We start from the raw sequence: 144179 nt of genomic DNA on the forward strand, positions 1-144179 counted from the left end.
GAGTTTTCTGCTGCTCTGGGTCAGTAGCTCCCCTTCTCCTCTACAGCTCTCCCTCCCTCTTCACCTACCCCCTCTCTCCCTCTCCCCAGACTTGCTAGTAACAAGTCTCTTCCCAAACCCCCGCTTCCTCTACAGTTCCCCAAACGCCTTTGAACCTTTGTGATGGAAGCCCATCAGAGAGAACCGCTTTCCTATTTTATGCAGTGGTCTAGTATTTCCCATGGTTTCAAAGTGCTTGTCTTGCCTGTTGGACTTGCCACGGCTCTTCTGTCACACTGCTAGGATGATGGCTCAGGGAGATCAAGTTGACTGAGGGCAAAACCCTCAGAGTGTGTGGGTGCAGATTAATCCAGAACTCTGGTCACTCTAAGGCTCTTTGTGGGTCTCCCTGGAAGATGGTGTGTGTGCTCCTACCTGTGTGCTAGTGATGTTTTTGAGAGGATGGGGGTGTGTGGCATACACAAGTGGGGCCTGGGGCAGGATGTGTTTCATGGAGTAATACAACTCTCAAAAGTGCCACCTCTTCTCATACCTGTAGCAACAAGCGAGTTTGCTCAAACGCAGCTGGAAAGAATCAGCTCTCTCCCCAGAAGGCCACACTGACTCTTGACCCTGACTCTGACTGAGGTCAGAAGCAGGAATACTGTGGCTGCACCTCCGTCCTGTTTACCTCCCATCAAGTCTAGCTCAGCAACAAGCCTGTTTGTAAACACAGATACCCACCCCCATTTCTGGGTACTTCCCTGCCCAGCTGTGATTGTTAATTTTATGTGTCAACTTGGCTAGGCCATGGTATCTAGTTTTTGGACAAACAGGAAGCTAGATATTGCTGTGAAGGCATTTTTAGATGAGATTATCATTCACAAGTGTAGACTCTGAGTAAAGCAGATTACCTTCCATAATGGGTGTGGACCTCATCCAGTCCTGGATGTCCTGGAGGTCCTCCAGGAAGAGGGAATTCTGCCAGATGACAGCTTTCAAATTTAAACAGCAACACCAGCTCTTCCCCTAGGTCTCCAGCTAGCCAGGCTGCCCTGCAGAATTTGGACCTGGCCAGGCTCCACAATCGTGTGAGCCAATTTCTGAAATCTCTCTTTCCCCTACTATCCATCCATCTATCCATTCATCCATCCATCATCTACAGAGAGATAATAGTACACACACACACACGCACACACACCCTATTGGTTCTGTTTCTCTTGGGAACCTGACAGATATGCCATTTGAGGTGACCACAGAGTCCTGAGGGATAACCCAGAGGCAGAACCAATGGCAAACTGATGAGCATTACTCTCTTCATCTGTCTGAGGTGTGACTGGACACTGGTGGTTTAAATTCTGGACAGACTGGCACAGGGTGCATCCCTAGCATCCTAATAACATTTTGCTGCATCTAAGGGCTATTGGGGTGGGACTGTACTCTCATAAATTCCCAACTGGGTGTATATCCTAGGTGTCATTTTTCACATCAAGCTTAAAGACTTAATTTATCTTAAAAGGGGTAATTTATTACTTTACTTTTCCTTCAGAGGAGACCATCAGTATCTCTCCCAGGGTTCTGAAGAATCACACCAAGTCAGTGCAATATGGGTGTTGCTCTTTGTTAAACGAGGTCTCCAGGTCTGCACGAGGAGGTGAGGGTAAGCATCTGTAAGTCCTTGTTTCTCCATTTGTAAAATGGACACAGTGATGACCGCCATCGTCGTCATTGTCATCATCATCGTCATCATCATCATCATCACCCACTGGACTACTAGGAAGCCATCTATGGAGAGAGAGAAATTGATCACAGAAATGGTCTCCCTCCTCCTCATTCTTTATTCCTTCTTCCTCCCTTTTCATTGTTTGCTTCTCAAGGGATGAATAAAGCTCCCCCAGGACTAAGCCAGGAGTTAAAAACCAATGGAGTACATCAGTTTAAGTAAAAGTGTGACACTTGTAGGCCAGTAGGTTTGAATACGCTTGTATCCATTCCCTTCCCCTCCAACTTCGCCAATGCCCCTTACAGGCTTTAGAAGAGACAGAGTGATTGTGCTAATACTGCAGCAGAGACCAAGGGAGACTAACAGGAGGTTTGGGCACTGCAGCAAGCCCAAGGTGGGGGTGGCTCTAAGGGGAATGGGGGCTCTTTGCATTTCTCAGATCACATCTTTTAGGTCAAGGGTCAAGAGACTTGAATACCTACCCCAGCTCTGAAATTAAACTTCTGTGTGAACTTGCACATGCCAGTAAACAGATCTAAGGCTTAGAGCCTTAGTTTCCTTTTTATACAACAGAGGTAATGTTACTGTTCTACACACACACACACACACACACACACAATTTTTTGATACCAACACTAAAATATCTTTTCCAGTTTTATTGATAAATAATTGACATATATCTCTGTATAAACTTAAGGCCGATAGCAGGATGGTTTGATTGACATATATTGTGAAATGATTATCACAACAGGTTTAGCTAACATCTGTCTTCTCCTATAGATTCAATGAAAAGAAAAGGAAGAAGAATAAAGGAAAACATTTTTCTATTATGATGAGAACTCTGAGGATCTACTCCCTTAACAACTTTCTTATATATCATACAGCGGTGTTTGCTACAGTCATCATGTCCTATATTGAATCCCTAGTACTTATTTATCTTATACCTAGAAGTTTGTACCTTTGACCACCTTCTTGCAATTCCCCCTCCTCCTGGTCCTCACCTCCAGTAACCACAAGTCTGATCTTGTTTTCTATGTGTTTGATTTTTTCGTGATTTTTTTTTGTTGTTGTTGTTTTTTTTAACATTCCACATAAAAGTGAGATCATACCGTATTTGTCTCTCTGACATATGTCACTTAGCACAATGCCCTCTAGGTCCAACCATATTATCAGAATTGGTAGGATTTCCTTGTGGGTTTTTTTTTTTTTTTATGGCTGAAGATAATTCCATTGTACATATATACCACATCTTCTCTGTCTATCTATTGAGGGACACTTAGGTTGTTTCCATGTCTCGGCTGTTGCAAATAATGCTGCTATGAACGTGGGACACCAACATTTTTCAAAGTGAGGTTATTAGAATCACCTGCACCAAGTTCCCTGAGGAGACTGCTAACATGCAGACTCTTGGACCTTATTCTGGGCTTTGATGAATTAGATTTTCTGGGGCCAGGAATCTACATTTTAACAAGGGACCAAGTGTCATATTTTGTTCCCATTATTCACGTTTATGTTATTCTGCTGAGAGACTGGAATTCCATCAAATTCTAGTCTCACTAGTATAGTGAACTATCGACACAGGCCACCTTTTTTTTTTTTTAATTTAAAAAATATATATCTTTATTATGTCCATGAGGGAAAAACACGTTTTAGATAATTTACTCTTTTGAGCAGAAGAATGTTGTGGTAGAGGGGCTAGGCAATGTCTCTATTTCCCCACTGTTCTTTCTATCCCCATCACTTGCAATGTGACATTGCTGTACTTTCCATCAATATGTAGTCTATTTCTTTCTCCCACAAACCTGGGCTGCTCTGTGACTTGTTTCAGCCAATAGAGGGCGGGGAAAGTGATGTGTGTTCCTTCCATTGGAGGCTGGAAGAGGTCCTGCCCCTTTCTACTCTAATAGATCCTGCCACTGCCCTGTGACCCTCCCAGGCCCACCTGAAGGGGAATGAGAGTGCACAGGAGGGAGAGTCCGGCTGCCCAGTCGTGTGGACATATGACAAGTTCATAGTTATAAAGCAGACTGCCCCCAAACAAATGAGGCAGCACAGTGAAGACCAACAGAGCTGCCTGCTGGATCCATAGGTGACCACAGAATCTCTAAGTCCAGAAGAGCTGCCTGGCTGACTTGTAGACTGTAGCCTTAAAATATGGGTCTTGGAGTGCCTGGGTGGCTCACTGGGTTGAAGCCTCTGCCATCGGCTCAGGTCATGATCCCAGGGTCCTGGGATCGAGCCCGGCTTCCAGCCCTCTGCGCAGCGGGGAGCCTGCTTTTCCCTCTCTCTGCCCACCTCTCTGACTACTTGTGATCTCTGTCTGTCAAATAAATAAATAAAATCTTTTTTAAAAATGTGGTAATTTTAGCAGGCTCTGGGGCATAAAGACTGTCCCTAGTTGTCTAATCCTGGTTCTGGCATGATTGGGGTGGTGGAAAGGGGTCCAAGTGTGAAAGCCAGGGAGGTGAAGGAGGAGGTTAAGGTGTGGGTTCTGGACTAGTCAGTTTGCATGAGAAAGGTGTAATCCTAGCTGAGACATTTTCTCTGTCTAGGAAACAGCTAACCTGGGAACGAGCAGTCCCTCCAGACTCAGCAAGGTCCCAAGATGTCCAAGCATCGGAAAAGACATGATTAGTTCAACTGTGGGTAATAGTTAAATAGACATTGTTTTAAGCCACTGAGTCTGGAGTGAGTTAGTGATGCAGCAACAGCTGATTCTTACGAATGTCCATGAGGAACAATGACAATGAGAAGGTTGCTATGAACACATTTAATAAGGACATATTTTCCAAAATTGAAACTCAGACAGGAGGAAGCAGTAGGACAGGCTGCAGTGACCACTGGCCATGGGTAACTTACTCTTGTTCTGATACAACAATTTGCTGATGATTTTCCTAATTTGATTTTTCCAGGCAATTCTGGATGGAGCTGTCTTGGCTACTTCCCCATGTGGAGCCCTACTGTCTCCTAGCCCTTTTTTCTCCCTGCAGAACGTGGAGGTAGCTTAGGCTTAAGGTTTTGTAAAACCAGTAATAAAAACACTAAGCAGTTTGCTTTCCAGAAGTTACTTCTTAGAACAATGATTGTCTAGAAGGTGGGATCTACCAACATATGTCACCCCCAATCAGGGAGTCACATGCAATAGGAAAAAAAAAAAAAAAAAGAAGCATATTTAACAATACAGAAACATTTAGCACTTTATAGTGAGAAAAAGATATTAGTTTTTGTTTTGCTGTACAACTACCCAAAGTAAAGTTCAAAAGTAATTTTTTGGCCAAAGGAAACATGCAAAAGATACAGTGATTTTCAGATGGGACCTTTCTGGACTTGAGAGTGAGGTGGGAACAGTGTGAGATTTGTGCTTTCACAAGAAGGGTTCTGGTTAATAAAAGTTTAGATGCTTCATCTTAGAGTGCTAAATGGTGCCCAGTGTCCCCATCATGGTAAGGCTTGAGTGGCCTTCCAGTGAGAACACTGGAAGTAATGGAAATACACTTAGTAATGGAAATAACCGCTTTATATGCAGCATGTGGTTTCTGTGAACCCCAGCTCTTGCCTTAGTAATATCACTGAAATGCACTGAAATCCATTGAAAATCCCTTCTGCAGATTCCTAACTAAGAACATTTCTTTCAAGGCAGGAGATTTAATGGAACATAAAGCAAATACCAAACTTGGTCAAAATTAATCAAGTCCTTTGAACATCACTGGCAGAGCTCTCTGAAAATGATGCAAATGACAAACACGTCTCTAAAGGCAAAACTCAGTTCAGTCCCTAAGTAGGGAAAAACCCAGTCCTCCACCTCCTTCTGTGTTTCTCTTTCCTGTGTGTCTCCTTTTCTACTCATGCAGAACACTCACAATACCGCTAATGCCAGATGTGTAGGGGTTTTCCTGCACATCAAGCAATTCTCTGGGACACCAGCAGGGGATCCTACAATGTGACTGGCACAATTCTGACACCATTTACATGGAGGTAGCATCACATCCTGCAGACTAAGAGCTCAATCCCACAAGACTGCTCCCACTGTGTTTCAGATGCCAATTGTAAGTAATATGTCCCCAGGTTACCCACAACTTCCATCATATTTGGTTATAAATTGGGGGTTCCCATGCATGGCCCTTCCTCAGACTTGATTAATTTGTTCACAGAGCTCAGGAAAACACTCACTTGTATCTGCCAGTTTATTAAAGGATGTAGTAAAGTATATAGCTGTACAGCCAGATGAAGAGGTACAGAGTCAGTTCTGGAAGTGTCCCCCGCATACTGCTTCTATCCCCATGGATATGGGTGTGTCATCCTCCTGGTGTGGGTATGTCCATTCACCTGGAGGCTCTCTGAACCTCCTAATATTAGGATTTTATAGAGGCTTCCTCATGTGGGCATGATCAATATTAGCTGTATTTACAGCCCTTTTCCCCTCTCTGAAAGTTTGGGGGTGAGGCTGAAAAGTCCAAGCTTCTAATCAGATCTTTCTGGTGACCAGCCTCCATCTAGGAGCCCACCCAGAGTCATCTCAGTAGAACAAAAGACACTCCTAGTGTTCCTATCACTTAGACATTTACAAGGGTTTTGGGAGCTCTGTCTGGGGAACAGAGTGGCAGGACAAGCATACGTTTAGTGTTATCCAATAGCATCTCACTCAGCTCCTAACTACTACTCTGGGACAAGAGTTAACACTGCTTCCCAACTTTTCTGCACTAGGGACTGCAGTGGCTCAGGCAGTAAAAAGTTTGTCTCTAGTTTTCTGCAACCAGCTGGGAAAGCAATGCCTAGTAGCTGCAGAGCTTCCCATTATTTACCAAAGGTTGCAGTTGAAATCCATCCCATGAACCACTGCTGAACAAGTGGCAAGGAGGTGATGAAGAGGGTATCAGGAGAAGGAAAAATAATTGCTGGAGCACAGAAGGAAAGTGTAAATGAGTTAAACTACTCTCTTGAGAGGGCGAGAGCTAGGAAGGCAGCTATCCTGTGCCTATGATTCCTGGTAGGTGTTTCCACTGACAAAAATGCCACATGCCCAAGGATGCAGCCACTGTGCTGGGTGGAGGAGGGTTGTGGGGACAGGGATGGGGCTGCTGAAACACAGAAGATATGCATATGGCACTGAGAGTCCTTGAGTCAATCAGCTGATCCTAGGGGAGCACGGTTCGTTGGGGCCTGACTGTGCTGCTATGGAAAAATCCAATTCCATGGCAATGCCTAGGGACAAAGTAGCTATGTTCCATACCAGCAGCCCTGGGGCCCCTCCCTTCTTCCTCAGCACAGCACCTCCCTTCCCTGGGCTCAGTCAGTCCAGACCCTACAGTGACGTTCAAGTGGTGTGTTTGGAGAAGCAGTGAATGAGCATCTGGTCATGAGAAAGTGAGTGTGTAAAAGTAAAAAACACATGGTGTGGCCCACTCTCCATGTCTTGCTACAGGTCAGGAGCCGACAATCTCCCTCTTCAGCACTTTCTAAACAGTTTGCCCTCTATGTTGAGTCCATTGTAAAAGTGACATCTTCCTAAACCCACATTGGTCGGGCTATTTCTAATATCTGCCAATGTCCCTTGAGTAAACTTGATACAGTTGTTTTTCTGATAGAGGGAAGAGTTGGGAGTGTTTTCCAGTCACTCCCATGAGGCCTCCTTAAGGTTGCTGACAGCCTTCTTCGAGGTGGCAAAAATGGGTGGGTGGGGAAGTGTATGGAAACTACATGAAAAAAATCTGACCTTTTGGGGCAGGCTTTTCAAAGAGTCAATTACAGTTGAAATTAGGAGATGGAAGGAAGTTAAAAGACTAGAAGCAATAGCAAGGCATGACATTCATCCAGCCTCGAGATATATATTGAGCACCACCTCGAGCCAAGCACTATTCTAGGTCTTGAGATTACAGAATCTAAATTGGAATTTGAAACTGGATTCAATGTACATAAAAACGGGCCAACGTAGATAATTGGTGTAGGGACCGAAGATATTTCCGCAGACTTTGAAGACCTCACGGGTGGGGGGCAGGGGTGGTGGTGGCTGTGGAGGTGGGGCTGGCAGTCTTTAATATGGATTTTGCCTTTGTCACTAGGGACACCCCCTCTGCCCTTGTCCTGAAGTGCCCAGAGAAAGACCTGTGCCATCTATTTTCAGAACACGAGGACATTTGGTGGGCTGCTCTGACGAATTTCCTCTGCTGTAGAAGGAGAGGGGCTGTTTATGGATTTCTGGAGGAGGGACTGTTGCCTGATTCTCTTTGCTTGCCCTACTCAGAAAAATGTTCAGATTTCTTTTTAAGGCGATACATGCAGGATCATTCTATTGCAAGCTATGCATATGTATCTGTTTAATTTTAACTCAAGCTCTTTACCAAAAAGCAAGTTCATTTACTCAGAGCCTAGACAGAAGGCTTTCCCAGTCCTGACACCTTGCTTATTTGCTACTTAAAGTCTTTTGGAAGAAAAGAACAGATTTTTGCATTTTGTTCCCTTTCTTACTTCAGAATTTTTTTTTTTTTTAAACCCACACAACTGTCCTAATTGGAAAGGATTCTTGATCTATTTCATTGCAGTCTGTTTATTTCTGGTAAGTGTCCAGAACACTTGGCCCCTACCCCTGCCAAAGCTGCTCTCCAACAACATTTCAACTTTGTTCCAGAGCAGTTGGAGTTTCACAGCAGCCCAGAACTCTCAACAGAGAGCCCCAGGTGATATGCTGGGGCATAGGTCTCCCCTCTGGGTCCTATCCTCAGCTTCCCTTTAGGCCCACCCAAGTTGCTTGTCACAATGGCATTCCTGTCTTCTCCCTTCTGCTCACCTTTCCACATAGGGAAAGGTGCTGCTGCCACACTCCGGATGCAAGCATGGAAACTGGGGGGGTTGTGGAAATCAAAATCTAATTCCGAAATCAACTAGAATCCTTGGCATATTGCACAAGCCTAGGACAATTCCAGCCTGCACAGATCTGCATTGGGTTAAGGCTGTACATGGTAAGGAGGTATCTATTAAAGGCAAGAGATCAGATTGGAACAGGGCAAAAGGTGGGGTTGTAGGAAACAGGCAAAAAAAACAAGGCATCTCCATAAACACATGTGACACAAATGAAGTCATCATCAGGAATAGCCTTAGGGATTGGTGGAGGGCTGGAAAATCCACCAAGATAATAAGCAGTTGTGATGGGGATCCTTACTATAAAGCACCAGAGAAGGACCGTAGAGCTGATTTAGAGAGGAGGTGGTGCACCAGGAGCCTGCAGATATGCTCTATTTGACCCACAAAGTGTGTGTGTACATGTACATTTGCACGTGTGTGTGTGTGTTTTCCCTTTAGTTGATGTAGCATGTTTTTGGTTGACATGTACTCTCTACTTCTCTTCACTAATGTCTATTACCATATTTCCTGCTGGAACAGTCACACAGGGGCCAGAGAGGGGGATGGAAATTGATTCAGGAAGAATGTACCTCCATCATGCCTCAAACTGCACCCTGCTGAAAGTCTCTCGGAGGACAGCACAGAAGCTTAGTATTAATTCCTCCAAATTATCCGACTTGGCAATGAGCGTAGTGGTAGTGCTTCCTTCTCCTCATGGGGATCATAGCTTCAAGGAGTTTCATATGCTATAGACTCCAAAACATATGTATGAGTTGTCAGGAGGAGAACCCTCACAGGAAGAAATACATGTGTGTCTAGGGGCCAGTGGCAGCGGGGCTTAGAAAATGCAAAAAAAAAAAAAAGAAAGAAAGAAATTGCACTTCTTGAAGGTGATCTGCTCACCTGCCCCTTGTTGCACTGGCTGGTGAAGGAACTAGAGGTTCAAGGGTTGGCCACAGAAGCCCTGTGAACCCAGCTTGATTCAGAGAAGTCGAGGAGGCAGAGTTCTATAAAGAATCACACTATTTTCAGGAAGCAGTCCGTCTCTGTGGAAACAGAGAAAGAGAAAGGTCCTTTGGGATCAAGAATTTTAGAAAGCTGCTCCTGCCCCACTCTTATTTAGAGCCTCCTGCAGAAAGCTTTTTTTGGGAAAGTCCCACCCATATACTCTATAAGTAACAAAAAAGAGAATAGAATACCTTCCACGCAAGTGTGCTGTAAGATGCAAAGAACAGAAAATTCTGTCAACAGAAGAACATGCACCAGAAAACTGCCTGGAAGAGATGAAATTATGATCAAACATTCCTCCATGAATTAGAGACAAAGCACAACCAAAAAAACCTTAGCAAAAAATGTGATCTCTAAAGGGAAACCACAAAGCACAAATGTCAGAACTCAAATACAAGAAGACAAAGCAGGGAGAGGTGATGAGATAGGAGCAGAAGAATCAGGAAAGATAGAAAAAATAAATCCATCTTCACATGACTGAAGACAAAATTGGTTGGGGCTCAGAAGGAGTGACGTCCCGGCAGCAGATGCTGTACAGGAATCAAAGGGTAGAAATATGAAATGCAACTACATGAAATAGAGACAGAAGTTTAAGACAATTAAAGGGGGCATGGCAGTGATAGCAGGAAGTCAAAAGAAAGCCAACATATGCAAAACTGGGGTCCCTGAAGAAACCAAATGATACAAGGTAACAAGTATTTTAAAATATAATTCAAAGCAGTTCTTAAAATGAAACAAGACTTCGATCTACTTATTGGGTGTCCACACCACTTCCCAGGGAAACCTGATCCAGGATAGTCACTGTATGAGACATAGCCTAGTCTAATTATTGACTTAGGGAGAGTATCGTTTGTAAAGCATAAAAAAATCAAGTTATTTACAAAGAGAAAAAAAAAAACAAACAGATGGAACTCAGACTTCACCCAATAGTATTTAACATTAGAAGAGAATGGAGAGGGGTGCCTGGGGGTCTCAGCTGGTTAAGCATCTGACTCTCGGTTTCAGCTTAGGTCATGATCTCAGGGTCCTCAGATTGAGCCCCACAAGGCTCTCCACTGGGCTTGAGCCTGCTGGAGATTATCTCCCTCTGCTCCTCCTTTTGTTTGTATGCTCTCTCTCTCTCTCTCTCTCAAATAAATAAATAAATAAAATCTCTATACAAGATAGAGAGAATGGAGAAACACTCAGAAGATATTTAAGGAAAGTGCAAACCAAGAATTTTCTATCATCCAAGCTGTTCGAGAATTATAAAGCCTATTGCAAACCATTTAAATATGCAGAAACTCCGAAAGTATTGTTTCTACGAACCTTTCTTGAGGAAACAACCAGAAAATGAACTTCATCCAACTGAGACTCAACTGCAGAAACTTTAGCCAAGAGTGTGACTGTAAGCCTTAATTATATTTAGGTTGGATCTAAAAGTAAATGTGAAGTGGGGATTGGAGTAACAAAATAGAATGTAAGTGTCGTATGCTCTGACAATGTAGAAATAATACAACTGGCAAACACCGGGAATAGGAAAGGGTAAAGATGTCATTTGGAAGCTCAGTGATGGCTTTATCAATAGAATGAAGGACACAGGGAAAAGAATTTAAAGACTCAAATAGTAGAACATACATTTTTAAGAGCCCAAAATAAAAACTAATCAAAATAATATTACTTAGTAAAGTAGGAAGTGGAGAAGAGACAGAAGGGAAGAAAATAAATATGAATTTAATTATTGTTCAAAGCAGTTTAAAAAGCAAATGACTGAGGATTTTGTCTGATAATTATATCATTAAAACAATATTATAATTCCTCTTACGTCTCACAACTTGTTTCTCTTCCCTTCTCTTGAAATCTTCTCTTCTCTTCCCCTTCCCTCCTTTCCTCTCACCTCTATTTCCCACCCTGTTCTCCCAACCCAAGGAGAAAACAAACGGACCTTATACTGAAAGATTTTAAAATACTGTATGCAGAGAGCAAAATATAGACCTTCTAACGCATATTGTTAGAATGTCTATTCTACTCAAGGCAACCTACACATTTAATGCAATCCCTATCTAAATACCAACAGCATTTTTCACAGAGCTAGAACAATCCTAAAATTTGTATGGAACCATAAAAGACCCCAAATAGGCAAAGCAATCTTAAAAAAGAAAAACAAAGCCGGAGGCATCACAATTTCAGACTTCAAGTTATATTACAAAGCTGTAGTGATCAAAACAGTTCAGTACTGACACAAAATAGACACACAGATTAATGGAACAATAGAAAACCCAGAAATGAACACACAATTATATGGTCAATTAATCTTCAAAAAAGCAGGAATGAATATCCTATGGGAAAAGGAATGTCTCTTCAACAAATGGTATTGAGAAAACTGGACAGCAACATGCATAAGAATGAAACTAGACCACTTTCTTATACCATACACAAAAATCAATGAAAAATTAAAGACTTAAATGTGAGACTTGAAAACATAAAAGTCCTAGAAAAGAACACAGTAGTAATTTCTTGGACATTGGCAATAGCAATTTATTTCTTGATATGTCTCCTGAGACAAGGGAAACAAAACCACAAAAATTCCCTACTTGAACTATATCAAAATACAAAGTTTCTGCAGAGCAAAGAAACAATCAATGAAACTAAAAACCAATCTACAGAAGATATTTGCAAATGACATATCTGATAAAGGGTTAGTATCCAAAATACATAAAGAATGTATAAAACTCAATACCCCCAAAATGAATAATCCAATTAAAAATGGGCAAAAGATGTGAAAAGGCAAATGAAGACATGCCAATGGCCAACAGACACATGAAAAGTTGTTCAGCATCACTGATCATCAGGGAAATGCAAATCAAACTTAACAATGGGCTATCACCTCACACCTGTCAGAATGGCTAAAATCAACAGCTGTTGGCCAGGATGTGGAGAAAGTGGAACAATCTTGCCATTGTTGGTGAGAATGCAAATTGAGGCAGCCACTCTGGAAAACAGTATGGAGTTTCCTCAAAAAGTTAAAAATAGAACTACCTACAATCCAGCAATCACACTACTAGGTATTTACCCCAAAATACAAAAATGTTGATTCAAAGGGATACATGCACCTTGATGTTTACAGCAGCATTTCTAGACAAAAATCCATAATAGCCAAATTATGGAAACAGCCCATATGTCCACTAGCTAATGAATTGATAAAGAAGAGGTGGAGTGTGTGTGTGTGTGTGTGTGTGTGTGTGTGTGTGTATGTATGTACCATATCTCCACTGGCTGATGAATTGATAAAGAAGAGGTGGTGTGTATGTATGTGTGTGTATATGTATGTATATTTATGCATGTATATGTATATGTATATAAATGCATGTGATACACAGATACATTCCACATATGTGTGGAATATTACTCAGCCATAAAAAGAATGAAATCTTGCCATTTGCAACAGCATGGATGGAACTAGACAGTATTACGCTAAACAAAATAAATCAGCTGGAGAAAGACAAATACCATATGATTTTAGTCATATGTAGAATTTAAGAAATAAAACAAACAAGTGAAGGGGGGGGAGAGAAAGAGGCAAACCAAGATACAGACTCTTAATCACAGGGAATGGACAGACGGTTACCAGAGGGAGGTGGGTGGGGGAAGGGCCAGATAGGTGATGGGGATTAAGGAGGGCACTTGTTTGATGAGCTTGTTATGGAAGTGTTGAATCACTACATTGTGTACCTAAAACTAATATTACACTGTATGTTAACTAGCTGGAATTTAAATAAAAACTTTAAAAAAATACAGACCTTCTACAACTTACTATAGTGCTACATCCCAATAAACCCATCATAAATTGAAAGTAATGTAAGTTGAAAATGTATTCAATGCACCTAACCTCCCAAAAATCACAGTTTAGCCCAACCTTAACATGTTTAGAAAAATTCCATCAACATAAAACTGGGCAAAATCCTTTTACAAAGCCTATTTTATAAGAAAGTATTAAATATCCACTGATAGAATACTATACTGAAAGTGAAAAACAGAATGGTTGTAAGGGTACAGAGCAGTTGGAAGGATGTTGGTTGTTGATTCTTTATGATCATGCGGCTGACGCAGGTCTGTGGCTCATGCCTCTGTCCAGCTTTGAGAGAGGATCGGACCACAAATCACCAGCCCAGACAAGAAAATCTGAAGTATGATTGCTACTGAATGTGTATCACTTTTGCAACATCTTTAATTTAAAAAACCATTAGGCCTAACCATTGTAAGTCAAAGACCATCTGTAATGTGACAGATCTAAGATCAAACTCATATCAAAAAACATAAATGGGATAAATTCAATTATTAAAATAAAGGATTTTCACCTTGTATCACAAAGCACAACAAAATCTTTTGCTGTTTAAAAATAATATTTCTCAGGGCACCTGGGTGGCTCAGTGGTTTAAAGCCTCTGCCTTCGGCTCAGGTCATGATCCTGGAGTCCTGGGATGGAGCCTCGAATGAGGCTTTCTGCTCAGTGGGGAGCCTGCTTCCCCCCCTCTCTCTGCCTGCTTCTCTGCCTACTTGTGATCTCTAAGTCTCTGTGTCAAATAAATAAATAAAATCTTTAAAAATAACAACAACAACAATATTTCTCAAAAAAATAAAAAAATAAAAGGAGGAATTTAAAAGGAAGGAAAAAACAACAACAATATTTCTCAAAAAAATAAAAAATAAAAGGAGAAATTTAAAAGAAGTCATATCTTGGGCAGTAAATAAATCATAAGGTTTGAAAATGAAAATGATGGTCATCAGGTACCAGACAAGCATAACCAAAAGAAAGCAAGTGCTGTCAGTTTACCTTCAAAGAAGAAGAAATTCAGGACAAAAACCATTAAATGAGACAAAGAATAGGATGTTATAAAGCTAGAGAATGGATTGCACAAAGAAGACAGAATAGTAAATGAATATCTGTGCATAAAACCACATGACAGCAACATTCACAAGGCAGAAATTACAGAAGATATAAGGAGAAATAGAAACACACTTGTCATAGGAAAATTTTCAGTCCTATTAATTCATGTCAGAATTAATGTCAAACAACAAAAAGAAGTCAAAACTAAGAAAGTTGATCTGATTAATATATGTCAAAATCTATATACTGAAAATGCAGAATTTACCTTCTTTTCAAAGGTCAAGGGAACACAGATGAAAACCGACCACATGACAGATGGTAACAAACATCTCAATGAACTCCCAAAAGGAAAAATAGTACAGGCAAAATCCTCTGATCATAAAATAGTTAACCTAGACACTGACAACTAAATAGAGAAATAGAAGAAGATTCTTTTATTTGAAATTTTTATAGAGGTAAACAACTCTCTCCTAAACATCTCTTAGGTCAAAGGAGAAATGCATACCAAATTGCAGAGATTTTTAGGAAATGACAATTGATAAAATGACACAACATAACCTGTGAGTTATTGCCAAAGCAGTACATATCCTTAAATGCTTGGGTTAATAAAAATAGAAAGAACAAAACAAATTATTTAAATATCTAATTCAATTTTTAAAACACTCACTCTTTTTAAACCCAATCTTCAACCTCAATTAATTATGTTAAAGTAGACTTAACTGATGTACAATCAACTGTACACATATTTAAACTGTGTAATTTGGTGAGTTGTGACATATTTAGCCACTTGTGAAACTATCACCACAATCAAGTTAATGAGCATATACATCACACCCCAAATATCCCATGCTCTCTCATAATTCCCCCTTCTTTCCTCTCCCACACTATCCCCAACCACTGATTTAATTTCTGTCAATATAGATTTGTTTGCACCTTCCAGAATTTTTTTAAAAGATAGAATTATAAGCATTATGTAGTTCCTATAACTCAGCATAATTATTTTTAGATTCACTAAAATATTTCCATGTAATGGGTTATGCCTCAAAACTACCGAGCAGTGGGGAGGGGCAATGGGGAGAGGTGGGATGAACCAAGATTGGCTATAAATGGATAATTACTGAAGCTGAATCATGGACACCAGAGAGTTCATTTTACTATTCTGGCTTCTTATATAAATGTTTCAAAATCAAATCTTTAGAAGTTAGTAAAATGAAAATGGCAAAAGGAAACAGACCTTTTCTATTTCTTCCTGGTTCAGTTGTGGTAGTTTATATGTTTCTAGGAATGCATCCATTTCTTCCAAATTGTCAAATTTATTGCCGTAGAGTTGTTCATAGTATGTTCTTATAATAGTTTGTATTTCTTTGGTGTTGGTTGTGATCTCTCCTCTTTCATTCATGATTTTATTTATTTGGGTCCTTTCTCTTTTCTTTTTGATAAGTCGGGCCAGGGGTTTATCAATTTTATTAATTCTTTCAAAGAACCAGCTCTTAGTTTCGTTGATTTGTTCTATTGTTTTTTTGGTTTCTATTTCATTGATTTCTGCTCTGATCTTTATGATTTCTCTTCTCCTGCTGGGCTTAGGGTTTCTTTCTTGTTCTTTCTCCAGCTCCTTTAGGTGTAGGGTTAGGTTGTGTACCTGAGACCTTTCTTGTTTCTTGAGAAAGGCTTGTACCGCTATATATTTTCCTCTCAGTGCTCCAACTTCCTCTGGTGTTAATGAGAATTTGCCTGTTAAGGAGAGCTGGCCACTCTTCCACTTATACTGAATGGTTCTTCATCTGCTCCACTTTCTTGTCTGAGAAAAGCAGACACCACATTTTGCTTATGGTGTTTAATGTGTGTCAGAGTCCATTACCCCTAAGGGAGTTGCATTTGTGGAATGTTTGGTATGGTTGACTGTTATATTTGTAGTTTCCAGGGAACCCTGCCTTCCAGTACTGTCACAGTGTCTCTAGGCTTGGCCATATGATGGCTTTGGGCAAATGGTCATTAGCAAGAGGGTCTGATCCATGCTTGTAAAGTAGGGCTTGTCCTCTTGGAGCAAGCTGCAACACTGTCAAGAAACTCAAGCTAGCCATATGGAAAGACATTGACCGAAAAGGCCCAGCCTTTTGAACAAACCCAGCCAAGCACCCGTTGTATGAGGAAAGAGCCATCTTGGATGTTCAGTCAACCCAAGGAATCATGAAAAATAATAAAATTGTTATTTTAAGCCAGTATATCTGAATGGTTTCTAACACAGCACTAGATAACAAAAAAAGTCAGTACATACATGATTGTGCTTCCAGAAAGTTGGTGAAAATTTGCACAAGTGAGCCAAAGGATAAGAGAATTAGTTATGAAGACAAAACTTCTACAATTACTGAGATAATTATTTGCTTTCAGCAGGAAGTGAAGTTTAGAAAATCCCTCTCATGCATAACTTTCCTGGAATACATCTCCTGGGTGGTGGGTAGCTGCCCATGAGAAAGCACGCCCAGAGAAGGGGATGCTGGAAAGATCTGTGTGTAATGGGCATTAACCCAGGTGAACATGACTGACCACAGCTCCTTGGCATAATAAAACACCATAGTGGAGTCAGCCTTGTCCTGCTCAGCCCATTTCCCAGAGCCACTGTGAGCTGTTCAGGGCAGTGCTGCAGAGAAGAAAACCAGGTCCAGATCCAGGAAGGCCTCAGAGGAGTCGCAACCCCCAGCTCTGGCTTGCAGAAACTAGGCTCCCAGACACACCGGCTCCCAGACACTAGGTTAGGGAATTGAGCCACAGGCTGAAGAGGGTGCTTCACATCAGTGGAGGCCAGAAACCCCTAAGCCATGGGCCTGTACCACTGTACTGGCAACCATCACAGTAAGGCCCCCATCACAGAAGGAAGAGCCAAAGAGAATGAAATCATTCCATGAGAGCCTTGCCCTTGCCTGCATTGCATTCACTTCTATATATTCTTTTACAAAGTGAGTGAAATTGTTCTAGCTCACAGCAGTGGGTGAAAACAGACTCCGCCCACCATTTCCTGGGTGTGGGTGCTGTGGGCAGATGCCAGGAGGAATTTAAAAGAAGTCATGCTATTTTGGGTGTTATAATTTGCCAGAAAGCCAAGGCAGCAATACGTCTGCCTGTGTGAGATTCCCACCCTTTAGATAAGGAGCTTTGTCCCGCAGTTCACATTGTTCCAGCATGTTGAAGTCATTCTGCGGCCTTTTCCCTTACCATTCCTGGTTCAGCACAGGGTCTTGTGCTCTGACCCTGGGCAGCCTCCTGCCTGGCCAGTCTACATGCAGATCTCCAAGTGCTTTTACCTAGTGGCTCATGTGAGGGGTGGGCAGGATCAGGGTGGTGTCATCACAGTGGCAGGCAAATCTGAAGTTTGCCAAGAAAGTTCCAGATTGATTGGCTCCATCCCCAGTGGTGACTGGACCATGAATCAAAAGAGAAACCCCAAGAAGAGTGGCTGAAGGGGTCAGGCCAGGCCAGCACTGCCCTGACCAGTGCAAATCAGGAAAAGGAGGTCATTCAGAAAAGAAGGGAAGGCTATTTTGGGGAAATAAAAGGCAAATGGATGTCACTAGACAACAGGCCAGACCTCCAGTAATAGGTATATATATATATATATATATATATATATATATACATACATTTCATTTTGGAGAATTCTGCGGAGCTCGGAGGCAGAGCCCTATTTTTAGTGTCTATTGTGTGAGGCTTTGGCAGAGATGTGCATAGCTGCAGTTTTCTTCTGACAATGATTACATTTTAAATAGAGAAAGAAGGTAATGAGGGCAAAAATAATAACTATTTTCAGGCCTCAAAATTCAGGGTGTTTGAAACAGGGTTTTCTAAAATGCCAGCCTTGGTAGAAGAACCATTTTTCCTTCTTGCCTTTCATTCAAGGCCTCTTAATAGGCAGTGTGCGGGTGGGGGGTGGGGGTGGGTAGGCAAGGCGGTGTTCTTGTTTTCCTCCCTGTGTCCCGCTCAGGCCCAGTTGTCTGATTTCCACTATTTAACAAGGGAGGAAGAGAGAGGAGCCAGGGGCCTACCCAGCATGGAGATTCTTCAACTTTGTGCCTCAGAATGCCTGGGGACTGCCAGAAGTGCAGATTCCTGATCCCAGCTCCTCCAGGGTCTGATTTCTTGGTCTGGGAGAGGACTAGGAAGTAGAATCCGCACCCCTCCTGGCACCTCCCACCCAACTGAGTGTCTCCAGTCACTCAGCGTGTGGACAGTCCTGGACCCCATTTTGAGAAACCTCCCCCTGCAGCCAGTGCCCTATAAATTGGACTTACGAGTTCATGAACTTGAAGGAGTTTGAGATGTTCAGAAGAGAGCATTGACCATAGAATTAGATGAAGATGAGAGATAGTGTGGGACAGACTGTGATATTGTGATTTATAATAAGATATAAGGGGGGGGGGCGCCTGGGTGGCTCAGTGGGTTAAAGCTTCTGCCTTTGGCCCAGGTCATGATCCCAGGGTTCTGAGATGGAGCCCCGCGTTGGACTCTCTGCTCAGCAGGGAGCCTGCTTAACCCCCCTCCCCCAACTGCCTGCCTCTCTGCCTAGTTGTGATCTCTGTCTGTCAAATAAATAAAATCTTAAGGAAAAAAAAAAGATATAGGTACTTGCTCTTTGTCCCCATTTCTCTGAATCAAGCTCCTAAGACACTTGGAATTTCCTAAGTGAGAAGAGCCATCAACATGTCTTTCGTTACATTAATAAGGTGACTTTTGGAGACACCTAAGGATGAGGGCTGGTTGTTAGTGGAACTAAACCTGAGATTAGGGGTCGGAATTTTCATTCCTAGCCCTGGATCTCCCAGGAGGAGAAAGGGGCTGGAGACTGAGTTTAATCATCAGTGGCTAATGATTTAACCGATCATGCCTCTGTGATAAAACCTCTGTAAAAACCCAAAAGGACCAGTTGGGAGAGCTTCCAGATTAGTGAGCATGGAGACTCAGGGAGAGTGGTGCACTCAGAGAGCATAGAATCTCCATGCCCCTTCCCACAGAGCTTCACCTATGTATCTCTTCTATGTGTCTGTTCCTAAATTATGTCCTTTGTAACAAACTGGTAATCCAGTTAGTAAAATGTTTCTTTTGAGCTCTGTGAGCTGGTCAAGCAAATTAATTGAACACAAGGAGGGAATCTTGGAACCTCCAATCTATAGCTGGTCTGTCAGAAGCACAGGTAACAACCTTAACTTTCAGTTGGCATCTTGAGTGGGGTAGGGAGGCAGTCTTGAGGGACTGAGTCCTTTAACCTGTGGGATCTGATGCTATCTCCAGGTAGTGTTGGAACTGAGTGAAACTGTAGACACCCCACTGGTGTGAGAAAATCCCTTGATGTGTGTCGGGAGGAAAATCCACACACTGGAATTCAGTGCTGAGTTATAAACATGGAACCCAAAGTCTAGCTGAGCTGATTAGAAGCTGGATAGCCGAGACCACTATTCAGAGCACGTCTAATCAAAACAGGTCTGAACTGAAACGTCACTTTCCCCTTCCTCAGCCTATACCAAATCATAGCAAAGAGGACTTCCCATCTTTTTCATTCAAACATGGAAAGGACTTGGGCTAAATAAAGATGTTGTTGGAGTGCCCTTTGAAGAAGAGAGAAGGGGTTGGGGAAAGTCTCCACTGGATGGAGAAAGGCAATACCTGTTGGTTCAGTATGGGTTGGCTAGTCTCTTCCAGGAGCTGAGTGTGCCTACAGTTCCTAATACTTGTGTGTGGTGGCCACATCAGGGGGCATCACACTCAGAATGAACGTGAACTAAGGGTTGATGGAAATGGCTTTGTAGTCCTACAATGCTGTAATAAGATATCTCTGGTTGCATCGAACAGACGATCATGATTATTACCAAAAGAGCCCAATTCTTAGCAAGTAAAACAAAGGTGATCCCTGACTACTTTACAGGACTACTTTACAGGACTCCTTATTCTGATGTCAGACTGACAGCACCAAGCTTCCTTCTTCTCACTGTGACTGAGATACCCTAGATCTTCCCTCAGGTACCCAGTTCCTCATTCTTTCTTTACTACAACAGAAGGATGCCCAGACCCCTTCCAGCTGTATTGAATCAGAATCTCTGGGGATGACGGGATCTAGACTGTGTAGTGTTTTAGAAGATTGACAGTTGATTTGGGTGCATAATTGGCAACCACTAATGGCATTGTCAGGTGTCCTTCTTCACATTCTCCACCCTCAGTAGGAGGATGGTATGCATTTAGCCAGGTTAGTGGCAAGAGAGAGAAAAACAACTTGAAGTAGGCTATACCAAAAGGAGGGTCTTGTGGCTGCCGTAATTGGAGTGTTTCAGTGGGTGGTGCTGGTGACCAGCCTGGCAGGATCCCAAGTTCTAAACATGCCTTCCAGATTCTCTCCCTCCATCTTTCAGCACTGATTTCTCCCTATTATCTTTAACCTCAGACCAACTGTTTTTAGGAAGAGGCAGGGATGACCCCTCAACATCATGCTACAGAGGATAATTGCAGAGACATAACCACTAAATAGGTCTCTCAATGGCCCACCTGACCCACGCCTGTGTTACAGGGTAAGGAATGGATTGATTGGCTGAGGTAGTCAGGTGTCAGATCTGGGTGGGTCATTTACTTGAAAGGAAAGATCTGCAAAGGAAAAGAAGCAGAGACTCAGAAGTGGTAGTATCTACTGGAGACCGGAAAGACCATGCTAATAGCTAATGGTTTTCTGAGTACCCTGTATGTCTATCAGCCCACTGAGATAAGCACTTTATACAGAAATTCTACCACAAATCTCACAAGATGCATCCCTTGTATACTTTCATTTCCTAGAGAAGAGGAGAAAGGCCTAGAGAGGTTGTGTGCCTACACAGGCTTGCCAACTATTGCTGGCAGAGCTAGAAATTCAGCGCGGGACTGTTTGATGCCAGAATCAAGCAGTAACCAGAATGGCTCTCAGCCTCCACAACCGCATGAGCACATGGCTTCCCTCCTCCTCTGGCTCCCCCATGGGAATGTGGCTGATCATTACTCCTTTCTTATTCTTTTGACTTAAATGACACCTTCTTCCTCATTTTGAAGCATCCTGAAGGGCAATTATTATGCTACTGACACCTGCCAGCAGTGTATAAATTTGACAAATCATCCTCGGTTCTGCTCAGAAGTGTGCTCTGGCTCCTCACTAGCAGGTCCTCGGGGTTACCAGCTGTGGCCCCAGTGCTGGATCTGCTCGCAGACTTGAAGGTAGCGGGGGGCTGGAGGAACTACCATGTTCACTTGCAGATGAAGTGTCCCTGGAAAAATTGTTATGGGGGGGCTTAAAACCGTTTTGTTTATTACAAAACCTGTTTCACATAAAAGGAAAGAGAGGCAGTAGATCAAGTGAGAAATTCCAGAGGACTGCAGATTTAGAGAGACCTCCTCTCTGCCCCAATCCTCAGTTCTCCCCTTCGCCACCCCCTGCCAGCCCCAGCATCTTTCTGTCCCCCTCCCCCAAGAATCCCTCCTCCTTTCCCTCTGCAGCACCTCTATTATTTCTAAAGTACATTATATACTTTTATGACTTGGTCTTCCTGCTGTGACATCAAGAATAAACTTTAATAGGAGTATAAACACCATTTGAAAATCCTTTTGCAGGCTTTCACTTTTTATATTATACTGTGTGCTTGTCTCTCCATGAATAAACAAATCACGCACCAACAAGTAGGGTGAGAAAATACATTTCCTTTGTTGTTACAGCAGTTCTTGCTGGAGGCTTGTAACACAGATATATTCCTACCTTCCTTCCCTCTCTGACATCAACAAGAAGACAAGAGCCGAATCCCAACAATTCCTTTCTCCGCAAGGATGCAGAACAGTAATGTCACCCAGGCTCAAGGCTCCCCAGACTCTGGCTGTGACTGACACTCTGTCCGTAAACTCCAAATTGAGTAACTGGGTTCTCCTGTGTGCTGTCTATCACCAGTATCAGACAAGGAGAGGCAATGTGCCGGAAGGGTTTAGATGGGCAAGCTGTTGATGAACATGGAAGGAGAGGGCTGCACAACGCTGGCATGCAATAGGGGTGACATGTCCCCTGACAAATCCTATTCGTTTTTATGATTGGAATGATATTTAGTGGTAATATAACATGTAATTACCTAGAGAAAAGAACATCCATCCAGGGATGGAGTAGTTTGAAAGCCTGTAGCAGTGGTAAGCTTCTTTTCCGTAACAGTTGCAGAGGGAATTCTCGTCTCATTTTGATTGATCTGCACTAGGGCTCAACCCATCTGTGATTAGGAAGCAGGACTAGTGACGCTCTCACTGAATGTACCGACAGCCCCACACTGTGCACTCATTTTAGAGACAGGAGAGAGGGCATGAGGTTCCTTCTTCTATACTGCAATATTTTAGCAGAGGGACATAAAAAGAAGTTCTATTTCGAATGCGTGGAGTTTAAGGTGCTTGAAAGATTCCCAGTCTCCAGAAAGACATGTCCAGTGGGTAGTTGGAAATCTAGTGTCCAGAGCTCAGAGCTGCATTTGAGAATAATACTCTGATTGTACTTCAAGCTAGAAGAGGGAGGGAATACTCTCTCAAGTAGAGGTTGTAGAGAAAGGGGATGAGAAATTTTATCTGGAATTTGGGGAGGGTAGTCCCATTTACAGACCAGTCAGAGAAAGAAAGAACAAAAAACTGAAAGAAAGAGAACCAGAATGAGGTGCCCTGGGGGAACAAAGGAGAGGTGAGTTACCAGGAGTAGCTAGTCAAACGCTGCTGAGGATCTGATGATGATAAAATCCCTGGACAGAACTGTGTATCCAAGAGTTTGGAGCTGGCTGTGATTTTGCTGAAGGTGTGTTGCAGTGGCTGTGGTGTGGTCTAAGGCCAAAATTCAGACTGCATTGGTTAAAGATAAGGAGAGATGAAGTGCAGAAAACTCTTACAAGAAATGTATTGGTGAAGAGAAGGCGAAGGATGGTCAATAGTCTGTTGGAAAGAAAATATTGCCAGGTGATTGCCCCTGGACGGGAGTGCCAGGACTATGTATGCAAGAGAAGCAATGTAGCAAGGGGTACCTTCTGTACCTCTGAAGGTACAAGAGGAGGTTAATAACTAAGGGCACAAGGCATGAGTGAGGTGTGGTGTGTATGCATATATGCTAGTGAATGTGTGTGTGTGTGTGTGTGTGTGTGTGTGTGTGTGTGTAAGGCTTAAGCATGGGTGAAAGTAAAGTGAGCTGGCTGGAAGTGAAGTGATGAAGGCTCAGTAGGGCTGGCAGCAGCTGTCTCTCTCTTGGACTCTAGTTCCTGTGGGTGTGTTTGCATCTCCTCAGCTGCCTGGGGGAGCCTGGTCAATGCTAAGCCTGCCATGCCCCACATGAGAATGCAGTGTCAGGGATGACAGTAATGTCCCCTGATGCTCCCATTGCCTCTCATCCCCAAGTGCCAGGAGGACCTGGGGCCTCAGCATCAGGGCAAAGGGGTGCGGGAATGGTCCCCTCTCCATATACATACCACAGTTTTTCTGCTAGCTTGGACCTCTTTGAAAACAATTCTGGCACTTGCTTTGAGCAATGCTCACAGAGTGCCCATGCATTTCCTCCTCCTGATAGCAGGAGCCCATCTGTCACATCCAAATTCCTCCTTGAGAAATTGTGGTCCTCAGAGATGCCTGTTGCTGGCCTCTGAGCCTACCTTTTACCTCTTCACCAGGCTTTACTGTTTCTGTTCTCCTCATGAAGGTTTAAATTCTTACGCCCAAGTCCTAAGTCCAAGTTTACACTCAAGGCTTCTGTGCCCCATCCCCATATAGCAGGGACTATGAATGTGAAGTCCCCCTCCCACCCGACAGTCTTCCTGGGAATGGAAACCCCTGCTGCAAATGAGCATCAGAGGGTCTAGTCTCTTCCATAGCAATGGCTTTTACCTGCTCAGAAGTTTCTGTCACACAGACACAAATGGTTTTGTAGCTGTGAGGAAGGGGAAAGTAAGACAATTAAGGAGGATGGGGGGAAGTAATAGAATGAGAACTTGCTAAGAGAGTTGATAGATGGAAGGTTAAGGAATTGGGATCTGTGGGACACAGAAGAGTGATTTTGCTTGATTCCACCCTGCAGGTGAGGTCAGCTGTGCAGACCCACAGGGCTAAATGGGAAGGCTGGCTAATGAGTGGGATGTCGGTGTGAATAGAGCCCGAGGTTGCAAGCAAAAACCCTACATAGCAAAGGATCAAGATCAAGCCAAAAAAAGAGAAAATCTGTGGTCTTATTTGATGGTAAGGGGCAACCAAGACTGAGGTCAAGGGCCAAGTGGACATTAGGATGCAGTGGTAGATAAGAAGTAACATCTGGACAGGAAAGTAGAATGCAGATTTGTAAAGAGGACCTTAGCGTCTCAGAGCTCTTTCTCTCCTGAAATGGTTTACTAGTATCTAGGAGCACTAAAGGTGGTGAGGTAGACAGGTTCAGTGGGATTGGGAGGAAGAAGGCCAAGAGGTTGTAAGAGAGGACATTCCAGAAGAGCAGTAGCTCCGAATGATGAGAAGTCCAGGGTGTGACCATTCTTGTCAGAGCTGAAGCAGGGGGAGTGAACCTTGGAGTTGAAGGTCTCAAGGCACAATCAGCCTGAGTGTTGGAGGGACCAGCAGTTTGGACATTAATTGTATAAAGAGGAAGACTTGGAACTGGGGCCAGAAACCTTAAGGAATATGACATAGTGACTTAAAGATTGCTCAGTGATGAGAATGAAACTGGGAAGGGACTGGATGTCAAAATGGGACTGGTTTGAAGAAGATGTAGTTGAAGAAAAGAAAACAGAAGAGAGACTGCCTGAATGGAGTTACAAGGTACCTGGCCGTTATGACCTCATACTGTATTCTATCATTACCTGCATAATTACCTTTACTGGCATTCTTTGTTGTGTGTGTGTGTGTGTGTGTGTGTGCGAGAGAGAGAGAGGGAGAGAGAGAATTTGAATTACTATATGGCATCATTTGCTTTCAGACTAAGGAAATACCTTTAGTATTTCTTGTAGCATAGATTTGCTAGAAATGAATTTTCTGTTTTTATCTGGAAAAGTCTTCTTAATTTGCCTTCATTTTTAATATTTTTTATACTTTATTAATTATTTTTATTAACATATAATGTATTATTTGCCCTAGGGGTACAGGTCTGTGAATCTTCAGGCTTACACATTTCACAGCACTCACCATATCACATACCCTCCCCAATGTCCATAACCCAACCACCCTCTCCATACACCCCTACCCCTGGCAATCCTCAGTTTGTTTTGTGAGATTAAGAGTCTCTTATGGTTTGTCTCCCTCCCGATCCCATCTTGTTTCATTTTTTCTTTCCCTATCCCCCAAACCCCTTGCACTGCCTCTCAAATTCTTTTATCAGAGAGATCATATGATAATTATCTTTCTCTGATTGACTTATTTCGTTCAGCATAATACCCTTTCATTCCATCCATGCCATTGCAAATGGCAAGATTTCGTTTCTTTTGATGGCTGCATAGTATTCCATTGTATATATGTACCACATCTCCTTTATCCATTCATCTGTTGATGGACATCTAGGTTCTTCCATAGTTTGGCTATTGTGGACATTGCTGCTATAAACATTTGGGTGCACGTGCCCCACAAAGATATATTTGTATCTTTGGGGTAAATTCCTGGTAGTGTCATTGCTGGGTCATAGGGTAGCTCTATTTTCAACTTTTTGAGGAACATCCATCCTGTTTTCCTGAATGGCTGCACCAGCTTGCATTCCTTCCAACACTGTAGGAGGGTGCCCTTTTTTCCACATCCATGCCAACATCTGTCATTTCCTGACTTAATTTTAGCTATTCTGACTGGTATGAGGTGGCATCTCACTGTGGTTTTTTGATTTGTATTTCCTTGATGCTGAGTGATGTGGAGCACTTTTCATGTGTCTGTTGGCTATCTGGATGTCTTCTTTGCAGAAATGTCTGTTCATGTCCTCTGCCCATTTCTTGATTGGATTATTTGTTCTTTGGGTGTTGAGTTTGATAAGCTCTTTACAGATTTTGGATACTAGCCCTTTATCTGATATGTCATTTGCAAATATCTTCTCCCATTCTGCCAGTCGTCTTTTGGTTTTATTGACTGTTTCCTTTGCTGTGCAAAAGCTTTTGATCTTGATAAAGTCCCAATAGTTCATTTTTGCCCTTGCTTCCATTGCCTTTGGCAATGTTTTGAGGAAGAAGTTGCTGTGGCTGAGGTCGAAGAGGTTGCTGCCTGTGTTCTCCTCAAGGATTTTGATGGATTCTTTTCTCACATTGAGGTCTTTCATCCATTTTGAATCTATTTTTGTGTGTGGTATAAGAAAATGGTACAACTTCATTCTTCTGCAGGTGACAGTCCAATTTTCCCAACACCATTTGTTTAAGAGACTGTCTTTTTTCCATTGAATAGTCTTTCCTGCTTTGTCAAAGATTAGTTGACCATAGAGTTGAGGATCTATTTCTGGGCTCTCTACTCTGTTCCATTGATCTATGTGTCTGTTTTTGTGCCAGTACCATACTGTATTGATGATTACAGCTTGTAATAGGGCTTGAAGTCTGGAATTGTGATCCCACCAACTCTGGCTTTCTTTTTCAACATTCCTCTGGCTATTCAGGGTCTTTTCTGATTCCATATAAATTTTAGAATCATTTGTTCCATTTCTTTGAAAAAATTTGATGGTATTTTGATAGGGATTGCATTAAACATATAGATTGCTTTACATAGCATAGACATTTTCAGAATATTTGTTCTTCCAATCCATGAGTATGGAACGTTTTTCCATTTCTTTGTGTCTTCCTCAATTTCTTTCATGAGTACTTTATAGTTTTTTGAGTAAAGATTCTTTGCCTCTTTGGTTAGGTTTATTCCTAGGTATCTTGTGGTTTTGGGCAAATTTGCCTTCATTTTTGAAAGACAGTTTTGCTGGTTATAAAACTCTTGGTTGACAGTTTTCTTTTTCTTTTGTATACTACCCTCCTGGCCTCAACAGTTTCTGTTAAGAAGTCAGATGTTAAGCTTACTGAAGAACCCTTACATGTGATGAGTCATTTTTCTCTTGCTGTTTTGAATACTCTTTATCTTTGGCTTTCAATATATTGACTATGTGTCTGAGTGTGAATTTGTGATAATTTTACTTGGGGTCTATGAGATTTGTGCAGGCATAGATTAATAGTCTTAATAAAATTTGAGATGTTTTTACTATCTGTTGTTCACATTGCATAATCTCCATTACTCTGTTTTGTATTTGTTGATTATTTCTTCTTTCAGCTCAAAATACTACTGAACTCCTCCTACAGAATTTTTCATTTCACTTATTGTACTTCTCAACTCCAGAATTTCCATAAAAAATTTCCATCTCTTTATGATAATCTCTTTTTGGTGAGACATTGTTGTCAAATTCTCCTTTAATATCTTAGACATGATTTTCTTTCTTTCTTAGAACATGTTTATAATAGCTCATTTAAAATCTTTGTCTAGGGGTGCCTAGATAGCTCAGTAAGTTCAGCGTTTGCCTTCAGCTAAGGTCATGATCCCAGGGTCCTGGGTTTGAGCCCCATGTTGGGCTCCTTGCTCAGCAGGGAGTCTGCTTCTCCCTCTCCCTCTACTCATTACCCCTGCTCATGCTTGCTCTCTCTGTCTCTCAAAAACAAATAAATAAAAGCTTTTAAAAAATAAAAATAAAATAAAATTTGTGTTTTGTTAAGTTCAAATCTGGGTCCCCCTCAGTTTTACTGACTTGTAACTTTTCACAAGCCTCATAAGTTTTTGTTAATATTAAGGAAGGCACAGATTGCATGGAGCACTGGGTGTTATATGCAAACAATAAATCATGGAACACTACATTAAAAAAACTTGATATTTTAGATAATATATTATAGTGACTCTGGATACCAACTCCCTGTCACCTCCCCCTCCACAGGGATGATGTTGTCATTATTATTTGCCTGGTCATTTCTCATTTTTTTGAGGGACTTGGCTGAATTAATTCTGTGACATCTATTTTCTATGCACTGGGAAGCCCTTAATGTCCCTGTTCCAAATTTTTGCCTTGTTTTTATCTTTTAGCTTATCTATCTAGGGGTTGCACTGGGTCTTCACAAAACATTTTTGATCAAAATTTGTGCTTAAGTTCTCTTTATCTGTTATATATTTTAATCCTTTATTATGTGTGTGGCTTGGAGACTACTATCACAGTTCAAGGGGTTTGTGGGGTTTTGCCCCTTATTCAACCAAAAATTAGCAGCTTGGATGGTGCTTTCCCAATCATAGCAGAGAGGGCAGAGCATTGGGCATGCATAAAGTCTTCCAGACTGCCAGGGCTGTATATAGTGTTTTTTTATGTCTAGCTTTATAAAAGCTGCCCCTGGATCACAGAAGCTTGCTGTTCAGTCAGTGTTTAGTCAAAGACTGTGATTAAGCTTGTGATGGTTTCAGTACTGGTTAGTCTCTTGATCACAGCTATCAGGAACACAGCTATTACAACACGGGACTGGAGGAGATGAGAAACGAGAATGACTTGCCCTCTTCCCTGCCCAGGGTGATACTGAAGCTCCAGGGTGGGCCTCTAAGGAGACAGGGAACCTCTATCTTTTTGGCTGTGCTGGCCTGGGTAGAGCATCTAAGTAACTGGAAAGAGCTTGGAGGAAGAGCAGATCATGGCTCAAATGTCACAGACACTTACTTATTCTTGGGATTTAGCAGATTTCTCAAATGAATATTTTTTCATTTTCTATATGTTCTTATGACAGTTTTCGGAGAATTTTAAGTATGTTATTATTATTTTTAAATCTCCAGTTAAATGATGGTTTTTGGGGGAAGGGGACCCACTGAGCTCCTCATTCTGTCATTTTGGAAGTTCCCAGCTCATGGCTTTTGCATTATTGTCTTAATCATACAATTTCCTTCCAATTGGAACCTAACCCTGTTCCAATGTAAAAGGCCCTCTCTAGTGTCTGGGCTGGGATAAATCAACTAACTCCTCTACAAGGGACATATTAAGTCTTATTCTGGACCTGGCACATTTACTGTCCTGCCTCCTTATACTTGTTTTTCTAATAAGACAAAAGAAAGGTCTGTGTGGCTCAGATTTTGTATACAGGTTTTTTTTTTTTTTTTAAGATTTTATTTATTTATCTAAGAGAGAGAGTGAGTGATAAAGAGAGAGAGCATGAGAGGTGAGAAGGTCTGAGGGAGAAGCAGACTCCCCATGGATCTGGGAACCTGATGCAGGACTTGATCCAGGGACTCTAGACCATGACCTGAGCTGAAGGCAGCTGCTCAACCAACTGAGCCACCCAGACACCCCTATAGACAGGTTTCTTATTTGTTTTTAAATTTCTCAGCATACATAGTGCGGTGGCTAAGAGCAGCTACTCAAGCCAGTTTAACAGGGTCCAACTCTGGCTCTACCATAGGCTCTGTAGGTCTTCATTGTCTTTGCTATAAACATGTGAGGAGGGCAGAATTGGATAGAAAATCATATCCATTTAATTCCCAAATATCCCATGTTCAAAGTCCTTCCACAAAGAAGGTTATTTAACAACTTCTCTCCATAATTTCCTTTAATGGCTACAGTTCTCTTTCCAGGAACCTGGGGGTAATTATTAGTCAAAGAAAACAAATCAAGTGTTATTTTTTTTTATCAGAAACTATGTTTTTTTCCTATGCTTATGTTTTAGCTACACTTCCTAACAGCATTTCTCATGATATAGGGTTTTTAAGAATCAATGGGTTTGGAAGCAAAGTAGTTTTACAAGATTTCCTTCCTTGGTCGTAAGCAGTTGGATATCTATAAAGGACCAAATTCTGCTGAAGATCTCCCCTCCCCAACTTAAAATAATGAGCAAAGGATAGAAATGAAAGGGATAGTTGGTTAATTTTAGTAGGCATGTATAAGCAAAAAGAGATGCTAATGAAATGAACGCTAAGGCTTAAAACAAAGTGTTTGCCAGATTGGGAAACTGGCTTTTGACAAAACTGAAAGCCTAACAAAGAGAATCCTTGTGGGCTGAGACAGGTTACACCCTTCAGCCTTTGGGTAGCCAGCTCCACTCCTCTAAGATGAGCTGCTCCCACAGTGGACTCTCCCATGGTAGTGCCTATCAGTAAGTAGCCTCTAGCATTCACACTACCCACACCACTAACCCACACCCACCCCTTTCCTCAGCAAGCACTCTTACCTAGCACTTCCTTAATTGTAGAACAGAGAATAAGGGAACTGGTAATTTGTAACATCATTGCTGACTTACATTTTAGTGAGATAAGGGGGGGAAATAACATAGCTAGAAGAAGAAAAGTTATTTATAGAACTGCATAGTAATTCAGAGATATTAATAACACCTGGGACTCACCAAGGGCTGTTGCCTCAAAATGCTTTCATAAACAAAACAACTCCAGCTTGCCATGTGCATGGAAAGAGATAGAACAGCATTTGTTAGTTGCCAACCCCCAGTTTACAGACTCTAATTGGGGTTGGCGCTCATTTATGGAGCATGTCTCCATGCCAGACACAATGCTGAGCTCTGAACATTTGATTACTGTGTATCTCTCACAAAGGTGAGTGTTTTTATCCTCTTTATATAGATAAGAAAATAAGAGGATGGTCGTGAAAACCCCTGGCTAAGGTCAGTCAGTTTATACACAGAAGATCTGATTCCAACCCAGGCCTACATGACCTAAAGCCTGCCTGGTACACTTAGCCATCCAGTTTCCAAAAGACTGAAGCACTAGTACGGTACATACCAGGCACAATAACAGGAGGCTCCCACTACCTGAACCGCTATGCTCTGATATAAGGTGAAATGCAGTACAGGGAGATCTAAAAATAAAGGTAGAGTCAGGGCTCTGGTCAGGATTCTGACACTTACAGCTTGAGTGAACTCCACTGGGTAAAACATATGAAGCTTATAAGTCCCTGTGAACCTATCTGTAAAATCAGGATTATTGGCGGCTTCTAGTTCAGGCCATGGGTATCAGACTTATTTTCCTACCACAAGCTCTATGAAACCTGGAAAAAAAATTGAAACAACTGCTTACAGTCATTGGACAACAGATACAGCATGGTTGCAGAGAAGAAAACATGAAAAAACTTCATATTTATGCCAGAGAACACTTTCTAAATCATGGCATGGAAGTGGAACTAAAATGGAGAGTACTGTTGTCCTTGGGCGGAGAAAGAAGGTAAGAGTTTGGTATTGATGAGACAGATGGAATTTGAGGGGCAGGACACCAAGAAGAGGAAGCTATGCAGGGGGAAAAAAATCCCAGAAATATGCACAGTAGACCTCTTGAGTCTTGAACAAATGCTACATATTCACAGGTCACACACCACAAGATTTGGCAGAGAGAAACTGCTGGGAGCTAGGAATTTGTGAAGATAATAGAGATGGCACAGTGTTGGTAAATGCTGGAACTCCAACTTTACAGAGGGGAGAAACTGCACTGAATGTCCTAGGCATTCAGTTAAGACCCCAGAAAAGCCATGCCCTAAATTAAGAGCTACTCTTTCTTATCCTACCACTTCTTAGTTTCCCACACCAAAGCTTCAAACTGAGCTGTGCTGTCAAAAGATTAACTATTTATTTCATAAATAAATGAACTGTTTCAAAAGAAATGCAACACTCTTTAAAGAAAGAAAATATAATTTGGGCTTCTATCAATATTGTATGCACTTAACTGAACACCGTAAAAACAAAAATCACTAGACAATAAAGAGAAAAGAGATGTGTCCTAATACTAGGAGAATAGCAGTCATTAGAAGCAGACACAGAGATGATTCAGATAATTGGATTAGCAGAAAGGAAATTTAACTGTTATTGGGACACCTGGGTGGCTCAGTCAGTCAACCATCTGCCTTCAGCTCAGGTCATGATCCCAGGGTCATGGGATCGAGTCCTGCATTGGGCTTCTTGTTCAGTGGGGAGCCTGCCTCTCCCTCTGCCTGCTGCTCTCCCTGCTTGTGCTCTCTCTCTCTTTCCCTATGGGGCTTTCAGCAGAGAAATGACAGACATTTCCAAAAAGTCATACATTTCCATAACTGTAGACTGAGAAAGAGAGGCAAGAGATCTTAGAATCCTCAAAATGGAAAACATGATGTCATAAAACATTTCAAATTTGATGAAATATATCAACCTAATAAGTTCAAATTCAACAACCTCAACAATTCCTAAGTCTTATAAATTAAAAAGAAGACTACACCTTGATGTAAATTAGTAAAACTTCCCAACACCAATGATAGAAAATTTTAAAACCAAGCAGATGAAAAATACTTCTTGATACAGAACAATAAGAATAATTACAAATGAAATGGCATCTTTATTTTTTTAAAGGTTTTATTTATTTGACACAGAGAGAGAGAGATCAGAAGTAGGCACAGAGGCAGGTGGGGGTGGAGGGGAAGCTGGTTCCCTGTTGAGCAGAGAGCCTAATGTGGAGCTCGATCCCAGGACCCTGAGATCACGACCTGAGCTGAAGGCAGAGGCTTAACCCAGTGAGATACCCAAGTGCTCGAAATGGTATCTTTAAAATTCTGAAGAAAAAAGCACCAACCTAGAATTCTATTTCTAGTAAATATATTCTTTTAAGAAAAATGAAACTATAAAATTTTTAAACTAAACAGAGACTGAAAGAATTCATTAATATAATGCACTACCAGAAATGTTAAAGTTCATCTGACTAAAGGCAAATGAAAGCACATGAGAATCCAAAATCTATGGAAAAGAATAAAAAGAAAAGAAATGGTAAATATACTTGTTTGTTTCTTAATTTCTTTGAAGATAATTGACTTTTTTTAAGCAAAAATACTAAGAACACATTATGGGCCCTATAACATATTTAGTATTAAAATGTAGTAAAAATAGCACAAGGATGTAACATAAATAAGGGAATATTATTATAGGATTTTTACCTTTTATGCAAAGTCATATAATACTAATAAAATAGACTATGATAAATAAAGAATGCATATTTTAACCTCTAGAATAAACATCACAAAACCCAAAATCAATGGAGGAGATATATCGGTGTACTAACAATTGTTCAATTAATTCAAAAGGAGAGAATAACAAACAAATGACCATGGGAATGGATGGGACAAACAGAAACCAAGTAGCAAAGTTGGTTAAACATTTCAGTTAATAAGTAGAGCTTGTCAGACTAGATAAAAATACAAGATTCAGCTATACACTATTTATAAGATGCATACTTTAAAAAGAAAAGACCCAGAGAAGTTAAAAGGAAGGGAAAGATACGCAAACATTAACTATAAGAAAGCTTGAGTAGCTATATATTAATATGTCAAGGTAGGTTTTAAGGAATATTGCCACAGAGAAGGAGGAACATTTTGTAAAGATTAAAGGGTCCATTCAATAAGAAAATATAACAATATGTGTGCTTTTAATTAAAGAACTTCAAAATACATCAAAATATATTCAGAGAAAAAGTGATGGACCCAAAGACAGAAATAGATGAATCCATAATTATAGTTAGATATGTTAATACTCTTGGCATTGAAAGAATAATATCAAACAATTTAACTGGCATTTGTAGAACACAATATCCAATTCCAATACACATTCATTTCAGGCACAAATGGAACATTTACCAAGATAAACAATAAAGTACAGAAATCGTAAGGAATATCATCTTTGACCACAATGGACTTAAAATAGTCATCATTAATAATTTTCAGAAATCTCTAAATATTTAGAATTGTAGCTATGTATTTCTAAATATGCTAAAACCCAAAAAGAAATCACAAAAGAAATGAGAAATACTTTTAACTGAAGGACAATTAAAATACTACATATAAAAATTGTCAAATGCAGTCAAAGGAGTGGTTAGAGGGAAATATGTAGCTTTAAGTGATTATATAAGAAAAGAAGAAAGATTTAAAACTAATGATATGATAACACCCTAAGGAGTTGGGAGAGAAAAGAGCAAATTGGCAGAGACAAAATAGAAGAAAAAAAAAAGATAAGATAGATGAAAGAAAATAATGAAAGAGAAAACAAATAGAGGAAATCAGTGGAATAAAAAATAATTATTTTTAAAAAATATTAATAAAAGTGATAACTCTATTACCATACTAATAAAGACGGGGTTGCAAATCTCAGAAATAGAAATGAAATCATCACTAAAACCAACACAACAAACATTACAGACAGTCAAATGATTATAATATAGGAATGTCATAAAAATTTTATACCAATAAATTCAACATCTTGTATAAAATGAATAAATTCCTTGAAAGACAGATATATTAAACTGAACTTAGAAGAAATAGAAAAATCTAAATTTTCCTTTACTTGCCAAAGAAATTAAACTTGTAACTAAAATCTTTCCCCCAAAGAAGACACTGGTGAACTATATCAAGAATCTGAGAATACAATAATATCAATACTTTTTTTTTTCCAGAAAATAAAAGAGTAAACACTTCCTGGCTCAAATTATGTAGATATTGAAGACTGACAAGCATGCCACATAAAAGAAAAATCTCAGATAATATTACTTATCCATGTAGAAACAAAAATCCTGACAAAAATATGAGCAAATAGAACTCAGCAATATGCAAAATGGTAACACATCATGACCAAGTGGGTTTTATCTCAGAAATTCAAGGTTAATTTAGAATTCTCAAGAACATTCTTCACCACATTAACAGAATAACACATATATATAGTGAGAATATGTAGAAAATATGGTAGAATGTGGAGCAAATGGAACTTTCATTCATAACTGGTGGGAGTATAAATGATGAAGCCACTTTGGAAAACTCTTTGGCAGTTTCTTATAAAAATTAAACATGTATTTCTCTTATAGCCCAGCATATTTCCATCCTAGGTATTATGCCAAGAGAAATCAAAAATATATGTCCACAAAAATACCTGCAGAGAATGTTTATAATAGTTTTATTCATTGTAGCTAAAAACTAGAAACAATTGAGATATCCATTTAATGGGTAAATAAATTATAGAATATCCACACAAAGAAGATGACTCAACAACAAAAAGAACAACTAGTACCCTTAGCAACAGGCATGAATCTCAAAAACATTATCCTGAACAAAAGAAGCCAGGCACAAAAGAATTCATCTCGTACGATTTCATTTATATGAAGTTCTGGAACTTGTAGTGAATAATGATGATCCTCGTGGGTGGGGAAATGCATGCTTGACTACAAAGAAAAATGCAAGGTTATTTTCAGAGTGGTGTAAGTGCTCACCAACTTGATAGGAGTGTGAGTTACACCATTATATGCTTCAAGTCATCTGACTGGGCACTTCAGATCTATACATTTCATAAGAGGTGAAATTAAAGTAACACAAATTGAATAAATAAGAGAAAAAAATGTAATTCCTTCCCTGTCTACCTCACGTGAGAATGCATGTGAATACACTTTGTCGTCATTAAGTATGGTATAAATGCACCTCGCTGCATAGCAATTTTGGTGTCTAGGTGTTTTCAGAGGACTTTGGAGCAACTCACAGCAATATAGCATTTAGAGCTATTGAAAATTTTTGAGACTCTTTAACCAACTACTCTGGAAGAAGATGGAACAGATAAAGAGCGCTGAGGTCTCAAAGTGATTAACATGCAGAGGTGGCCATTTTGATGGTGCTTTTAGAAGCCACCCTCATCGTACCCTTCCAGGTTGGTGACCCTGGCTCCCCACATTACTACCTAACCCCCATCCGATCTTGTCTGGCAAGCCTGGGGAGATGAACACAAGAGCCCTCTAATCTTGGGGGAAAATCACTTCATTTTATTGGGACTTTGTAAAGGAAGTGAACCAGATGGTGCCTGGATTGTGCAGCTCTTGCCCTCCAATATTAGAAAGCTGATATATCCTGCTTGAGTTTCCCTCAGGAAAGGCCTGACCCAATCACCTAAAATAAATATCCAATGACATCCTCTTTCTAAGAACTTCCCCCAAATAAATATAGTTATAATGGAGTAATCTCATGTTCCCCTCTATCTTCATATGTTGTCACTGGGCAGTGGTGAAATAGAAGGAGCAGAAACACATAAATGACTGTGACTTAGGGTGAGGATGAGCCTAACAGATGTTAATGTTAAAGCATTTTGGACATGTATTCCTAAGTGTACCCATTGTTCCTCTCTCCCAAACAGCCTACCCCTAAACTCCACTTAGACATACTTGTACAGAAAGTGTGTATGGAGCACTAAATAAAATTCAGTTCTTTTTTGGGGACGGGGTCTAGGTTGACCAGCTGTTGTTGGTAATGAGAATAACGTAATCTTCAAGGAGACATCATGCCTGAAAGCCCACCATTTGTTATTTAGTATTTGAGGTGAGCATGCTCTTTTCCCGGAACTCTCTTTTAAATGTCTGTTCAGGTCCTAGGACCATATATTTTTTTTTTAAATTTTATTTATTAATTTGACAGAGAGAGATCACAGTAGGAGAGAGGAAGGGAAGAGATCACAGAGAGAGGAAGGGAAGCAGGCCCCCCGCTGAGCAGAGAGCCCGATGTGGGACTCGATCCCAGGACCCTGAGATCATGACCCGAGCCGAAGGCAGCGGCTTAACCCACTGAGCCACCCAGGCGCCCCCACCCGGAACTCTCTTTTAAAATGCACAGGTTTTTTGCCAGCTCTTTATGACCCACTGCAAAAATCAACCAATATCAAGGTCAGGGGTCTAAGGGAGGCTGCCCATGAGCCCACTCCCCTGGGCCCAAAGCAAACTATTAAACTCCTTTTGAGTCCCTTTCATAGTTAAGTCCAAATCCATTGAGCTGTGCCTCAAGTGACAGATTTCCTGATTCCAGGGCCAAAGGGCACTAGATTGCTGAGCCATCTTGGCCACTGGCAATTCCATCTACTTTGGGAGAAGGTGCCTAGCACCTTCATCACATGTCAGTCCAAGACCAAAGGCCTGTTCAGTTCCAATTCAGCTCTTAAAAGTGCAAATATGGGAGAGTTCTGCATTCAGTTCCCAGCTTTACCAGTTACTATATAGGCAAGCTGCGTAACTCTGAGTTGTACTTTTCTGATGCATAAAATTCTGTGTAATAAAACATGTTTCAAAGAATTTGTTGTAATGATGAAAAGACAGAAGCTCAGCCTAATACAAGTTTTTTCAAACTTTTTTGACCACAACCCATATGTTTCTAAATACGCATAGAAAGCATTGTAAATTGAAGCAAATGTACTATGTATTACACTGGGATTTTCTTTCTTTGCTATGTAATTCTATTTTATTTTATTTTATTCTGTAAAATGAAGGTCTATATACATCTTATAACCCACCAATGGATTAAGACCCACCATCTAAGAAACCCTAGTCTAGTCAACTGCCAGCTTGTTCAATAGCCCCAGGGGCTCCCTGACAAAGAAAGAGTTTTTGCATTCAGGTCTGCAGTGGAAAGTCTCAGCCACCCTGGCTGATGCTCATCTTCTCACTCATCCCAAAATGGGAGTGCATTTATTTCCCAGGGCTGCCATAACAAGGTGCCGGAATCTGATCACTTGAGCCAACAGAAATCTACTCTCTCACAGTTCAGGTGGCTAGAAGTCCACAATAAAGGTGCCCACCGGCCTGCTTCTTCTTGGGCTCCAGAGGGAGAATCTGCTCCATGCTTTTCTCCTAGTGCACCTTGGTTTTCATCTTTTTCACTCCAATCCCTGCGTCCAGTCACATGGTATTTTCCCTGTAAGCCCTCATATCTTCTTCCCTGTGAATGCATCTGTCTCTGTGTCTCTCTCCTCTTCAATAAGGACACCAGTCATATTGCATTAAGGGTTCACCCTACTCATCTTATGATGACCTCATCTTAACTAATTACATCAATGATGACATCATTAACAATGAGGTTCTGGGAAGGACAAAAATTCTTGAGAGACATCATTCAATCCAGTATAGCCAGTATTTTTGTTTTCCCATCCTGAGCCCATGGCCCACCAACTTCCCTAATAACGCAAGCAGTGACAGTGGGCTAATGGAGATTTTTGTCAGGACTGACTGAGATGTGCATTTCAAGGTCATCTTCTGAGGCTCCCCCCATCCCTAGCTGAATTGAGACTCAAAGTTATAAATGTTGGAAAGCTCAGGTCTTGGGAGTTATTTGGAAATAGGAATTCTGTGTGCATTCAGGTGGACACCCACTGAACCTGCTAATTTCAAAGGCGGAGGCAAAGCCCCTTTAGGCCGGAATTCACTCCCAGGAAATGCTGCAAAGCAGGCTTCTGCTGGAGCAGCAAGCACAGCAGGTAATCAGCTGCCACAGGATGAAAGACAGGCTGGAAGGACTTGTAGGGGACAAGATGCAGACAGGTCAGGAGGAAGGCACTCAGAATTCTGGAAAAGGAGGGATTCCAACAAGAAAGTCTGACCTACCTAACAGACTACACACTCCTCCACTAATTCTAACAAAATGTACAAGCTCATATCTTCAGGAGAGACAAATGGGCTGAATATATCTGCAGGACAGGAGTTCTATAAAATGGGATTTACTCACCTATAACTCACAGAGCAGCCAAATGCAAGGGAAGTGGCTAAGAGCTGAGAGCCACTGATGAAGAATTTATTGGAGTGGTCGTAAGACTATCTCAGGATGCAAACCCATTTATTTTCCAATTTGTGAATCAGAAATGTCCTGGGTCAGGTAGGAGAGCTAAATCTGGTGCTAAGAGCAGCAGTGTGTTAATCAAAACAAAATTTGCTGTCAGAAATTTAGAAACTTGAGGATAAATTCAGTCGATTTCCTATTTCCTCCATTATCAAGGAGCCTCCCTCATGGTTTTCATGGCTCTGTTGCTCTGGGGATGGCCCCTGTGGTACTGCAAACACCCCGACCAAGACCCAGCAGGGCCCCTGAGCTCTGGGTTCTGGGTTGTTTCAAGTGCAAGTGTCCGGACTTCTGTTCTAGGTTTGGTGATAGAGACTCCATGCTGTTGTTATTACAGACTCAGAGAAGCTTGGATCTATAGGGTTTTTCCTACCCAGGGCTGCTAGTGCTGGACCTGCTCAGATGAAGTCCACTGACCACCCCCCACAGGCTTCAGCTCAAGGGGATTAACAGCAAGAAGAGGAAAAAGGGAAAGTTGGCCACAACAACTGCAACAAAACCATAATAACATGGATGCCTGGGTGGCTCAGTGGGTTAAGCCTCTGCCTTCAGCTCAGGTCATGGTCTCAGGGTCCTAGGATCGAGTCCCGCATCGGGCTCTCTGCTCAGAGAGAAGCCTGCCTCCTTTCTCTGCCTGCCTCTCTGCCTAGTTGTGATCTCTGTCAAGTAAATAAATAAATTCTAAAAAAAAACCCCAAAACAAAAACAATAACAATAGTGGCAATAGTTAACAGTAGCACTTATCAGACCCTTACTAGGTATCTGGCCCTCTTCTAAGCACTCCACATATAATAACTCATTTATTCTTCAAAGCAACTCTTTGCAAATGGTACTACTAGTCTTTTTTTGCAGATGAGGAAACTGAAGCACAGAGAGGAGAAGTCCAAAAGAGTCTTCTCATTTATTTTGGGGTCCCTCTCAAAGCTTGGTTTTAGGGTGTTCCTTCTTTTTCATCAGACCCCAGTCTTGAGTCATTAGGCAACCTCAGAGCCAGGCCTAGGGAGGAAATGGGCTGCATTCAGTTGGCTGTCTTGTAAATAATTGCAGGAGGTGTGCCCCTGCCAGATCCCAGGGTTTCTTTGATGTTCAGCTATAACAACCATTTGAGAGCCATTTGCCACTGGTATCCCCTCTGGTTGCAGACTCAGCAATAATTAAAGTAAGCCAGGTTACCGGGACCTACGACATCAGCTATGCTCTCGCTCTCTCTCTCTCTCTCTCTCTCTCACACACACACACACACACACACACACACACCTGGTCTCCCTGAGAGCTTCCTGAATGGATGCCTACAAGCCTCTCCTCTTAGACAGTAAGCTCTCTGAAGATGCTTTTCGAAGATAAAAATGCAGACAAGCTGCCTGCAAGAAATGAACAAGTGAGGGAAATCCTGACCTATAGACCCCACTCAGGAAAGTGCTAGCTGGGTTTGCTACATCACATGGAACATCATTTATCCATAATAAATAAAAATCCTTTGCTTTGTGGGCAACAGAAAACCTATACACTTGAGAGCCTCGCCTGCAGTGGAATGTAAACCTCCCTGCTGGGGGCTGTTGAGAGACTGCTCTGGGTGAGTTCTGTACTTTTCTGAAAACGAGAGACCCCAGCTGGGCCCAGAACTGCTGTTGAGGACCTAGTCCTCCCTGCCCTCTGCTAAATATATACCCAGCGCCTTGTTCTGCCTGGTCTGACACTAGAGCCCAAGTGCTAGACCAACATTATATATTCTCCTGGACCTCCTTGGCTAATACCCTACTCACTAGACTCCTAGGCCTTCCATTCCACACAAAAGAAGACCTGTACTAAGAGGGACCACACATTCCAGCAGCCTGTCCAGACTCAGTGCCCCTTGGGCCTGGGAGACAATGCCTATTTATTTTATTTCTTTGTTTGTTTGTTTGAGAGAGCACAAACAGGGGGAGAATCAGAGGGAGAGAAACTTTAAGCAGACTCCCCACTGAGCATGGAGCCCCACATGGGGCTCAATCCCATGACTCATGAAATCATGACCTGAGCCAAAACCAAGAGTCAGATGTTTCACCACCTGAGCCACCAAGGTACTCCAACAATGTCCTTTAAATAAAGAACACCACACTCTTTCTTCACAGGACCTGACTGCCACCATCTGCCTCAGCCCAACTACTTAAACCTCTCAGGCCTCAGAATCTTCCACACAGGATCAACACCTTCTCAGGGCATCCTTCAGAAGATGCAGCTAGACTGATTCGGGCTCCACATTACTGGACTTAAACTCTCCCACACCACATACTAGCTCTATGACCCTGAGGACAGGCAAATGACATTTTGAGCCTCCACTCAATTAATGATTGAAAACTAAAGTATCTAGTGAAGCCCAGTTCAAAGTTTCCCTGAATTAAAAATACTGCCTTTAAAATTTATATTTTTTAAAGTAGAATTGACCAGTTTTGTCCTTGGTATCTGTGTAAGTTTTTGGAGAGAAAGTAAATGCTTCTGAATGAAAGAAACATTACTATAATAGGAACACTAGCAACAATGACAGAAAACCGGCAACACCAGCAAATACAGACCTTGCACAAAAAGGACAGATGTGAAATCCCCCCTCCGCCCTCCACCCTTTAGCCCAGTTCCTCACCCTGTAGGAAGAGCTTTCTGGCATCTCTTTTTAAAAGACGGGGTAACTGACAGTGTCAATGCATTCTACCTCTAATGCTGGAATTTCTTTAAGATAGCTCACACATTTGCTAATTTTCTAACTGAAATTTGATTTTTCTGATTCTTACTGACTGAACTTATGGGGCCAACTTCTATTTCCTGAGGCAAGGTTCACTCTGTTATACTTTTACATCTGAATTCTCATCAGGTCTTAGATCCATATTTTAGTTTTATGTTTAGAACCAGGGGAAGGAAGCTAACATTTATTGCAGACCTACCCTTTGCCCACACTTCATGTAATTCCCCTTCTTTAATTAGTTAAGTGATTGTGTGAGCTAAACAGTGTTGTTCTCATCAGATGGGTGAGAAAAATGAGGCCCAGAGAGATTTAATAGCTAACACAAAGCAACGATGGGATGAATATCTGTATTAGAACGTTTTCAGTTCTATCTGTCAGAAACTCAATTCAGACTGGCTTAGCAAGAAAGTGCTTCATTGATTCCCCCCACTTAGCGACACAGGGTAGACTCAAACACAGTGGGATCCCAAAACGCTGTACTTAGGACTCAGTCCTGGCTCTGATCAGGAGCCAACAGTCCGGCCCTCACCTTGTGGAGCCAAGATGGCTGTCGGCATTCCCAGTTTCCACCTGATGTTCTCCGAGACCCCAGCAGGAAGAACACTTCTGTTTCTAATTAATCCATCAAAGGTCCAGAACTGAATCTCACCGGCCTGGCTTGGACGTCGTGCTTACCCCTGGACAAGTCCTGTGGCCATGTCTTGGTGAAGTTCTCACTTCAGAAAGGATAGTGGGCAACACATCTAAGCCACAGGGCCTGAATAGTGGAGGGGTGTGTTTTCAAAGTAAAGTTTTGGGGTTATTTTCAATGCAAGGAGAATAAATGCTGGGAAGGCAGCAACACATGGTAATGGTGCTCATTACCTGTCTGCCCCCAGGCCTCTTCTAAGGGGGATACATGATGCTAGTCTGGGCAGTCGCTCCATCCAGGAGGCAGGAAATATCGGGTTTTCAACTGAACAGCTCTTCCTCTGCCACAAATCCTTAAGTTTTCCCAACTATCAGGTGGGATAAATGGGAAGCTGACCTGTTTTCCCTCTATGCCTATTCCAATATTAGAACTACAGCTCCAGAACTTCTCCCCTTTCCAGAATCCAGAATCCAGAATCTCCCCAATCCAGAAGCCCTTGTCAAACTGCTGACCCAGAGGCTTGGAGTCCATATCAAGCTCCTCCTATGAGGAAATGAATTACATGGCACACGGTCAGATCTCACTGTCAGCACTGGGGGCCTTTCCTCTAGTCCCTTACATACCCCAGCTCGCCCATATTTCACCCAGGCTGCTGGAGGCAAAGCCCTCAGGTTTTGGAGCAGGGTTACCTGGAGGAGTGGCCCCAGTCCTTCTCCTTGATCCCAGGCAAATTACTTAACCTCTCTGTGCCTCAATTTGCCTCTTCTATAAATAAATTAATGTAGATAAAATGTTTAGCACAGTGCCTAGACCATACCCAGTGCTAGTTAAGCATTAGCTCTTACTATAATTACTACCTCATTTATGTGTTGTAAAAATTAAAGGAGTTAACACATGTGAACAGTGATAGGCACATTATAAAGGCTTAACAGATATTTGTTGTTATTGTTACTTATAGACCAGTGAGACATAGGGACCCTTACTTTGTGGTCTGTCTCACAACCTCAGCTGCCTGTTAAATTTGGGAAGATTGTTTTTTCTTTTAAGATTTTATTTATTTATTTATTTGACAGAGAGAGACAGTGAGAGAGAGAACACAAGCAGGGGAGTGTGAGTGGAGGAAGCGGGCTTCCGTCGAGCAGGGAGCCGGATGTGGGGTTCCATCCCAGGACCCTGGGATCATAACCTGAGCTGAAGGCAGATGCTTAATGACTGAGCCACCCAGGTGCCCCAGGAAGCTTTTAAAATGCTCATGTTTGAGATCTGAAAGCCCTCAGACTTTCTGACTGGGCCTCAGCCTTGGCTGCTCTGAAACCACCCAGAGGAGTTTTAATAATTTCGGATGACAGATGCCCTGGCCCAGGGACTCTGATGTAAACAGTCTATAGTAGTCTGGGCATAGGGACAACATATGTGTTCATTGACTGTTTATGTTATCAATAAGGCTTTCAATAAAAAATATGCTATTAGTAATTGCGTTTTAGGAAAGTCAGAAGTTATACGCTGATTTTTGACCTCATGCATGGGGGAGGGAGAGTATCAATGTCCCTGACTCCCAGGTTGTTCAAGGATCCGAGGGTGAGGCCTGGTGCTGGGAATTTAACCTCCTCCAGGTGCATCCTGCATTCAGCCGAGCTCATGGTAACTGCTCAAATTTCTTAGTATAGAACCTGAACAATGGAAGGACAGGGTGTGGCAAGTGGCCTGAAAAGAGGTCCTTGTTATAGGGAAATCCAGGGGCATAGGCTTGAGCCCCTCTAGCCTTCTGGGATGGCTTCCTGAGGGGCACTGCTGTGGGGAGGAGGACAGAACACCTAAGGACTGAGTGTGTGGTAGGAGGAAGGGCTCCTATTTTTGTGGGCTTGTCCATTTTCAACATATTTGCTCTGAACTCTTAGGTGAGATAAGAGGAGAAGGACTAGATTCAGATGACACCATTTTACTCAGAGTTCAGCTGGTGCTGGAGTTGTTGACCTAAGTATCCTGCACCATAATGACCCACCTCTATAAACTACCCAAGGATGCCCAAAGTGTACCGACCCTTAGAAATAGCAGGCTGGTCTTGAGACCCAGGGGAAATTCTGGATGAATGATTTTTATAAATGGGCTCAGTCCTTGGGGGGAAGGCAGGACTGGGCAGAAGCTACAGGCTGCAGATGCCGTTTTCCTGAAGTACCTCTCTGAAGACGCAGGCTGTTCCCATGGTAATTTGAGTCAAACCATGGGAGAAGTAGCTCGTCACTGTGTGGTCAGTTAGACATAATATGTGATTTTAGATAATTTTCTTTGACTGCATCTGTTATCAAAAATCACTTCTACCTCTGGAGTTTACACTGCTATTTTTTAAAGGGAAAACTGTGGAAAGTGCATCCTTATCAAAATATCCCCCACTTTCTATTCTCTCTGTTTCTTCCCCCCTCTCCCTCGCTCTCTCTTCTCTCTGCTTTGAAGCCATCAAATTGATTCAGCTCAAGGCTAAATATAGGGATGACTAACAATGATTTCCACAAGAGCCTTAGAAATCGCTTGTAAGCGAGCAAACGGAAAATAGATTATCCAGCAACCACATCAACCAACGTTTGAGACAACAGCCTAAATCCAGCCACTGAAGTGAAATGAAAAGTAATGCTCTTTCCTCAGACGGCCTGTCAGCTGCATCGTCTGAGCAGGAAGAAGGGAGTATACGGATGCTGTGCCCTCAAGGCTGGGTCTGGCTGTGGTGATAATTCCTGGTTGGAGCTGTCCCTGGGAGGGGCTGAGGGGGTTGGGGTGAGTGTCCATTTTCACTGTTCGCATCACAGTGAGTTTTGTAGAAATTAGTTTATGAGATGTGGCTATATTTATCAGAAAGAAAGAAACCCTCCATACATTTCACATCCCTGAAGAGGCCTGGAATACTGGAAACAGGCAGGTCAGAGGGGGCGAAGGTAAGTGGGTGAGTGATGGTATAAGGCTCCAGAAGATGCCACTGAAGAGGCTAGTCCAGAATTGGGATCAAAACAGCTCTTGTTGACTGTGGAAGCTTCTCTTAATCAAGTCCCCTCATTAAGCTGTGCAAAACACCATGACTGCTCATGCCTGGCAGGCTGTTTTCGTCCCAGCCTGATACCTGGGCAAGCAGGGCTCCTGCCCTCAGCCCTATGCCCTTGAGGGCCCTACTCTGTACCCAAGTTAAGAGGTCTGAGGCTCAATAGGACAGGTCAACCTGGAGGGCCCATCTCATCTTCTCTAAGAAACAGTGTTCTCTCCAAGACTCTTTAAAAACAATGGTTTGGGGGTGCCTGGGTGGCTCAGTGGGTTAAGCCTCTGCCTTCAGCCCAGGTCATGATCTCAGGGTCTGGGATCGAATTTGAAGCTTTGCACCATAAGTCCCAGGCTGCCTTGGCGTGTAAGAAGTTGGGGCGGGAAGATAAAACTGGCAGGTGGGGTATGGGGGTCTCAAACTGGCCCTGTCTGGGTACAGTGTTTTAGGATTCAATATCAAAACTTGTCCTCCTGGGTTCATCAGGACAGAAAGACTATATTGTGTATTAGGATTAGCTTGATTGGTAAACTTTAAATGGGGGCCTCCATTTGTGCTCACACCCTAGGATTCAATGTTACTCATGCAATGGTGCGGGTGGGGTCTCTAGATTACTCCTTTCTGTTCCCACCAGTGGGGGTGTTCTTTACCACCCAGAGCCACAAGGATTCTTCCCAGTCCCATTCTGGCTGGATGTACTTGCTATCACATTTACATAATTCCTTTCAGTACTTACAAATTAATGAAACATGAGTATGAAAATCAAGAGCTTTGTTGTTGATGCAAAAAAGGGCAAATTTCTAAAAAACAATGGTATTGAAATAAATGCAGGCAAGACAAGCATACATGATTGGGAAAAAACTTAAGTACTGGAAGGATTCTGCACTTGTTTGCTTCTTATATGAGTATAAATCTTTGCTCCATTTTTAGAACCCAAACGGAAATTACAGCCCATTTGTTACACTTGCAATTCATATAAGGAAGAGAATATGAAGTTCGAACCAAAGGACAAGACACCAGGCTAGAGCCTTGACCCCACATCAAAAGACAAGCAAATCAGTGTGCACTGGTGTGCTTTACATGAAAGGGTTTAATATCTTTATCATTGCCTATAATTTCCCACTTAGCATTTTTGATGAACACTTCAGGGAATGATTCTACATAAGATGCCATCTTATACTGTTATATGGGACACCATAGTGAAAGGTATTAAAGCTTCATAGGCTTCATTTCCGTTAACTCTCATAAAAGTCCAGTAGGATAGATGTGAATGTATAGTCACAGATAATGCAATGAATCTCAGAGAGGAGTCACTTGCCCAAAATCATACAACTAGTGAGAAGAGATTTGAACTCAAGTCCACCTGACTCAGAGTTCAAGAGCTTAACTTCTATGCTGTGCTCCACAGTATGTGCAGTACGTGCAAACAGATGAATGAGGACCTCTAGACTCAAAGCTCCCACTAACTGGGTGCTGGTGCTATGGGGGAGTCAGGGTGCCAGGCAAAAACACAAAAAAAGCCACAGGTAGTACATGGCACAATGTCTGGAGCATTGTTTCTACTTGATGGCAAACAACAGAAAACTTAAAAAAAAAAAAAAAAAAAACCTGAAGTGAACTTGTAAATACCATGGAATGAGATGCAAAATACTGAATAACTTCCAAATATAAAACAGAGACTTCCCAGAACTCTGGGAAGCTTTAGCCTATATCCCCACATCCTGTAAGGTCCACTGTCTTTATGGGCCTTTGGGTGGAAATTTGGGGAAGCACAGTTCTATGGAGTATTCTAGAGAATTGCCTCAGGGTCAGGGAGGCTGATGCAGTTGAGAAGGCTAGGGTGAGCCTTTTCTAGTGTGGCCAGGTGTTATTTGAAAGGGATAGCAAGGTTTTGTGGCAGGGCACACTGAGCTGTGCCATGCCAGACTCCAGCATGGGCTCACAGTGAGAGCTGGGGGATTCATGGCGCTTAGGAGGCTAAGAGGGCTGGGATGGCCAACAGCCATCCATGAGGAGCTAGAGAGAGAGAAGACTGCCGAGGTAGAGACCCTCTAGAGGCTGCTTCATAATTCCGCTGAATGTGAAGTGTTCTCCAGCAAAGCTATCAACACCCACCAAAAGAAGTGAAAGTAGGGGAGGGATGACTTTGAGATAGGCATGCCCAGTGTGAATCTCATTCTGCAAGTGCAGACCATCAAATCCAGGAGGCCTAGGGCAGCCTTTCCCTAAGCCCTGGTCAGGGGTCAGAGTCTCCATGCTTCTGTCTAAAATCCCACATCATCCTGATCTCTGGTGAAGCTTTAGAGCAACTGGAAGTCCCGACATCATGTGTAAGGATGTGTTGTTCTGGGGAACCAATGCATGGGGGCTCAGGATTCCCCAACAGGTGAAGAGTCATTGCCAGAAAGAACCATTGCCAGAGAAGCCAGGCATGGGGGGTTTAGGTAAGCCAGACCAGCAGCCAGGGCCCACTATGCCCTGAACCTGCTGGGCCTACAGAAGTCTTTCTAGCAAATTCTCTAATATTCACATAGCATTGGCTCCAGCTTCTCCCATTGACAGAAACTTTTGGATTTATGTCTTATGTAAGTGTCCTGACCTCCGCCTCATTTAGTACAGGCCTTGGCAGTGCATGTCTGATGAATTGATCAAGGCACAGGGCACAGAGGAATGAATGCTGAGCTGTTCCTGGAAGGGAGCCAGGAATAGTGATGTCTACTTCTGTGCAGCTGTGGAATACATTCAATTATTCAGTGCACATGACAACGTTGTGAAGTCTGCCTGAAGAGCCTGGGGCTCGGAGAACTTAACCTGTCCTCCTCAAAGTCATGGAACTGAGGACTTTAGACTCAAGGCACTTACTAGCTCAGCTACCTTGGACAAGTCAGGCTGTCTCCAGGACTCAGTTTCTTCATTGATGGAGTGGGATTAATAGGGCTGTTAGGAAGATCCATGACACAGTGTGAAGATTAAATGGTACAAGGTGCGTAAAATGCCTCCAGCATGAACGGGGGGCATCACTGCCTAGCAGCTGTTCGCTATCATAACACAACAAATAGCTGCTCTCTTTATTAAATGCTTCTGAGGGAGGCGGCTGGGGTAAGGATGAGATGTACAGTACTGTTAGATATAATCCCACAAGTGGTTTATAGCCTGGACCTGACCATACTGAGCAGAGTTACTGACCAAAAGAATAACAATAATGATTCTACACAGAACTGCTTCTGTGCCCCCCGACCCCGCAAGCATTCATGGAATTATTCCTCTTAATAACCCATTCTGTAAGAAAAAGCTAGGACTCATGGAAATGAAATGACTTTCTTAAAACTCCTCAACTTGAAAGAGGAGAGTCAGGACTGCAACTGCCTCTGTAAACCTCTGGGCTCCATTGTGGAGACAGAGCTGGGCTTAGAAGGGCAGTGAGGGCCCTGGGGCCACCAAGGACAAACCAGCACCTGCCTGCCACCAGTAACAACTAGAGTTGTGTCAGGTGAGGGACTCCAGATAGGGCAGGGATAGAGCCCATGTTACCAGACTCAACTGCTGAGTCCCCCCACCTCCCTCATCACCCTAGTAGAAGCTTCCTCTAAAACCATGTACCTTGCCAGGATGCAGAACTAAAAAGTTCATAAATCAGAGAATTGCTGAGTGGCAAACAAGCTCATTTCTGAACTGCAAGAAAGGAAGTGACACTTCCCCAAGGGCTGCAAAGATGCTGTTTGTGAGAGAGGCGTGAGAGGGACATGGCACCATGCCCATGAAGGGACAGGTATGTCTGCAGAAAGGCCTGAGTCCCAGTCCAACTCCGCAAGCACCGTCATTATCCACAGCTCCATGAGCCTCTGCGGTGACCCCCACGACCACTCCTTACCCACCACCTGGCTGCATCATATCCTGCTTGTGCCCACTCCAGGCCTCCTATCACACACAGGATCACTTCACACTTTTTGCTCACGCTGCCCACTTCTCCCTTCCCTTCTCCTGCCACCTTTACTAGCAGCACTGGCTTTCACACTTGCCTGAGAAACCCCAGGCTTTCTCCTGCCCCAAGGCTCTGCACAGGGGGTTCCCTCTGTCGATATCCCTCTTACGCTAGCTCTTCAAATAGCTGATTCCTCCTGTTGTTCAGGTTTCTGTTCGACGGTTACCTCTTCAGAGAGTTCTTCCCCGACCTCCCAATTTAAATTATACTCTGAGGTTATTTGCCATTTTAAATCTTCATGAAGCCTTCAAAATCACCACCTAAAATGATTTTGCTATTTCTTTCTCTCTCTGAGGCAAAGGCCTTGGTCTAGGGTTAGAACAGTGCCTGCTACAGAGTAAGCACTCAGTGAATCCTTGCTGAATTAGCAAACAAATCAGCACAGGGATGAAGGGTTCTGGTGCCAACCATGGGTGCACCTTGCTGGTTGGTGTTCTATGGCTCTGGGTAGCTCTTATGGCTCTGGTCCATACGTAAGGCATCCCCTAGGCTTGCTGCTGGGGGCTATCGGAAGATGGAATAAGGTGGATAGGTGGGAGAGGGCATCCATGTTCCTCGAGCTTTGATGTAGTTTTAATTCTGAGGGACTAGTTATCCTCATCTTGGATTAACTGTGTATGTCTGTGTATGTATTAACAGTATGTACACTGTGTATATAATACATAACTGTGTATGTATTAACAGTAGCCCAAATCCTAACCTTAGAATCCTAACCTATTAGTCATGTGAGATGGAAAGTGATGCAGAATGGAAGGACAGCTGGTTTAAGAGCTGGTAGACCTGAATCTGGGTTCTAGCTCCATCTTTATAACCTGGGTGATCCTCGTAACCATAAAGCATCTGGCTCTCCTCTCTGGAAAATGGTTGAATGTATGAATTTGGGAGTCAGGCAGCCTTAGGTCTGAATTTGAATTAGGTCACTGACTAAATGAGTTTGGCAGGTTACTTAACCTCTTTTTGTTCCAGTTTCCTTATCTATGACATGGAAATCTTAAAACTATCTCGGAGTGGGGACATCAAGATTAAATAAGTTGATGCTTGCCAAGTTGATGCTTGTCTGTGACTGGCACGTACCATCTTCACTGCTGTGACCTCTGGATACCAAGAAGAGGATGTGGCTGTCATCTTCTGAACTGACAAGCAAACCCTCACCATTTACATAATTCTTTAGCTGGGGTAGTTCTCAAAGTGTAGTCTCCGGGCCAACTGTATCAGTATCACCTGGGAACTTGGTAGGTTAGCAAATTCTCAGGCCCCATCTTGACCTAATGAACCAGAAACTCTGGGAGTGGCACCCAGCAATCTAGGTTTTAACAAGCCCTTGCACATGATTCTGATATCCAAGCAAGCTGAAAACCACATTTACAGCCCCAATCATCATCTTCATCTTCTTCTTCTTCTTCTTTTTCTTCTTAAGATTTTATTTATTTATTTTACAGAGAGAGACACAGTAAGAGAGGGAACACAAGCAGGGAGAGAGGCAGGCAGAGGGAGAAGCAAGCTTCCCACCGAGCAGGTAGCTTCATGTGGGGCTTGATCTCGGGACCCCAGGATCATGACCTGAGCCACCTAGACACCCCTAGCCCCAATCTTCTGAACACTAACTTCATATTAAAAACATCTGATGTACTTTAAGATTGTGCCTGCCCCCTCATGCAATGATTCCCATTTAGTTGGTCTGGGAAAGGGACCCAGGCATTGGTATTTCTCAAAGCTCCGTGAGTGATTCACAGGCAGATGGGCCTGAACAACCCAAGTACCCCCTCCCTGGGGGAGAAATGGAGCTTGTTTCCAGCCCTGGAGGCAGATCACTCTGTGACCACTTGACATTTCTTATGATGACAGATATCCAAATCTTCTAGCAGGAACTGGTTAATTCATACTATGAAAAATTATATACTAACAAATTAGAAAATATAGAAGAAATGGATAAGTTCCTGGACACATAAACTTCCAAAACTGAACCAGGAAGAAATAGAAAATTTGAACAGACCAATTACCAGCAATGAAATTGAATCAGTCATTAAAAAACTCCCAAAAAACAAAAGTCCAGAACCAGAGAGCTTCACAGGTGAATTCTAAAAAATATTTAAGAAGACTTAATACCTATTCTTCTGAAACTGCTCCAAAAAACAGAAGGAAAGCTTTCAAATTCATTCTACAAGTCCAGCCTTACCCTAATACTAAAGCTAGCCAAAGACACTACACAAAAAAACTAGAGGCCACCTATTTCTGATGAACATAAATGCAAAAATCTTCAATATTAGCAAACCAAATTCTCTGTACATTAAAAAACATCATTCACCATGATCAAAAAAGATTTATTCCAGAGATGCCAGGATGGTTCCATATTCACCAATCAATCAATATGATACATCCATTAACGAGAGGAAAGATAGGGTGCCTGGGTGGCTCAGTGGGTTAAGCCTCTGCCTTCAGTTCAGGTCATGATCTCAGGGTCCTGGGATCAAACCCCACATCAGGCTCTCTGCTCAGTGGGGAGCCTGCTTCTTCCTCTCTCTCTCTTCCTGCCTCTCTGCCTACTTGTGATCTCTCTCTCTCTCTCTCTGTCAAATAAATAAATAAATATCTTTTTAAAAAAAAGAGGAATGATAAAAACCACATGATCATCTCAACAGATGGAGAAAAAGCATATGACAAAATACAACATCCATTCATGATAAAAACTCTCGACAAAGTAGGTTTAGAGGGAACATACTTCAACATGACAAAGGCCATATATGAAAAACCCACAGCTAATATCATACTCAGTGGGGAAAACTCACGATTTTTCCTCTAATATAAGGAACAACATAAGGATGTCTACTCTTACCACTTTCATTCAAGACAGTACAGGAAGTCCTAGCCAAGAGGCATCCACATTGATAAGGAAGAAGTACAACTTTCATGATTTGCAGATGACATGATACTATATAGAGAAAATTCTAAAGACTCTACCAAAAAACTACTAGAATTGATAAATGAACTCAGTAAAGTCACAGGATAGAAAATTAATATACAGAAATCTGTTGCACTTCTATACACTAATAATGATGTAGCAGAAAGAGAAATTAGAAAAACAATCCAACTTATAATTGCACCAAAAAGAATAAAATACCTAGGAATAAACTTAACCAAGGAGGCTTAAAACTTGTACTCTAAAAACTATAGAACACCAATGAAAACAATTGAAGTAACACAAACAAATGGAAAGATACTCCATGCTCATGGACTGGAAGAGCAAGTATTATTAAGATATCCATACTACCCAAACCAATCTACAGATTTAATACAATCCTTATCAAGATACCAATAATATTTTTCACAAAACTAGAATAGATAATCCTAAAATGTGTATGGAACTACAAAAGACCCCAAATAGCCAAAGCAATCTTTTTTTTTTTTTTTTTTTAAGCCAAAGCAATCTTAAGAATGAAGAACATAGCCGGAGATATCACAATCCCAGATTTTAAAATAGACTACAGAGTTGTAGTGATCAAAACAGTATGGCCCTGACAGAAAAACAGACACATAGATCAATAGAACAGAACAGAAAATCCAGAAATAAGCCCACCATTATATGGTTAATCTATGACAAAGGAAGGAAACATATACAATGGGGAAAAGACTTTCTCTTCAACAAATTGTACTGGAAAACCTGGATGCTACATGCAAAAGAATAAAATGGAGCCACTTGCTTATACTATTCACAAAAATAAATTCAAAATGGATTAAAGTCCCAAATGTGAGACCTGAAACCCTAAAACTCCTAGACGGACACATAGGCAATAATTTCTTTGACATTGGCAGTAGAAACATTTTTCTAGATATCTCTCTCCCCAGGTAAGGGAAACAATAGCAAAATTAAACTATCAGGACTACACCAAACTAACAAGCTTTTGCATAGCAAAGGAAACCATCAACAAAACAAAAAGGCAATCCACTGATCAACAAAACAAAAAGGCAACCTGATGGGAGAAGATATCTGATACCTTAATCTCCAAAATACATAAAGAATTTATGCAACTCAACACTGAAAAAACAAATAATCCAATTAAAAATAGTCGGAAGACACGAATAGACCTTTTTCCAAAGAAGACACACAGCCAACAGACACATGAAAAGATGATCAACATCACTAATCATCAGGGAAATGTAAATCAAACCCATAATGAGATAACATATTATACTTCTCAGAATGGCTAAAATAAAAAATGCAAGAAACTAAAGTGTTGGCAAGAATGTGGAGAAAAAGGAACCCTTGTGGATTGTTGGTAGGAATGAAAACTATACAATTACTGTGGAAAACAGTATGGAAGTTTCTCAAAAAATTAAAAAATAGAATTACCATATGATCCCGTAATTTCACTACTGAGTGTTTGCCAAGAAAACCTGAAACAAAAATGAGAATTTGAAAAGATATACAAACAACTATATTTATTGCAACATTATTTATGATAGTCGAGATATGGAGTCAAGTGTCCATCCATAGATGAATGGATAAAGAAGATGTGATACACACACACACACACACAGTATGAAATATTACTTAGCCATAAAAAAGAACGATATCTTGCCATCTGTAACAAAATGGATGAACCTAGAGAGTATGATGTTAAGTGAAACAAGTCAGACAGAGAAAAGACATATACCATATGATTTCACTTATTTGTAGAATTTTAGAAACAAAACAAATGAACAAACAAAAAAACAGACAAAAAACAGTCTTAAATACAGAGAATAAACTGATGGTTGCCAGAAGGGAAGTGAGTTGGGGGAGACAAAAAAAAAAAAAAAAAGGTTATTTAAACTAATATTTATGGAGGGCCCATGACCCCAGCATGCTCCTGGATCTTGGAGGCATAGAAGATACTCCCAGTTCTTTTAAGAAGTATGTGATTTTAGGTGTTCAATCAGAAAACAAAGAACAAACAATAAAGAGTGAGTATGTTGCACTTTCTGTTGTGCCCACAATAAACTGGGTGACCTGAAGGAAGTCACATGAGCTCCCTGGATCTTCACTGAGAACAATCACATTGTACCTACTTCTTAGGGAAGGTGAGAGTATAAAATGGGAAAATGTTTGTGAAAAATATAAAGAATGACATACATCTAAGATGATATTTTTATTTATTGGCTTTATTTTTCTCTTCATAATCCTGAGTACAGACTGCAGACAGCCAGTTAGAAACTCATGGCATTAGCTGGGGATTCATCTATATTCCAATCACTTTCTTCTACTGATGAGGAAATGGAGGTTCAGAGAGAGCATTTGCTTTGCCCAAGGAAACATACGGTAGGTAGGTCACAGGGCCAAGACATGAATGTCTGGCCAGAAGTTCTGAGCCTCTAAATACATCACTCCCAAGAGAGACCTATGAGGAGGATATTGACAGACTGAAGCCAACCAGGGCCTGAATCCATGTGCCATCTGGGGGACTGCTGCAGGGAGAAGGCTCTGGATGCACAGTGTTTTAACATTTGAGGAACTGGCCTGAAGAAGAACAGAGATTGTTCTGCAGACTGCCAGAGGGTAGGAGAGTAGAACAGAAGGTTGTAGGGACATAGAGTACATCACAACATACAGAACACAACCAAAAATAGAATGGAGCTACCTTGGGGGCTATGAGTTTCCTGGGACAGGAGGCATTCCTATATGGTAGACAACAAACTCAGAAAGTCTGTGACCTGAATCCTTTAAGCCACATTGTAGTATGGCGGAGAGGTTGGACTCCATCAGTGCTTTTCAATACACTAAAGTCACTTGGGAAGCTTTTTAAACATACAGATGCCAGGCTCCAATAAAAATTTCTGGGGTGGGGAGCAGGCGTTGATATTTTTCACAGGTTCTCCCAGATGATTCTAATGTCCAGCCAGAGTGTGGAACCACTGAGATTATATGATTCTAAGAAATTCCCTTTAGACAGGAAGGAACCCCCTCTCCCCCAACCAATATGTCATTTCCTTCAGTGGCTGTTAGCTGGTGCTAGTTCTTTTTTTCAGGGGACCAAAAAGGGGATGAATGCGGACAACCTTAGCTGGAAAAGATGGTTTTTACTTCCTAGCATGACTGTGATCAATCTATTTTTAAAATAGAATATTATGGAAATCCAGGGTCTTTGTTTTTCAGCTTAAACAAAAGTCTGACTTTTCTGAAAATGTTTTATGTGAGGGCTCACTGGATTTTCCCAAGGAAACACTTCTGCAGACAAGCTTTCATCAAACCTAATCCACAACTCCATCAAGAATGCGTGCTAAGAGAGGTCTGATGCTAAGCACAGTTAGCCTTAGGCCTTTACTCTCCACACCCAGCCCAATAACATCAAGACCTACATTCTCACTCATTCCAGGTAGCATCAGGCCAACACATTTCCCCTAAGTGTTTCATAAGATCTTTGGTCTTTCTGACATTCTCAACTTAGAGAATGAAGTTTCCAACTTATTATTTGCCTGTCTTTGGTGCTTTTTAGAGTGAGAAAACCATAAGGGCCGTACCAATCTCTTTCATAACTGAAGAGAAAGTACCTTTCCTTTTAAAAAGAAAGCTGCCTCATTTCCTAGGGAGAAAATGCCTGCAAAATAAGAGGTCTGCGGATAATGCTGCTGAAGGAGGGAAGGCTTTTCTTCAGGGGAACAAGTATGAGGCTGTGCCAGAAGAGGCCTGGGTTTCAAAATAGGGTGCTCACTCTGATCCTAAAACCCTTCTCATGGTGCTTTGGAGTCTAGGGGTAAAGAGAGATCTCTGTGGTTCATAGACTGTTAGGAGATTAAACAGATGTAAGCTGGTGTGTTACTGGTATGTTAGAGTTCTCCAGAGCAACAGAACCAATAGGATATGTATGTATATATCATGTATTGCTGTGTATCCCATGGCCATATGGGATTTATTCTACTTGTGCAAGTAGTAAATACTGGTTCAATATCTGATAACAGGCCAAAGAATAAAAAATATGATCATATGATCATAACAACTGACACAGGGACACATTTGACAAACTTCAAACAAATCTCTCAGTGTATTAAGAATAAAAGGGAACTTCCTCAACCTCTAAAAGCATCTACCAAAAACCTAGAGTTTACATCAGACTTAATGGTCAAAGACTGAATGCTTTCTCTCCACAGTTGGGAATTAAGCAAGAATGTCTTATCTCATCACTTACTCAAAATTCAAAACAGTACTGGAAGGTCTACTCAGGCAATAAAGCAAGAAAAGAAAATGCATTCTGAGTGGAAAAGAAGAAAGACAAGTGTCTTTATTGCAGAAAACATGATTATCTACTGAGAAAATCCTAAGGAATCTGCAAAAAAGATCTTCTTTAACTAGTAAGTGAGTTCAGTACAGATAAAGAGGATATAAAGAGGATACTTCAGTAAGAGAAGAGGATATAAGATCAACATAAAATGTCAAGTGCATTTCTATATGCTGATAATGAAGTGGAAACCAAAATAAAAAATAAAAAATGCAATTCAACTCTTAGTCTGAATAGTTATAAATCTAACAAAATATGTGTAGGATCATTACATTGAAAATTATGAAGTGCTAAAAAAAAAGAAAGAAAATTGCTGATGAAAGGAATCAAAGAAGACCTAGATACCTGGAGAGATACACTGTGTTCATTGGCAGTAACACTCAACATAGTGTTCTATAGGTTTCATGCAATCTATAGGTTTCATGCAATTATTATCAAAATCCAAGCAAGGTTTTTGAGGAAGGTAGATGAGATATCATTGAGACAATCTTATTCTAAAATTTACATAGTAAAGCACAGGACTTAGAATAGCTAAAACAATCCTGACAAAGAAAAATAAAGTGGGAGGAGCCATTCTACCCATAATTAAGGCTTGTGTATAACTACAGAAGTCATGATAGCATGGTAGTGACAGAGGGCTAGACATATGGATCAATGGAACAATAGCAAACTCAGAAATAGACCCTCATAAATATGCCAACTAATTTTTGACAAGATGCAACGGCAATTCAATAGCCTTTTCAACAAATTATGTTGGAGCAATTGGACATATGTAAGTAAAAAAAAAGAAAGAAAGAAAGAAAAAAAAAACCATGAGATAAAACTCACACCTTATATAAAATTAATTCAAATGGCTCATGGATATAAAAATAAAACCCAAAACTATAAACTTTTTAAAAAAAAATTATAGGAAAAAATCTTCACGAACCAGAGCTATGCAAAGACTTCTTAGACTTGACACCAAAAGTGTGATGCAGAGAAAGAAAAATCGACTAGTTGGATCTTATCAAAATCAAAAACTTTTGCTCTGTGAAAGCTCATGTTCAAAGCATGAAAAAACAAGCTACAGACTGGGAGAAAATATTTGCAAATCACAAATTTGACTAAGGATGAGAATCTGGAATATACAACAACTCTCAAAACTCAACAATCCCATTATAAAATGGGCAAAAGACATGCACAGACATTTTACTAAAGAGAATATACAGATGGCAAATAAGCACATGAAAAAAAATATTTACTTTTAAATACATCACCTGGAGAAGGCAATTAAAGTGAAAACCGCTAATGAGTGGTACTCCTGGAAACAGACAAAAGCACAAAACAAAACAAAACAAAAACCCTCCTGAGAACAGACAAAAGGAAATGGGATGGATCTCTAGTAGCTCCTCCCATAAACACAGCGGTCCTCTCTAGCTCTGGAAGGAAACCAGGCTCCAGAGGGCCACCAAGCAGGGGCACCATGATTCTCCCATCTGACTCCTCTGTTCAAATAAGTAAAGAAGAAACTGAGCCAAAAGAAAGCACGCCGTAATAGACCCCACAGGACTTCCGGGTTAATTGGAAGTCTTCCTACGGAGGGTTTGGATAAAGAGGCAGTAGCACAATAGCACAGTGTCATTGGACCTTGTCCCCCTCTCCTGATTACACTCCTTCCCCACACCTTTCTTGCCACCTTTCCAGGGTCTGAAGGCTCTGTCTGAGCCACACAGCATTCTGAGGTTGATACTAATTTTTGGCAAGATGCAAAGGCAATTCAACAACCTCTTCGACAAAGTGAACTTCTAAGCTGGTCTAGAAAACCAAACAGCATTCCTTTCCTGAACACACCACAGCCTTGCCTGCTTTAAAGGGTAGTGAGAAGACAGATGAGTTAATAAAGGCAAACAGCTTTGCAACTTGTCCATAGACAATCATATGTAATCACTAAGTGGCTCATGCTCCCCTTACTGTTATCTATGCCTCCTGAGACCACTTAGGTGATGCCAAGAGCCTGCAGTATTTCATCTCCAGTTCCTGCTTCATCAGAGCAAAGTCCTAATCACTGTGTAGTAACTGTCAGTTGAGGTAGCATCCGACCCTGTCCTGCAAGGGAGAACCATGGTGCCCCTGCTCCATGGTCCTCCAGAGCCTACTTTCCTTGCAGAGGGCAGCTCTGTTAATGCAGAGGAACTACTAGGGACCTATCCCATTTCCTATTAGGTGCTTTTGTCTTTTCCAGGAATACCACTCATTAATGCTTCTTACTTTAATCACCTTCTCCAGGTAACATATTTAAGATTAATGAGGAATTTGTTCTCATCCAACTAGTTAGGGCAACAGACCTATTTTTTCCCCTTCAAATGAATCTTCTAGGTAAAATAATGAAAAAACGTGTTTCCCTCTCCCACCTTGGCCCTACTCTGAATGTTTCTGGCAGCTCTGAGCAGAGCTGATATGTAAAAATCAGATCCTTTATTGCTCATTAATTAGCCCACACTAGCCCAGGCAGACGGACTCTGCTGGTGAAGAAAAGGGATGGTCACAGGAAGGGCGCCTGTGGATGTAGTAGATGCTTGTGTGTAATGAGCATTTGAACAAAGAGCTTCTTGTGTTGGGTTTCTATGGACAAGAGGCACCCCTGGGTAGGCTGGGCTATGTTATTGGCTGAAAATGTGGGCTTTTGAAAAGAAGAAGAAGAAGAAGAAGAAGGAGAAGAAGAAGAAGAAGGAGAAGGAGAAGGAGAAGGAGAAGGAGAAGGAGAAGAAGAAGAAGAAGAAGAAGAAGAAGAAGAAGAAGAAGAAGAAGAAGAAGAAGAAGAAGAAAAGGCTTTTTCCTCAGTTTCATGGTTTGAAATGACACGTATTGACTGCTTGTTGGGGTCTGTGTCCAGGGAGATCTCACTCTCTGAGACAGGCAGGAAAGTCTAGGTATGTGTTCCTAACCCACTGGCTGAGGCTTCCATGTGCCCTGCACCTTTCCCTCTGGTAGCACCCACCTCACAGGCCAGAAATGCCTTCTTCACGTGTCTCTGGCCCACAAGAGAGTGTAGGGTACTTGAAGGTAGAAGTTGCATCTTCTCAAATGGAGGACCTTGCACCCTCTTTCTCTGGAGCAGATGCATCTTGGTCTGGTTTGGGAGGACTCTGGACACTTTTGCACTTCTGATAAACCATGATAGGTTATCAAGTGGGCCTCACAGTCCTCTCTCCTCCCTTCCTCATGTATGCTAACTCCTCCATGCTTTAAGGTTTGGTGTTCCATTGGTAAAGAGCCCATTTTCAAAAGGACTGTGCAATCTGGCTGATCTTGACACAGTAGGATGTGCGGCTCTCAAGCCCCCAGATGGAATACACAGGGGCAGAGAGTTAGTGTGTCTCACCTTGTCCAACTTACGCTGACCTGGGAGCTAGATGTACCCAGACAGCTCAATGAACAAACCTCTGATGGAAGCAAACACTAGCTTCCCACCTGGAATGGTCAGAGAACCACCAATCTGGGCCCACAGTTGGGACTGAGTATGAGGGGGAGGAAGGGAATAGTAGTAATTCTGAGGCTGAAGAAGACCAGTGTGGGAAAGACGCAAGCGATGAATCCTTTTAATTCTTGAAATGCATCAGTCCCCACTGCCCTACTTTCAGCACAGGGAAAGCCAATCACATCCTGCTTTTCATGAAAATGAAGTAAAGAGCTCCATTCGTTAAAACAGCAGAGAGAAGACCTCTGAGATGGAGTTGCCAAAGTGAGCAAATAAAACACAAGACACCCACTTAAATTTGAATTTTAGATAAATGAGGAAATTTTTTAGTATATGTATATCCTGTGCAATATTTGGGATACACTTGTACTAAAAATCATTCCTTGTTTATCTAAAATTCACATTTGCCTTGGTGTCCTGGGAACTCTGAGAGGTAAAGGCCACTATCGAATGGCCACAGTGTGTTCTGTTCATACGTAGGTGGTGGCCACGTGGAGGAGGGTGCAGAGGTGGTGGACCCACCCCAGGGTGACCTAGAAAGGCTACGGAGAGTTAAGAGAGAAGGCCACCTCCATCATAGGAATGATCGGGGCATCAACCACTATGTGAGAGGGATTAGCAGAACATGATGGAAGCACAGATGTGTTCCTGTCCAAAGTTCTGAAAGCTCAGGAACGACATCAATGTTTCACATTAGGGAAATGGTATTTAAATGATTATGGTTTAGGGTGGGTATCAGAGAGACACTAGAGCACACGTTTAGAAGCAGATTTTTACAAGTGTGAAAAAAGGCCCATCATCTTTCATTCCGAGGAGCCCTCAGCTCCCCCATGCAGGCCTCCTGACAGGCCCGGGAGCCACACAGCTGAATGAGAAGGGTTTCTGCCCTGCAGTTACGCTTGAACTCCTCAGGCCCAAACCTCATCTCTGCTGCTTCCTATAATAATGTAACTGGTGCCCATAGCAATTATATTCAAACATAACACCTCACTAAAGATGTCACCAAGAGCCTCTTCTAGCATAGCAAGTGGGGACTAAACATGCAATGCCCAGCACATACTTCTAAAGCTCAGCCAGAGCTGTCTCCTCATGGTGCCTGCTCTCCCTCCACTCCCCACTTCTCCACCCCTCCTATCCTCCCCCTACCTTTAAGAATATTGCCTTCTTCCTGAGATCTCTGTGCCCTTTGCTCTGCAGATTAATGCAACCTGATATTCAGGCTTTCCTGGGTCTCCACCCCACCCTCTCTCTCTGTGCGGCACATTAGTGGGGTGAGGTGGGTTGGCAGGATTACACATCATAATAACATTGTTTTCCTGATAAACAGCTATGCCATAGGTTGATGTGATGATTAAAGAAACCACAGATGTAAAACCGCTAACAATAAGCCTAAAGCATGGAGCACACTCAATAAATGTTAGTGTCCTTCCCCCACCCCCAGATGCAAAGATCAAATGGGTCTAAAAGCATTTTCAAAGTAGAGCACACAATAGGAATGTATTCTGATGAAATCACTGTTCTGATGCTGAGATAAAAGGAGGCAAAGAAATGGTCTAACCCAACTGGGTATGGGGGTCAGCGTCCTTATATGGGCTGATTCCCATAATGGGATGAGTACCCCTCACCCCGAAGAGGAGGTCCCCAAAAGGTGGAGATGGTGGGGGGAGCAGGGATGCTTTAAGGCTAAAAGGGAGAAAAATAGGAACTGTGTCTTGGGTGGGGGTAGGGATTGAGACACTGATCTGTGAGCCAAAGAAACCCTTCTAGAAGAGTGGGTTCGCAGGGCATGATCCTTATCTGTAGCTGGAAAACAGCATGGTTGGGGCTATTTATTTCTTTGAAGTCTATTAAACATATACATATATGATTCACTCCCTCTTTTTCTAGTTTTTGCCTTAATGTTACAATGGGACACAAAAAGAATGAAAAACGCAGTGCTCCGCAGTGCTTTCTAGAAGCCTCAATTTTTTTCTCCACGAAGAAAATGAAATCATGGACCCCCATGGGGTTTCAATCAGTGTTCTTGTTATGGGCTGAGTTGTGTCTCTCCAAAATTCACATGGCCATGGTGATATCTTGCTCTGCATGGATGAGGCCTGCTGTGCTTGGTGGGCCAGAAGAGAGGAAACAACTTCATTGGGTTTTCAGACAGTTGAAGCCTGGAAAGCAGTCATTTTCCTTGAACCAGCTGTGACAAGCTGAGGACCGCATAAGCCTCACTACAGTGTGCAAGGCAGGAGCGCCAGGTCAGGAAGAGACCATAGGACCTCAAAGAGGCTCAGGCCTACAGGACACATGTGGGGATGTGGGGAGGCTCTACTTTAGTGCTTCTAAAGCAAATGAAATCTGGCTCAGAGCAGATTTTTCCTGAGCAGGCCTAAAATCTGCCTTCATTGGGACTTCCCGCCCCCCACCCTGCAGGGTTCCACGAGAACCAGGAACCTTGTGGAGTACCAGGGAACAGCGGGAGCCCTTGTCCTTTCAGGCGCCAGGACTGCCCCACTGTGCACACTATCCCATGCATGGTCCTTTGGAGGGGGCTCTGCTGCTTAATGATCACAAAGGGTGAGTTAATGCGGGGAGCTATGGGATCTGTAGTCAAGGCCCACAATCTTTCTCACAAGAGAAAGGACACCTTTGTCCTTTCCCACAAGGACACCACAATCTTTCTCCTCAGCAGTCCTGCCCTCTTGCCAGAGCATGTCCAGGGAGGAGGGTCTTGTCACCACTGATGAGAACCTTGAACTTTTTCCTTCCTAGACTTGGGAGTTAGTTCATGTGCTTCCTCTCTCTATCTCTCTCTCTCTCTCTCTCTCTCTCTGTCTTCTCTCTCTATATATATGATTGTTCTCTTCTTCCCTCCCTCCATCCTCCTCTCCCCCTAGAATAAGCTCAGTTTTGCAGAAAAACAAAAGCCAGGAGGGTAAGGTAAATTCAAGCAGGAAGGTGGGGTACGGGTGGGTAGTGGGTAAGAAAGTGGGGACAAAATGCAAATACACACCTTGACAATCATCCCCTCATACCCTTTCCACAGAGCTTTGCTTCTTGGCCCTGGTCTGGGGTCAAGAGATCCTCAGGGTCCAATTCAGGCCCAGATGCCTTGCAGCTGCACTTAAGGCCACTGAATGGCATTTCCCTCTCTGCGTGGACTATGTCTTGCTCATTGTGATAGCTGCTGTTTACTGAGAGCATTCCATTGCACTCAGTAGTTTTGCATCAATTATCTTTAACCCTCATGGTATTTGAAAGTAGGTGTTATATTATCACCTTCTAACAGAAGGTGATGTTCAGTCACAGGCAGACCCCAAAGACCTCAGAGCAGATGGTTGCCCAAGTGGCTATGAACGTGGGTCTGAGTGGTTCTAAAGCTGCCCCTCTCAGCACTCAGCCCAGTGCCTCCTTCTGAAAGGTGCTCAGCAAATGCATGGGGGCATTTTCCAACATGGGGGAAATGCCAGGAAAGCAGGAGTCAAGACCAATCCCATATACCTTCCTTGGGCTGCTTAGCTGAAGAAATCCTGCTAAGAAAGGGGATAAATGGTGTGGGGGAAAACAGAAGCTTATTCAACATAAATTTCAAGACCCTTGTTCAATGGAAGCCTCCTTCCATTTCCCTGTCAGAAGCAGAGGCACATGCTCAGGGCCCGAAGCAGCGGCTGCTTTCCCTGCACACAGGCTGGAGAGCACTGTGTAAGTGAAGTGAATTCCATGGGTGCTTCTCTCCTACTCCAAACTTTCTGGGGTTCAGCTTTATGGCTCCAGACATGGGAAAGTGTCCCTATTCTCTTTCTGGACAGGTCACATTAGGAATAGAATATGTCTTAGAAAAACATTTCTAGACAACAGGTCATGCTTCAAAAGACTTTGAAGCCTACTCTTTATAGCACCATATATAGCTTGGGTGAGTGGGGGTCGGGGTTGTAACTGTGGACCTGTGGGAGTATGTGTGTGAGTTTATGCATTCGTGTATCAGCCCCTCTGCCTGGCTCTACCATGAGCCCCCTCTGCGATATCCAGACTATTTAAGAGGGGCACGGGACAGCCATAGGAATCTTCAGCAAACCTGCCATTCACACAAACAGCTTTAAACTTTATCTCTGCCCTAACAACAAAGCCAGTCGAGTTGGAGGGCTCCAGAGCCACTCTCTTCAGGCATTCTTCAACTTTGTTTCCTCTGTTGCTACCTTCTCTGAAGTCATTATTACTCATTAGGTATATTGCACAGAAAGAAAAAGTAGGTCAAGGATTAAAAAAAAAAAGAAGAAAGAAAGAAAGAAAAAATCACCTTCAGGAGAAGCAGTCATATTGTGTAAAGCTATTTTGAACTTGCATGAGATTTTTTTGAAGGGGGAAATACTTTGTGTAGGGCTGGCTGCTGTCACAGCTGTCTGAAGAATAAGTGCCCATCCCAGAGCCTTTCATATGTTAAACACATGATCTCTGAATTCCATTTTTAAGAGATAATTCTGCCCAGTGGGATAAGCAACCTCTATGTCTAGGTTCTACACAATATAGGCCACCTTGAGGATCCCCAGCTAAACAGGAACAAGGGAATCCTGAGAACTCCCCGTAAATGGACAGAAAGAATGAGAGAGAAAAACATGAGCCCAGCCCTCTGGACAACACGTGCCTCTCAGGGTCAGAGCAAGGCCAGTGGGCACGCTGTGCCCAAGGGAGTCTTAGAAAGTCAGAAGCTTTGGAAAGAAACATCCCAGGTCATTCCACTCTGACATACACCAGCGCTCCATGCTGAAGGCTCTGCTGCTAAAATGAGTATATTTAGGAAGCATAAAATGTACAGTAGGATCAGTACAGGTGACAGGTTGCAAGGTGTCTAGAATTAAGGCTTCCTGGCTATGATGCTTAATTTCATTAATTTTGTTAATTTGTTAAATTGATAGTTAATTTGGCTGGGCCATGGTGCTTAGGAACGTAAAAAACATTCCGGTTGTTTCAGTGAGGGTAGTTTTAGATGAGATTAGTGAACTCTGAATAGAGCAGATTGCCCTCCATAATGTAGAGGAGGCTCATCCGATCAGTGGAAGGCCTACATGAAACAGAAACCTGACTTACCCTGAAGAGAACAAAATTCTGTAGACAGATGGCCTTTAGACAGATGGCCTTCAGACCTGAACTGCAGCACTGGCTTTTCCTGGTCCTCCAGTCTGCCAGCCCACCCTGCAGATTTGGGACTTGACAGTCTCTAAAACCACAAAGAAAATTTATAGTGGATATAAATAATCTCTCTCTGTAAGACAGATGATAGATAGATAGACAGACAGACAGACAAAGATATATAGATCTCTGGAGAGAGAAAGAGAAAAAGAAACAGACATACAGACATCCTGTCAGTTCCATTTTCTGGAGAATCCTGACTAATACACTGGAGGAAGAAGGCCTTGACCTAGGACTTAATGGAAGGAGGAATGCAGTAGGAGGTACGGCACAGTAGGAGGTGCGGTAGTATCTGCACTTGAGTGTGAGACCTGGTCTTAGTCTGCCATGGATGGGGTGTGCTCCACATGCCCAGACTGCTGTGGCTGCTTGCTACACTTGCTTTCCAGGGCATAACCAACTGGTCTGCCTTTGATGCTGGGCTATTAAGATGGTTTCCACAGGTCTAGAGGCATTAGTTCATGCAATCTTGTTTTTCTCTCTTTCACAAAGTAAGGGAGAGGGAGGGAGGAAGAAAGCTGGACTAGAATTTAGCTTTGCTAAATGGTTCTTGCTTAGTTACGCTTCCCTGGGTCCCATGGTGTCCTGCACATCCTTCACTCTACCATGGAATCACATCACTATAGTAGGCCATCACTGAGCTGGTTGGCTAAGAAAGCAGCATTCCTGCTTTTCTAGAAACTTCCATACAATTCCCTATGGAAAGCATTTAACAATTGTGGGTTGTGCTTCTGATCAAGAAGAAGGCATCGGATAAAACAACGGCATGTGGTTAAAGGCAAAGACACCCCCAAATCTTAATTATTTTAAATGGTGAAAGTATGTGAAAAGTCTTATAATATTAGAGTTAAAATGTACCATTAGGAAGGATTTAATCTATTTTTTCAAATGAAGTACAAAATCTAGATAATTATGTAGAATATTTATAGTACTTATAACCCATCTTATTGAGCAGATCTGAGAATAGAACCTACATTTCCAAATAAACATTCCATTTACCTCACTTTAAGAAGGTCTTTGAGAAGTGGTATTTGTGCAGTGTCTACAAGTTTGTGGTAATGGCTGTAACATTTACTGACTGCATAAAATAAAAGTCTACTCTATTCATGTTCTTATTAAGATTAATGTGTTCACTGTGAAAACTGCTAATTAATTGTAAAAACAATGATTGTTGTTCCTTCTTAGAGTTTACCTGAGCTTTGGGGAGTCAGTTTGGATAGCCAACAACTCTTAAAATTGTTATCCAGGGGATACCTAATTGGTGATTTTTTTCTCTCTCAAAAACAGTTTCTATAATAGGAAGTGAACTTTAAAGTCATTCTGGGGAGGATTCCTTTCTAAAAGTAGCTATTATATTCTCTAAACACTGCATTAACTGATTGGCAAGATGAAAACTTGACTGTTCAGTGGGGGAAGGCAAGTCAGAGCATGGAGCAATATGTAATCAAGTGGTAAATCCATAGGCAGGGGTGTAAGGGCTGCAGGAATGCTACAAATATGAAGACAACAGCAGGAGGGATTGACTCAGAACTGGAGGATGGAGTCAGGCCAGGGCCTGCAAATATGACTGTAGAAGACAATGGGACTGGAGAGCACACAGAGGTTGATTTTAATGCAAATGGTTGCAGTCTCTTACTGCTCCTTTTTTTTTTTTTTTTTTTTTTCTCTCCTACAGTTGCATTATCTCTTCTTCCTATCTTCAGGCAATGATTTCCAGGCATCATTCTCTTCTCACTTGCCATGCCGGAAGCCTTGCAGTGCTACTGTGGCAGCCTTAACTAGATAGAATATCAAAATCTTCAAACTGCTTTATTCAAGCCATCACAGCATCACCCCATCAAAATTGCCTCAGCCAATGACCACCATAGAACTATACAGCCCAATCCAGTGAAAACTTTTCAGTGTTCATACTTGCATACTTTTCAAGAGCTTTTGGTACAGCTTGGCCCCTCTCTCCTGGAAACACTTTTCTCTCTTATTTCTGGGATATTATACTCCCAGCACCTCTACTACTGTGTTCCTCCTTCTGGATCACCAGAAACTCCTCCAGTACACAATGTTTACATGTTGGGGTTCCCTTGGGGCTTGGTCCTGGGTCATCTTCCCTTTTTCTCCACTCTTTTGCTCTCAAAGAGAATTGCATGCCCTGCCCAGAAATACCAAGGTATCTAGGAAGTAGCAGTATGTAGAACACTCCTCACTAAAAGAAACCCAACATCCAGGCCTGGCAAAAGCCTTTCTATGTCCTCAGGCAGCAGCAGCAGCAGAAGTAGCAGCAGGAACCAGCTGGAGCTCAACAGCACCAGATAAGACAGGCAGATCAAAGACTGAAGACCCTACAAAAGATCCTACAAAAGCAAGGCAAGACACACATACTAAACCTAAACAGGGTATATAACTAATATGAAAAAAAATAGGACCCAGTCTCCTAATAGAATAGACAAAGTTTCCAAGATAGAATTAAATTAAAAAAAAAAATCACCTGTCAGACCAAGAACAAACAAACAAACAAAAAATCACATCTTCAGTGAGGAAAGACAAAGCAACTAGCACCCACACTGAGATGAATCAGGTATTGGAATTATTGATAAGATTTCTAAAGTAGCCATTATAAAAATGCTTTAATAATTGATAACAAATTCTCTTGAAATAGATGAAAAAAATCTGAGCAAAGAAACAGAAGCTATTAAAAAAAGAAGAAGAAGAACCAAATAAAAATTGCAGACCTAAAAACACAATGTCAAAAATCAGAAAAACCTTACTGGATGTGCTCAATATTGAATGGAGATGAAAAAGGATAGAATCACGGGGTGCCTGGGTGGCTCAGTGGGTTAAGCCGCTGCCTTCAGCTCAGGTCATGATCTCAGCGTCCTGGGATCAAGTCCCGCATTGGGCTCTCTGCTTGGCAGGGAGCCTGCTTCCCTCTCTCTCTCTCTCTGCCTGCCTCTCCATCTACTTGTGATTTCTCTCTGTCAAATAAATAAATAAAATCTTTTTTAAAAAAATAATAAATAAATAAAAGTAAAAATAACCCAACAGTTTACATAAAAACTCATCTCAAATTCAGTGACACAGATAGGTTAAAAGTAAAAGATGGGGAAAATAAACCATAAAAACAATTTTTTTAAAAAAATCAGGACTGATTTTATTTTAATATCCAATAAAGAAGACTCCAGAGCAAAGAAAATCACAAAAACTAAAGAGGAACATTACATAAAGGTAAAGGAGTCAATCCATAAAGACGATATAACAGTCCTAAATGTGAATGCACCAAACAACCGAATCTCAAAATACATGAAGCAAAAACTGATAGAGCTGATAGGGAAAATAGAAAAATCCATGATTAGAGCTAAAGACTTCAACACTTCCCTCTCAGAAATTGAACTAACTGCTGGATGGAAAATCAGCAATGATACAGAAGATCTAACACAATCAAACAACAGGATCTATTTGGCATATACAGTAAACTCCACCAAGCTGCACTGAACTAAACATTTTTTTCCAGTGCCCATGGAACACTCACCAAGGTAGACTATGTCACAGGTCATACAACAAACCTCAACAAAATCATATTGTGGTCTCTGGCCCCAAAGAAATAAGAAATCAACAACAGAAAAACAATTAAGTAAGTGGAAAATTAACAACACAATTACAAAAAACTCATGGGTCAAAGGACTCTAAAGGGAAATTTTTAAAAAATACATAGAACTGAATGAAAACAAAAATACAGCATATCAAAATTCATGGGATGCAACTAAAGGAATAATGTGAAGACATTTATGGCCCTAAATGCTCACATTAGAGAAGAGGAAGGTCTAAAAATCAATAATCTAAGTTCCTACTTCAAGAAACTAAAAGAGAAAAGCAAAATAAACCCAAAGAAAACAAAAGAAATAAAGGAGTAGAGATTAATGAAATTTAGATTGTTTTTAACAAGTTAATAAATCTCTAACAAGACTGGAAAAAATAAAATGAAAGACATACCGTCAATATTAAAAATGAAATGGGGTATACCACTCCAAATCCTGCATCCATTAAAAAGGTAATAAGGGAATATTTGGAATAACATTAAATCCATATATTTGATAACTTCAAAGAAATAGACTAATTCTTCAAAAACCACAAACTATCACATCAACCAAGATAAAGTAGATAATCAGAATAACTCTCTATTACAGAAATCAAGTTAATAACTGAAAAGTGTCCACAAAAGAAATCTCTAAGCCACTACAGAATTCTTCCAAACACTTAAAGAATTAACACCAGTTTTAAACAATCTCCTCCAGTAAGCAGAATAAGAAGGAACATGTCTCAACTCATTTTACAAGGCCAATGTTAACCGAATACTTAAACCAGAAAAAACAATACAAAGAAAATAACAGACCAAAACTCTTGTGAAATTAGATGTTAAAACCTCAACAAAATATTCACAAACCTCATCCAATAAAGTTTGAAAAGAATTATACAACATAAACAAGTGGGATTTCTTTCAGGTATGCAAGTCTGATTGAACATTCAAAAAATCATTCAATGTTAGGTTTCATTTCAATAAGCTAATATAGAAATACCATATAATCATATCGGTTGGCACACACAAAAAACATTTGATACAATCCAAAATGATTCATAATAAAAATCTCAGCAAGTTAGGAATTAAAAGAAATAACCTCAACTTGACAAAGAATTTCAACAACAGAAAAATTACAACCAATCTTATACTTAATAAGGAAAGACTGAATACTTTCCCCAGGAACCTATGAAAAACCTTCTAGAACTACTAAGTGAGCTCAGTAAGCTCACAAAATACAAAATCAACAAAGAAAATGAATTGTATTTCTATATATAATGAACATGTAGAAATCAAAATAAAAAACATAATACTATTTATAGTCATGCCAAAGAAAATGAAATTCTTATGCATACATTTAACAAAACATGTACTGGATCTCTATGCTGAAAATTATAAAATGTGATGAAAGAAATAAAGACCTGAATATATGGCAAGCCATACTGTGTTTATGGATTGGAACACTCAACATAGTAAAGATGTCAATTCTCCCTAAATTGATCTATAGGTTTAATGCAATTGCGAACAAAATCCAAGCAAGATTTTCTATAGAAATAGACAACCTTATTCTAAAACTACATGGTAAAGCACAGGCCCTAGAATAGCTAAAAAAAAATCCTGACAAAGAACAATAAAGTGGGAGGAATCCTTCTACCCACTATTAAAGCCTGTGTAGAACTACCGTAGTCAAATTAGCATGGTAGTGACAGAGGGCTAAATGCATAGATCAAAGGAAAAATAGCAAACTCAGAAATAGACCCACACAAATATGGCCAATTAATTTTTGACAAGATGTGACAGCAACCCAATAGAGGAAGGACAGCCTTTTCAATAAATGGTATTGGAGCAACTGAACATTTGTAGGTCAAAAGAAATGGACCATGAGATAAACCTCACGCCTTATACAAAATTAATTCAAAATGGATTATGGATTTAGGAGGTAAAATGCACAACTATAAACTTAAAAAATACTGTATGAAAAAGTCTTCAGGAACGGGAACTATGCAAAGTGTTCTTAGAGTCGATACCAAAAGCATGATGCACAAAGAGAAAAATTGGCAAGCTGGTCCTCATCAAAATTAAATACCTTTGCTCTGTGGCAACTCATGTTCACAAGGTGAAAAACCAAGCTACAGACTGGAAGAAAATATTACAGACCATATATTTGACAAAGGACTAGTATCTACGCTTCATAAAGAAGGCACAAAACTCAATATCAAACACCAAAAAATCCAATTACAAAATGGGCAAAACACGTGTACAGACATTTCACCAAAGAGGATCTACAGATAGTAAATAGGCACATGAAAAGATGTACAATGTCATTAGCCATGAGGAAAATGCCAATTAAAAATAATAAGATACTAGGGGTGCCTGGGTGTCTCAGTGGGTTCTGCTTTTGGCTCAGGTCATGATCTCAGGGTCCTGGGATGGAACCCCGCATTGGGCTCTCTGTTCAGAAGGGAGCCTGCTTTCCCCTCTCTCTCTGCCTGCCTCTCTGCCTACTTGTGATCTCTATCTCTGTCAAATAAGTAAATAAATAAAATCTTAAAAAAAAAAAAACACAAACAAACAGTAAGATACCACTTTACATATATCCTAATGACTGCAATAAAAAATAGTTAATAAGGGGTTCCTGGGTGGCTCAGTCAGTTAAGCATCAGACTCTTGATTTTGGCTCAGGTCATTTTCTCGGGGACATGATCTCAGGGTGTCATAAGATCGAGTTCTGCGTTGGGCTCTCCACTTGGCGGGGAGTTCACTGAGTTTCTTTCCTCTGCCCCTCCCAAACTCCCTGCACATGCTCTCTCACTTTCTCTCTCTAAAGTAAATAACTAAATCTTAAAAACAAATAGTGACAATACCAAAAGCAGGAAAGGGAGAGGAAAAAATGGATCTCTCATGCCTTACTTGTCAAATAGTATAACCACTCTGAAAACCAGTTTGACTGTTTCTTTTAAAACTAAACATGCAACTTCATGGGACTCAGCAATCATTCTTGTCTTTCATCCCTGAGAAATGAAAACTTACATTTACACAGAAACCTGCATATGAATGTTCACAGCAGCTTTATTTGTTATAGCCCAAACTGGAATTCACCCCAATATCCTTTGATAGGTGAATGGTTAAACCAACTGGTCCATCCATACCACACGATACTACTCGGCAATACACAGGAATGAATTATTCACACACTCAGTAACTTTGAATCTCCGGTGATTTATGATGAATGAAAAGAAGCCAATCTCAAAAGGTTACATGCTGTATGATTTCGCTTATATAATATTTTTGAATTGACTAGTGGCTGCCAAGGATTAAGGATGGGATTGGGGGTAGATAGAAGTGGGTATGATTATGAAAGAGCAACAAGCAGGATCCTTATGATGTTGAAACTATTCAACCAACATCTTGACTGTGTTGTGGATATGTGAACCCACTTAGGTGACAATACACACACACACACATATACAAGGAAAATTTGGGAAATCTGAATAAGCCAGTGAATTGGAGCAGTGCCCATTTCCTAGCTGTGTTTTTACACTATAGTTTTACAAATTATTACTATTACTATTACTATTACTATGCAAAGGATCTGTTTCTTGGATGGGGGTTCTCAACAGGACTAAAATTTTCTCAATGTCAAGGATAGCTGCTCTGGCTCTTTTTTTTTTTTTTTCTTAAGATTTTATTTACATATTTGAGAGAGAGAGAGCACAAGCAGGTGGAGAGGAAGACAGAGGGAGAAGCAGGCTCCCGATTCGGGGCTCAATCCTAGGACCCCAGGATCATGACCGGAGCTGAAGGCAGATGCTCAACTGACTGAGCCACCCAGGCGCCCCTGCTCTGGATTTTTATTTATATTCTCTCACACAACACTTAGCACCGAGCCCACCACATAGTAGCTTCTCAGAATTCCCTTATAATTGATGGTATCATCTGATGAGGTGGGCATGGAAGATTGTCAGGACATTTACCAACAGATACTTGGAAGAGTCTCAGTCATGGGTATTTCCCTTTTCCAAGGGCAATCACACCTGTTATTTACTGACATTTACTTTCAGTACATGCTCTGCACTGTCACACATACACATGACACGCACTACTGCGGAGACTGTGGTTGGATAGGACTTCGAGCACTGGTTCTCATAGCAACCAGCAAAGAGCCACTTCACATGTGTACTTGTAAAATCACCAAACGCGACTCAGACTTGCAATCCAGCTTCTGCTGGGAGGACGTTTCTTTCTTGGGTTCGTATTTTATTAGGCTTATTACGAAGCCCAACGTGGTTACAAATTCAACCCTCAATGTTGTTTAGTCTCAAAGGACCCAATAGAGCCTGTCTATAACCTTAGACGAGAAAAGGGTACACTGAATTCAGTTGAACACTTGAACATTTTCTACACACAAGGCACTGACCTGGGATCTCTAAACAGTGGTTCCTGTTCCCAGGCAGCTGACAGGTCATGTGGAGGGTCTCTACAAGTGCTGTCAGAAAAGACAGACTTTGGTATGAGCCGTCAGTCAGTGCTGCTATGAGGCCCTGGGACCTTGGAAGTGATGATTTCCTGGTTAGTGGTGGGTGCCCTGGAGAGAGGCACAGGTTTACTGAAATAACTGTGGGCTACAATGGTTGGGAGCCTGCTTGCCACCTCAGCCTGTCTCATCGGAATCCTCACTTCATCACTTAACAATGGGTAATATGAAGCCCATGTTCTGTCTTTAGAATCAGGAAAACATTATCAACCACCCAGAATTGGTGTGAGAAACAAAAGGTAATGCATGTGACCTATTTAGCACAGAGCCTAGCATACAGTAAGTGCTTTCTAAATGCTGGCTATTATTGTTTAGCTGGGGGGAAAAAGATGAACAAGACCTAAGTCCTCTTGAGCTGCTTCTATCCAGTGGTGTGCTAGACTTGCATGGAGATGGATGACAGAGGAATGGGATCCATGTTATTACAGACTGCATGAGACAAGTGTGGATCTCACTCAGGAGGCCAACAGATGCTTCCTGGTCACCCCAGTGCCATTCACAGCTGCCTAAAGCAGGATTTACTCACACTAACATCAGCTTTGGGCTCACCAATTAGTAGGACAGTGTGGCCTGAGCTCACTGATCCCCTGCCTGCTCACCATGTTTATTTCCTTGTTGCTGGCTCACCATGGCACTTGGCTGTCTGCAAAGCTGTGGAAGAAGTGTTTTGTGTGGGTTCCCCAGTATCGATGTGGCCCCAGAGAGAGGCCTGCTGAGGACCTATCATTACCACACCCCCTTCAAGCACAGGCACATCCAGCTTTCCTCTAGCTCACCACTTTTGGTGTGAGAACCATATCAATGCAGTTACTGTTTCTTATCTCAAGGAAGGGTCCCCATTTCCTGGGGGGCGGGGGAGAAGCTCAGGGAGGCAGAGAGATTGCATCTTGCAGCTCAAAGCATCTTTTTCCTCCCCGCTCTGAGCCAGCTTTGTGGGGTGCTGTGATACAGACAATGCCTTCCAGGGGCTCACTGTCCTGTAATCTAAACCACGTCAAAGTACAAATCCTCGCTGTGCCCAGTAGCCCCACGTCAGACCTTGTATCTTGGCAGAGCTGGGTGTGTTCCCTTCTAGCATCCACCAGACCCTGAGTTGTCATCCTCTGCACAGAGAACTACATAGAGGATCAGTCCCAGCTTACAATCCGAGGTAGGAACTCTCAGAAATGTCAGTTTGAAGTCCAAGTAAATTTTGCCTCAACATGGTAATAAAGAGTTATATTTTAGAAGGAGTAATAACAGAGTGGAAAGGTGTGCCATTTATTTGCTTTCTTGACTGATATCAGTGTACAGGGAGCATGATGGGGTCTGAGGCCCTCACACAGCCCACCTGTCCCCCAGGTGTGGGCAGTAACCATAGGTGAAATAGTTGTGGGGACACGGCAGGTTAAGGTTTGCCAGGTGAAATCTAGAAAAAGGGCAGAAGCCATTTAATCAAGTGTAGAGAAAAGGATCCTTATGAAGGGGGATCTGTCAGATAACCTGCCACAGAAACACTTAGGTCAGAGTTTGACCTGTGAATGGGCTTGTGACTGAGTGCGGGGAACCCTGAGTCCTCAGAGAAGACTCCAGCCTGCGTCGGTGGGATCAAGTGGGCTTACAGCAGGAACTGTGGAGTTCTCTTCTCTGAGCTGGGAGCATAAGGAGGTGAGCCCAGGGTCTCATCCAGCCCCATGCCACTAACGTGGAGACTAACATGTCTCACAGGATTCGAGACCCAGATTTTCTCTAGGTGTGAAGGGAGACTCCTGGTTTAGAGAGAACAGCTCCATTTTTCCTCTTAGCCAAAGTCCCAGGTCTAGAGACTCTGCTGTTGATCAAAAGGTAGCTCTGAGGGGCGCCTGGGTGGCTCAGTGGGTTAAGCCTCTGCCTTCAGCTCAGGTCATGATCCCAGGGTCCTGGGATCGAGTCCCACATCAGGCTCTGTGCTCAGCAGGGAGCCTGCTTCTTCCTCGCTCTCTGATCTATGTCTGTCAAATAAATAAATTTTTTTAAAAAAGGTGGCTCTGAGATGCATCAAAGTAGAAGTCAAGGCTATAGCCTGCACACAGGGAAGGTCTCCCTGCCCCTGAACAGCCTCTGAGGCCCAGGGCAGTTCCGGCCCTCCTGTGTCCCTCTGCTGGCCTTGGTGCCTGGAGACCATCCCCTTCCTCAGAGCCACAACTCTCTAGCTGCTGGGACTCTGCCAGTCTTTCTCAACCTGTGCTGAAGAATCATCAAAACTGCTAACATTGTTTTGATCCAAACCCCATTCTGGAGTTTTAATGTTCTCAGTTTGTTTTGTAAAATAAAAATCCATGCTCCTAGTGTTGGAAGAGTACTAACTAGATAGGAAAATGCTTCTGGGTCCTTTGGATGTACAAGGCACACTTGGGAAACAGAAAAGAGGCACAGTCAGAACAGAAAGTCACCAGGATGATGAAGATACCAGAAGCCATGTCCAGAAGAAGCCACCAGTGTGGCTGAGCAATGGGAAGACCAAGGGACATGCGGCACCAGACTCGGGGTTTGTTGGGTCGGAGGGGAAGGACACCAGCTCTTGTAGCTCCACTGTTCTGGGCACCAAACATCCATGGCACTCCTTTTCTGTGCCATAGGCCTCTGGATTCTTTCTGTCCCATCTTTCACTCTTCCTGTGTCTACACTGAATACTAACTTTCCTCTGGTTTTCCTAGGGTCTTCCTGCTCCCTGCAATGCAGCTCCCTTGCATGCACCGCCCTTGATCCAGGGTTTCCACCAGCTGCTGCCCGGGCTCTGGGAGCCCTAGGCCTCACAGGGGTCACGCTTTCCTTCTGTTCAGGCTGGCACAGGTGACCCACTGACCTACTTTTCTGTACTGCTTGGTGTAACTTAGCATCCTTGCAGTCAAGGTGCCCCTCCTCCAAGGAGTTGTGATGTTTAGATTCTGTGACAGGAAACAGGAGGGTAACGGCCCTGCAGATAAAAATGCGATGCCCCGAGGTGTTCACGGCCTCCAGGCGGGCTCTGTTTAATTGCACAAACATCATTTATCATGAGGCATGTGACAAATTCATCTGCATTTTCTTTCCAGCTTACAGCTCTGCATTCTCTCATGCATGTCCATTAGACTTGCCTCTCCTACTTACATATTTAAATGAAAACAAATTGGCTCATTTACTCTGAGATACTCAGCTTGACAGAGATTGAAAGTGTGTGTGTGTGTGTGTGTGTGTGTGTGAGAGAGAGAGAGAGAGAGAGAGAGAGAGTGTTGTATTTGTTTTTTCTCAAAGGGTTGGGATGTCTGGGTGGAATGGATCATTCAAAAAAAAAAGAAATTTCCAGAATGTCTTCAATCATCTGCACAAAACAGAGTCTGAAATTGCTCAGGAAAAAGCTCATTGATAAAACCACCGCCACAGACAAAACCAAATCAATGTGGCAGTCTGTTGCAAATGTCACAGCGTCACGTATTATTTATAAATTCACAAAGAGCTGCAACCAATTGAGGAATTACTTTTCCCTGCCTGTCTGAACTGGTTTGGAAGAAGACAGCTGCCAGGGGAGTAAGGCCCCATGCAATGCAAAATGGGGACAGGCTGAAAGGGCTGGACAACCAAGTAACCCCATGTTGGGGGGGGCAGGGGGGTTTGCCGGCCTGATGATGGAGGGCAAGCCCTCCCACAGCAAGGGCAGAAGGTGAGACTGGGCACAGTGAGCCCTCCTTACAGAAGGGATGTACAAGACAGGAAGCCCAAGCAGGGAGAGACCCTCTCCATGGGAGGTATTCTCCTCCTTTTAAACTTACTGTTCTTTTGGAATGATGCAAGTAACTGATAGACACCTAATATAGGAGAAAAAAGTTTCCTTTACTTCCTCCTCCAATCCCAATCCTTAATCCTGTAGTATGTATTCTTCTGGAACTCTCCATGAATTTACACATACATAAGATAATATGGCTATAATCTTACATAAATGGCATCAGCAGAATTTGTTAGAATTGGTCACTCCCTCTTCTTGAAGCCCTTTCTCCCCTTGGTTTCCAGCACCTGACCACTTTGAGCTCTCCTTCTACCTCACTGCTCACTGGTCCTTTTCCACCTCACATGCTGGGTTCTCCTTAATGAGTGACCTCGGAATGAGGGAGGGTCCCTGGCTCCATCTGGGACCACTTATCTACCTCTTTGATCTCTCCCGGTCCTACAGCACTTCATAGCACTTAGAAGATGAAGGTTCTCAGTATGTTTCTCAAGCCCGAAGCTGGACCACCACTGCCCACCTGACATCTCAGCCGGGACCTCTGACAGTCGCTGCAAACTCGTCCAAGGCAGAACCCTTGATTTTGCCCCTCCTGAAACTGCGACTCTCCTAGTCTATCTACCACTTACTAGTCACAGACTGGGATTCCTCCTTGGTTCCTCTTTTCCTTCCATAATCCGAACTGTCAACAAATCCCAGGGTCACTGCTCTCAAGAACCTCTCACTTCTCACCCAACCCCCACCCCCATGGTGGGGCCACAACAAAGCCTTGCCTCAACTATTACAGAGGCCTCCTAACCTGCTCACCCTGCTTCAGCCACCTCCAGAAGCAAGGCTTTTCACACTAGACTGAGCTTTTAAAAAGTAAAAGCAATCATGTCATGTCCCAGCTCAAAATCCTCCCTGCCATTCTCAGAACTGATCCAAATGGCCCTGTGTGGCTCACCTACTGCACCTCTTGGTCCCACTTCCAATCATGGCACAAGGGGCATAGACTCCCAGGAGGGGGACTTTGGTTTGGTTCCTTACGACAGCACCAGCATGTAGGAGATTCTCAATATATGTATTTCAATTAAATGAACTTGTTTTTTATTTTCCTTTTTGAACTTTACTGTCTGGGAGATTTTTTCCATATTGTTATATATAATAACTATCTCTTACTTCTGTATTACATTCCATGGATTTTCCCAGATTTACTTAACTGTTCTCTTACTGATAAAAATTTGAGTTGATCCACTTTCATAGGTGTGATTAACAAATAAATTAAGTGGAGAAATTTAGGAGAGAAATCCCAGTCCTTACATAGGAAACACCCTGGATGGGTTTCAGCATGTCTGGGAACTTCCAAAAGTGTATATGGGACTGCCTAGGTGTGTGAACATGGAAGTCCTTGACTCGGCTGGAATACTGGTTTCTTAACCTCTTAAAAGTTACAAATCACTGGATCAGGATGTTTGCTTAAAACTAATCCAGCCCATCTACTCTGCTGGCCCTGCCAGCCCCTAACAGGAAAAACTAACCAATTTAGAAGAACACTGTCATCAATCCAGAGACTTTGAGGTAGTGTGTTCTGGGTGAAGGGGCCAGAATTGGGAAGGGCAAACCTACCACTCCTCCCAGTGATCTATGGCTGACTCTGAACTTCAAATGGCCTCCTCTCCCCTGCTGACCATGGGCCTAAATGAAATCTGCCTACCTCCAGGGGCCACATAGGAAATGCCTTTATAACTGTAAATTACTATTTTGCTTTTCTGACTTCCCAGTTTCTCCATCTCCTAATCCCATACAAATGGTGGTATACAAAGGTAAAAAAGAGAAACACAAAACAAGACCGCGATGAGATGAAGTTGATGAGAGCACTATGAGTTCTTTAAGATGCAAAGAATCTCTGAAAATTCTGCCAAGGAAAGCAGATGCCCCCCAGAGCAGGGACCTTGCTGAAGGATGTGTTAACTGTGCAACTTCGAGAGACGCTGTCGTTTCTTTCGTGACTCTCAGCAGTTCGTGCTGCAGCAATAAAGTCACTTAAAGCATCAGGAATGAGTGCTGCTGGCCAGAGCTGAGGGAGAAGGAGATGATGTTCTATAGCAAGCTTTGAGCAGCAGGTCCCCTCCCAGTCCTTGGGGAGCAAGCCTTGCCCACTGGCGAGTCTCTCAGGAGACCCTTGTCTGTCTGCTCCCTAGAAGCCCATCAGGGCTCTGAATGTCAAGTCCTGGCTCTTACTCTGGACTGAAGAGTCTGGGTGCTATGTAGTTCTCCAATCTGTTGTCAGATATCCCAAGGTACCTTACTGACAAATGAGTGGCTTTGATGCATTGGGGTAGAAGAATTTTGAGTCGTCAAATTTGAAGATCTGTATTGTTAAAACTAATATTATAATAGAAGTTTAATACAGCATAATGATTAAAAGCACAGACTAAAAGCCAGACAACCCAAATATGAATCCCAGCTTCACACTGATTATCCGTGCTCTCGGAGGAGTTTCTTCATCGTTCTGTCCCTCAGTTTCCTCTTCTGTAAAAGGTCAAGATAGCGGCTCTCTGTGGCGGAAGTCCCTGGCTGCTCCCCCTTTTTTGTAATGGCAGAATTGTGGAGTGGCAGGTGCTGGTGGGCTCTACCACGTTTCCCAGCCTCCCTGGCATCATGGTCGTGTGACTTCATCTCCCACTGAGTAAGTGGGAATGATTGGTGCTGCTTCTAGATTGGGCCTTGGAAGAGCAGGTGTCTGCCTTGACCCTCTTGTCCTTTGCCTCTGATAGCTCAAGTAGCCAGGATCAGAGCAACTTTTACAAGGCACCTGGAGACAGTGGTAGAGGAGCCATCAGCCTGACCATGTTGCCTTCCAACTTGGAACACAGGCGGTCACAAGAGAGAGAAATAATCTTCCATCTGGCTAGAGCCGTTCTGTTTTTGTTTCTCTTTCTTAAAGCAGCTATTGTTATCCTCACTAAAGCCCTACCTCACAGAGGTGTTAGGAGTATTCAGTATGTTAGCAAATACAAAGGAATTAGGACAGGGACTGGCACAAAATCAGTGTTGTATACGTGTTGGTTAATATTACTGGTGATGAAACTCCTAATAAAAATCATCAGGCAATTAGGAAGGAGGGGCGTATGTAAAAATCACATGGTGTGTTTTGATGCTCTGTATCAATGAGTCATGATTGATGCTGAGGTTCCTACTGTCCAGCCCATAGCTCAGCACCATTGCCCAGACTACCCACAACTGGCTGGGAATACGAAATAGTAAAGCACATGACATTTTGGACTGTGTCTTTGATTATAAAAGTTCCTTATGAAGACTAAAATAGTGTACCCTTCTTAGAAAGTTCCCAAGAAGAGTGATTAGAAACTTGTGCCAGGAAGACAGGAATGGAGTAATAATTATCATGCTGGGTGACTTTCAGTTACTTAGAAACATGAATGTGAAGAAAACTGATATGCCACCCCTTTTCTAAATGGGACTGCATTAGGTTATTTGTGTCTTCTTTCCTGCTTGTCCACCCTGACACTGACACTTTGGTGGGTAAGTGCATTTCCAGAAAATGCAAGGTTCTCATGACCAGTGCAGAGCTCACAGCCCTTACAGCAGTCACCTTGGTTGCCTGGTTACTGGAGGAGAGGAGAGCTGCAAATGAGAGGAGCTGGGAGAAGGCTGTCCAGAGGAATAGCATGTAGACTACAGAACTGCAGGGTGGCCAGTAGCTTTTTGTTCTGATGAGTACACAGATCACACAGGCTTCACTGTGTGATGGCCTAGGCAGAAACAGCTGCCCACACTGTCAATCCATGATAACATACACCCAGCACCTACGGGGGGCCACCATGTCAACTGTACAGATCCCTGCTTTGGACAAGAATGAGAAATGCCTAAACTATTTCCAGCTCCCCTGGATGACAGCACTGACAAGGACCTCCCAGTCCCCAGCCCTGAATCTGAGCCAGAGATGGACAGCTCCCAGACTGAACCCGCGGTGGCTAGACAGCTGCCATGCCACAATCACATCCTGCAGCCCAAGAGCACTGTAATCCTCGAATCACACTGGCATTTGTGAATTAGCTCAGGAGGTCCACGCAGAGCTAGATAAACAAAGGACACTGAACACTGTCTGACTCCCTGCCTGTCAAGGGATTCCAGAGTTTTCCATTACCTGTGTAGCCTCTATAACTAATCAAGTGCCTGTATAATGTGGCTACTCCACACATTTGGTATGCTTGAGTGCAGGACAAAGTGCAGGGCCGCATGTGGTCACAGACCAAGGCTCTGGTTGCAGACAGCCTGCTTCTGCCACTCTCAGGTGATCCAGCTCTTGGCTGAGGTCCTTTCTTCTCTGAAGCCTCAGTATTCTGATCCATACAATGGGAACAGACAGAATTACCTAACAGAGTGTTGAATGGATTCAACATGAGGAAGGCAAAGTGCTCAGCATACAGTCTTCCAAATAGTATTTGATCAATAAATAGGGTGACAGTCTCAGTTGGATGCACCTTTTGTCCTGGAGTCATTACCAACAGCACCTGATTTCACATTTAAAAGTATCCCAGTTTGAGGGATAAATGATAGATCCTATCAAAAGATGATGATGGTGATGATGACAAGTACTAATTGGGTCAGGAGGCTAGTCAAGGACTGGGAGGGATCCCTGAATGCAAGCTTGAGCCACATGGCTTTGAGCCAACAACCAAGGCATCCTCCCTCTTGGCACCATTCATCTGTACCACGAATAAACAAAGTGATGTAGATCATCACACATAGCGCAGATCAAGTCAGATACTACATATACGACGTTCTTTTTGAAAGGGATCCTGTCCTCATGGAGCTTCTAGCCCCAGCAGACAAGGACAGTGAGCAATAAATAAGGCAGCCAAGAGCAGATGTGAGCAGGAGAGTGAGCAGAACAGTGCGGTAACTCCCCAGGGTGGGGAAGCTAGTGTGCTGATGCAGAAAGGCTCTGAAGAGTTCAGGGTGAGGCTGGGTTATGGAAAACCTTCTGAAGATAATCCCATGACTTTCTTTCTGATCTTGGTTTCTCTCAAGGACTTCCTTTTGTTTTCTTCTCAGCAAGGAGCCTTGCAGAGTTATCACAGCTGATGACAATGGCAAGCATATGTCCAGTAAAGCCACTTAAGAATCCCCAAGCAGCAGCCATTGGTTGTGGAGCTGGAATTAAGCACTGCATGTGCCACCAGTCATTCCTTTGCCTCAGCAATCAGTGAGGCTAGTGCTGTTGTCACCCTGTAAGGAGGGGGAAGTGGAACTTGGGAGATGAAGCCATTCCTCTAAGCTCTCCCTACTGGAAGGGGTGGGACTGGGATTTGAACTGGGTCTCTCCAGCTCCAGGGACACCAAGAGTTGTGTCCCATGGCACAGTCAGAATGGGAAGTCTCCCTGCAACCCAGGCTGGCTGCTGCCCCAAAAAGTCCCCACTGCCAGGGAATAAGCCAGAGAGGCAGGTATAAAAAGACCACAAATGCCCCACGGAGGGAAGTCCGGCCTTCAAAGCACAGTCCACAGGGAGACATAGAAAACATGGAGTGTCAGTTTTGTGGGAGTGCCAATCTGAGTCTCGCCCATGCCCCCTCTGGGAAGTGGGCATCTGCCTTACGGATAATAGTAATACTCAACATCGCCTGAGCACATATTGTGTGCCAAGTTCTAGGTTTGATGCCCCACTTGAGTTATTTCTTTTAATGTTCACAGGAACCCCATGAGGTGGGTGAATGTACAAACCCCCACCACCAGTCCTGGCTAGCTCCATCTCACAGGCAGAGATCCAGTGCCCAAAGCTTCTGGAAATTAGAGCCCAGAAGTTCAAACTCAAGGCAACAATTATAACCCCCTCTGAGTATGAAGTGGGAGAAATTCCTACCTAAGAGCCAGTGGGCCATGAGTGGTGGCAGGTGTAAGTCCTGAGAAAGTATGAACCTTTCTGGTCAGTTGTTTTCCTGGCAACATCTCAAAGTGTGTGTGTGTGTGTGTGTGTGTGTGTGTGATAAACATTCAATTCTATCAAAGAAAATCACAAAATGTGAAAATTAATTTTTCTCTCCAGCAGATAAACATCAGGGATTACAAAGTATAATACACAGGAAGGGGGTCAGGTTGCTGGCTTTGGCCTTGGAACATAGGAAGGAGCTATAAGAATAAAGATATGCTCCAATAAAGATATGCATCCAAGGAAAGACTGTGTCGGAGCTTCAATGTGTTCCCAGGGTGAAAGGCAAGGCCCCAGATGCGGAGGCACAGGAATGGGCCTCCAGTTTCTAGGGCCTGGGGCAAGAGGTATAGACAAAAGCGGGGCCAGGAAAGTCCAGGGGAACAGAGATTTTCTGGGCAGGGATTCAAGCACAAAGACCCAGTTACCTACTTGGCTACAAGTGGAAACTTAGCGGGAGAAAGGCAGGAGCCCAGTTGCTAGGACAGCTCCCATAGAAGAGCAAGAGGAATCAGACCCTGAATCCTGTTTCCATATGAGGAGCTCCTTCAGTGTCCCCAGACTCAGGCTGGAAGAGCTAAAGGCTGCACTGTAGGTACAGGTCATGGAGAGGTGAGGGAGCAGGGCTGGGAAAAGAGAGACCTGGCAGGTCCCACAGAAGATCCCCAGTGTTGGCCTGGACATTGTGCAGGTAAAATCCAGCAAACAGTAGGCCTGAACATGACTGCCAATGCACTGATTTTCAGACAGGCCCCCACAGTGCCCACCTTCTAGCATGCTTCTGACAGCACACTGTGTGAAATCTTCGAAAGTAGTTCCCTTGTTTGTACTGCCAACAAGAACTGGTTTCCCCAAAAGTAGGTCAGGAGCTCTTGGGAAACTTATGGATTCTGACTTTGATTTTTCCATCTTGAAGTTCAAAGAGCATGAATAAGTTCACTGGAAGAAAAAAAAAAAATGCTGACTTTCTTGCAATCTAAAAGATGTTTGGCATGAAGTGAACTAAAAACTGAAGGAGTTGGGGAAACCCTTGTTGTGGCCTAGCAAATACTCACCCACTGTTTGACTACTCTAAGGCATGGCTGTTTCCCTCTTGGGAACAGGTGGGACAGGTGCAGCCCTGAATACAGAGACCATGACACTGGATGACCAAGCATGTTCTTGTGCTGCCGCCCTCTGTCCATTCCCACTTATGGAAACTGCCTTCCTGCATGACTCACAGGAACAATTTATTATCTCAGTGAATATCTGAAGCCTCCTATATAATGGACAGGTTTCTTTATCTCTCTTTGCTAGAAAGAGGAAATGAGGGGATTCCAGCAAGGCGATAGGCATAGTATGACTGTGAGCCATTGCAAAGAAGCCAGGTCTTTAAGAACTAGGACCACATGTTGTTTATTTGGCAACCACAGGAGTATTTAGCTCAGGACCTTGTTTTCCAGAGTCAGTTCTTAATGAATAAATGAGCAAGGAACAAAGCTTGTGTCCTTAGAGTCTGGCAGAACAGTATCTGCCTATTGGAGGACAGGGTTCAGAATAAGGCACAGGCAATGAACGCCACTCTGCTTCTTGCCAACTTCAGTGGGCTTCTGTAGTTTTGGCCTGACCAGCATCCCCTCCACCTTCTTCAGGCAACAGCATCCTGGATTTTCCAGTGATCTACCATCTCCTCTCCATTCCAGATTTAATTCATCGGATTTGGGAGTGGACATGACTACACTGTCTTCCGGCAGCAATGTGACCTAACCCAGAAAAATCACAGAATCAAGTGAATGACTTATAATTTCAATTTTTGGAGGCAAAGAACTCCTACATTAAAAAATGATTTCTTTCAACTAAGTCCAGATGGCAATATTCATAATAAACTGCTTTCAATGGCACTGGCCTCTTGCCTTGAAAATGTTAGCTGATTACAGCAGTAGACACAGGTTACCATGTCCTCAGACATCAGAGAACATTTATACAAATGAATAAGTGGGAACAAATTAGATTCCATCTCATGTTGACAGAACTTCAACAGGAACAAGCACCCCTTGATCTGATTGTTGGAGCCAGCTCAGCTACAAGGAGATGTGTTTCAGAGTTCGTACAGGAATCAGGGTGGAATTTAGAATGCATCTTGAAGATCTTATTCTTCAAACATGTATATTAATGCAAAACAAAGAAAAGCAGCCTTATCCACAGCTTGCTCAACTTGCTGACTTTGGAATGAGGACTCAGAAAGTTTGTGATTTTGTCACCTGTGATCTTCTCGTTTCTGGCCAGGCCCGAAGCTTTTGGCTGGGGTGCTGACAATAGTTCAGTTCAATTCTCTCCCAGCTGGACATGGTCTCTATTGGCTCCATGGTTGGGAAGACACTGATCACTGACAATGAGGCCGTGTCATCATCTGCAATTGTTAATAGGACTTGCCAAGGTTGGCCACTCCTAGGTGGTGAGCCAGACACCAAACCCAGGGCCATCAGATTCTCAGTTAGGTCTCTTAAGAGTCACTTTTGTTCTAGGACAAGTGGCATTTGAGTAGCTCCTCCACTAAGCTGAGTGAGGGGGCAATGGGGTCATCTTCTGAAACAACCCTTGGTTTCAACAATAGCTTACGTGATTCATTAGGCCAACACAAGTATCACATGGGCTTTTTACAGTCAGGGCGGCCTGACTCTGGGGTGGGACCCAATTTCTTGTCTGTGCAGTGTCGGGCTGTAGGCACCTCAATTGGGAGGAGGTTCCCAAAATGTCTGCCAATATGAAGCCTCCACAGAGAAGATTCCAAGCAAAGGGACTTCTGATGGCAGAACACATAATAAAAGTCATCCTCATTCCTTGGAAATGTTTCAGAAATGGATATAGAAGCAGAATTAGTTTCTGTCCTTCTTATTGGAGAACCAGGCCTTTGGATCGGCCAAACTTCGTTTCCAGGTAAAAGGTTGCCAGCTTGGGACTCATTACTATTTATTGAAACCAAAAGATGACATAATTGGAGATTTGTCCTAGTACATTGTTTTCTTTTTTTAATCACTCCAGTATATTTTTTTAATGCTAATATTAGTCATCTCTAAATTGAAAACAGTGGATGAGGGTGCCAAAGTCACATTACTTAATTATCAACAAAGCATTGACTGATTTGTGAATGTTGAACCACCCTTGCATCCCAAGGATAAATCTCACCTGGTCATGGTAGATAATCTTTTCAATGTACTGTTAGATCCTATTAGCTAAGATCTTGTTGAGATTCTTGGTGTCCATATTCATCAGGGATATTGGTCTGAAATTCTCCTTTTTGGTGGGGTCTTTGCCTGGTTTGGGGGTCAGGGTAATGCTGGCTTCATAAAAAGAGTCTGGAAGTTTCCCTTCTGTTTCTACCTTTTGAAACAGCTTTAGGAGAATAGGCATTATTTCTTCTTTGAATGTTTGGTAGAATTCTCCAGGGAATCCATCAGGTCCTGGGCTCTTGTTTTTTGGGAGGTTTTTGATCACTGCTTCAATCTCATTACTAGATATTGGTCTATTCAGGTTGTCAATTTCCTCCTGATTCAGTTTGGGAATTTTATAAGTTTCCAGGAATTCATCCATTTCATGTAGGTTGCTTAAATTATTGGCATATAACTGTTGATAATAATGTCTGATGATTGTTTCTATTTCCTTGGTGTTAGTTGTGATCTCTCCCTTTTCATTTATAATTTTACTAATTTGGGTCCTCTCTCTTTTCTTTTGGATTAGTTTGGCCAATGGTTTATCAGTCTTATTGATTCTTTCAAAAAACCGGCTCAAGTTTCATTGATGTGTTCTACAGTATCCCTAGTTTCTATCCCATTGATCTCTGCTCTAATCTTGATTATTTCCCTTCTTGTGTGTGGAGTTGGCTTTTTGTTGTTGATTCTCCAGTTCTTTAAGGTCTAAAGAAAGCTGATGTATTCTAGGTTTCTCAATTTTTTTGAGGGAGGCTTGGATGGCTAAATATCTCCCCCTTAAGACCACCTTTGCCATATCCCACAGGTTTTGGACCAAAGTAACTTTATGTTCATCGGTTTCCATGAATTGTTTAAGTTCTTTTTTGATTTCCTGGTTAGCCAAAGCAAAGAACCAAAACTCACAGGAATTCTGACTTCTGGACCCTCCGGACACACCAGAGAACAGACCCACCTCCTGAACACACCAGATGTGCTCAGCAGAGATTTGAGTGGCTGGATGATGACAGGACTCTCCCCTTCACAGAAAGGTCTGCATGCTGCGTGACTATTGCTAGAGCTCTGGAGTTACATCCTCTCTCCACTCATCCAAAATATCCTTTCCAAAAGGAATTCCTCCTATGAGGTCTTTTGAACAAGTCCAAGGCTCAGAGACCCTACCAGAATTTACTGACTTGAAACTCCAATTTTATTTTATTTTTCATTTTCAGCATAACAGTATTCATTATTTTTCACCACACCCCGTGCTCCATGCAATCCGTGCCCTCTATAATACCCACCACCTGGTACCCCGACCTCCCACCCCCCGCCACTTCAAACCCCTCAGATTGTTTTTCAGAGTTCATAGTCTCTCATGGTTCACCTCCCCTTCCAATTTCCCCCAACTCCCTTCTCCTCTCTAACTCCCCATGTCCTCCATGCTATTTGTTATGCTCCACAAATAAGTGAAACCATATGATAATTGACTCTCTCTGCTTGACTGATTTCATTCAGCATAATCTCTTCCAGTCCCATCCATTTTGCTACAAAAGTTGGGTATTCATCCTTTCTGATGGAGGCCTAATACTCCATAGTGTATATGGACCACATTTTCCTTATCCATTCGTCCGTTGAAGGGCATCTCGGTTCTTTCCATAGTTTGGCGACCGTGGCCATTGCTGCTATAAACATTGGGGTACAGATGGCCCTTCTTTTCACTACATCTGTATCTTTGGGGTAAATACCCAGGAGTGCAATGGCAGGGTCATAGGGAAGCTCTATTTTTAATTTCTTGAGGAATCTCCACACTGTTCTCCAAAGAGGCTGCACCAACTTGCATTCCCACCAACAGTGGAAGAGGGTTCCCCTTTCTCCACATCCCCTCCAACACATGTTGTTTCCTGTCTTGTTAATTTTGGCCATTCTAGCTGGTGTAAGGTGATATCTCAATGTGGTTTTAATTTGAATCTCCCTGATGGCTAGTGATGATGAACATTTTTTCATGTGTCTGATAGCCATTTGTATGTCTTCATTGGAGAAGTGTCTGTTCATATCTTCTGTCCATTTTTTGATATGATTGTCTGTTTTGTGTGTGTTGAGTTTCAGGAGTTCATTATAGATCCTGGATATCAACCTTTTGTCTCTACTGTCATTTGCAAATATCTTCTCCCATTTTGTGTGTTGCCTCTTTGTTTTCTTGACTGTTTCCTTTGCTGTGCAGAAGCTTTTGATTTTGATGAAGTCCCAAAAGTTTATTTTCGCTTTTGTGAAACTCCAATTTTAGTCAAGGGAATCATAAGAACTAACCGATGCCAGTGTACCCTTCACTATAATCTCGTTTCTCCAAGCTTTATTCTCAGAGGCATTGATTTTTTTTTATTTTTTAAGATTTTATTTATTGGGTGCCTGGGTGGCTCAGTGGGTTAAGCCACTGCCTTCGGCTCAGGTCATGATCTCAGGGTCCTGGGATCGAGTCCCACATCAGGCTCTCTGCTTAGCAGGGAGCCTGCTTCCTCCTCTCTCTCTCTGCCTGCCTCTCTGCCTACTTGTGATCTCTCTCTGTCAAATAAATAAATAAAATCTATGAAAAAAAATATTTTATTTATTTATTTTAAAGAGAGAGAGAGCTTATGCAGGAGATGGGAGGGGAAGAGGGGGAAGGACAGGGAGAGGGAATGAGAATCTCAAGCAAACTCCATGCTAAGTGCGGAGCCCGAAGCAGGGCTTGACCTCACAACCCTGAGATTGTGACCTGAGCTGAAACCAACAGTCAGACACCTAACAGACTGAGTCACAGAGGCACCCCTCGAAAGGTATTAAAGCAGCTTCCATCATTAGTTCCTTTCTATCTTGTGCTCAAATTTACACAGTTTGTGCTCTGCAGTGACTGGTAAAGTGCTTGTGAGAGCAGTTTGTGCCTACAAACACTGTAGGTATGGATGACCTGCCTGGGGAACAGCAGAGACGGACCTGGGTGACCAGTCTCCAAGCAGAGGCCGAGAGTATGGACACACGGCGGGAGGGGGGAGGGTGGCACAAGGCGCTAGCTGGTCTCATGGCATCTGCCTGCTTCCATGCTTCTGGATTTAGCAGTTAGGTGCACACATCCCACCTTGCTTGCTCTGACTCTGAGAGAGTCAGGACTGTGTGAGGGCTCCTCCCTGTCCTCCCCCATCCAGGGATCGTGAACCCGCTCAGTGAAGAGACATGTCACTCTGAAGGTACTCAGTCACTACCCCACACCAAGACCAACAGGGTAGTGAAACATGCATCAGCACAGGAAGCACAGAGCCTGGGGCCTACAGTCCTGTGAGGAGCTTACAGAACTGGTTTAATTCCAATTTATTTTAAAGTCAGAAGAAAACATGACTATAAAAATAATGATTATAAGATAATGAATCCAGCCTGGATTATATTCACCTTTATACAAAGCAGTCATTAATTATAATTCTTAATATTTCTTTTATAGAGGAAGCAGCCCACAAAGGCAAAGGTGTCCAGGTATGTGAAAGCTTAATATAGCCTAAAGACCTGAAGTCTTCTGACTAGAGGAAATTCTAAGAAACTGGAAAGCCAGAGCACAGAAATGCCTTTCTTCTTCCTTCTTTCATTCAATCCTTTCTTTTTCTTTCTTTTTTCCTCTCTCCTTCCTGCCTTCCATGTGCCGAAGGGGATGGGGGAAATGTGTGCCTGAAATAGGGGCCAGACAGCCTGCTCTGTCAGGGAAGATATTGAGAGGGAAACACCTTACCCACCTCCACCAACAAAGAAGCCTGTGGGACACAGTGGAAGATGCCAGGTCCTCGCCCTGACTCCATCACTCCTCTGGTTGATACTGTTGAGCAACAACTCTGTGCGAGGAGCAAGGATGAGAAGGACCCGCCTTTGCCTTCTAGGCCCTCTCTGTTGGGAAGGGACAGGGAACAAAGAGGCCATGACAAAGCAGAGTGACACACTGCGAGTGATGCCATGTTCAGGTGGGTCTGGCTAAAGAGAGGGCTGTTTTCCAGAGAACAGCCCCCAGAGCGCGGTGATGGAAGGTGTGGGAAGGCCAGAGTGTGAGAGCAACATAGTCGGGTTTGTGTGTCAGAATACTCACGGTGTGGCCTGTGGAGAAATCAACTGCAAGGAGACAAACCGGAAGCAGGAAGGCAATTAGGGAAAAGGAGACACACCAGGAAGGAAGGATGTGGATCTGAATGAATCTGGAGGTGTCGGAATCTCCCAGTTTGTAGAGGAACCAAGCAAACCTGAGAGACAATGACATGAGATCTCTGAACTCAGATGGGTGGGTTGGCTCAAACCCGGGGTCATCAGGAGGAGGCGGCCTCTCCTGGAAAAGGCACAGAGAAGGGATTGGTGGCTCGGTCTGGAGTGTGTTGATTTTGAGAAGCACCTAGATAGGCTTGAGTGGGTACGTGGGAACATGGCAGACAGTCTAAGTCAGAGAGGAGGGACATCCCGGCTCCTCCCCCAGCGCTCCTCCCCTGTGGCTCCCCTGCCGGCCCAGGGAGGCAGTGGGCCCTGTAGCTCAGCGCCCTCTAAATGCCTGTAGAGTGGGCAAAACTCTCCCCTTTGCCACCTTTCTTAGCCCACCACGGGTTTCCATCCTCTGGGAGCCTCTGTGAACTGAAAGGAGCAACCCCAGACCATTTGTCCAGAACCCTTGAGCCTGTGTTACTGTCCAAGCAAGACCACAAGACTTGGTGGGAGGAGCCCCCAGCCTGAGTCCTTGGAGTGCAGGAGTGCCACACACAGGGGTGGGCCACCCAGCTCATTCCACATGCAGAGGGAACAAGGCTGAGAGTGCATAATGGCAGTCAAGAGTAACAAGTCCTTCCATGCCAGCGATGGGCACTGAGATGTTGCCATGGTGAAAGGGAATCAGCAGACCAGCTGGTGCTGGAAAGAACTGTCAGTGTTTAGACAGATGTGACACTAAGGCCGGTAGAGCGCACAGGACAGAGCTTTGTTCTGCTCCAAAAGCATAGGGGAAGAAAGGCGCTTTGATGCTTGAATATGTGGCCTCGGCCTCGGCTCCAAGTTCAGTTCTAAGGACTCTGAGAGTTTGCTGCTTATTTGTGAACTTAGGGAAGAGGATAAGAAACAAACAAAACCTAATGTTTAACAACCATACTCTACTTCGGGAAGCCACTTTCCCAAGCTCCAAGGGAGCAGAGGGAAAAGGCAGAGCCCCTCACATTCAGGCATTTATTTCCTGCTGGAGAGACAGTAACTTAGAGATTTCAACACCAAGTGGCAGAGGAAGACCTGAGCAGTAAAGAGAGGGACAAAGAGTCCCTGACCCTCCTCGTGTCCACGCTGTGGTTTAGTTCCCTCCCCCTGCTCTGTGCAGAGACAGGGTTGGGCAGACATTGACTCCCCAAGCCTCCCAGCAGGTTCTGATGGGAAGGAGCCAGACAGCACACTGGCTGACCAGTCTGTCAAGCATAAGCCCCTTCCGGGTTGGCTCACCATTCCCATTCTCCATCAGGGAAGATGGAAAATTGGAGAAATCGGGGAACGCACACACTTAAGAGGCAGAACCCACATTCACAAGCTGGTTCATCAGATTCCTAAACCCATGAGGGATGAGGGAGAAGAGACCAGCCTAAAACAGTTGGGCTCTGAGCAGGCAGAATTTAGTAGGCAAATGGAAGAGGAATATTCCAAGCAAGAGAACAGAGCAAAGAAAAGATTTAAAGGATTAAATTCAACACGAGAAATTCAAAACGAGAAACGTTTTGCCATTTGTTTGAATCGAGTAATTTATGCTCTAGACTTGCTTTTGCTTAACTCCATGGAATGCTTAATCTTTCTGGAATTTAATTCCCTCTCTTGCAAAACAGGGTATACTCACAGGGTCACAGGGATGCTGTGTTAAAAATAGTGCAAGCCATGAAGGTGCTTTCGGATGGTTAAGGCACTGTGTAAGTGTAGGACCCTGTTGGTAAATAGATTACGTTTACAGGTGACTACCAAGTCAAGCACGGTCTGCATGAAAAAAGACACAGCATATGAAGAACGGCCAGGAAAGGATGCAAGAAGAAGCCTCTCGTGACGCCACTCCCTGCTCCTGCCGTATCCCCAGTTTCTCTGAAGCTCTCCACTGCCCCCTTCTTCCACAGGGTGAGTGACTACAAGAGGAAACATTCCATAGAGGGGGCAGGCACAGTTCCCCAGTGGACCGCACCCTCACTGGTCACTTGCCTACGTGACAGCTCCACCTGGGTCTTGGCTGTGAGTGCAGAAAACACACTTCAGACTTGGTCCAGGGAAACACGTGGTGGGCAATGCAAAGACCCGGTGATCCTGAGGCCCTCTGAGCCACTGCCCAGTGTCCCTGCTGCCTGTGGCCATGTCCAAAGGGTGACTACCTTAGAATCCCCTGGCCATGGACCCCTGGCCATGGCCTCTCAAATTTTGCTGCCCCAGCTGCCTGGGCCTCCACAAGGAAAAGGCTTTTTATTTCTATTTCTCCCTGTGTGTTTACTAAATTTGGCCTATTTCTGGAAACTATTCAAAAAAGTAGAAAAAAAAATAGAAAGTTGCAATTAGCCCACAGCCCACCACTTAAAAATAACTTAAAAATTTTCTGTGTATGTGGATGCCATTCCAGAGGTTCCCCAAACCTATATGCAGAAGAACAAATTCCTGGAAATAATTATGTAAAATTGCATTTTAATAGACAGCTCTTTTAAAAGTAAAAGCATTAAATTCAGTTTTCACTGGATTTATCAAGAAAAAAATGAAAAGGACTAGCAAATTTCAGACGCATTTTTCTTTTGTTTTAGGCAGATAACTTTGTATTCTATTATTATGAAATATGGCAAACACATGGAAAAGCAGAGTGAACAATAAAAGGACCTGACTGCCCACTTTTTAACAAATCTGGGCATGCACCTGGTTTGAGAAGTTTTTCTTTCTTTCTTTTTTCCAAAGAAAATGTTAATGTAGAAAGGATTTTTTAACAGAACTATACCTGTAGGCCTGAGTTCCTGACTAGTCAAAGTCCGTTCCTGGATGCTGGACACTGGGCTCTCAACACCTACCCTCCCTCTCCACACCTCCACAGTCAAACGGTGCTTAAGTCAGACACCAGGCTCCAAAAGCGTTTTACATTCACTGTCTTGTATGCTTACCCTTCTCTAGTCTGCCCTGTCATTCATTGCCTCTGCTCTGGAGAAATGAGGGCTTGGAGAGCAAAGCAACCAGTTCAATGTAAATGGCAGAGCGGAGATTCAAATTCAGGTCTGTCAGACATCAGAGCCTCGGTGCTGGAGCTAATTTCTAAAAGATTTTTGAGCTAAATGCAAGCTGTTCGGGTACTTAAGCTGACAAGGAACAAAAACCCTGTACAAAAGAAGGTCTTAAGAGCAGCTGGTGACATCAGAGCTCCACTACCCCAAGCAAAGTGAGAGGAAATTTCTGTCCAGAACATCATCTCACTGGGTTTCCTGCAAATAAAGTTTGTTTGGGAATCCTCTCCTCTCCCTATGGCAGGCAGTGAGACTGAGTAGAGCATTGTTCAAAAGATGATGGAACCTGAGCACAGCGGGGCCACCCTCACTGATGCCTCCAGAAATCTGGTGAATTGCAGCTATTTACTACAAATGAGGGTGTTTTTAAGAGTTGGACATTCAAAATGATCCCTCTGGGAGATCATTTTGCAGAAAAGACTGTGGTTTGAAACAGCAGTAAGTATGTATTTCTGGAGAGCTTGGAGCTCATAGCCAGCCTGATGGTGCCAACCACCAACTCCAAGGGCACAGAGGGAGTGAGATGAGCCAGTCTGACATCATGTGCACTGGGACCACCACACCCGCCACCTCCAGCTACAGTCTCCCTCCCTCAGTCCTCAGGCACCAAAGGACACATGTGCAAATTGCATCAGTCAGCGTGCAAACAAGAGACAGAAATCACATCAGTATTTGAACATAAAAAGTATAACAGAGAAGTATATTAACTAGTAACAAGAGATTCACTACTGAGAAAGATAAAAGAACTCTAAAGAACAGAGTAGGGCTAAGGGGGAGCTCCAAGAAAGGAACAACTTGGCTGGGACTCAGAGCTCAGGAAGAAGGTGTTCATGAGGTCTTCTTAGCCACTTCTGGTACATAGCCCAGGCCAGGGCTGGTGAGTTGGAAGTCTCCCCAGGGTGTCAGCCAATCTTGGTAGAAGGAAAGAGCCCATAGGTGTCACACATACCACTGGTAACCATGCCATAGGAACCACAAAAGGGAAAGCACCCACAACCAAGCAAGAATAGAAGCCTTTTCCTTCTACAGTGTCTTTCCAGAACCTTCTATTGACAAATCTAACAACAACAATAAAATGTTACAGGGTCCAACTCCAGCATCACAAAGCAGGGCAGAGAAATGTGGATTTGGAGTGGTGAAGCAATAAAATGGGGGACCTAACAGTAGCCCTGTTTGCACCAGCCCCCAAACTGGAAATAAGCCACATGCTCATCTACCAAGAAGGATAAGTAAGAAAATGATTAGAATCATACAAAAGAATAGGACATTGCAGTAAAAATGAGTGAATTCTAGCCACACACAATTACATGGCTGAACCACAGAAACATAAAGCTGAGTGGGAAAAGAAGTTGTAATAGACAACATTCTTATAAACCTTAAAAACCAGTAAAACAACATGATATATTGCTTAGTGATACATACAGACATAAATAAGCTATTTTTAAAAGAGTAGTTAATGAAAAAAAATATCCAGGAGAGTGGTTATCTCTTGGAGTGAGATGGATATAAGATAGGGGAGAAGCACATGGTAGTTTTAAATATATTGGTAGTATTCTAGTTCTTATATTGATGGCAAGTTCACGAGCACTCATTTGATTACTATGCCTCATAATTTACATGAATGTGAAAGTAGTTATATATGTACTTCTGTACATGTCAGATACTGCTTCATAAAGTACAAGGAATCAAATTGTATGAGGTAGGTTGGGAGTTACCTGGTCTCACAACAGTTCCTGTTCAAAAGGCCTGGAGATCTTAATTGACACGGCTCCATATGAGCCAGCCCTGTGCCAAGCTGTTGGCAAAACAAATGCAAAGCTTGCAGAAACATAAGCAAAGTGCCCAGGACGAAGGAAGCTGTGGTCCTCCATTGCTCTGTGAGGATAGATTACATCGGGCTATCTGGCCCAGTCCTGAGGGACCTTCCAGGAACACAGACCATCTGGAGCACTCTCCAGCAATACACAAATGGCTTTCTTACAGCATAAAGACCAGATTTAGCCCAGGTAGTTCACAACCTGGAGCAATGGTAGGAGAAGGCAGAAGGTACTGGATCTTGGCTCAATTAAAAGAACCACATGTACAGCTGAAAATAACAAGTGTTGGTGAGGATGTGAAGAAAATGTAATCCTTGTTTCTTGCTGATGGGAATGTAAAATGGTGCAAACATTGTGGAAAACAGTACAGCATTTCTTTAAAAAGCTAAATGTATAATTATGATATAATCTAGCAATTCCACTTTGGGGAGTATATCCAAAAGAATTGAAAACAGAGACTCAAATAGATAACTGTACACAATTGTTCAACCCTAAACCTAACCCTATAGCATTATTCCCAGTAGCCAAAAGTGAAAGAAACCCACAAGAAACTGACAAATGAAAATGTGATCTATACATACAAGGAGGTATTATTCAGTCTTAACAAGAAATGGAAATTCTGACCCATGCTACAATATGGCTGAAGCTTGAGGACATGATGCTAGGTGAAACAAGCCAGGCACAAAAGAACAAACTGTTTGATTCTACTTACATGGGATACTAGAACAGCCAAACCCATAGCGACACAAAGCAAAATGGTGGTTGCAGGGTCTAGGGTGATGGGGTAAGGGGAAGGTAGGACTTAATGGACCTAGAGTTCCAATTCGGGAAGACAAAAAAAAAAGTTTTGGGTATGGATGGTGGTGATGATTGCCCAACAATGTGAATGCACTTAATTCCACAGAAATGTATACTTAAAAATAGTAGATTTTATGTTATGTATTATCAAAATTTTTAAGAAAGAACCATGTGTACTGACCTGAATGGGCTGTTTTGGCAAGTTCCCTGTTATACTGAGAAGGTTCACACAGAGTCTGGGCAATGATCTTGTTGGGAATAGTCTAGCTTTGGAGCTCTCATGGTTCTGGCCAAAAGCCCTGCTTGTGGGAGTCCAGTGTGGAGTTCAGTTGCAGGGAATGGAATAAAAGCAGGCTCCCTCCATTGCAAAGGGCTTCAGCCTCCACCTAGGAAAGGTGGATGTGGCTCACTGGCAGACTGAGCTTTACCCGGTCACAGACACCCAGGGCACCTGGGGAGGAGCTGCCTCAGGAGGCCTGAGATCCACCCAGAGGAAGTGGGATGATCTGGAGACTGCCCTCTCTCATTGACACAGGCCCCCCCAGGAGTGAACTTAACTTCTTTGGGGTTCAGGCCCAAGCCTCTGGCGCTCACTGTTACCCAGCATGCTCCATTTGCATCTGTCATGGTGTCGTTCTCTGGCAGGACCAGGCCCCTAGGTAAGTAGGTCCCACTGCATGTTACCTGGTATTGGTCCCTAACCAGTATTCTGGCCTAGGACAGTACTAGTCATACAACTCTCTCCAACCCATCTGACCTAATAGTAATCAGGGCCCAACAAGGGGAACTTTAATGTAGTCTTATAGATAGGGTGAAAACTTAGAAATCTAAACTCTGAACCACAACATACATCCAGACAGTAAAAAAGAAACTAGAAACAAACTTCTGCCAAAACTTACTGACGGGCCTCAACAGAAATAAAACCTAGACCAGCTTTCAGATCACCCTTCCGCCCTGAATTCCCCAAGAGAAAGTGGTTTTGAAATAATGAATTGAACTTCTTACCTGTTCTTATCCTTCAAGACTCATTTTCAAAGCCACCTGTCTCTGAAGCCAGTCACATTCCTCAAACATAATCAGGTGTCTGTCCTGTGTGTCTTCACAGGGTTTTTGCCTGTCTCAGCATCTACTGTGATTTTCTCGCTAGCCAGGCCCAGGAGCTCAGCGAGGATATGATTTCCAATACCCAGGATGGTGCTTGGCATGCAGCAGACACTCAACACATGGTTGCTGAAAAAGTGAATGTATGCATGCATAAGAATGAAGAGAGTAAAAGCGCAATTTTTAGCAATGAGCCCAAATTTTGCTTGACTCATTATGACACCTAGTGGTGACTAGTCTTCATTGCAGACCCATCAGAATCTGCATAATTACCCTAAGCGCATTTCCTTTTGTTCCAGCAAAGGCCTTCGGAGTGCCAGCTAGGTGCCAGGGATCACGTGAGTGCTGGACACTTAGAGGAGCTGGTCAGTACCTATTCTCAAGGGATTTTAGGCCAGAGTCACCAAACATTGCTCACCACCGCAGACAGTCAGTATTGGCATTAATGTTACACCATCACAGAGACAAATGAAGATGCTGAAGCGCCAGGGTTCACTGGCTCTGTGTAAAGAACAGCTCCTGAGGGAAGTAGAAACCTTCTTACCTGAGCTACCTCACCATGCTGTATATCACTCCCTTTCAAGCTAATTGGGGTTCCAAGTTTCAGGGTAGTGTCTCAATATTATTTCTGGTTTCAGCTAACATTCCTGGAAAGTTAGTACCTAAAGCCATCCTGTCTTCCATTATGTCTCCACCCATGTGGAGAAAGGATGCTGGGAAGGAGACTGAGAAAGAAAACCCAGTCTTGCTTTTCAGTCTCTGTTTCCTTCAGCCCTTTTATCCCTCTATTTCTCCAACCAAGTTTTAAAAAAATAAGTCCCAGCATTGGGAGAAGGGGGGTGGGGTTATGGACATTGGGGAGGGTATGTGCTATGGTGAGTGCTGTGAAGTGTGTAAACCTGGCGATTCACAGACCTGTACCCCTGGGGATAAAAATATATGTTTATAAAAAATTAAAAATTAAAAAAAAGGAAAGAAAAAAAAATTAAAAAAAATAATTCCCAACTGGATAAACACTTGGGAAACTAAAATGGAAGTGGACTTCTTACACTATAACATAAACATAAATATATATATTAACGTATATATTTATATATTATTATTACATATTATATGTTATGTATTGCATATTATATATAAATATAAACATTTTCTATAATTATATATAAATATATAATATATATTTATGTTTATATATATATATATATATATATAAAAACTTGATATCCTCTGTCTTTCAATTATGTGAAGGAATAATTTTTAGCTATGAGCCAAAATAATACTTGGCTTATTACAGTACCTAGTGTCATCATTAAATAAATAAGCTACGGTATATTGATCCCATGGAATGCCAGTTAGCCACTAGACATCAAGATGCAATGCTATCTTATTAAAATATGTCCAGAATATATTGCTAAGCTTTAACAGCAACAAAAATGTTAGAACTATCTCTAAATTGACAAAAACACTGTGACTGGAAAGGATGTTCATCAAAATGTGAACAGTACTTTATCTATGTGCATTTAGAACAGTTTATTGTCTTGTATATTTTTATATGACAAGAATGCATTGTTTTAAAATCAGAAAAACATAAGCTCTTTTCATGAGCAAACAATTAAGCCCTGCCTTTCAAACTATGTCCAATCCAGCTACTGAACCTGACTGCTGAGGCAGGAGATATATAGAAACACATAGGTATATAGATTGATAGATATATAAAAACATTGCTCGTGAGCACAATGGAAAAGCTACACTCTAAGATTCAAAGTGAACTCTATGTTTTTATTTTTCTTTGGAGTAACATAGTTCTTCTAATACCTCTAACAAGGCTAATGGACAGTAACAACAATCCATAACAATATACACTATAAAAATTCAAAACATAAAAGCAGTTATCAGCAGAGGCCTTGGGTTTCCCACAACCCAGGCTCTGGTAGAGCTTCTCTGACTAGAATAGACTCTTCCCAAAGCTCACATTTACAGTAAATGTAATTACACTTTAATGGCATTCATCTCATTCTGTCACTTTTTCCATAGCTCCTATTTTTAACCAGCACAATGGGAACATTTGTCCTCTGATTCACTGATGAGCTTTCAGGCCAGGAGTCTGGCTTTTAAAATGACAGCACCCTTAATCCTATCACTGATTTTTTTAAATGAAATAACAGCCTGTAATTAAAACAATGGAGCGTAGGCAACCTCAGTGGAGTAAGTATAGCAATTCAGCACCAAATTCAGGTAGTGGGCTATATCAGCCACTGTGCTAGAAGGAAGTAAATGGAGAACAAGATTCTGGTCCTGGCTTTATGGTCTTGCAAGTCATTTGCAAGTCCTGCACCCCAATCCCGACAGAAAAGGGCACTGATATGTAGATTCCATTTAGTGAGGCCCACCCAGTGGGAGTGAGGAAAGTCAACTCAGGGCTTTTGCTCTTCTGGAAAAATCCTGGGTGACAGTTCTGCCCACTTGAGCAATGCACTGGGGACTACCAAAGCTAAAGGGGCTGTTGAGGCTCTCCTGTCCCATTATATACCATAAAGAGGTGGCATCTATGTCACCTCCCCTTAATTCTGAGCTGGTGAGCCACAGCTTCAACCAGTACAGTGTAATGGGAGTATCTCCCTGTGATGTCTGGGGTGAGGTCACAAAAGGCTACATCACTTCTTTCTGCTGTCTTCGTCTGCTCTTCAGACACTCCCTCCCAGAACCCAGCTATCGGGATGTGCAAAACTGGGCTATGACAAGACATGAGTAAGTTCTCCAGCTGAGCCCAACCTTGGATCCACCCCAGCCTGGCCCCAGACATGTGAGTGAAGAAGCTCCAGCCACCCAAATGCCTCCCAGCATTTTGAATCTTCCTCAGAGACCAACTTTGTGGAATAAAAGCAGGCCGTGACCACAACTGTGGTCTTGATCCACAGAATTTGTGAGCATAATAAAAGGGTGGTTGTTTATGTTACTAGGTTTGTGGTGTGTTGGTGGGAAGTGGTAGCAATTGGAACTCCATATCTGATGTATGAGTTCATGCAATAGACACTCACCTAGTGCTTACTGTATGTGAGGCCCTGTCTTTGCAAGATACAAATATACATTTTATTACATTATGAACCTTTATAACAGCCTTGTGAGGCCTATACTATTATTATCTACATTTTACACAGTTGAGGAAACCAAAGCTCAGAAAAGTTAAGTAACTTTCTCAAAGTTGCACAGCTACCAAGGAGCATTCAGACTGAGGTGATCTATCTCAGAATGCATATTCTTAAACCACTTATAAGGTACTTAGGTTCTACCCAAATATTTGGAGACAAAACTTTATGCATCAGCTCTACCTACACTATAGACCCCAGCATCCACTCAACATCCCTCTTCCTTTCCATCTTGCCTTGCTAAGATACGATCCAACACTCCAGGGAAACCCATCTATTTTGCACAACTCAAGAAGACACTAATAGAAGAAAGGGTAAGTTCACTATGCACCTTCCAGACCGGCCCCATGGTGACTCCTGGCCCTGACCTGATTTTTTGCAGGCCCCAGGCAGAGGCTAATTTACATTGCTGCAGCCATGCATGCAGCCAGAAATTGCTTCTCTGAGCTACAACCCTTGTTTAGCAGTCATTTTATTTAGGTACACATTGAGTTCCTCGAGTTCTTGTGTGTTTACTCAGCAGGCCTGCTGTCTCCAAAAGAGGACGCTGCATGACAGTTGCCTTCAGGAGCCTTTGGAGCTCTTAGGCATTGGATTTCTTTGCTTCTGTAAACATTTATATGCACCCATTAGCAAAGCCTGATCAATAAAGGATAATGCTTTGTGGTCTTTTAGCAGAAACTCTTTTTCCTAAACTCTACGCCTGCCATTTAAAAGTTTTCCCTAAAACCATGGGGTCAGACTGATTGTGGTGCCATTAGCTCATGCAAAACTCCTGTGCAGATGTCTTCTCTACTATAGGTATCAATCAAAAATGAACAAAACGTTCCCTTTGATCCCTTTGATCCTTTCCAAACAAACAAAAGCCCTCGATGAAAAAGGCATAGATAGCTTCCCTTACCCACATACTGTTCTATGTGCAAACTTAAAAGTAATTGCCAGCCAACTTCACAGGCTCTTCCCTCCTCTCCCCTCCCTCCTTTTCCACCTCTCTCCTTTCCATCTTTCCTTCTCTCCTTCCCTTTTTTCCATTTTACCCCCTTTCTCTTCCTTTTTTCTTTCCCCAAACTCTGTGCCTACTGGGTTTGGGGTAAGAATGACAGGAGATCACAGATCCCAGTGGACTTTGGGAGAAGGCAGGAATTGTGCCTATTTCTCATAAGCCACAGGCTGCAAACTCATAAGAGGCAGATCCTACAATTCAGAATTCCTTTTGAGGAGACCCCGCCCCTCGCCCTCCACTATTCACTGACAAGTATACACACATATATCCACTGACACTCAAAGCTCATTCTCCCAAGACTTCTCACTGCCAGAAATATCAATGTAGGAACTTCTGTGACAAAGCCAGGAGAGATAAAACAAGAAGCCTGGGAGGGAGTTCTCAAGTTCACATAGCTTTCATTCTGCTTCATGTCGTGCTCCTGTTTGAATCTATTTTTCTCTCTCACACTCATTCTAACACAATAAAAATGGAAAATGTGCCTTGAACCACAGAAATCATCCTACCATCTCTGAATGTGATCACGAGCTGCTACAAGCTATACATTATTCTAAAAGAATTCACATTTTAAAAACCCTGACAAGAAGAGGAATGGTTCAAATGTTACATAGCCCAGTACTATGGCCCAATGTAGCTCAGATCCCCTCTCTTTCCATGTTAATGCCATTCCTGGAGTTCAGAGGGTGCATCCATTCAGAGGACTGATAAACAGTCTGAGATGTCCCCATCAACCAATATGTAGAGCAGACTTTAGACAGAGAAAAGTCAATGCAAAAACACAGCATTTAATCCACAGGGAGGAGAGCCGTCCTGGAAATGATAAATATCAGACTGTAAGAATATAAAATCCTCCAGTGCTTTATACTAAGATTTACTTGCTAGGACCCCAAGAAAATAAAGGATAACTTACAGAGAGATGGGTATTTCTTAACATACTAAGAAAATATAAAAGCACAGGGGAAGAAGGTAGATTATACAAGGATTATGTAATAGTGGAAATGTAAAGGTGGAAGAAAATGCCCCAAAGTTGCCCAGATAAGAAGGTTAAAAGATATAATTTCAAATTCTTCCCAAATTATACTGACAAACTTTACCTTAAGAGTTTCTGGGTCATTTATAATTCCAAGTGTTAGGACCCAGCAATCCATCTCAAATGAGTGAATTTATCAGGATGCCAAAGCATTGAGGAATGCTTTAAAAAATAGGATGCTGGTGAGGATGACTATGGTGATGTCAGTGATGACTACTATTATTGCTACATTGGCAACAAAGAACATCAGCCAACTGTTGATATTATAAATCTCAGCTCATTTAATCCTCATGGTAACCATATTATTTGATGCTTGAGAAAACCCAAGACACCATGAGAAGCCACCAGCTCTGCTGTGGTGATAATAAAGAAAAATCTGTCTGCTCCATGAAAATTGGACCTTTGGGGGTAATTTGGAGTCAGTGTAGGTTTCAAGGTACAATCCTCATCCTGACAGAGTCAAGAATATCCTTTGTTGAGTTGACTCAGGGGTAATCAAATCTCAAAGATGGATCTGAATCAACCAACATGATTTCAGATTTAATTACAAACCAGAATACCAATTTATTGACTTAGAGATTCCTAAATTTCCACTGGTTCATGGCTCGGTAATTTTTTCACTGTGCCCCTAAGAAAAAAAGGAAATATCTAACAGTTTCTTTCATTAAGTAGTTAAGGCCAAACAACCTAATAAGCACTTATGTTTTTAAAACTTTCAGCTATTTGGAAAAATGTGATTATTGAATAAAAAATAATATACTTACTTCATTTCTTATTAATGTGATGTGAGTGCCTGTTGGACTTTGTGCTTTGTCCAACCTTGAAATTTCATCAGATGCTTTCACCCTCATTCCCTGCTCCTTGTTGAGTTTTGGGCTGTACCTGCTTTTATTGCAGCAACTGCCAAAAGCCCTGCTTTGGAAAGATACGACATCATCAAAAGGAATGCAGTACAAGCTAATGTTTCATGTGAGCTATTTCTTTGAGCTAGTATTTCCTGCAGTGTTTGATAAATTGCAGCATTGCTGTACTTCCCTTGAAAACAGAATATCCTATTCCTATAAACCTGCTGTGGGAAACCTCAGTGCAGCTTGGGAACTGCATTAATTTATGCTATGGAAAATAACTGCCAATTGTACTGTATTTCTCACATTTTCTTCCCAGTAGCTCTGGGAACACAAAACAGAATCAGAAAGCCTTTGGGACCCTGAGTCAGTATGGGGGACAACCTGAGGCTGCCCGATCTACTCTCTGATTTAGTTACTGCAATTATAGCAGGGTCTGTACAATACAGCGTGTGTGTGTGTGTGTTTACAATACTATTTCACTTGGCTATCTCAAATCCCAGAATAGAACAAAAGGCTGAAAGTTATTCTTTTCTATAACATTTACTAAAAAGCAAAGGACTAACTTGTTAACTACTACTAACTACAACTTTTTATGAAATATAAATGTATTTTTTAAAGATTTTATTTAGTTATTTGAGAAAGAGCGAGAGCATGAGCAAGGGGAGCAGCAGAGGGAGAGGGAAAAGCAGACTCCATGCTGAGCACCGAGCAGGATGTGGGGTTCCATCCCATGACCTGAGCCAAAAACAGTCGGATGCTTAACCAGCTGAGCCACCCACGCACCGCAGGAAATATATACGTATTTTTAAATGTTCACTATCTAAGAGAGAGATACTAACAAAAGCAGTATTGGATTTTAATTAGAAAAAAAGAACTGTATTCACTTTAATCGGTATATAAGGAAAAGTAGAAGCATTTTTCCCCATTAGGAAGTTTGTATTTTCAATATTTTAAATGTCAATAAACAGAAATGAGTTAATGATCTTTTCTCAAACCTAAAAGCTAGAATGTTCAAGTTAAAATAATCCACTGTGAGCTATAACAATGTCATTTCACCAATGCTAAGCACTTATTCTCCCTCATTTTTAACATCCCTGAGCAGCAAGGGTGCATCTTGCAGTCGCTGTTGGCCAGGCAAGGGGCAGCCGTGATCACGCTGTTACTGCTCGCCACCTTCTGGCTGGATCAAGAAGTGTCAGCTCAAACCTCGCAGAACATAGTGTCAGAGCTGGACTCGGGCCATTTTCGGAACCCCTTACCCAATGCCTTGTTTCTATTTCCCTTTTTTTCTATGCACAAAAGTGATAAGTGAGAAGAATCTGTGTTTGAATGTCTAAGAAATCTCTTTCAAATATATAAAATAAGACTCACTTCCATGCACATTCAGACTCATCTTGTATCACCAGAGTCCCACCTAAAAGGCACACCACCGTTGTGTGTCTGCCCAGGCTTGCCTCCTAGGCATAGACACTTTCTCATTCTTTGTGCATGCACAGTCCAGAAGTGCAGGGGAATTAACTTCTCTAGAAGCAACCTTCAAGGGGTGGGCAGGATTGGGAGATAAATAACCCAGACACCTATCAACGGGTGAACAACTGGGGGCTTTTTCGAGGTGCTAAAGGGATTGAGTTCCTACTGCCTACCTGCCTCACTGACCCTATTCTTAGCCTTATACTGGCTTTTCCCCTTCCCTGCCTCTCTTCTCAGCTCCCTGCCTCCTGACCCTGGGATCTCCTCTCTAACTCTTTACTCAAATCCTTGGCTCAGGCTCTACATTTGGGCAGATCCAAACTAAGACCTGTGCCTTTTATTACAGACAATCAAAAAATGAACACCACCTTCCTTACAGTAGTTTCGATTTCCATTTTGCTATGATACATGAGCCACCATATTAAAGAAAAAAAACAACTTTATTTTGGGGTATAGTTTTGGATTTACAGAGAAATTAAGAATATAGTACAGATTTCCCATATAACCCATACCCAGTTTCTCCATTACATATTACATTTGTATGGTGCATTTGTTACAATTACCAAATAAATACTGATAATCATTCATAATTATGAAGTACATATTTAATGCAGAATTCTTTTGTTTTTAGCTAGTATTCCATTTCCCTTCTAGGATCCCATCCAGGACACCACATTTAGTAGTACTGGCTTCTCAGGTACCTCTTAGCTGTCACACTTTTTGCGATTTTTGTTTTTAATGACCTTGACAGTTTCGAGGAGTTCTGGTCAGCTATTTTGTAGAATGTTCTTCAGTTGGGATTTGTCAGATATTTGTAAAAAAGACCAAAGAAGTAAAGTAGCATTTTCATATCAGATCCAGGGTCCATAATAATAAATGACATCACTGTTGACTTTGACCATGATCACCCGCCCGAGAGTGTTTGTTTCTGTAAGGTTGCTCTTCCCACCCATCTTTCTATATTATAACCTTTGGGAGGAAATGATTACATGCAACACATGCTTAAGGGTAGAATATCTTAAGTCCAGAATATCTACATAAGTTATTTAGGATTCTGCATGAGAGAGGGTCTCTTCTCCCCCACTTATCTATTCAATCATTTATCAGCATAGCCTCATGGATTACTTTATGCTTTAGGTTATAATCCAGCATTTACCCTGTTCCTCAGATGGTTCCAGCTTTAGCCATTAGATTGTGTAATGGGCTCCTTCATCCTTTTGACATACTCCTATCATTGTGGGGTTTGTTTTTTAAGATTTTTTTATTTATTCATTTGAGAGAGAGCATAAGCGAGAGCATGAGCAGGGGGGAGGGCCAGAGGGAGAGGGAGCAGCAGACTCCCTGCTGAGCAGGGTGCTCAACTCAGGGCTCCATCTCAGGGCCCTGAGATCAGGACCTGAGCCAAAAGCATATGCTTCACTGACTAAGCCACCCAGGTGCCCCCATTTTGTTTTTTTTTTAACACTTCTTTACTTTCTGGTACTACAGGATGCTCTAGGCTAATATTATACATTTTCTGCTCCAATTTTAGAATCAGCCATTTCTCTGAAGAGCCCTAGTTTCTTTTTGGAGAATGGTATTAGAAATCATTACCTGAGAGTCAAGTGTGGTCTTTGCGACTGAGGTATCATTGCTTTTAGGCCCCCTTAGACTGATGGACAATGAAAAAAATGTGTTTACTAGCCTGTATATGTTCTCTACCTGAATATATATAATCACCTGTATCTGTTTTAAACTATACAGGAGTTATACTGATGTCTCCAACTCTAATTCATTACCCCATGGATCATTTTAACTTCCTCTCCTTGTTATTTATAACCTCAGACTCTAACATTGAAACCTGGCTCTCACCAGCTGCTGTCCACGTATTTAGTTGTTCAATTCTAGTATATATTCTAGCAGTATCAAAATTTTTAACCCATACTGCTGTGAGAAATAACTATCAACTAGAATACAGTGCTTATGCAGAGATACTTTTGCCTTTCATCTTATAGACTCATTTCCAAGGTTAGGTGAGAACTTCCCCTGTCCATTAGGTGGTTTGCACACATTTGTAATACGGTTAGATTGTTCTGTCAAATCCTACATTTCATGCAGGTATCTCCTCTCTAAACAAATACTTTTAATTAGGCATACATTAATCCTCACATTTTGTGCTATAAAGTTTTATGGAATTTGGAACATACATATTGTCATATCTCCACAATTTTTATATCATTCAGAGTAGTTTCACTGCTCTAAAAATTCCATGTGCTTTATCTATTCAATCCTCCCACCCTGCCCCAATCCTTTTTAGCCTCTCCATGGTTCTGCCTTCTTCAGAATGCCATATAATGGGAACAATGGAGTACACATCTTTTTCAGACTGGTTTATTTCACTTAGCAGCCATATTTTTTGTGGCTTGATAGCTCATTTCTTTTCATGGTCATAAAACATTCCATTCTGTCATTGTATCACAATTTATCCATTTATCTAATGATAGACATTTTGGTTGTTTTGGCGATTATAAATAAAGCTGCTAGCAACATTTGTGTGCAAGAGTTTGTGTGGCTATGCTTCACATCAGTTGATTAAATAGCTACAGGCATGACTTCCGGATCATATGTTAAGACTAGTAGGAGTATTATCCATTTACATTTATTGTAATTATTGCCTTGGATTTATTTCCAGCATTTTAGACTTCCTATGGTTCTGCCCTTTTGTTTTCTTTTTATTCTTTCTTTTGGTCTTTTTTTAAATTAACTGAAGTCCCCCTCAACCACATGACCCCACTACTTTAAAAGTTACTCATTTTCTTTTACTGTTATCTTGAATGAATTTTTTTTTTTTTTTTTTTTTTTTTTTTTTTTTTTTTTTTTTTAGATTTTATCCATTCACTTGGCAGAGATTACAAGGGGGTAGAGAGGCAGGCAGAGAGAGAAAGGGAAGCAGGCTCCCTGCTGAGCAGAGAGCCCGATGCGGGGCTCAATCCCAGGACCCTGAGATCATGACCTGAGTGGAAGGCAGAGGCTTTAACCCACTGAGCCAACCAGGCACCCCTTGAATGAAATTTTTTTACATGGGTATCTTTGCCAACTTCCTGAATGCTTTTTAAGGATCTAAGAACATTTGAATTCCAATTAAGTCTTCATCTTGTACCCTTTTTGTCCTATTGTTTAGTTCATCTTGCTCTTAATATCACAAATAAGGCATTAATTGTATTCTTTTAATCAATGTTCATTCAGAGTGACCCACATTTTTTTGGTCACCACCCTTCCTTGAAACTCAGGCATTTCATCAGATGGTTGTCCGGTATTGTTTTGTTTGTTTTTGTTTTTTTCTTTTTTTGAGAGAGTGAGTACAGGGGGCAGGGAGGGGCAGAGGGAGAGACAAAATCTCAAGCAGAATCTGTGATGAGCGCACAGCCCAACATAGGGCTCAATCCCACCATCCTGAGATTGTCAACCAAGCGACTGGGTCATCCAGGTGACCCTGAACTTTTCATGTTATAAACTTCCTTTAGTGAGAGTCTATTGGTGACACACTTGCTCATTCTGTCAGAAATTTCATCCTCTTTCCCAAAATATAGCTTTGCTGGGTATTAATTCTTGGTTAGTTTTTGTTTTTTCTTCACCTACTGATGATACTACCAGTCTTTTTTGCTTTCCTTGCTGCTGGGAAGTCAGTCCTACAGCTACTCTTATGTGGATAATATGACTGTTCTCACTGACTGCTTGTACAAATCTCTCTGATATGCTGCAGTTTTATATATATATAATATATTTTATATATATATTATATATATATACATATACATATATACATATATACACACACAGAGAAGTGTAGATTTATTATACGTAACTCACCTGGGATTTGCAAATCTTTCTGAAGGTTGGTATCTTTTACTGGTTCTAGAAAACCTGTCTTTACCTTTTCAATTATTGCCAATTTCCAATTCTTTCCTTCTAAAACTCCAAGACACGTGTTAAACTTTCTCAGTCCCTCCGCATCTCTTTCCTAATTTTTACATTTCTACCTACTTATCTCTGTGTGTTATCTACTGGGTAATTATTTGGCTCTACTTTCCAGTTCACTCTCTCTCCCACTGGTTATTTGACATGGGATTTATTTCTATATATGGAACTTTTTCTTTAGTTTTATTAAATACATGCTAAATGTATTCATCTTGGGGTGCCTGGGTGGCTCAATCAGTTAAGCATCTGCCTTCAGCTCAGCTCATGACCCCAGGGTCCTGGGATAGAGCCCTGCACTGGGCTCCCTGCTCAGCAGGAAGCCTGCTTCTCCTTCTGCCCCTACCCGCACTCATGCTCTAATAAAGAAATAAAATCTTTTTTAAAAAAAGTATTCATCTTATATCTGAAATTCCACCATCCAAAGTCTTTGCAAATCTGACTGTATTGTTTTCCTCTGGTTTTCCTTCAGGATACCCTATTTTGAGGCATCTTGTGATTTCGTGGGTTTGTGATTTAGGACTATGAGCTCACATTCTTTTGGACCTTTATTTGTAGGAGTGTTTGAGGAATAAATTAAGTTGTGTTCTTATAGCATGGATATGCAGTTGCTTTTAGTCATGAGCTTAGGGGCATAACCAACTTAGCACCACTTTAAGAACTCGGTTTGAGTTTTTAAACCATACATAGCATGAGAATTCAAATTGCTTTGGACCTCTGAGGACGCTTTTCTTTCTTGTCAGTTCGGTGACAATTTAACATCATTAAAAAAACCTTTTATCCAGCATTTTCGGTTATCATCAGGTGAGTTGTTCAGAGTATATAGTCCTTCACAGATTGGAAATGAAGTCCTAAAGTCTAATTCATGACATTTCTAAAAGGCAACAGTGACAAAGCAGAGGCAGGAAATCTAGACTGCACTTCTATTTTGTCAAGCAACGTGAAAGTGGTGAGGAGTAGAAAGCTAGAATGGCTGAGGTTTCCTTTGGCAATGGGCAGGTGACTTTATCAAGAAACTTGTCAGCTGCTACTAACAGAGACCAGGATGGAAGTTACTTCTTTTCCAGTAACAGAAATCCAGAGAAAGGCAGTCAAGAGCCAGCTTATAGTGACTCTACAATGTCATCAGTAATATTATGTGTCCAGCTTTGCCTCTATAAAGATACCCTATGGCCCAAGTAGGCTGCAATCATATCTACACTTTTGTCAGAAAGTAGAAGGGGGTTAAGTCCAAAAAGGGCACATGCTAGTTGTCTGTCAGTCTGACGAAGCTTGCCCAGCCAACCTCTGCCCACCTTCCGTCTGGCAATCCATAGCTCCAGGGAGGCTAGAAGTTTAATCTTTTAGCTAATCCCGTTGCTGTTGGGAGAACTGGAGAATCCCGGATCCACGATAAGCAAATAGTAGTCTCTGCCACAGAACCTAAACATTTTCACTGTCTGAGACTCTTCATCAAGGGAGACTGAAATCAAGATGATAATTTTCCAGAAAAAAATTCCTAACGAATGTGGGAGAGAATAAGGTCAAAAGCACAGGTGGACACATCTTCAATGGAGACTGAATGGAACAAAAGGAGAAGAAAGACCCACCGTGCAGGTATGGGGTGGTAAGACTAGAAGCCACGGGGATTCCTCGTAGCATGCAAGTTACAAGGTCCTATGGAGGTCACGGAGTTGTGGTGGGAGGGGGTCGGCGTGCAGAAAGCAGAAAGCCTGGACCATCTGCTGTATGCATATAAACAGTATCAAAAATGCATGTTGAAAGCCTCATGTCAAAAACGTTATATTTATGAGTAACAACCGGTTTCCATAAGCAGGACAAAATCATTTCATAGGAACAGGTTTCTAAAGTAGGCAACACAGTCACAACGCATTTGGCCTGTCACACTTGAAAAGCATTTTGTCAAAATCTGGCCTCGTTACATAAGAAAACTGAATCTAAAGTTGGAGGTAACGAATGACAAAAAAAATTTAGGCACCAGTGACAGAGGACACCCTTAACCTTTCTTTCGTAACTTTCCTAAAGTGCCTGTTCTATGCAGTACAATTTTTCTGAAGTACTTGTGAGCCTCCCACCCTGGAAGCTGTGTGGCAGATCCCTGCTAAAGCAATGCTCTGTAACCTTGGGGACTGAGGGTATAAATTTAGGCTTGCAATGAGATAGGCGTATACAGCTCACCTACATCCTTTCCTTTCCCTAGAAATAAGGAAAATAAGGGAAAGTCAATTATATTTAATTATACAGTCTTAACTCTACTTCACTTCTCCCAATTATCACCCCAACCTTCCAGAACCATTTCTGACCAATCACTTAAGAAAGGGCTACCTAGCATTTACTTAACCCCCTTTCCCATAATCCTTTCCTCTGAACACTGGAAGACAGACTCTAGGTCTCCTCCTTGTTTGCTCTCCCTGAGCACTGTATGTTTCTGCTGTGGAATTAGATGAACTCAGTGCTTAAGCATCAAACTGTATCACCTCTGTCACATCACAAATGCTCCACACGAAATAGAAAATAAGTATTATGGCAGGGTCTCCCAAAATTAACTAACTTACAGAAATCTGCAGGTCAAGTTTTACATCAGAATACTGATTTTAAGAGAGAGAGATTCCTATTTAAATCAAGTTCAGTCAGCAGGACCAAATGGCTGCCTGGGACCTCGGTGCCCTGTGGCCAGCCAGGGCTCACCAGCCACATCCAGAGGCACCCGAGTGAGCGCTGAGCTCACACTCAGCCCAGCAGGAAGGCAAGATGATGAGGCAGTTTTCATACTTATACAGATAAAACTGGCAAAATGAATAGTGAGAACTATATCCTGAATGGGCTCCTGTTTTCCATCATGGTAGACAAAGCCCCCCAGTCTGCTCAAGCACTGTTGTCTCAAGAGCTGCTGTGCACTGCAGTTCTCAGGCAAAGGCAGTACTCAAGGTTTCCATCTTCATTCTTCCCACAGCATTTCATTTTAATGTCAGCTAACAACAGAAAATCAAAGAAGGCAGCTCTCCCACAAAACCCACAGAACTAGCATGCAAGTGACAGAACTGACCATATGTGTATCAACCTGCAATTAAAAGTTTACAAAAAAATCCTTCAAAGAAAAATGTTACACAGAGTACATTTTTAAAAGCAGTGCTGGCTCTCGTGTGTAGAAAAACAAATATTTACTAACACAGACACTTCTCACAGGTAAAGTGGGTCATAGCTGTTTGTTACTCTTTGAATTACAGCAAAAATAAATTTTGTAATATAACCTGAAGGAACTCCAAGCCCTCTCTAATTCATATTTTTAAGATTCAAACCCACATTAAATACTATACCATTCAACATAAACATTAGGGGATATTTCCCCAATTTCCTGTTAATGTCAATTTGAGAAGAAGTGTTAAGTGCTAAGAGGATTCTAGTTCCAAAAATACCTTGATGCTTTCTACTAATTAAGATACAGCTTATGTGTTTATTATCTGCTTATAAAAAAAGAATTTAAGGTGGCTTTTTACCATATCTCAACAGTCTGAGACAAAAACTATTCTGACTAGGAAAAAACACTTAACCAAAAATGGCAATAAACTGTAATCTTTCAGTTACTGCTTCGAAAAGACAAGATTTTATAAAAATCACTGCCTATTTCTCCTAATCAGGACCAATACTAAGATTTTTCCCATCAATCACTCCTCTAATCATTCTGTTGCCATCCTTACAAAATAAAAATAAATGATAATGTAACTACAAGGTTTAGTTTACAATTTTTCCACTGTAAACTTAGCCACATTATTTAAAAAACACCACATTCCCTCTTATGTAGTTGTATGTGGACAAATGGTGAACAGACAGTTTTATTGCTTAAAATATAAGTGAGGAAAACAGAGACATCTGCCATACCAATAGCTGATTTTTATTTTTTTTAAGGAAAGGTTATTAATTTAAAAAGTGAGTTCTAAGAAACATAATAGGACTCCCAGCAATGATGATTTCTGAGATCTATGAGATGTGAAACATAATTATAAAAAGACTAAAAGCCAAAAAGCATTTTTACTTTTTCTTTTTTAAAAAAATCCAGAGGATTTGTCACATGAAGGAAGTCTGGCACATTACCGAGGCCAGAGTCTTAGTCATCCTCAGAATCACTATCCCTTCTTGTGGGGATGGAGCACCGCACCGAGGATAGCAAAGCGTCTTCAATTGGTTTCTTAGGGTTTTCCTCCAAGTCTGTCTTGATTGCTCCAGACTCTGACAGTTTCCACTCCAACTCTATGTGATAAAGAAAAACCAAATTACCTAAGACAGTCAGCATAGGACCCTAACCCTCAAGCCCATTAAGCCAATTTTTTTAAAACAGAAACTATGCAGTAACATTTGATGATAATTTTAGTGCTATAATTATAAGGTATCTAGAAGGAAAGCAAAAAATCAGACCTTTAAGAAGGAAAATAAAATACTTAACACTTTTTCAGAAGAGGAGATCAAATGAGATACTATATATATATTTGAATTATGGCAACTAAAATAAAAAACAAAGACTAAACCTATCTTATGACTACAGTTTCTTGACTTGCAAACAACTTCCCAGGGAAGATCAGGATGAAACATTTAAAGGAAATACTTTTCACACCCCTGCTGGCAATCCAACCATTAAATCTAATTTTAGCTAACACAAGGAAATTCTTGGGCCTCATGTCCAGCATGAGTCAAAGGATAAATGTATGATGACATCCTAGAACTTATGCATTTGCACTAAGTAATAAAGACAGTACCAAGAAAATAAAGAACCAGTGACTAAAGCCTTGGTTCCTGTATGTCTCTCTCAATCAATGAACTCCACATGGGTGTGAGACCATGTGAAGAGAAATCAAGGGATGTCTTTTCGACTGCAGAAAAGACTCCAGGCAGAACTAAGGACTACATGAGACATTCTACAGTGAATAGTTTAAGTGAATAGTTTAAGTAATACTCTGCTAATTAGGCACCTCCAATAAGATGTGACAACCAATTTTATTTAAACCATATTAATTTAAAGTTCTTCATGGAGACCAATGACACCAGTATTTAAAGTTCTCAGTACTCGGTTGAATGTTATGAAAATTCAACAAATTTCTTAAAAAGAAAAAGAAAAGAAAGAAAGAGAAAAACCTTAATTCCGATTCTTGACTCAAGAATATATTTAGATCCACCATTCACATGTATCGGTTTACGTATTAATGTTATTGTCCACTTACACGCAGTAATCATTATTTTATAAGTTCACTAATCCTCAGATAAGACTTTCTAGAGATAAAGACAGGACCTCCTATCCTACAACCATCTTTCTCCTCATGGTACATTCAAAAGAGCAGAGTAAGATGCAAACATATACTTCATTTGAAATGCAGTATTCCAGGCGCCTGGGTGGCTCAGTGGGTTAAAGCCTCTGCCTTCAGCTCAGGTCATGATCTCAGGGTCTGGGATCAAGCCCCAGGTCTGGCTCTCTGCTTCGCAGGGATCCTGCTCCCCCCCAACACCCCCACCCCGCCTGCCTCTCTGCCTACTTGTGATCTCTCTCTCTGTGTTAAATAAATAAATAAAATCTTAAAAAAAAAAAGCAGTATTCCTTTGAACACTGGAATAATATATAACTGTTATAACGTGTGTTTCTCTATGTGCACAGATGTGAATACTTATCCCAGGTGAGTATCTTATGTAGTTATATAAAACAGTATTTAAAGTCGTATTTTAATACATGTTTTTAAAGAATAGCTGGACATATTATTTCAATAATGAGTGACTTAGAAGGATGCCATGGGCCTCAGGTTCTCTCTTTCATGTTATATGTGTGTACATATTTTGACACTCCATGTAACAGGTAAAAAGGAATAAAACAACACATCCTTCAGGAATAAAAGAATACATCCTTCAGGTGTTAAGAGGCAGAACTCAAACTTTTAATTTAATTTAAAAGCTACTAAGATATTCAACTGAGAAAATATTCCCATAGGGGTGCGTGTGTGTATATATATATATATATATAAGTAGTCCCTCTCTCTCTCTCTATATATATATATGTATACATACAAACACACATATATATATACATATATATATGTGTGTATATATATATAAATAACCATCAAAGTATGTTTGTGTGAATTTTTTTCCTTTTTTTTAAAAGATTTTATTTATGGGGAGGGGCAGATTGAGAGGAAGAAACAGACTTCCCCATTGAACTGGGAGCCCGATGTGGGGCTCAATCCCAGGACCCCAGGATCCTGACCTGAGCCAAAGGCAGACGCCTAACCAACTGAGCCACCAAGAAGCCCTATTCATGTGAATCAAGCAAAAAACGAATGTTGAGATCTTGAACTATAACTCAAAATGTATCCAACTACAGGGACAAAGAAAATATATTAAAAATATATTAGACATTAGTATTAAATATACATACTTTAAAATCCAGTGTGCCTTCTTTTAACAGAATTATTAGAGCCCAGTTATAACTGCCCCCAATGATTCCTTTAATGAGAGATCAAATGTGCTTCTTGGCTTTTAGCAGACAGTAGCATGGGGCAAAGGTGATTTTCACAAATCATCACAACACACGTCTTTTTAACAGAATCATCCCCTCATCATCTCTAACACACACTTGTCATTGCTCACGTGCCCTGGACCATTTCAAAGAGGCCCTTACCATCTATTGTCAGGTTCATGCCACCAAACACCAGAGGTCCAATAAATTGAGCCTTGATATCACCTTCAAGGTACACAAATATTGTAGGCAGATTCCTATCAGGATAATTGGGTATGCAGGTTGTTGAAATGGCTTTAATAAATTTGACATCAGGAAACTTCCTGGCAAGTCCACTGAAGTGCTGATTTATGAGGGCACAGAGGGGAATGCTGTAAAACAGAAATGGGAAAACAATGGTGAGAGAGGAACTCTGTAAAACAGAAACAGAAGCAACTATGATTCTGCATTGATACAGGGCAATGCTCAACTACCCTTCTACCTCAGTAAACCCTCGTAATAGCTTCACAAGTGATTCTGCTATTCCATCCAGGATGAATTAACATTTTTTTAAAAAACTTTGTAATATATTCAGGGAAAATGAAGAACTCAAAATCCAAAATCCAATCTAACTTGACTCAGTAAGTCAGAAAAACAGCTTCAATGTAAAAGAGAATTGTTTTGCTCATCTATATGAGAGAATATTCAAGATTCAAAAGGTGTGAAAAAGGTCAGAAAGCACTTCCTACTCTAAAAAGACTTCTACAAGAAATAAAAATAAAAAAATAAAAATAACTTCTACACAAGTACAGTAGGAGAATACGGCTGGAGCTGAGAAGCAGTTGAGGGCCACTGCATCACTTGCCTAGAACAATTATTACAAAGGTCACCCCTGACATCTATGAGAATGATTCACTACATGGAATTTTGAAATGCCAGTTTCTCTAGAAGGATAAATAAGGAATTCTTTTTCAGTAAAAGCAATCTCCATTGCTACAATATAACAAAGGCATTCTTTTTAGTCACAACTATTAATTTTAAAGCCTGAAGACAAAAATTAGGTATTAGGTTTGGGCAAATCAGTAACAAAGCACATCACTAGTAAAAAACAAAACAACACAAAACAACAAACCTCCAATGTGGATTAACATTTAAGGACGGTGCATAAGATCAGCTCACCCTTGTTTGTAAAGGTGCAAGATTACCCACAAGCCGTTGCCAGCCTTGGTAACTTCTTGAACATAATCTTTTCCTGAGATCTCCAAAACTTCTCCAAATTTATTCTTCAGTTGAGTTGCTTTCCATTCAGCCAGTCTTTGCTGCCTGCACAGCACAAAGAGGGGAGAAACCTCTTACATGTACACCCTATACATACACACACACCTTTCAGACAGCAACCTTTATAAATATCCAGGTTTACTTACTTGGCATGTGGCAAAAGTCTAAGATGAGTTCACCGAGATCTGCAATATTACTACTTAAATATGGCGCTTTCTGATAGTTATCTAGGTCAGAAAATTAACTTTTCAAAAGACACATTTTAGTGCCACACTAAAAACCAAAGAGTCCCTCGGCAGGGCACTAACCTGTACATTTCAATAGCACGTTCATCTTCCTCATTAAATTCATCTTCATTATCCTCCAGCTCTTCCAAAGTCATATCTTCATATGTTTTCACTGAATGTGGTTAAGTTAGCAAAAAACAAAAAATGTAAAAGATGAACAAACTTGCATTTTGTTCTCCCTCCTTTATTTTTCTCCTAAAGATGTGCATGCAACACCAAGCCAAAATAAAACTCATTCACCAAAACCAAAAATAAAAAATACTGAAGGTCTTACACTAGTAAGAAAGAACTTGAGGGTATTTTAAAAAGATAAAACCATGTTGACCAAATGCAGCAAGACTGACCCTCCCAGTGCCATACCTATTAAGGATATGAACGAGAAGTTTCCCAAGTTTATAAAACAAGAGAGTTGTATTTGCCCTAACTCACCTGGTTTGCTCTTCAAACACATATACCATGGACTGCTGTAGTAACAGTTCTATCTCTAAGGACAGGGGTGTCCCCAACAGGCCCCTCCTAGAGTTACAAGGATTATTGTCTTGGGTGTTCTCTTGTGAGAGGTAGACAGCTCTTTTAACCAACAGCTATAAAATCTCGACTTGGTTTTTATTGCCATAAGTATTCTTGTTTCTTGACGTCAAATCAGATTTTGCCTCCCAACCCCAATTCTATCACTATACAAACTGCTCTTTGCAAGGTCAACAATGACCTCCACTTCCTAACTGATGAGCAGCACTGATCCAACCTAGCATTGCCTCCTCTTTGAAAGATGGTCCTCCTCTGGCTTCCAGGATAGGATGCCTTCTCTCTTCCTACCTCTATGGCTGCTCCTCCTTTGAACCTTTGCTGATTTGACTCCTTTTTTATCCTTTTGCCGCCTTTTTAAAAATCTATGCCCACTCCTTTGGTGATAGCATCTCATGCGATCTTTATGCCTCCAGCCCATATTTCTCTTATTTAGAGAAAAACATAGCCAACTGCCTACTTGCCATCTCTACTTGACTAATAAAAATTTCAGTGTTTCTATGTCCCAAATAGAGTGCCTGAGCCTAGCTCCAAACTGCTGTTCACCAAGCCTTCATCATCTCGGCTGGTGGTAATGCATTCCCTTCAGGCTGCTCAAGCCCAAAGCCTGACAGGCATCCTTCACTTACTTTTCCTCACACCTCTCACAGGATCCACCAGCAAATCCTGTGGTCCTACCTTCATATTATTTCCAGATCTGACCACTACTCACCCCTTCCACCAACCCCATGCAGGCTGGCTAAGCCAGTGGTAGCTCTTGCCTAAATTACTGCAGCAGTTTCCAGACTAATCTCCCTACTTCCTGACTTGCTCCCCATCTTCCATACTTGGAAAGGGAGGGTGCTGTCAACATGTCAATCCTCTGTTCAAACCTCTAGTGACTTCCACCCGACTAGACATAAAAGCCAAAGTCTGTTAAAGAAACAAGGTCCTCAGTGGTTTGACCCTTAGTTGCCTCTCTGAACTTATTGTTCCTTCCTAGTCATACTGGCTTCCTGGCTGGTTCTCCAACATGCTCTTCACTCACTTAAGTAGCTCAGTTCAACTCCCTCACATCTACTCAAATGTCAATCCTAGTGAGGCTCTGTCTGACTCTCAAATTATACTCACCCTTCCTCCACCCTTTCCAGGCCATTTCCCTGCCTTATTTTCCTATATTTACTTATGTATTATTTATTGCTTGTCTCTCTCACTAGACTATAAGTCCCATAAGGACAGGGATTTTTGTCTGGCCTATACATAGCTAAAGCCCCAAAGCTTAGCATAACACCTGACAGACAGTCACCTTTCAATCAACATTCACTGCATAAATGCTTTCTAGTGAACCCAACTCTAAATTGCTCCAACATGTAGGAAGACAAAAGTACTTGTCCCTGTGATCAACGGGGCATGAAGTCAAGACTAAGAAATATTTTCTTCAGGATTATCATGTGCTCATCTGACACAGACAAGAAATTGTGAATATTCTACAGTCCAGGAAGTTGAAGGTTAGAGACTGCCTGTGACTCCCTTGAGGTCCCAGAAATAGTGCCCATCCCAGCACTCCAGTCCCTGTTCCCAATTCCTGCTCAGAGCATCCTTCTACCAAAGCAGTTAGAGGCTTAGAAAGTTGTTTCTTAACCCAAAGAGAAACAAACCTTAAAGAATATAAGCAATCTTACCAATTGACTGCTGAAGGACTCGCTGTTCTTCTTCTTCTGCCTCCTTTTCCAAATCTTTCAAACTTTCCTTTGAGGGCAAGATGCCCTTTTTGCGTAAGATATCATTCCACTCAGTATCTGCATTGGGGTCCTAGTGGAAGTAGACCAAGAATACTCTGAGTGCCAAGTCCACTATAAAGGGTGCCATGTTGGGGAAAGGGTTGAATGGGAAAGTTGGTAGGCAGAGGAATGCAAACCAAATTATTCTGTGGCCTATTTCTGAGAAAGCGTCAGAAGATCCACAGCCCCTATTCTTTTCCTGTTCTCCACTCCACATCACCCTCCCCACATTGGACACACACCCAAGAACATAGTCTTGGCTAAAAATCGGGATATAATGTGCAAATCGGCATCAATGCTCACAGCAAGGCTCTAACCTGGCTTCTATTCGATGTTTATGAATGACTCAGATTGATTCATTCAACAGATGCTAAGTACTTATGGCAAGTGCAATGTTCAACAGGCTGCTGACCTAGAGAGTTACAAGGGGCCTTCATTCCAAGGATAGGCAGGGATATTCTCTCGGAAGTGGACATTTTATCATCACTGGAAGCCAAAAAGGAACCAGATGTGAGGAATGAGAACCTAAGAAATTACTTTCAAGGCAAAGTGACCAGCAAGTACAAAGGGTCCAAGAGCAGAGACAGGAGTATCTCAAAGTTCTAAGTGACTGCAGTACAATCAGGAGAGCCTGAAGCTAGCCTGACAAATTCTCTAATGGTCCAAATCTGAGAAAGAGAACTGAGACCCCGTGGGACAGCTCTCAATGTCTAACACGTACTGAATACTGGACGCTGGGCACTCTTTGAAGCCCTATACCTGTACCTACTTAGTTAAACCTCACAACCAAGGAGAGACTTGACATTTATGAAGACAGTGCCATCCTAGAACAAGTCAAATTTACCAGGATCAAATGTCAGAAGGATAAATGTCAAAGTGGGCTCTCGCTCCCAAAGCCAGCTAGCCAAACTGGTTTTGCATGGCTTGACAGGAACCCTACTAATGGACCTGGTTTGGAATAAGAAATCAAGGAGCCCTGTGGAAAGGGCACTAGGACAGCCAGGCTCCAGCCCAAACTCCATGTCACTGTCTTGCTGAGATATATCAAAAGAAAACGAACAGAATCCTTTCAACAGGGTGCTCAGGGAAGACCTCTGCAGAGATGACATTTCAAAGCAGGGTCCTGAAATATAGAGAATACAAAGGAGGCCAGGGCAGCCCTGGGGCTTCCTCTTCACCATTTAAGAGTGCCTAGCTTCAAAAAAAAAAAAAAAAAGAGTGCCTAGCTTCTGGCAGACAGACTGTATTTGTAGATGCTTATCCTCTCCAGCTGTCAATGCCTTAATACTCCAAGCAAAGGTCCACTAACTCCATTTCTCATTGGCCACTTAGCCAGAGACGATTTAATCAGAATTCTGGACTATAGTGAGGTCTGGAAAGCAGCAGAATGACTTTGACAGAGGGTCCTCTGACAATGACAGAATTTAGCTGTCACAAATTTTTGTTAATTACCATGATGTCTTCATTTTCTTTCACTTTTAGTCCAATTCCATTAGAAAATCCCTGATACCAAAAAAGGGGGACAGGGGCGCCTGGGTGGCTCAGTGGGTTAAAGTCTCTGCCTTCGGCTCAGGTCATGATCCCAGGGTCCTGAGATGGAGCCCCGCCTCGGGCTCTCTGCTTAGCAGGGAGCCTGCTTCCTCCTCTCTCTCTCTCTCTCTCTCTGCCTGCCTCTCTGCCTACTTGTGATCTCTGTCTGCCAAATAAATAAAATCTTTTAAAAAAGGGAGGGGGACAAAATTAGGGGATTTCGTTTTACCTATTTTAAGACAGAAAGTAACTAAGGAGAGGGACCCTAGGAATGAGCTTAGGGAGCCACAGAATCGGAGACAGAGTACACCTCTACCTGAACATCAATGTTGGGGGTTAAAGCATTCAACTAAACCCTCACCCCGCTCTAAGTGTGGTCAGGAACACAGGTTCCGCCACTGTTCCACGTTCTGGCACGTCCAGGCGGGACCCCTCCCTTCTTCAAGCCTCAGCTTCCATAGCCACAACGTGCCCATAACACACCTGCCTAGGAGCTAAGATAATTAAGGAACAGGAAGTAAATCTATCAGGTGGGATGCTGCGAGTCCTTCACAGACTTCACGGGATCCGACCATAAGAACAGGCGGCCGCCAAAGACAGATTTGCGGGTGAGACACACAGCGGTGGGGAGACCCAGCCCGCAGGTCCTGGCCGGACCACGCCCGCCCTCTCGCACGGCGCCTGCGCTGGGCCTAGACTCGCGTGGTATTTTGCGTGCCGGTGGCGCCCGGCGCTTAGCACAGTCCCAGCCCAGATGGTCCGTCGCTGCCACAGACCCAGCGGGGTCTGCGGTGGACTCCGGAGCTCGGACCCCCAGGTTCTTTACCTGCATCTTGTCTAAAATCGCTCAACCCAGGCCTCAGCAGCGGCCCCGCCCCTCAGCTCTCTTCCGCGCACGCGCGCAGCCGTCACCCCGCCTCTTCTCCCAGCCCAGCCTTCGCCCCGCCCTCTAAGAGTGAGCAGGGCGGAGCCAGGGAGTAAGTGAGGCCGCTGAACCTGTGCCCACTCAAGAAACCCGTCAGAAGCTGTGCGCATGCGCATTGGGGTGCCTCCTGGGTTGGCGTCGCTGGCTTCACGTGACCCGGAGCCAATTCTCTGTACTACCTTATTAGGGCAAGTCTCCGTGATTGAAAAGGTGGAACTGGATGGAGGACGCTCTCGGCACCGTGAGCCATGTCCTGCCTCAGACGCATTCCTAGTAAACCAGGGCCTGGCTCAAGAAGTCTCAAATAGAAATGTGTTTCAGTGATCCAGTGTTATAATTTTAAAAGATGCAGGGTCATCATTTACTCGCTATCATTTCAGCGTCTGGTAAGGCAATTAATTCATAAGACATATTCATCAAGAGCCTAATATGTGCCAGACACTATTCTAGATTCTGTGGATACAGCAGTGATCACAATAGAAAAAACAGAAAGTGAAAGTCATTCCATCTGGTTAAGCCTCAGGCAGTCCAAATTTGCACAAGTGCTTAGTCCTATCCAGGCACACAGGAGGCTTGAGTAAAAATCAGCAGAATCTGAATTGTAAAATACAGGGGCTGGGCTCCAGGCTTCTGCCTACACAGCACTCCAGTTTGAATTAAGAAAGCAATACCCCTCCAGGGACACCTGGGCTAACTTGCTGCCTCTCAGCAGTGAAGCAGACACAGATAATAGCACATCCAAACGCCTGTGGCGTAGGCTTACGGCTCTCAACTTTGGTCAAGCATTACAACCACCTGGGAACCTTCAAACACTGCAGTTATGCTGAAGCTCCAACACCAGTCAAATTAAACTCCTGGAGATGAAACCTGGAATTGGTATTTTCGTAAAGATTCCCAGGTGTCGCTAAAATACAAAACCATGGATAGTGAATAAAATGATTCCTTGAGGGCAAGGAGCTTTGATTTTTATAATTTATAAGGATTCTTAATATTTACCTAATTACCACAGAATTATGGTCTCCAGAAGCATCTGTTTATTCATTTATCTGCAGCAAACTGTGAATGAATTGTCCCTGGTCTTACTACCAAAATCAGGACCCAGACTAGTTCCTGGTGGGTTTGGTTCTATGCGAAGCTTGGCGTTCCCTCCAGAGCTATAGAGTGGGTACTGCTACATTCTTTCTTCATTCCCAGCCCTAGTTATTTCCTAATCCCTCTCTCTAGAGACTGACAAGCCAAAGTCTCAAACTCTACCACCTCCTCTGCAGAAATGTGCCTTTCCCACTTTTGTCAAAGCCTCTTCCATTACTCTAAATCAGTCTCTCCCCGCTCCCTAAAGACCTCTCTGTCCATCAATCCATCCATCACTCTTGGATCTGGAGAAAATAATTAGGGCTCAAGAGAAAAAAAAAAAAATAGAGCCATAAGAATTGGAAAAGAAAAGAATTGGAAAATAATTTTTTTTAGGTCATATGACATGATAGCATACTTGGAAAACGGGATAGAATCAAGTCTTAAATTCATACTACAGTATGAGAGTTCTATATAGGATCAGGATATAAAATTAACCTACAAAAAATAGCGTTTGTATTTACAATAACAAACTAGAAGATAGAGACACTAATTACAATAACAACAGAAAAGAAAAGAGCACTTAGGAATAAACTCAAAGAGTATACAAAAACCTACATGGAAAAAAAAAACCTGCATGGAGAATATTATAAGACATTTCTGAAAATACGAAAGTAGACTTGAACAAATGCAAGAAATCCCTCCTCTTCAGATTGGATGATGTCACAGAGATGTCAATTTTCTCCAAGTTCATGTGTAAAATTTAACACAATCTTAATCTTAAAATCCCAATATTTTCTGAGGCTAGAAAGGTTGATTCTCAAGTTTTTATGATGAAATAAACAAGAATGGCAGACTAAGGGAACAGCCAGCCTCTACCAGATATTAAAACAATGTGCTATTGGTACGTGAACTGACAAATAGATCAATGGAGCAACATGTTCAGAATCAATCTACAAATAAAGCAAGTGTACAAATATTAGTGTATGCTGACATCTTAGTCTGCTGGGGGAAGGGATAGAGTTTTTAATACATGGTTTTGAGGCAATTGGACAGCCATTTGAAAACAGATAAAATTGGATATGTATTTCATTGTGTATATCATTTTAAAAATTGAAAACTAAAAGTGCTAGAGAAAATAATGAGACAATTTCTTTATAGCCTGAAAGTGGAAAAAACCTTTGATGACAATTAGTAAAAATCCAGAAAATCAAGTGAAAATATGACAGATTTGCAACTCTAAAAAACTGTAAGAAATAATGAACACCAACACACCACCTTTGGTGTAAAATAAAAGATTAAATAAGAATACATATGGGAGGGACGCCTGGGTGGCTCAGTGGATTAAAGCCTCTGCCTTCAGCTCAGGTCATGATCCCAGGGTCCTGAGAATACGAAAGCCTGCTTCTACTTCTCCCACTCCCCTGCTTGTGTTCCCTCTCTCACTGAGTCTCTCTTTGTCAAATAAATAAATAAAATCTTAAAACACACACACACACACACACACACACACATTTGGGGGCACCTGGGTGGCTTAAGTCAATTAAGCATCTGACTCTTGATTTTCACTCAGGTTGTGATCTCAGGGTTGTGAGATGGAGCCCCACATTGGGCTGCATGCTGAGCGTGGAGTCTGCTTAAGATTCTCTCTCCTTCTCCTCCTGCCCCCTTGCTCATGCTCTCTCTCTTTAAAAAAAAAAAAAATGTGTATATATTCGTGTTTGCTTAATTTTGCAAAAAAGAATCACAGAAAGAGAAAATCAGAAATTAATGAAATGGCTAACTGTGGCAGCGAGGCGGGGTCAGGGTAGAGATGAGGTGGTAGCAACAGAAAATTAGGACTGAGAATGCTCAAATAAACTTTTATTTAGGGCCAAGCAAGTTTTATGGAGCCTGAAACACTTTCAATCTTTGAGGATCTCTTTAAGACTCTATCACTTATATGAGGAATCTAAAAAAAAAAAAAATAAAAGTTCATAGAAAAAGATAAACAATCTTTTCTATAAGGAGAAAAGTTTTTTCCTTTATTCTTTTTTTTCTTGTATCTGTATGAGAAGATGGATGTTAGCTGAATCTATTATGGTAATCACTTCACAACATATGTAAATCAAACCATCATGTTTTATCTCTTTAATTTATGCAGTAATGTATGTCAATTATTTTTCAATAAAACTAGAAAAACTATAGGAGAAAAAAAAGAGTGTAAAGGGGTCCTGAGACCCCATTTGAAAGATTTTGAAAATGTTTCATTAGGGATTAAATGAGATTATCTCCTAGAATAATGCCTACACAGAATAGGCATTCAAAAAATGTTTTCTGAAAGGACATTGACTGTGATATGGCAAGAACAGTAAGTTTATTATGTTATCTTTCCTGTTCTTTTAATTTGTTAATACAATATAAAAGTAACACAATATAATAAATAAAAATATACAAAAAGGAAGAAATAAAGTATAATTTATGTGTTGAGTAGAGATTGGCCTATATAAATATTATGATGATGTTTGACCAAATAAAAATAGAAAGTTTAAAAAAATAAGAAATTATGAACATAAAAGTGGGCACAAAGGAGACATTTATTTAGAATAGAGAAACAGTAACAAATTACCAATTTTCAAAAGCTGACAAATACCATAAACATCACAAATCTAGAGAAATAACATAATATTTCTATTAATTAACTCTGACCCATCTAACTGATATCATAGATTAACTTCTGGCATGTGTATATTGTTGGGGAAAGAAATCTCCTTCTCTACCCCACTTCCCAGTGTTATTCTCCCTAGTTTAAGAATTAAATTGACATGAGACAGATTAATAGGACAAAAATCAAAGTTGTATTAAGTGCACATGAAGCCTCAATATTGAAATTGGGACCTGAAGAAATGACCAATGTCCCTGCCCTCCTTGGAAATGATTGCCAGTTTTTACACATTTTGGACCAATAGATAGTAAATTTTATAAATTTTATACATTTTATGTATTTTTATACATTTGGACCCACAGATAGTAAATTTGTAAGAAGTTAACAGGAAAAAACAGATTTGGGGGAGTTTTCACTAGCAGGAAATTCTAAGCAGAATTGGGGCTGAGATAGAATAAAAAGTAGCAAGGCTGGGACACCTGGATGGCTCAGTCAGTTAAGCATCCAACTCTTATTTTCGGCTCAGGTGGTGATCTCAGGGTCATGAGATCCAGCCCTTCATGGAGCCCAGCATTAGGCTCCATGCTCAGCAGAGTCTGCTTGAGATTCTCTCCCTCTGCCCCTCCCCCTGCTTGAGCTCTCTCTCTCAAACAAATAAGTAAATAAATAATCTTTTAAAAGTGTAACAGGTTTATTCCCACAGCTTTCTCAGCTTTAAAGTCCCTATCTCTGGTGATAAGGATGTCATCTTACTTCTCAGCGTAAGAAGGTTATTTTTCATATAGGAGATTTATTTCCTGCTCTCGAGGGTATAAAAAAGGTCTGAGTGTTCTTGTACTGCCTGTTTCCTAAGTAACTTTTCCTGAAAATAATCAATATGCCAAAGGGGCTCATTTGGGTACAGCCTGCCCTTAGCCCCTACAATATTAAGCCCTGCCTCTACCAGAACTAACTAAATACCTCATTCAAAGATAGTCTCCAAAGGGCTGCCTGGGTGGCTCAGTCTGTGAGCATCTGCTTTTGACTCAGGCCATGATCCCAGGGTCCTGGAATCAAGCCCTGCTTCTCCCTCTCTCTCTGCCTTCCACTTCCCCACTTGTGTGCACTCTCTCTCTGTCAGATAAATAAATTAAATCCTAAAGAAAAAGAAAGACTCCATATATTACATTTATATCACATTTTATGTCACATGTTGTTCACTAGCCCTGCAACTTCATGTCACGTCACTGGGTAAGAGGCCATTATTCCTGGAAGTCATTTGTCTGCTGGATGGCCAGCAGTAACTATGGGTGGAAATAACTCCAAGTACATAAATGTAGATCAGTAACTATATCCCCCATTCAACTTTCCCTTAGCCAGATTCCAAAAATATGCGTGACTGTTCTAACACCGTCTGACAAAGAGATGTCACCATGAATACAACTGACACGTATGTACACTGATACTATATGTTGCCTTGGCAACTGAAATACTACAGGCAGAGTGGGGATTTTCTAGAATAGTGAACAACTTGGTAAAATTCCAATCAAAACAAAGTATAGTCTTCCCTCAGTTTAAAAAAGAATTGCTGTCCTAGTAAATTTGGTGTGTTCCTAGAAAAATTCAGCTAAAACTGGACAAAAATATATGCTTAAATTTAAGTAGGCTTCACAGCTATGTGAAAGTCCTGTGCCTCGTAGAACATCTAGCTTTCCTGAGCCCCATGGATGCCAGCAATATTACTCTCCCTATTCAGTCACTGAAGTGACCAAAAAATTCTTGGTAATTTCCGAGATGTCCCCTAGGGGCTGTCCCTGCCTTCTTTGGAAATGATTGCCAAAACCCAAACTTGTCAAGCTGACATATTCAAAATCAAGTTCATGAATCCTAATGTCAACAAAGAGGACATTTCTTTTTTTTTTAATATTTTATTTATTCATTTGAGAGAAAGAGAGAGAGCACAAACAGGGGGAGAGGCAGAAGGAGAGGGAGAGAGGCTCCCACTGAGCCGGGAGCCTGACATGGGGCTCAGTCCCAGGACCTGGAGATGTTGGATGAGCCGAAGGCAGACACTCAACCAACTAAGCCATCCAGGTGCCCCAAAGAGGACATTTCTTAAAATGTAAACAAATGCTAAGAAGGACATAGTATTTTCCAAAGGATAAGGGTCCTTATCTCATTGGTATAATTTTCCCCAAAATGAACAGCCTACCCCTTCCATAAGCTGCTTTCTACTATATATAAGGAGATAGTTCTGTGCCATATCAACTCTATAAAACTACTTCCAGGAAACAATGATCATGGCTTTTTCATAAGAATTCACACATGGAGAAAGCCAGTTAATCTCATCTACCAGTTTTCTCAATTGCAAAATGAAGACAATAGCCTCGTGAAGTTGTTGCAAAGATTTAATGTTTGAGTACATGTAAAGACTGAAAACAGGGCTCTTCCGTGAAAAGGATGTACAAAATGACCTCCCAAGACCAAAGGAGCTAAAAGACTAAAGGAAAAGGCAAGCCCAGTTTGATGAGAAATGGCTTTTTAAGAGGACCAATAAATAGAAGCATCTCTTGGGCAGCTGTCAGACCCGTAGATCTCTGTAACATCACCTCTCATAAAACCTGCTTGTATAACCTGAGAGGCTGGAGAATAGTCAAGGACAACGACTGGGAAGAAATGTTTGAGAATCTCCAGAGAACAACAAGGACATTATTTTCCCAGGGTGTACTTGAGGGTGTGATTAAACAAGAAGAAAGAAGGATGGAGGGGATGTTGTACTCCAGTACACCTCAGGTCACAGACCAGTCATCAAGGCAGATTTGTCCAAGATGGCCTCAGTCAGGTTCACGAAAATGTCCAGCACGTGTAGGGCTCAGTTGTTAACTGTTTTTAGTATGTATTGCTAAAAGACTTACATTACAAATAAAGTAGGTTGAGGACTTCTTAAACATAAAGGGGAATATCTCATGAAATGCTCTTGGCTTTATATTGTCTGATAGGATTGAAGGACACATTTAGAGCTGCTCCTAGTAAGATGGCCCCCCTCACCCATACCTCACCCCAAACTCAAGTTGGCCCAGAGAGCTCTACTCCCTGACTACCAACTCTTACCTCTCCCTTTTGTTAAATAATAAAAATTCAACCAAGTAAATTTGACAATCTAATTGGCTTTCTTAAACAATTTGTGTGTCAACAGCATCCCATCTGGCAAGTAAGGGGAGCTCTGAGGGGACATACAAAATGGAAGGTCTTTCTAGAAGGATGAAGCTAAAGTTATTAGCAGAAGAATTATTCCAGGCAGTGTCACTTTCCCTTAGGGGGAAGAACAGAGGGTCTTACCAGGCTGATCGCCTTATCTTTCCTTGGGGAATGAAGAGGGTCTGTGTGGCAGACTCACTGGTGCCTATCAAAAGGATTCCTGGCTAGCCTATTAAGACTACATTTTGTGGGGTGCCTGGGTGGCTCAATGGGTTAAAGCCTCTGCCTTCAGCTCAGGTCATGATCCCAGGGTTCTGGGATCGAGCCCCATGTCGGGCTCTCTGCTCTGCAGGGAGCCTGCTTCCTCTTCTCTCTGCCTGCTTCTCTGCCTACTTGTGATCTTTGTCTGTCAAATAAATAAATAAAATATTAAAAAAAAAGAAAGACTACATTTTGGGAGAGGTTGAAACTGCAGTTAGATTATGCACTAAACCCCAGTTTGGGGACTGGGCCGAAGTGACACTGGGACTGTGGTTTTCTTTTTAACACTCTGAAATCTGCACTGCAACAATTTTGGGTCCATTGACCTGTCATCCTTTTGCTGTTTCTCAGGCCCTTGAAGCTGCAAGCAGGGAAGTGAAGATTCATGTTCTGTGACTCTTCATTTTGATCGGTCTTTTATCAAACTTGCACACCATACCCTGGTACTAGTTACATCCCATCCCTTGCCCACTTGGGTCCCCAATGTAGCTGCAGAAACACACACCACCAATCAGATTTGCTTGGCTTTACATTTATACCCACAGTCCCAGTGGGCCCCAGTACTTTCCTAGTCTATTCATTTTCCCATTTGCTAAAAAGGAATACAAAGGCCCAAAATGGCATCACTTAGGTGAAGGCTCCAAGTCAGTAAACCAAGATAGTACCTAACCTAACCACAGTTTCCACCTCTCACAAATGAAACCTTTAGAAAGTTAACATGGAATTTCCTGGTCAATACTAGCAAATTTACTGATAGACCCCCTTCTGCTCTCCTTTGGAGGACAACCTGGCCTAAACAATGCATTTCTTGCTAAAAAATTTCTTTCCTTTTTTCTGCCTTCTCTCCGTCTTTAAAAACCTTTCTTTAATTTGGCTCAGAGGAGCTCCCCTCTACTTGCTAGTTGGGAAGCTGCCCAATTTATAAATCATTTAATAAAATCAATTAGATCTTCAAATTTACTTGGTTGAGGGGTTTTTTTTCCTGTCCAGTCCTAGAGAACTATTTTACACCTTCTCTTTTCTCAAAATCCCATTGTCTTGTTCCTCTCCTGATTCTCAAAAGATGATCTTGAATCTATTACACCTAGATAAGAAATCAGAAAAGAATCTCCTAGGATTTCACTCCATACACATTGAACTCATTGACTCTACTCTACTGTCTTTCCTTGCAACTGTCCTGTCTGTGCCACTGAACAAGGGAAGCACCCCCACCTTCACCCCTATGTGCAGTGGAGTCCCTGCCATCGTTTGTCCACAGCTGGGCTTTGTTCCAATAAGTATTCCCCCTCCCACTCCTATGCCCACAGTGGATTTTATCTTCTCTAGTGGTTCATTACATCAACACATGAACATGCTGAAATATTTCTAATGCTAAAGACCACAAAAACCCTCCCTTGACCCCACATCCCCTCCAGCTACAGAGCTTTCCAGCAAAGCTCCTGGAAGACTATGTTCATTGTGTCCATCCCCTCCCTCCCATTTTGTTCAACTCACTTCTGTCATGCTTTTGTTCATCCATTAAATAGACTTTTGTTGAGGTCACCCTTGACCTCCATGTTGGGAAATCCAATAGCTCATTCTCTATGCACTTCTTCCTCAGCTCTCAGTAGACTTGACTCTGTTGCTTACTCTCTCCTTCATGAATCCCATTCCTTGCTTGGATACTCCAACTCTCTGCTCTCTTGATTCTCCTGCCTTACTGTCTGCTACCCTTGCTGGGTCCTCTTTCCCTCCTAAACTCTCAGCTGGGATTTCACAAAGACTCTGTCCTTAGCTCTCTTCTCTATCTGTAGAGATGGGAGATCTGATCCATAGTTATAAATATAAATGCTACCTATATGCTGAAGCCTTCCAAAATGAACTTCCCACTTCATTTCTCTTCTGAACCCCAGGCTCATAGACCCATGGCCTACCTGGATGTCTTTTGGGTGTCTCAAATTTAACAAGTCAGCCCCAGAATTCTGGGTACCAAACCCCAGCCTTTTCCCTCCAGTGTTCATTCTTGGTAGCATTAGGCTCAACCCCAATGCCTCAGTTTCTCCCATATCCCACATGTAATCCAGCCTTAAATTCTGCTGGACTTTTGCAATTGCTATTTCTACTTCCTGAAAACCTGGCCACAGATTTCTGTGTGGGTCACTTCCTCACTTCTTTTAGTTTTCTGTTCAGATTTCAACCTAGAAGAGACTTCTCTGACTCTTTCTACAATTGCAGCCTCCCCCTTCGCCATCACACCTGACTCTTACTTATCTTCATAGATTTTACCTACCACTATGTTTAGCATAATTGATCTAATGATTATCTGTGTCTCATGTCTGTCTTGTTTACTGTGCTCCTGAAGCCTAAAACAATACTTGGCACATCACACCCTGCTGGTAGATGGGGATTCAAAGTGACAGTGGCTTTCGAGCTTGGTTTTAACAATGAAATCCTTTCTTTCCTTCCACATCAAAGCTGTGTATCTGGTTGACGTGGGATTTTTTTGTGGAGATTAGAGGATGGGGTGAGGGTGAGCAGGCTAAGGGTCTGTATGATTTGAGCTGCCTGCTGGTACCAAAGAAGAGAGCATTCAGGCTTTCTTATCAGCTTGCAAAGTGAGAGGCAGAAGGGGAAGAGGAATGGATGTGGTTTAAATCCCTTAAGAGCCAAACATAAAAAATGGAGTCAGACATTATTATAGTGGAGAAGAAGTGTTCACAAGCTAATTTGTCCAAATTAAAGATAAGAATCCTTGGGCACCTGGGTGGCTCAGTGGGTTGAGCCTCTGCCTTTGGCTGGGGTCATGATCTCAGGGTCTTGGGATGGAGCCCTGCATCAGGCTTTCTGCTCAGCAGGGAGCCTGCTTCTCCCTCTCTCTCTCTCTGCCTGTCCCTCTGCCCACTTTCGAACTCTGTCAAATAAATAAAAATCTTAAAAAAAAAAAATAAGGATCCTTGGATTTCAGAAGCATGGGGAGTCCTGAGCCAGAAAAATAAAAATAAAGATAAATCCACACACAGAGATACTGTAGTAAAATTACACAACACGAATGTACTAAATATTATGTATTCATCCTCAGACTCTCTGACTATGCCTTTTTATGATCTTACCTTTACCACTGGGGTTAAAAGGTTGAAAACTACATTTCACATTTCCCAAACCCCCTTGCCAGCTAGGTTCCAAGGAGATCTTCCTAAAATGGGAGGCCTAGAGAAGCTCTTCTGCTTCTGGTAATGCCTCTGTCAGTGTTGGAGGCACTGTTTCCCACTCAGCAATGGCAGCACTACCTCCAGCAGCATCAGTGAAAAGTGTGGACCAGGGACTTCATCCCAGGCGTATTATATTAGCAGATTCTGATCAGTGGGTAATACCCCCTTACCCTTTGTTTCCCTTTCCCTTCTAATTATTTTATAACCAGTCCCTGCTTTAAATCCTTATTTTATTGAAATACCTAAGACAATGGTATCCAATAGAACTTCCTACAGCGATGGAAATATTTTTTATTTGAGATGTCCTATACAGTAGTAGCCACTGAGTACTTGAAATATGGCTCATGTGCCTGAGGAACTGAATTTTTAAATTTTATTTAACTAAAATGTTTAATTTAAATAAGCACATCCAACAAGTGGCTACTGGATTGGACAGCACAGTTTCAATTAAACATGCTGTGTTATTATTACAATGAAGAAGTAGAGGAATGGGAAGTTTCCCTTTTTAAGTGATAGGTCTTATACAAAAATGTATGAGAGAGAGAAAGGATCTGTAAATAAAAAATGAGAGTCCTGGGCGCCTGGGTGGCTCAGTGGGTTAAGCCGCTGCTTTCGGCTCAGGTCATGATCCCAGGGTCCTGGGATCGAGTCCCGCATGGGGCTCTCTGCTCAGCAGGGAGCCTGCTTCCCTCTCTCTCTCTCTCTGCCTGCCTCTCTGTCTACTTGTAATCTCTGTCTGTCAAATAAACAAATAAAATCTTTTAAAAAAAAATGAGGGTCCTAACAAACACTTTAAAACCCCCATGGCTGTCTTAGGTTACATTTCCTGTCACGCACTTAGCTCAGGGTCCAGCACAGCCCAGGGTGCTGACTATCACAGGCTGGAACCAAAACCCATGTTAGAAAGACCTATGAAAGGGACAGCAGTTGACACCTGACCCAGACAAAACCTGAATCAGGCTCAGAGGGTTGAGAGGGTTGAGCCTGACTTCAATTTGGGTCATGATCTCAAAGAGTCCTGGGATCAAGCCCCACATCAGGCTCTCTGCTCAGCAGGGAGCCTGTTTCCCCTCTCTCTCTCTCTGCCTGCCTCTCTGCCTACTTGCAATCTCTGTCAAATAAATAAACAAAATCTTAGAGAAAAAAAAGAAGAAGGAGAAGGAAGCCCATTGAAGAAGGGAAATATATGGTTGTTAGTGTAAGCATTTATGCCAAGGAACATTATGAGATCTCTGGTGGGTGAGGGGAGGAATTGAGGAAAAGGCAATTAACTATTAAACTATTTTGAATGATATATGTATTTATTGTGTAAGATGAACATGAAGATAACCTAGCTGTTTCCCCCGGTGTCAGTCATCTCAGACAAGGCTTTTAAATCAATAGAAATTCATACTTACTTTGAAAATCTACAACAAGCTATGTTCACTGCTTTGCAATTCCATTTTACCAGAAAAATTACTTAACTGTCTCTTATTCATTTGTTGTAGCATTTGTGCAGATTCAATAAGGAAATGTCTTTAGTTGCTTTTGTGTAGGAAGAAAACTACTTGAACTAACCACATCAAAATTTGAAACTTTTCTCAATATTCTTAAAGCAGATTTCCAGGCTACTCAAAATAAAGCTATTTTAAGGGATTAAAATAATTTTTTCTCACTTTCAAACCAAGAATTTGTCACTTCTGATTTCTCTTTAATGAGTGAAATTAAGGTAGTCAGAACAAGGATGTTCACCTCCCTTTTATGACTACTGGATTGAGCACCCAAAGGCCTGCTGGAGGTATGGCAGGGCCTTGAACTAGGTGTTGAAACTTACTGCGTCAAGTCTACTCTGCATTGCAATGGACTGCAGCAGAGTTCTATGGAATGGTGGCATCTGAGCCAAGGTCAAAGAGTTTGTGAACCGAAGGACACTCATACTAGGGAAGCATCCAGGGATCTGGAGAAAGTGGAGAAGTGTCCTCCCTGAGCCAAATGCACCAATGACTGCTGCAGATTTTTCTGTGATGTCCCTGGTCAATGTCATTGGAGTGCCCAATGACATGGAGCAAGTGTAGTCAAACAGAATAGACAGACATAAACAAACTCACTGGGGCCATTCTCTTTCAAATTCTTAGTTCTTTCGTAGAAAACAAAATCTGGAAATGTAGGAGAAAGAGAGCAAGCATTAAATGCTGTCTTTCATCTTTGTATATCAAATCACATAATCAATAACTAAGTAATTAGACAATTTCTATGTTCTTTCATTTAAGAACATAATGAATATTTATTGAGCTCAACATTTATCAAGCTTCTACCAACCATGTGCTATACCCAGTGGCCAATGCTAAAAATCCAAAGATGAATAAAACGCAATCCCTACTTTCAAGGTACTCACTATCAAATAGGCAGTCATGTAAATGAATAAGTTTAATCAAGTGTTAGGAATGCTACATCAAAATACTGGTATTTTTGTAATGTAATGTAATTAGTAATTTAGTAATTAGTAATTAGTAAATACAGTAATGTAATTAGTTATTTTCATCTATTAGTTCAGGGTTTAAAAAAACTAAAATCTGATTCATCAAAATCATTAAATCTTGAGATCTAATTAGAGTTTGGGGTTACAAAGCCACTTGAAAGATGGCTTTCAGCCTTCCCACTTATTTAAAGCTTTAGAACTTTCTCACCTTTTAAAACTTTTCTGAGTTTTCTCGTTACTGAGACAGATTACCCTTACATCCTCCAGGCCACTTCTGAGTTCAGGAAGGAACTGTTTGGGAAGGAAGGGGTTGTAGGAGGGGGCTAGGAGATTAGATGGGAGGAACAGGAAAGAAAAGTCTCAGGCCCAGGCGTGCACCTGCCTCTGAATCCAACCACCTTTTCTCATCAGAGTTATGTTGCCCTTCTTCCTCACCCTCTTTATCTTCTAAGGCCATTCTGTTCTCTTTAGCAGGGCTTCCCCAGCTTTAAATTGTATGTAAACCATTTGGGGATCATGTTAAAAGGCATATTTGATTCAGCAGGTCAGAGCTAGAGCCTGAAACTGCATTTCCAACCAGCTCCCAGGTGAGACATGCTGCTGGCCTCCAAACCACACTTTGAGTGGCAAGGTCAGTACTTCTCAACCTTGGTTGCCCATTAGAATCTGGAAAGGTTGAACATATGCAATGGCTACCATCTATCCCAAGGGATTCTTTTAATTGGTTTGGGTGGGGATGGAGAAGGGGGGTAGTGATGGAGCCTGGAAGTTTTAAAACTTCCTGGTGGGGAGGGAGGTCAATATGCAGCCACAGTTGGGAGCCACTGTCTCTGAGCCCACCATCTTCTATAGCATATCAAGATTCTCTTACCCAACATGCTACTTGGAAGGACTCACACCAGAAGGCACAGGAACCTACTTCTGGGACTCGGACCTTCTTTCAGATAGATTAGCAACTGAGGAACAAAGTATAAAGGAAAATATACTACTGTTATATGAAATAAAATCCAAGGTATTATTATTTTGGTGTGATTGTAGTCACTCATGAATGACTGAACAATTGCTTGTGCATATCTGGGTGTTTGGTATGACGGAAAGCAGGCAGAACTAGAAGACAAGAGACCTTTCCAACTTTCTGGATTCAAGCTGCTTCTACTGGTAAAAATTATGTGATAATTTAAGGACTTTATGAGCCTCAGAAGGCTGTGTGTGTCTGGGTCATTGACCATGGTCTGATATAGAATGTGTAACCATTCTTCAATTTTGTATGGAATTTGACTTTTAAAGCTTTTTCAATAAATAGTAAATATAAAATTATATACCATCACAGCAGCCATGCAAAATAGGTATTTTCATTTTATTGGGTTACTGGTCAATGTCTCATAGTTGAGAACACAAGATGGGGAGTGGGAAGAAATATAACACCAAGGTCTTCTGAAACTAAATCCAGGACTATTCTCACCATGTGATTCTGTCACTGAAGTTCCCTGTGAAATTTGTTATTGGCTCAAATTTATACAAGAGCATGGCAGGACTTGTCTGGACTCTTTCTTTCTTTCCTTTTCTTTGAATCTAGAATCCATTTTATAATAATGAACACAAGCCCCTTTGCTGTGTCAAATGATTCTCAAAGCCCTGCAAGTCCATTATCAAGCCCTGGGAATTGAGTGCAAAGAATTTGTTAAAATATCAAGATGAGTCATGGTAGGATAGACAGAAGGAAGGCAGAGAATCAGAGATTGTTACTCTAAGTCAGTCTCAAAATATAGTTCAGCTCTTACCATACTGAACTCATCCCCAGCACTGATCCCTTGTTAACCCGCTTCTTTAGACCCCCAAGAAGACTTCCTCACAGCAAGGATGTCATGCTAGTTCTGACGGCTCCCCTGGCAGTGAGGTTTTCAGTGCAAGGAGAAGGGGAGTGGGACCTTTTTTGGTGTCTAGAGATTGGTGTTTGAAGCCCAGACAAAGGCCATGGGGAAATAAACTGCTCTTGGTTTAAAGAACTGATCAGTTGGGGCCAGACACCTCCGTTGGACTTTGTAAGCTGTGGGTTACCTGCCTTTGCGTTTTATGAACTATCTAGATACCTGCGGACACTGTGCACAGGCATGTATGCCCTTGTGCTACTCTGAGCAGGGAATTAGAGAATCCTGTATGGTCATCATTTGGTTGCCAAGGAAACAAAAGTTTCTGGGAGACCCTGGAAATAGCCAGAATCAAATCCTTGTGCTTGAGGAGTCTCTGGAACTTAAGAGGTGCCCAGGCTTCTGCTGGGGTGAAGAAACCAGTAGGAACAGAAGTTGAGCCAGCTCTTGGGAAGCTGTTCAGAAAGTCTGCTCACCATAGAGGGGCTGTTGTGGGTGCCAGAGAACACTGGCAGGAAAAGCATGAGAGGACACCAGCTGCTAGTTGTTAGGCAAAGAGGAGTTGCCCTTCCCCCATTGTCATTTCCAAACCCCAATGTCAGAGTAGTTAGGTGAGGAAAGGTGCTATCCCAGAATCAGTTCACCTTCTCCCCTTTCCCAAGGCTCCTCCTCATGCCTGCACTTTGAAAAGAAAGGTATTGTAGGCTGCACTGTGTTCCCACCTCCCCGCTTCATATGTTGAAGTCCTAATCCCCAGTACCTCAGAATGTGACTGTATTTAGGCATAGGGTCTTTTGAAAGGCAGTTAAGTTTAAATAAAGTCATTAGAGTGAGCCCTAATACTCTAAGACTGTGATCCTTATAAGATGAGGAGATTAGGACACAGACACACACAAAAGGAAAACCATGTGAATAAACAGGGAGAAAATGGCCACCTACAAACCAGTGGGAGCAGCCCCAGAAGAAACCAATCTTGCCAGCCGTTTGAGCTCAGACTCCCAGCCTCCACAATCATGGGAAGGCAGATTTCTGTTGTTGAAGCTGTTCAGCTTGTGGTGCTTTATTACAGCAGCTGGAACAAACTCATACAGAGGGTGTGAGATCCAAATTAGAGGGGCAAAAGTTTAACCAGGCTGGATTTGAATAGCTTTGCATATCTAGAAAAAGCACATTTGCCCAAGAGATAGGGAAGAGGAATTTGCAAGAGCAAGTTAAAATCAGTAGTTTGAGTTTTTTCAACTTCCCCCTACTGTGTTTGGACTGCTCACTCCCAATTTCAGGTCTGACTTCTCTTGTGAACTGAAGCAAACGCTGCTTTCTTTAAGACTGGTGCAGAAACTGGGTCTGTGCTCTCTGCTAGTCCCCCTGTGAGAGGACCCAAATGTTTACCCTGAGCTGGTGCAGGTGTTGGAGATGCAAGGCCAGAGGACCAGCAGAACAATGTCTAGAGTTCTTGGATGGTTCCCTGTTTTTTCTCTTGACCGCTTTGAGGGCTGACCCTGGCCAATAAGGGACATGCGTCTTTGGGCCAGCGGTCTGCAGGTAGGTGAGGATCAGCTGTCATCAGCTCACACTACTGCATAACAGAGAAAGGACTCTGTGCCTTGAAATAAACTACCCACATCACCTTTCAAGCACCAGTGCCCCAGATAGATTACACTTTGAATATTATCTTGTTAGTGACTGACTTTACCCTTGACTTTATTGGTGCTAATGACTATGAATATGTGATGGCCTTTGCAGAGATGATCATTTTGTGGAAAAACCATAGGAGGTTTTTGTTTCTTTTTTTTTTTTTTAGTTTTTATTGAAAGTATATATTTTTTGAAAGTGTGTTTTTATTGAAGTATAGTTGACACAGTATTAAATTAGTTTCAGGTGTACAATATAGTGATTTGACAAATCTATTCACTATGCTAGAGAAAACCAGTTTTTTGCTGCATAATCAAATCGTGTGTGTGTGTGCATGTGTGTGTGTGTGTGTAACCTGCGTACTGTTCTCTGAGCTTCCTAGATCTATCATTAACTTTGGAAAATTCCTGATCTCCTTTTTCCCTCTGTTTCACTTTGGATAGTTTCTCCCACTATGTCTTTAGCTTTACTCATCTTTTATTCTGCAACACCGATCTCTTATTAACCTCATCCAGTGTATTTTTCTTCTTAGGTGTTGTAGTTTTTATCCCCCGAAATTTAACCTTGGTCTTTTTATCCCTTCTAGGTCACTCCATTTCTCTACATATGATGCTCAATCTCTCCTCTTTCTTTGTAGTCTATCCCCATTTATTAGTCCTTCACCAGCATAGTACTTGGAGGAAGGTGCACTAAACATACATGTTCAAAATTTCATGTTTACCAAAAGCCCCTTCAGACCTTTTGATTTTGAATTAGGAGGCAACCGACTGATTAGCTGATTTCTCAGCCAACATGAGAACACAGTGTTGGTTGTCGCTATTGTTACAAAAGTGACTGAACAAGTAACTAAGTCAGGACTAGCCTCCTGTTTCAAATCTTGCTACTTCTACAATAAAACCACTTGGTCTTTAGTCACTTTATAAAGTCATCACTTTAAGTGATGCAGTGCTCTAGTCTTGGAGAAGTGTCATAGTCCAAAAAACAGAGTCAGTATACCAAAAAGGAAATCTAAAATGATTTTGGCCTTTTTCGTCTTGCCCTGTGGACCACAGGGAGACTTAAAAAAAAAAAAATTTTTTTCTTTTCTTTTTTTTAAGATTTTATTTATTTGACAGAGAGAGAGGGAGAGATCGCAAGTAGGCAGAGGCAGGCAGAGACACAGGGGGAAGCAGACTCCCTGCTGAGCAGAGAGCCTGATGCAGAGCTCCATCCCAGAACCCTGAGATCATGACCTGAGCCAAAGGCAAAGGCTTAACCCACTGAGCCACCCCTAAAAACCCCATTTTCTATCCCATCAACTGCTATACTTTTGTAGATGCACCCATAGCTCTCTTTTCAAAGTAGCACGGAAAACAGCCCACCCAGCCTCGCTTTTAGATTTTTTGTCTTTTTCATCCTCATTTCCTTCCAATTTTGCATATCAAAAACATAGGGAATAAGTTGAGCAAGGCAGGACCCTCCTAAGGCTAGTTAGCTAAGGAGTCTCTTTGTAATAACAACTCTTTGTGGTTAATGGCTAGGTGGAAGAAGGGGGAATCTGAACATGATTACGTTTTCCCCAGCCACATAAATATTCGCAGTGGGGTGAGTTTACTTCCTCTAATTCCGGTCCTTTGGAACATCCTTTCAGTCTCTTCGCCATGATCTTTCTTCCAAGGCCTTCATGTTTTCATATTTGCACCCCGCCCCAAATAAAATCCCTTTTACTAAGTTGTATGTGAAGGATAAGGCTAATTATCTTCCAGGGGCATTTACATTTTTTGGAGCAAAGCTTTAATCCAAGGTCCCCTCTGCCCACAGCAAGCCTAGGAATGGGGCTGAGATATCATCCATCTCTAGAAGAAATCAGACCAGAGAAATATCCATCCAGCAAGAGACATCTGGAGAACTCTGCCTGAGGGACCCCAGGGATACATAAACTGGAATTAGAAAATCATGTTAAAGGAATAATGGCTGAACTCCTTGTGCTTCTTCTCCAGAGAAATAAAGCTCCTGAACTCAAAAGAGCATGACATAACTTGGAAAGGGCTGCTCAGCATTATGCTTGGAGAGACAGCTTCTGCAAGTTGCTCAATGACTGGTCAAATTCACGTATCATTTATTTTCATCTTCCTCCCATCCTACAGCCTTAGAGAAGTCATTTTATTCTCTAAAATGAATGAGGGATGAAGATTCATTTTGTCTTAATGTTACAGAGAACCTGGGTAAAAATCTCCTAGGAATTAAAATAAAGCAAGCTATTTCTTGCCGAAGACACCATAGGGAATTAGATGCAGCTACAGGTAAAATAAAAGTTCAGAGCTCAAAACTTAAAGACACAAGAGTGAGCTGGAGGCAGAGCCATTTCACAAGTCAACTAAAAGGAGTTACATGCTTTAGATACTTAGGGATACAGTCCTAATTTAGGAACAAGCTGCTTCCCTTATTTAAGATTGAGTATCTGCCAAGTATCATTCTAGGTGTTTTATAAGTATCTTTTAACTATCAAAGCTGTTGTACAAAAGCAGGTGATCTTATCCTTCCTTTGCCTATAAAGAAACTGTCAAATGACACCTGTAGGTCAGACCATGGCTAAGCAGATTTGTGTTTCCAGTCCCATGTTTTCTGAGGTTAAAACATGGGTTCCATTGTCCCATGTCATTAATCCCGCTTAATGAAATCACTATCTGAAAGAGATATATATCCCTCATATTCATTGCAGCATTATTCATAATAGCCAAGACATGGAAACAAACTAAGTGTCCATCAACAAATGAATGGCAAAAGGAAATGTGATATATACAATGGAATATTATACAGCCATAGAAATAGTCCTGCCATTTGCAACAATGTAGATGGACCTTGAGGGCATTACGCTAAGTGAAATAAGTCTGCCGAGGAAAAAGAAATCCTGTATGATCTCACTTATATGTGGGATCTAGAAGCAGGGTAGAATGGTGGTTGCCAGAGACTGAGGGGTGGGGGAAATAGGGAGACATTGGTCAAAGTGATGAAGTCCCAGAACCTAAGTCAGGTTCCGTGGGGTGAGGTTCGGAGCTGATGACTAAAGAAAGAATTCTTAAGACATCTTTGGTGCAAAATGGTGGTTTATTAAAGCACGGGGACAGGACCCGTGGGCAGGAAGAGCTGCTGCTGCCCCGGGTTGTTAGGAGTGGTTGGTTATATACACAGGAGTTGGGTAGGTGAGGACAAAGAGGTGTTCAGAAGGGCTATTGGGGCAAAGAATACTATCAGGATATTGAAGGCTTAGTTGCTATCAAGTAAAGACAATTGGGAGTCTGGTGGAATGTTACATTCCTGCTATCAAGCATCCTTGTTAATGAGATTTAGGTTTAGAAGAAATTTAACTTTATTTACTTTTCCTTCTACCTCCACCTCCTTCGGTTTTTTATGGAGGGGAGGGTAACATTAGGCTTGAGGAACTGAGTTCTGTGTCTTTGGAAATTGGGCTATTGATAAGGTAACTTCTTTGTTGTAATCTCAAGGACATTTGCAAACCAAGGGAGACTCCTGTCTTGTAGGATTGTGATCTCAGCAAGTTAACTATTTATCATTTTATGGCAGTCAGGGGTGCCTGAGGAATGCTACACCTATGGAGGGGAGCGGATGAAGGGGGGGAGTGCAAGGCGCCAGCTCTTGCTTTGTCCTCAGCCAGCCTCCTGCTCCCTCATCAAAAGGGCAATAACTTTTAACTATAAGATGAATAAGTTCCAGGGACCACATGTATTGCACTGTGACTATAGTTAACAATATGGTGCTGTATATTTTAAAGTTGCTAGGATAGTATTGTTTTAATGTTCTTACCATAAGGACAACAAAGTAGCAATTCTCTCAGGTTATTGTTGCATGTACTAAATCATCACATTGAATACTTTAAGCTTACACAGTGTTATATTTCAATTATATCTCAATCAATTGGGGAAAACATACAACAAAAAATATGGGCCCTTGTCCTTCTACCATCCTACCTTTCCTTTGGTACCTAAATGTGCTAGGGTCCAGAAATAGTTAATTTAATTCATGTTTAGCAGAAAGGATTTCTCATCAGTTCTAACACTACTTAAAATTATAGATTACAGGATTTGGAACCATGATTAGCTAAGTTTTATTTTTGTATTTGCAACACATATACTCAGATCTACATTGTGTCTGGCAATTTCTCAGGATTGTGGAAGAATTGTGATTCTATTAGCATCAAAGAAAAGGAATATGATTTTTATGAAGCAACTTGACCTTTCTGTGGAAGAGTTGTTTCTTCTTAAGAACACTGGAGAAAACACAGGGCTAGTGCTTACCATTTAACATCTGAAAGAAAAAATAAATGTATTAACTCTGCCCTGACTACTACAGTGGGCATATTTCATTGCCTCGCATTTCCTGAAGTTAAGGAAGCATTTTTTAGGCTGCTGGGACTTATTTTATTAATGGAGGAACCTTGTTTTAACTCAAGCTTATGGCTCTGAAAAATGATACTGTTGTTCCTAACTGCTGAAATGAGACCTTCTCCCCAGTGTTAACCACAGAAGTAGTCTGAACTCAGCTCTGAGGCTGCATTAATCTGTGAGATGAGGAGGGAAAAAAATCCATCATGGGACCTGAGAAAACTGCAAGATCACTGGGGACACTGCGATTATTTCTTGATAGTTAAGACCCAGGAAATAGATAGGGGCAACAGAAGATAATGCAATGCTTGTGGTCCATCTCTCTACTTCCAGCCTTTCCTTAAAAATGTGTAAGTGTGTAGGAGCTGTAAATGACTTACTAAAACTGAATGGGTCTGTATGCACTCTGTTTTATTTTTCAGCTCCACACTGGGCTCATTTTTGACCCTTCTATCAGGAATCTTTTCCTCAGCTCCCATAGTCCTGGATGCTCACCTTCACCTTTGCTTGGCCATCCCCTATCCAACTGGTCCACTCTTGCAGAAGCTTCTGCTCAAGTTGAGACTGTGTTTCCCTCTATTTGAGTGCACATCTTATCTCTGCATCATTGCAATATAGTGTGCATCTGTCTCCCACACTGCAATGGGAATTAATTTGGGACAAGTCTGAGCTTCTGTTCGTTCTTCAAACACAAAGCATAGAGCTTGGCATGGAATAGGTGTTCAGTAAATATTTTGAATAAATGACTAAATATGTGAGTAAGTCTACTCCAAAGCTAGACATCAAAGCTCTTTCAAAAATGTCAATCAAGAAGGAATCAACATGGTTTTATTTCTGGGTGGGAAACTGCCTGACCTGCAGGACAGGGTCAGGAGCAATCTAAAGTTCTGAAGATATGTCTTCTCAGGAACTGAGTCCCCAGGAAACAGTTAGGGTCCAGTGCTCCAACTGTTCTTCCAGGAAAAACTGAGACGGAGTAAGTGCACATAAAATTATCCAAGGAGGGGTGCTTGGGTGGCTCAGTGTGTTAAAGCCTCCGCCTTCAGCTCAGGTCATTGTCCCAAGGGTCCTGGGATCGAGCCCTGCATCGGGCTCTCTGCTCAGCATGGAGCCTTCTTTCCCCTCTTTCTCTCTCTGCCTGCCTCTCTGCCTACTTGTGATCTCTGTCTGTCAAATAAATAAATAAAATCTTTTAAAAAATTACCCAAGGAGTTTCAACTGGGGCAAGAATAACTTAATTGATTTAGAATAAATAAATGCTGATCTTGCCCTTAAAGCCTTTCTAGTTTCCTTCCCCAGCAGTTTGTTCACCTTGTTTCACTGTTTGTCACAGGCAGATTGACCTGCAGTCTGTCTTCTGCTGCTCTGCAGCAGACATCATGTCCCCTTGCACATCCCAGCCCCAGCTCTTTTAGGTACACAGAACTCAGGGGAAAATGAGTATAGGGCACCAGAGATGACTGGGAGTGGTAGCTGGAGATTCATGTTGTCCAATGACTTTGACCCCAAGTGTGCAAGTTGTCCCAACAGGCCAATAATTGACACTATGTCTATCACTCAGAAAGATATTAAAAATCAGAGTAGGTCATCCTACCATGGTCAAAAACCTTAATAATAGTAATGCTTAATGCTGGGTATGCCCCTTCAAAGAAACATCATGGAAATAAAGTGAATCCAAAAAAGGGAAACAAGCTGACATATAAGTATGTTGTCAAGCCACATTTCCAAAGCATATTCCAGAATGCACTGATCCTTTGAGATGCTGTTTAAAAAAAAATCCCAAGTCAAATACTTCTGGAACCCTGTAGACCATATTCTTTTTCTGACTATTCATAATGTATATCAGTCTGTCAAAGGTGCAAAGCTCTTCTTTAATAAAAGAAACCACTCTTGCTCTAGGCAGTACTTGCCAAATTGATTTAGCGATGGAATCTTGGTTTCACATAAAAATCTTAGGATCCCAAAAGTTACACTTTAAGAAATGATGCACCACAGAGACTAGGCTTTTGACACTGTAGTAATGACTGCAAATATACCTCATGGTTAAAATCATGGACTATAGGGCAGGTATATCTGGGTTCAGGTCAGATTCTGCTGCTTAATAACAGTGTGTCCTCAGGAATGAATAAATTTAGAGGGCCCAGCA

The 144179-nt window shown here is 41.9% G+C and overlaps 1 protein-coding gene and 1 long non-coding RNA gene across 3 annotated transcripts; both read right to left on the reverse strand.

The window, feature by feature from the left end:
- Positions 1-1485: 1485 nt before the first annotated feature.
- LOC123391387 lies at positions 1486-73443 on the reverse strand. Of its 2 annotated transcripts, XR_006606081.1 has the most exons (3): positions 73210-73443; positions 9443-9585; positions 1486-1764 (listed from the first exon to the last, which is right to left on the reverse strand). It is a non-coding gene; the product is annotated as an uncharacterized LOC123391387 (long non-coding RNA). The 2 variants fall into 2 exon arrangements; XR_006606080.1 differs by lacking the exon at positions 9443-9585.
- Positions 73444-112443: 39000 nt separating this feature from the next.
- On the reverse strand, positions 112444-121384 carry PDCL3 (phosducin like 3). The gene is made up of 6 exons (XM_004753032.3): positions 121254-121384; positions 118799-118928; positions 116634-116724; positions 116227-116370; positions 115231-115439; positions 112444-112820 (listed from the first exon to the last, which is right to left on the reverse strand). Exons 1-6 carry the CDS (start codon positions 121257-121259, stop codon positions 112678-112680), a joined length of 723 nt encoding a protein of 240 aa, XP_004753089.1. The 5' UTR covers positions 121260-121384; the 3' UTR covers positions 112444-112677.
- Positions 121385-144179: the final 22795 nt, after the last annotated feature.

Source organism: Mustela putorius, unplaced genomic scaffold (genome assembly GCF_011764305.1).
Source record: "Mustela putorius furo isolate JIRA1106 unplaced genomic scaffold, ASM1176430v1.1 tig00000224_pilon_pilon_pilon, whole genome shotgun sequence".
Taxonomy (NCBI): Eukaryota; Metazoa; Chordata; class Mammalia; order Carnivora; family Mustelidae; genus Mustela; species Mustela putorius.

Excerpts from the sequence above, each read along its gene's own strand:
- PDCL3 (XM_004753032.3), bottom strand. Across the intron at positions 116,725-118,798 it reads AGTCCTTCAGCAGTCAATTG|TGAAAACATATGAAGATATG; the intron begins GTAAGATTGCTT and ends AACCACATTCAG. Across the intron at positions 112,821-115,230 it reads CATGAACCTGACAATAGATG|AGTTGGAGTGGAAACTGTCA; the intron begins GTAAGGGCCTCT and ends TTTATCACATAG.